This window comes from Jaculus jaculus, chromosome 12 (genome assembly GCF_020740685.1).
Source record: "Jaculus jaculus isolate mJacJac1 chromosome 12, mJacJac1.mat.Y.cur, whole genome shotgun sequence".
In the NCBI taxonomy this organism is placed as follows: Eukaryota; Metazoa; Chordata; class Mammalia; order Rodentia; family Dipodidae; genus Jaculus; species Jaculus jaculus.
Genome location: NC_059113.1, coordinates 91,723,976 through 91,868,154, shown reverse-complemented (window position 1 = coordinate 91,868,154; position 144,179 = coordinate 91,723,976). Strand labels below are relative to the sequence as shown.

Here is a 144,179-nt window from a genome sequence, read left to right as displayed (position 1 = left end):
CCTGAGGTAGGTTCTTACTCTAGCCTAGGTGGACCCGGAACTCACTTTGTAGTCCCAGGCTGGCCTTGAACTCACCATGATCCTCCTCCCTCAGCATCCCCAGGGCTGGGGTGAGTGTGCCACCATACCGGCTCTTTTTTTTTTTTTTCTTAACTTTCTTTCTTTTATAGGATAGGAAGCTGCAAGTACAATAGGACATGCATTACTTCCTAAGAGATATCCCTGCACAGCCCAAAACCATTTGTTCTCTAAGGTTTTCATATTTATAGCAGGATCTCAAATTACTGAAGGATTTATCTCTCAGGCTGTAGCATTTCTGAGTCTTGCCAAGATACCTAGATTGCTTTCCATTTCCCATGCAGCAGACCAATTAACATGACGTCACCAACATAATGGACACAATGATGTTCTGTGGAATATGAAGATGTTCAAAGTTCTTCTCAATTAACTGTAACAGAAAGCTGAAGAGTGAGTACAGCCTTTCAGTGGGAATACATTGTGCTGTCTTTCCTGTGTGAGCGTCCTCTGTTTTGATCCTCTTTGCAGATGAGAAAATAATGTGTTTGCTATATCAATAACTACATATCGAGTGACAGAGTTTAGACCTGGGCCTGGGATGCTTTGCTATAATAAGATAATGCTGTATAGATAAATTTCTCATCACTCACTCGACGCATCTGGCTTTTTCAGAGGTAGTCATCTGATAGAGGCCACCTCTTCGGTATCCTTCAAGTATTAGTAAAGCTCCAACTGTCAAGAAATGGCATCAGTTTCTGCACTCCCACCAAAGATGTAGTATTGCTCTGACTTTCTGTGCTGGCTAGAAGAAATTCTTTCAGAAGGATAAGATTTCAGAATAGCCAAAGCCAAGCAATTGCACTGAACCAATTAACCCTACGTACCAAAATGGTCCTTATTCCATGATTAGAGATTCATGTGCCACATTTTTAAAAACGTGGGTGCTGGGGATTGAACTCAGGTTCTCATCCTTGCAAAGCAAGCACTTTACCACCTGAGCTATCTCCTCAGCCCCTGCAAGCACTTTCTCTTCTTCTCACTTAGCTCTTGCTGCTATTTCTTTCTTTCTTTCTTTCTTTCTTTCTTTCTTTCTTTCTTTCTCTCTTTCTTTTCTTTCTTTTTTCTATTTTTGATACAGCCTCTTAATCTGTCACCTGAACTGGCCTAAAACTTGTCATGTACAGCTGTCCCTTGAACTCTTTTCTTTTAAACATTTTTATTATATTCACTTGAGAGAGACATAGGGAAATAGAAAGAGAAAGAGTGGATGTGGGCACGCCAGGGCCCCTTGCCACTGCAAATGAATTCCAAACACATGCACCATATTGTTCATCTGGCTTTATGTGGGTTCTAGGGAACTGAACCCAGGCCATCAAAGTTAGCAAGCAAGCACATTTAACCACTGAGCTATTTCCACAGCCCTAGAAAGGAATTCTTAAAGACGTTCATTTCTTGGGGCTGCCATAACAAATTACCATGAGCTGGGTTGCTTAAAGCTGCAAACATTTACCTAGATGCTGGAAGTTCAAAAGCAGAGCAGAGAGGCTCTAAGGGAGAAACCATCCCATGTCCTTTCATCTTCTACTGATCACAGGCATTCCCCGCTGACCTTTGATTCATAGATACATGACGTCAGTCTCTGCCTGTGTCTCGGCATGACAATCTCCTAAGTGTCCCTTTGTTTCCAAATTTCCATCCTCTTAAAAAGACCCTAATTGTTGGCTTATGAACCACCCAAAGGCATTTGGCTCTCATCTTAACTTGATTATATATCTACAGCAAAGACCCTATTTCCAATTAAGGTCACATTCTGAGGTTTCTGATAAACACAGGCTGGAAGAGTATCACTAATCATACCAACCACAGGCTCCAAGGGCCTATAACTAACCACATAGCCCTGCCCTTCTGGTCCAACATGTATGTGGCTTCAGGGGTCAGCAGGGTAGCTATCACTGCACATTGAGCATGGTTTCCATTCAAAGTCTTCTCCCTGACATGTGGTAGGACCATGTTGTGGTGAGACATGCCAGGAACTTTCTCAAGCTTCCAAACCCTTCAGCCCTCAAAACGCTTGGGTTCAACTGAAATTTCACAAGGGTGTCCAGACAGACATAATGCATAAGTTGTTCTGATTGAAATGAGGTTGGCAGCTTTAGTCTCAAACATTCACCAACCAGTTGGGGGACCCATAACCCAGGCTCCCACAGAGCAGAGAAGGGAAAGTAGTCCCAGGGAACACCCTCCCCACCCCCCAGTATGGCATCTAAGCCACCCAGATGGGAGTCAGGGCAGAAACCTCCACACATGCACTTAGCTTGACCAGTGGCTAACCTCTATGCACTGATGTAAGGTGCATGCTGGAGATGGGGGGGTGGGGAGGGAGGGAGTCTGGAGGAACTGGAGCTTGAAAGCCTGCCTTGAGGGTGAGCATGGGCACCTATCTTGGATCTTCCTTGCTCCAGGAAGCTTTGCTGTGTGCCCCCTTTGACTGGGGAGAAAACGGGGAAGTTTCGGCCAGGCATGCCAATGCATGCCTTTGATCCCAGCACTCAGGAAGGCTGAAGTTGGAGGATGGCCATGAGTTTGAGGCCACCCTGAATTCCATGTCAGCTTAGGATAAAGCGAGACCTTACCTAAGGGAAATTTCTTCTCCCTAATGCAGCTGGAGGAATGTCCCCCCTCCCCCGCCTCTAACAAGAAGATTCGAGTCAGGATGGAGCATAACCTGACCATAGATTCTTCTTCTCATTTTCCTCCATTTAATTTCAGATGGGACAATCAGCTTCCAAGATAACCCAAAAGTCTCTGATAGCTTGTCTCCTTAACAAACCTGGGCTCTGCTCTCCATTATCAAGCTCCCACCAATCGTGGGCTTCAAGAGGGCCTACACCTATTAAATTCTCTCTAACAAAACAAAGGTTATCCTATTTATCTAGCACTAACTTCACTCTCCATTGGAGAATTTGCTTCTCTTTTTCAGATGGACACCGATCCTAAGGAGAGAACCAGCCTATTGTACCTCAAAAGGGCCCCCAGCTGAAACTAAGAGGAATTGGGGAAATGAGCAAGGGTGTTATGAGCATGTAAGGACCAGCATATGGTCCAGGGATAGTTTAGATAAATAAGTTTGTTTTTCTTTGTGTGTGAGAGTAAAAATGCAAAGTCAAACTTTGTAAGCAAAAACTAAGAGTAAGCTGAGTACAATGACATAGTAAGAGATTAGCACAAGGTGTGTGTGGAACCCTAGATAAGTAGTGGAAAATACAAAAACCCCAGCTGCTCAGCAGCCGTTGTCCCAGTCCTCCCGACACTATGACTGACTGAACGGCTGCTCAGCAGTCCGGATTGAGACCTCCGCGAGACGCATCACCGATCCGAATTCATCTGCCCGACACGCTGTCCGAACGACCGAGACTCGCCTTGAAACACCGCGAACCGAGAGAAAAGTCGGAGCACGGACCCGCGCCACCAGGTTGTAAAGCGTCAGAAATCTCGCAGACCGAGTCTCGCGTTGCGACCGAGTCTCGCGTTACTGCGTCCCAAGTCTCACGTTATCAGGTTGTATACATGTTAGACTCATTAGAAATATTCTTGTGTTAGTAGTGATGAATATAGTTTGGTTATATATTATATTAGCTATAATATTAGTTGTGATAGTTTGGACTTGCTTGTGTGTGACTTTCATCCCAGTAAACTCCTTTGCGAGTACACCAGTGTCTGAGTATTATTGACCTTCGTGGGCGGAATCCTCTCAACCAATCATCTTTGAGAGTGCTCGCGACACAAGGGTGCTGCTTTCTTCATGAACCTGGTACCAGCACAAAGGTGAAAGAGACAGACACAGAGAACACTCAACTCCTACCAAACCAGAGATCCAGAGACAAAGAGGCTACCAAGACCTCATCACTGAAGCAGACTTAAATGAACCCATCATGGCTCAGGGAAATCTGTGGAAGAGGGGGAAGAAATATTGTTAGAGCCACACGTTGGGTCACTATGCACAGAGACACTGCATCTTACCCATAACTGATGACTAAACCCCCAATGCATGACCCATATTCCCCAAAAAGGAGGGTCCCTGTGAAGGGAGGAGGCTAAAGATGGTACCAACATGACTGCATAAACACTGTGTACATAACTAATAAAAAAAAAAAACTGGACTCGGGCTGGAGAGATGGCTTAGCGGTTAAGCGCTTGCCTGTGAAGCCTAAGGACGCCGGCTCGAGGCTTGGTTCCCCAGGTCCCACATTAGCCAGATGCACAAGGGGGCGCACGCGTCTGCAGTTCGTTTGCAGAGGCTGGAAGCCCTGGCGCGCCCATTCTCTCTCTCTCCCTCTATCTGTCTTTCTCTCTGTGTCTGTCACTCTCAAATAAATAAATAAATAATTTAAAAAAAAAACTGGACTCATTAAGATAATACAGGGAGAATAGGAATTGTTCATCAGTTCTCTCCAGAGACTTAAGGAGATGACTAGAAAACATACTAATGTAACTGCAGACATCATGTGTCGGACACAGGCAGGGCCCTGGGTTAAAGCAAACCTAAGCTGTCTGACAGGAAGGCCCAGGCTAGGGAGAGGTTGCAATATCCTGAACCGCTATATCTTAGGGACCAGACTGGCAGGGGGGCACATCTCCCCATTCTTGGGGGTCACAGTGATCCTGGACCCCCAGACAAAATCTCGAACCTCAAGATCAGCAGGAAGTAAGGCCACTCCCTCTCCAAGCACAGGATACCTGGACATTCAGATAAGACTTAGGCTTTGCCCATAACCCTGTGGCCTTTGCCAGTTGCCTAGGAAACTCCTTATATGGCATCAGCCAGCACCTTTGCATGCCTTCCCTTTGCCATTGCGTACATAATATTAGGCATAGGCTAGTAATCTTTAAACCCACCAATCCCCTTACGGTCCTCTTCCCGTCTTCAACTACATATAAACCCATTTCCCCACAAGGAACTGAGATCTGTTCACCAAAACTGACTCCCGGGAGTGATTCTTTCTCTCATCTCCCATGCACAACCTTGGTCTCCATGATTACCTGGGACACATTCGGGGAAACCGCGACCTAGCCCCAGAGGACACAGGAACCCACAACCATGGAGGAGGAAATTCTTCTTATAAGTTCTTAACTCAGTCAACATCTGATATTTGTAAGGAATTACAAAAATTGGTAAGCAAACCAGATAAGAACTTTAAAACAGTTGCTCCAGGTGACAACTTTTGTTTTATTATAATTGGAAAGCCAAGTGGGGGGGGAGAAATGGGTCTAGGGAGGGACAAAAAGAAAAAAGGGTAGATGTCACCAGGACATCATGATAGTAATGAAAGTTGCTCAGGGAAGGGCATTTAATTGGATAAAATCTAAAATATATTTACCTGATGCCAAGGTTTTAATCAGAGAAACTTGAGTCTTATGGTTAAGGCCTCACTCATTAGCTCACTGATGCTAATTTGTTATGGTCTGAAAGCAATAAAAACCGGCTTTAATATTCTCAGTAAAGTACATTAATTAATTTAATATTCTCAGTAAAGTACATTAGGTTCCTCTTTAACTATTGGACATTAGGTTCCTTTAACTATTGGAGTAACTGAGCCTTAAAGGTTCATGTATAAGTGTTTAATTTCCCAAGATGAGGTGCTCATACCCAAAGACATTCTGACTTTAAAAGTAACCTCTGTTTTATTATAATTCTATTGAATGGTCATCACTAGGTTTAACCACTTAGGTTTAAGTGATTTAATTTCAGTCCCTATAACCTTTATGCTCCTGCTAGGTAAAATATGTTGGGATTGCTTGCCTAAGCTTTATCAAATTTAAGTCATGGATAAAACTTCCTTTCTAAGTGTGTTAATAATCTATATAGAAGCCAAAAGCAATTGGAGTCATCAGAACAAAAAGGGCAATATTTTAGCCTCTGCTCCTAGCTCATGAGGCCACTGGAGATGATGGGACACTGCTAACTGGTAAGTCACCTGTCTTCCTGAGCAAGGAGGATATGGAGACCCAAATGAAAATTGGTGTACAGTCTGAAATAGGAAAGTCACAGTTGAGCAATCAGTCTGCCTGGCTTCCTAAAGAAAGGAAAAAGACTTGGCCAGCACAGCCCTGACTCCTCCTAACAGACAGAAAACACCAGTAAGCTATAGGGCTATGCCTGGGCCCCTAAAGTCTCCTTTGGAGAGCCATTAGTGACCTCCAAAATTAATCCTTAATTAAATTTTGGCTATCTGCTTGGTCTTAACACTCAGAGAGAAATGTATATAACCAAAGATAAAGGAATGCCTCAAACATATGAATGGCCTATTAAGTAATACAACAAGAGCTTTCCAGGAGGGAAAACAAGCAAGGCCTTAAGACATATTGTTCCCAGCTCTAGTAGTTCTAATTCTTTTTTTAAAAAAATTTTTTTTTGTTATTTTTACTTATTTGAGAGCAGCAGAGAAAGAAAGAGGGAGGGAGATAGAGAGAAAGAGAGAGAGAGAATGAGTACACCAGGGCCTCCAGCCACTGCAAATGAACTCCAGATGCATGCACCCCCTTGTGCATCTGGCTAACATGGGTTCTGGGGAATCGAGCCTTTAACCGAGGTCATTAGGCTTCACAGGCAAGCGCTTAACCACTAAGCCATCTCTCCAGCCCTATTAAGTTCTAATTCTGTAATAAGGAAAAACAATCATAGATGTGAAAAAAGGGTTATTTTCAAATCTGGAATACACACACACACACACACCATATATATATATATATATATATATATATATATATATATATATATATATATATATACATGACTCTGACCAAAGGTGGCTTAATTCAAAAGACTTTCTTACACTGGGAACAGTGGTGAATCTCTTCTAAGTTATTCCAGGACATCCTTAAATAAGTCCTGAAACCAAAAATATATTTGTACAGCCTTTAATGGCACCCAATGGGCCTATGGTACCAAACTCTGGCCCTGGATAGCCCCAGAACAAATTTAAAAAGGTACACTCTGGAAGGCCATTGTTAATGTTGAATGCTGGTGTGCACATTTCTCATAATTCTGCTAATGTTTCCCCTGCTTTACAAGATCTACATAAACAGATCCAGACCACATCGGATGCTACAGTGCCATTTGGTGAGCAGTTCTGGGAATGGACCTCGAGTTTTCATGGTAGACAAAGATCACACCCATCATAATCTTCAGAGTTATCCTGGTAATCTTTGGCCCTGTATACTCAACTGCTGTTTCAACTTTATCTCTGCTCGCTTACAGGCACTTCACACCCCAATGGTTATACAACAATCCAACTTCATCTACACTGGCCCACTTGAGAGCCTATTGAGAATGGAACACTGGCCTTTTCGTACAGGACTACTGACTCCCCCTACCTCTCAATGCTAGACATCTCCATCTCTGAGATAGGCCCCAATCCTTATGCTACCAAGTGATGTGACATCTGACTGGTAGGTGTCTCCCTTGGGCCTTTAGATTGGCTCCCCTCTCTGAGAAACACTAACTGCCACATCTCCATGTCCCATTCAGCAGGAAGCAGCCCATGATCTGATGTCATCGCCTCTTTGTCCTCTAACAGCAGTTAGAGTGTCTTCTCATGAGACATGGAAATGTGGGGGTGCCAGAATAGGCAGTTAGATTAATTAGGCAGTATTAGGATGGCCCTTAAAGGGAGGGGCCACACGTATCTCAGTTTGTCCCCACCTGTGGGATTTAGTGCTTATCCATCCCACCCACTTAAATCCCTCTCAAGTGTGCACCCTGCCCAGGTACCGGTAGATTTCTCCTCTAAGCCCAGACCCATTGGCTGGTTCACCTGGTGTAGGTGTGCCTAGGAGGGATAACACAAATCCTACATCCCCCTGGGCCCACAGAAAAAAAAATGGCCCATCTTTCCTCTCTCTGGAACTGGCAACAACATCTTCATATGGGTAAAAGCTCTTTCTCACCCTGGCAGCCATGTGAGGATGGGAAGAGGCACCTTTTTACTTTTATTACCATCTTCACTTTTGATCCATGTTAAAAGTGCACATTATTTTAAAATTCCCTCTCACATTTTTTTCTAAATTCCATATCTGGTCACATGGACTCCTGAGCCACATGTAGCCTACATGGGCTTTGGGCTCTATATGATGTATTTTTCTTCTCCCCACTTTGTTTCCCTTACCTCTCTGCCTTCCCGTTTCTGCACTCCTTTGTAAAATCTAAATAAAATGTGGTATTTTAAAAATCATTGTCTTTAAAAAAAGAAAGAAAGAAAGAAATGAGGTTGGCAGGACTAGAGTCTCCCCTTCCTGTGTCCAGTTATATGGAAATTACTGGAAATCACTGTAGCCGTGTTTCTGTTTAGTTTATGGAGTGATTGCTAAGCATACATAGTCAACATACAGCAAAATACGTAGACCAGGGTAAGAGAACAGGCGGAGAACAAAATGAGTTCGGGAAAGACTAAGAAGGAATGTTACAGAGCCCCTTAAGTATATGGTGCAAAAAGGGGGGGCAACTCCTAGAATACTAATCTGTGGGCTCATGGGGTTCCCAAGGAAGAGAGTAAAAGAATGAACGATAAAGAGAAGATGGGCTGCCTCACGGATTCAGAGTGGTGGTGAGAGTCTGCAGGGCCTGTTAGAGACACGGGGAAGGGACTTGGACTTTCCCTGGGTGGTGTTTGAGGCAATTGGCTTCAATACCGCAGGCAAGTTTACACTGGTTGATCCAGGGATCTTCATTTTCCCAAATAAGTAGACAAACAGAAGACTTTAGTCTGCAGACTGATTAATCTGATAGCTTCTGGGAGCACTTAGCAAGGCAAAATAAAAGCATTCAACATAAATGCATCAATAATAATGTATATCTTATGAACTGTCCAATAAGAAATGTTGACATGTGGAGAGGAAAAATAAATAAATAAGATGAAATTTGAAGAAAGAGGTCACCACTCCTCACAACATGCATGAAAAAAAGAAAGAAAGAAAGAAAGGAAGGAAGGAAGGAAGGAAGGAAGGAAGGAAGGAAGGAAGGAAGGAAGGAAGCCAGCCACTAAGCCAATGGATGAGCTTTTGTCTTTACCAAAGCAGGGACATACTTGTCAAGCTGCCAAAGGCCTCAGAGTCATTGTAGCTGCTGAACTTTTCTAGCCAGTTTCCCAAGAAAGCTCTTTAGTTTATTGATTGAATTTACTAAAATACTGCCGTAGTTTAACCTAGTATTTCTCATCTCTCAGAACTGACTGGGCCTAATAGGTAGCAGTGTGCAAGTCAGGGCCGGGCCAGCATTCTATCAATGCCGCTGAGGGCAGTATCGCAGCAATGTCATGAAGTGTGTGAATAAAGGCCACTTTGTTCAGTGAATGCCATGCTACGGATCCCATCTCTGTGAGTAATTCTCATGCAAGATTGTCCATAGACAAGGACTCTTCGTCTCTCTGGGTCATAGACACCCCCACCCTGGAAGTCTAGGAAATAATATTCTGTATTGTTTGAGGTGGGCTCATGGGTGGTATAGCCAGTTTCCCCAGTATTTGGCACATTCTCCTGTTGCTATTGTCCTCTTTATGTTGGCCAGGTTGTGATATCTGCCAAAATGAATGTCTTTTTTTTTCCCACAAGCTGCTCTTGGTTGGGCGATTTCTACCAGCAATGTGAACCTGACTGCAACAGTAATGTTGGTACCGAGGAATGGTGTCATTTGCTGGTAGACACCTGACTATGTGGCTTTGGCCTTTAGAGCTGATTTTCAAGAGGAATGTGGATGAATTTGAAACCTTGGTCTAAGAGATGCCTTGCAGTGCTATAATTACAGCTTGATGGATTAGTCTGGTCAGAGTTGAAAGACCTGAATGCAGTAAGAACTATGGACTGTGATGTTGGGAGCTATGAGCCTAACCTCAGCCATGTTGACAGAACACCGCCATGTTGCGAGTTAAGTTTCTATTTCCTCACCTAATGATCTATTACCAGAAATGAAGAAACCAAAATGCTTGGGTGAATACTCCACTTCCCATGCTGCCAGTAACTAATGAAGAAACAAATAAATTGCATTTAGCCAGTAACCCTGTGATCTCTGGCCTGAATATGACTCCTTCCCCCTACAACCCTATATAAACCTATGTGTAAAAATAAAATTTTGAGACCTTGACAAACAACTAGCTTGGTCTCCTTCTTGTGTCTGTTTGCCTTTTCCCATTCAGGTTTACTTCCCCTTGGGTCTCTGTTGTTCTCCCGCTGGCCGGGGCACTGTGAGATTTGGCTTATGAGGCTTTGGACTGAGCTAGAAGTAGTTTGTGTGAGAACCTTGCTGTTATACCCATGTCCTGAGAACTTGTGCAGGGCTGAAGTGCATAGAAACGAACTGGTGTGTGCAGAGGGATATGGCACAGAAAAGTGAAATCTTTGGGCTAAAACTGCTGCCTGTTCAGCTGCAATTGTATGAGAGATAACAACCTTTGAGATTGGGGCAACAGGAAGAATGTAGACTCCTTTGAAGGGGCCTGAATGCTCACGGAGTGTCCTGTTCTTCAAAATCTGCTTTATCCCCCATACCCAGATTAACAAACTGGCACCCCACCTGGTAATGTGGAGTATAAGAAATACAGGAAAGAGAAGGTCACTGAGTTTGCAATGCAGTCTTATGTTTTGGAAACAACCATGGGCAGTGTGAAGCAGGTTTACTGGATGCCTGCATGGAGACCTGATGGAGCTGTGAGGATGAACTGTGGGTTGCAGTGGAGACCCAGTGGAGATGCTGGGACCATGAGATGGCTGCTAAGGAAGTCTGCTGGCCCAGATGAAGTTTTTCCAGGAGTTTGAGTAACCTAGCTGGAGAGACAGAATTGGAACTCCAAAGACTTGTTGCTGGTTAGAATTATCAGACTTGGAGACTTGTCACTGGCTAGAGTTGTTGGACTTGAAGCTATAGAGTTTGATGTTTGCCCTGGTTGTTTAAAATCTTATATTGGCTGAATATTTCTTCGCTATATCCAATCCCATCTTTTGCAGTGTGAATGTTTATTCTGGGCCATTATGGGTTTTTTGAGGTTATTTTTTGGTATTATGGCTCAATGATGTATGAACATCATTGGAATTGATAAAAACTATCGGGACTTTGAAAGCTGGATGACTGCATTGCATTTTACATCATGTATGGTTATCAGTTTATGGGGGTCAGGGGCAGAATGTGATGGTTTGATGCTTAAGTGTTCTGAATGCTAGGTTCCCAGCTGATGGAGATTTGGGAATTAACACCTCAAGGAGGCAGTGTATTGTTGGGGGTGGGCTTATGGGTGTTATAGCCTGCTCCCCCTTGCTAGTGTTTGGCACACTCTCCTGTTGCTATTGTCCACCTTATGTTCACCAGGGAGGTGATGTCTACCCACTGCTCATGCCATGGCTTTCCCCTGCCCTCATGGAGCTTCCCCTAGTGTCTGTAAGCCAAAATAAATCCTTTTTTCCCAAAAGCTGCTCCTAGTTGGGTGATTTCTGCCCTCAATGCAAACCTGACTGCCACAATTTTTAAGTATGTAGAATTATCTAAAAACTAATTATATTAAAAATAGTTATCAAAATGGTTTTAAAACAAAATTAGAGGTTGACAAAATGGTTGGGTGGGTTAGTGATTGTTGCACAGCATCATGAACTGAGTTTGAATACCCAGAACCCACGTAATATGCCAGACACGGTAGCTCGTACCTGAATCCTGGCAGTAGGGAGGCAGCAACAGGCAGATCTCTAGAGCTTGCTAACTAGCTTGTCTGGCTGAATTGATGAGCTATAGATACAGTGGGAGACTTTGTCTCAAAAACAAAGTGTAGGGCAAAGTATATGCCTTTAATCCCAGCACTTGGGTGGCTGAAGTAGGAGGATCACTATGAGTTTGAGGCCAGGTTGAGACTAATTCCAGGTCAGCCTGGGCTAGCATGAGACCCTACCTAGAAGAAAAGAAAAATGTGGATAGGGTTGGAGAGAAGACTTAGTGGCCAAGGCGCTTGCTTGCAAGTCTGATGGCCCAGGTTCGAATCCCCAGCACCCATGTAAAGCCATATGCACAAGGTGATGTGTGTGTCTGGAATTGTTGGTAGTGGCATGAGGCTCTGCAGTGCCCTTATTCAATCTCTCTCTTCTCTCTCTCTCCCCCTTTCTTTCAAATAACAAAAAATTTAAAATAATAAAAATAAAGTGAAGAACAACCAGTAATGACACCCACCATTGACTTCTGGCCTCCACACACACACATATGTTCATGAGTGTATGTGCACACACATATGAGCATGCATGCATGCAACACACGCATGCATATGCAAAAGAACAATTTGTGATAAGGCAATATATGTCTTCTAAACTAACACATCAATGGGCTAGAGAGATGGCTTAGTGGTTAAGGCACTTGCCATGCAGCCCAAGGACCCAGGTTTGAATCCCCAGCATCCATGAAAGCCAGATGCACATGGTAGCACATGTGTATGGAGTTCATTCGCAGTGGCTAGAGGCCCTGGCATGCCCATTCTCTGAACCCCCAACAAATAAATAAATAAACACATGAGATAATAAACTCTAGCAGCAGGAAAGTTAACTAGCTTTTTTTTTTTTTTTTTTTTGGTTTTTCGAGGTAGGGTCTCACTCTGGCCCAGACTGGCCTGGAATTCACTATGGAGTCTCAAGGTGGCCTCGAACTCATAGGGATCCTCCTACCTCTGCCTCCCGAGTGCTGGGATTAAAGGCGTGCGCCACCACACCCGGCTTAACTAGCATAATTTTAACATAACATGAACATAGTTGATATTCTGAGAGATCTGTCAACAACTATCACGTGATTTAAAAATATCCATGGGGCTGGAGAGATGGCTTAGTGGTTAAGCACTTGCCTGTGAAGCCTAAGGACCCCGGTTCGGGGCTCGATTCCCCAGGACCCACGTTAGCCAGATGCACAAGGGGGTGCACGCGTCTGGAGTTCATTTGCAGTGGCTGCAGGCCCTGGCATGCCCATTCTCCCTCTCTCTCTCTCTCTCTCTCTCTCTCTCTCTCTCTCTTTCTCTCTCTCTCTCTCTCTCTCTCTCTTTCTCTCTCTTTCTCCCTCCCTCCCTCTTTCTCTCAGTGTCTGTTGCTCTCAAATAAATAAATAAAAATAAAAAAACAAAAAATTTAAAAAATAAATAAAAATATCCATGGTCTTTACTAGAGACAGAGGCAGGAGTCTCACCAACACCATTGTGGTGTGTTGCCTATATTTTGTCATTGAAAAACTATGGATTTCAATTTGGAAGTGAAACCCAATTAAAATGTAATTTCTTGAGGCTAGAGAAATGGATTAGTGGCTAAGGCACTTGGATGCAAACCCTAAGGCCCCAGGATCAATTCCCTAGTCCCCACAAATATGCACAAAATAGCACATGCTTCCACAGTTTGTTTGCAGTGAGTGGAGGTCCTGGTGTACCCATTCTCTATCTGCATCTTCCTCTCTCTCTTTTTCTCTCAAATAAATAAACTAAACATTTTTTAATGAAATTTCTTGCATCTCACCTTCTCATGTGTACAGAAAAGCTGAAAGACTGATCTCATAGAAGTAGAGGGCAGAGAAGTGCTTTCCAGAACCTATAAAGGGGTAATTCATTTGCAGTGGCTGGAGGCCTTGGCATGCCCATTCCTCACCCTCTCCTCCTACCCCACCTCTCTCTCTCTCAAATAAATAAATAAAAATAATTTTAAAAAAAAAAAAAAAGAAGGGGCTGGAGAGATGGCTTAGCGGTTAAGCGCTTGCCTGTGAAGCCTAAGGACCCGGGTTCGAGGCTCGGTTCCCCAGGTCCCACGTTAGCCAGATGCACAAGGGGGCGCACGCGTCTGGAGTTCGTTTGCAGAGGCTGGAAGCCCTGGCGCGCCCATTCTCTCTCTCTCCCTCTATCTGTCTTTCTCTCTGTGTCTGTCGCTCTCAAATAAATAAATAAAAAATTTTTAAAAAAAAGAAGGAAGAAGCCGGGCGTGGTGGCGCACGCCTTTAATCCCAGCACTCGGGAGGCAGAGATAGGAGGATCGCCGAGAGTTCGAGGCCACCCTGAGACTACATAGTGAATTCCAGGTCAGCCTGAGCCAGAGTGAGACCCTACCTCGAAAAAAAAAAAAAAAGAAGGAAGAAAATAGGGTTTAGGGGTTTCTCCCCTTGTTTCAGGCCAGCTGGGGAAACTTACCAGAACTTGAAGGTTCTCAAGTGATCAGGTAGCCCCAAAAATATTTTTAAATAAAAACAATAAAGTTTTTTTAAAAGTCATAGTATACCTTTTAAATGTTTACAATTATCGTAGATCAATTTTTAAAATTACATATACAATCTTCCCCCACACATACTCAGACCTGCAAATCCTGACCTCTTCCATGAAAGTGTCTTCCGTTTCAGAAGCTCACCTTGCGTCAAGACCCATAATGGGCAAGAGGCCTGGCTGACGCGACTCCCCTCGGGCGTGCCCATGCTGGTGGCACCTCTCAGCGAGGCACAGACGAAGGTCCCCCACACCTCACCTCCATTGTCTGGGCCGCAAGTCAAGGGGCAGCAGCCTCAGAGCCACCGTCCCTGGATCTTCAGGAAGAGTTCCTGGCGCACTTGTCCAAACTCCAAGTGATGGAGGTGGAGAAGGGAGAAGCCCGCTTGCGCTGGCAAGGCACGGGGCAGGGAGGGGTGCAGAGGGCACTCCACGGGCCAGTGGGCAACTGACCCACCCAGGACCAAGTCTCTCATCCTCAGTACGTGGGGATTAGCAGATGGAAACTTTGCACAGTAACCCCGTCACGAGGATGAAGCCCTCATGTGTGACTCTATGATGGGGACCTCGTTCTGCCATGGCAAGATCCGCAGAGGTTCAGCCCGCGGCCAGGAAGAAGCCCCAGTTCCCAATTCGGACACGCGGCCTGCAGAGCTGTCAGAAAGAAACGTTTGTTTAAAAGCCACGGGGTCCTTGGCGCTCTGTTTTAGCAACCCGATGGACGAAGGTAGGCAGGCCTCGCTGGGCGTTTTTCTGCGCTGTGTCTGGGACCCAAATCGGTACGTTCGTGTAATGAATAAAAATGTGCCCCGCTTATTTATCAAGGGTCTGACTGCGTCCTAAGCACCGTTCAGGGTGCTGGCAGCGGATGCCAGGCTTTCAAGGATCTTAGTGCAGAGTTTGCAAATACACAGGATTCCCTCATTAGAAGAAATAAGGGGAAATAGAGCAGGTGGATACTTGGTAACTGACTTGAAACAGAGACAACTGACATTGATTGAGAACGCACTATGCCAGGATCTCTGTAAAGCATTTTACAAAATCCATTATCTCAAGACATTCCTAGGAAAGAGGAAGAAAATGGGTCTACTAGGGGATAATTGACTGAGGTTTGAATGTGAACTTTCCCTCATGGGCTCATGTTGGGATCCCAGCTGGTGGTGTGGTGTTTTGGAAGGGACTCCTTAGGAAATGGAAGGTTATTAAAGGGTACAGCGCAGGCCTTGAGGTTTTATAATCTAGACCTACTTCCTGTCCACTCTCTGAGTTCTGACTGAGGACATATGTGACCAGCTGCCTCCCACCCCTGCCTCTGTCTCTTCCCTCCTATGATGGACTAGAATGGGTCCCTTTTAAAACTGTGAACTGGACTGGAGGGATGGCTTAGCAGTTAAGGCATTTGCCTACAAAGCCAAAGGACCCAGGTTTGATTCCCCAGGACCCACGTTAGCCAGATGCACAAGGGGATACACACATCTGGAGTTTGTTTGCAGTGGCTGGAAGCCCTGGCGTGACCATTCTCTCTCTCAACCTCTCTCTCTCCCTTTTTCCCTCTCTCTGTCTGTCCCTCTCAAATAAATAAATAAAAATGAACAAAAAAATAAAAATAAAAAGAATCATTAGCAATCTCAGACACCTAGACACTTCAGTAACAAATGTGGCAAAGCAAGGAGAACAGTTACATCACAGTAACAACATGTTCTGGGTTTTCTAGAAAAATTATTTAAGGAAATTGGGACATCCCTAATAAGGGATATAATTTGTAAATTAAGACCTGTTTACTTAGTAAAAACAGTTCCCAGAAAGTTATGTAAAATAAAATGAAAGCAACTAACAAAAGTCAGAATTTTCTGAATGGAATGAGTAAATCTCTGATTCAGTTCTCATATATATTATCAGCCTTATTCAAAGGGTCAAAATTTCTCTCCATTTTTTTTTTTTGACAGTAGTTCTGTGAAAATGGATGTGAGATACCACTTCAGAAAAAAAAAAAAAAACATTCTTGTGTGTGTGTGTGTGTGTGTGTGTGTGTGTGATCATAATGTAGAGAGGCATATGTTCCACCACACATTCACACCTTGTTTGAGGCAGAGTCTCTCACTGCTCACTCTCCCTTCACTAGGCTAACTGGCCGACAAGTTACCAAGTGGTTTCTTGTTGCTACCTCCAATCTCACCACAAGCGTGCCAGTATTACCAATGCACCTGCTACAGCGCCCAGCCTGGAGGTGAGCTCTGGGACTCTGAACTCAGATATACACACTTGTGTCCTGAATCCTTTATCTGCTGAGCCATCTCCCCTGGTTATTCTTGATTTCTATCAAAAGGTTTCATTGTGGGGCTGGAGACATGGCTTAGCAGCTAAGGCATTCGCCTGCAAAGCCAGACGATCCAGGTTCGACTCTCCAGGACCCATGTAAGCCAGAAGCACAAGGGGGCGCATGCATCTGGAGTTTGTATACAGTGGCTGGAGGCCCTGGTGTGCCCATTCTCTTACCCCCAACCCTGCTTCTTTCTCCCTCTCAAATAAATAAATAAATAAGTTTAAAAGTTTCACTGTGGGGCTGGAGAGATGGCTTAGCGGTTAAGCGTTTGCCTGTGAAGCCTAAGGACCCCGGTTCGAGGCTCGGTTCCCCAGGTCCCACATTAGCCAGATGCAGAAGGGGGCGCACGCATCTGGAGTTCGTTTGCAGAGGCTGGAAGCCCTGGCGCGCCCATTCTCTCTCTCTCCCTCTATCTGTCTTTCTCTCTCAAATAAATAATAAGATAAAAAAACAATTTAAAAAAAAAAGTTTCACTGTGGTCTAGGGAGATGGATCAGTGATTAAAGGTGCTTGCTACAAAGCCTGCATGCATGGGTTCAACTCCCCAGTTACCCACTTAAAGGAAATGCACAAAGTGGCATATAAGCCTGGAGTTTGTTTGCAGGGGCAAGAGGCTCGGATGTGCTCTCTTCCTCCCCATATATATATATATATATATATATATATATATATATATATATATTTTTTTTTTTTTTTTTGTCAAAATAGGGTTTCATTCTAGTCTAGGCTGACCTGGAATTCACTATGTAGTCTCTGGGTGGCCTTGAAATCATGGTAATCCTCCTACCTCTGCCTCCCAAGTGCTGGGATTAAGGGCATGCACCACCATACCCAGCTTAAAAAAATTTTAAATTTCATTGTACCAGTGTTGTCTGAAGTAGGTTTCCTTAAAATATCATGGATTATTTTAAAAGTGTATTGATATTTCCTTTTGTTTTCCTATGTACAAAAATAGTAGCTGCTGATTGGGAAGCAGCAGTGAAGAAAAGAAATAGGATGACAGCTAAAATATAACAGCTCCTGTTCTTCATACCCTGTGTAAACTTGTCAGCTACCTTTTAAACTTCTCAAAAAACTTAATTGGTTTTGAACTCTGACTGCTTTTAGCAAGACAGATTCCCTGAGTAGATTTGAAAACACTTCTTTTAGGTATTTGGAGGAGAGGAAAAAAAAAAAAACCTTGCCTGGTAAAAGGAATATGTTCTAACTATTCAACAATTCACCTGTGGTTTACAAACATACAAGAGAAAAATCCATACATGTTGAGCTTGGGAGATGGTGCAGTGGTTAAAGAAACTTGCTTTCAAAGCCTGATGGCCCAGGTTCAACTCCCCAGTACCCACATAAAGCCAGATGCAAAAAGTGGTGCATGCATCTGGAATTTGTTTGCAGTGGCAAAAGGTCCTGGGCATCCATTCTCTCTTTTTCTCTCTTCCTCTCCCTCCCTCTCTCTCTCTCTCTCTCTCTCTCTCTCTCCTTTCCAAATGAATTATATGTGTGTATATATGTAACATATATGTTTACGAATCTAAAAACAGAATATTGGGGAGGGAAGTATGCTCAGTGGTTAAAGGTGCTTGTTTGCAAAGTCTGTCAGCCAGGTGGTCAATTCCCAAGCCACATAAGCCAGACACAAAAAGCAACTGGTGTTTATATGCAGCAGCAACAGTCCCTGGTGTGTACACACACACACACACACACACATGCTCACACTGAATAAATAAATAAATAAATGTTTATTTTAAAAGGGAAATTGTCACCTGAAACTCAAACTGAAGGAATACTGTGTTAAACATTAAAACATATCTGAGAATCTTAATATAGAAGGGGGTATAGTAAGCTAAACAAGGGGCCAGTCACATGACCCAGGGGTATCCCGTTCCCTGAAGCCTCCAGATGGTACCCCACTGCCCACTACACAGTGACATGGTCATGGCTTCCCACCTCCTCTTCACTGTGGCTTAGTGAAGCCATGGGAAAGCTACGTCGCATTCCTTTTGACCTTCCCTTTTATTACAATGAAAAAAGCAAAGGTGATATTCAAGATTTCATGGTTTATTAAGTTAAACAAAATGTGGTTTCTGGGCACTGTAGAGCCCCAAATATTCTCCCCTAACACAGTCATGCTGGCATTTCTTGGAACTAAGGCTAATTTCATTTCAGAAATAATGAGACTAAGTTTCCAAAATCTGGCTAAGGGAATACTGCAGTACTAAGAAGATTTATTCAATGAGATGGGGACACCTTGTTGGAATCTGGATGAGGGCAGGTAACCTGGGCAAGAAGTCTTTAAATAAGGAAGTTCACAAGGAAGAGACCATTTTCCCCAGAAGACCCTCAGCTTACTTCCGTCTAACTAGGAACAAGTAGAGGCCAGGTGATGCGATTTTTGTTATTTAGTTGTAAGACAGACAACATTGCCATAGCGAAAATCAAAGACGCACATCCTGTTAAACTACACACAGCCAGCAGTCATCCACAATCATACAGAAAAGCTGCTTTCGAATCATTTAGTCTAACATCCACATTTTCAAAAGAGGAAAGCGAACCCAAAACAATTAAATAATGGCTAAAAAAAAAAAAAAAAAAGTTATATCCTCAGATAAGAACCAGAATGCAGAGCCCCAAACCCTTATCACACTCTTGCTTTAACATTGCTAATGGACTCTCTATACCGGCTTCAACAATAAGACCTTCCGTGCATGCACTGAATGAAGTCTGCCTAATATGGTAATTGACTTACATCTGCTTTTACTCAAGATATTGCTATTCCTCACTGTTCTTTTTGATTTAACAGACACATAAAAATAGATGAAAATTGTATACCTTATGGAGCACCAAGTAATATTTCTATGTCTGTTTATATTGTGTAGTGTTTAAATCCTCCACTGTTCTCATTAACAACTGTACCATGACAATAAAGAATTAATATTAAGAAAGAATTAATATTAACATTAATGTATAACTATGATGATTAATTTTAAGTGCCCGCCTTTCTCAATCTGAGAGACGTCTAGCAATGCAGGCGCTGCATATCTAAGAGAGGCTGTTAATAGTAATGGCACACAGACCAAAATTGCCATGTACTTCTTGTGGCTTATTTTCCTAGTCTGGTTTCCATTATAGCCAACTGGGAGACCAAAATGGTGACAGCTCACCTCCTTCAGTTCCAGTCTTGCACGTACTCTTGCTGAAAAAGGAGGGCAGGACTAAAATGGGAATAAAAGGGTTCTGGGGCTGGAGCAGATGCCTTAGTGGTTAAGGTGCTTGCCTGCAAAGCCTAAAGACCGAGGTTCAATTCCCCAGCACCCAAAGCCAGATGAACAAAGTGGTGCATGTGTCTAGAGTTCATTTGCAGTGGGTAGAGGCCCTAGCATGCCCATTCTCTATTTGCCTCCCTCCCCCACTCATAAATAAATTATAAATAAAGTATGGGATAAAAAGTTTTTAAAGTGTTCTGTGTAGTGTCCCCTTCCTGATTGTCTTGGTTTTCCATTGATTTTAGTCCATTGAGACCTTTAATATACAAACATACTGTCATTTGATCATATTCCTATCCCGTTACTCTCTTTTCTCCCTCTCTCCTGCTCCCAATCCACTGAGGACCCTCCTCTGTCTGGGAAGTCCTTCCTCTGTTTTGTGGTCTCATTTTTTGACCCTCTCTCTCCTCCATGTCAAAATGTGGGTGTGCTCAGAACACTGCAGCTCTTGTGGGGGTGTGCATAATTACTGTGGGGTCACGAGCGCACCAGTCAGTTGATGTTGGGAGGACTGTTTTTAGTAATTTTTTTTTTTTTTTTTTTTTACTATTTTCTTTTTTGGAACTATTTTTTTGCAGTATATAGGAATCTGAAAATAATGCAAAAGCCTTTTGTCCACACAAATGCAAATTAGTTGTATTTTATATGTTATATTATGTATATGTATATTTTGTATATTGTATTATGTATAGAGAGAATGCAACTGATTATTGCCTGTGGGTGAGTCACACGTTACATGTTTGTGAGTTTCTGTTAGTGTATTTATCTTCCTGTATACAGGCCTCTGTCAAACCAGTTCAACTTCTTATTGGTTCCCTCAGTAATTAATGGTCTAAATAAGATCCATGTTATGTCAGTTATTTGTGAACTCATTTCAGCGTCTCTTATCTAACTATATATGCATATGTGGTGTTTTTTTATTTTTGCTTGAATCAATTTTTATTTCTTGTTTTTGCAACTGAATAAACGTTCTAGGGATCCAGGAGTAGTAGTGCACACCTTTAATCCCAGCACTCAGGAGGCAGAGGTAAGAGGATCACCACAATTTTGAGGCCACCCTGAGACTACATAGTGAATTCCAGGTCAGCCTGGGCTAGAGTGACACCCTACTTAAAAAGTGAAAATAATTTTTTTTAAGGTTTTAAGAACTTTTGAGGTCTTGTCAGCTATCAATATAGTTTTCTGGGTTGGAGAGATGGCTTAGTGGTTAAGGCACTTGCCTGTAAAGCCTAAGGACCCAGGTTTGATTCCTCAGTACACACAGAAAACCAGATGCACAAAGTTGCACATGCATCTGGAATTTGCTTGCAGTGGCTAAAGGCCCTGGCATGCCCATTCTCTCATCCTCTCTCTCTCTCCCTCTCTCTCTCCTTCTCCCTCTGTCTCACTCCCTCCCTCCATCCTTCTCTCTTCTTTCAGATGACCACCTTTGGGAAGACTTCATTTACAAAAATGTTTTGTCTTTAATATATATTTTTCTACCCAGTTCAGAGTTAGACTTGTATTTTTTTCCCTAGCCAAAGACCAATTTGAAAAAAAAAATTTTTGATTTTCTAAAAATTGTTTCCTACATGATGGGCCAGTGTAATGGGATTTCTAAGACTTCTTACAACTCATAACGTGGCATGGGGTGTTCGGAGGTGGAAGGAACTGGGCCAAAGCAAAAGGAAACTTCAGATGAGGAAGATGCAGGTATGGAGCGTAATCTGCTCAAAGAGCTCCAGTGTCCTAGGAAGGGGAATAAGTAGTTCCATTGGCTGTGTGGGGCTGAGAATGGGAAGGAAGGGGAGGATGTGAAGGAGAAAAGTCTGTGGACTACAGTGAAAATGAAATTACAAAGAACAAACTGCTCCTGCCCCATCCAGGGAGCTCCCAGAGGGAGACTCTGTCCAATCTATTTCTTTTTCTTTCTTTTTTTTTTTTTTTTTTTTTTTTTTTTTTTTTTTTTAGGTAGGGTCTCACTCTAGCCCAGGCTGACCTGGAATCCACTATGGAGTCTCAGGATGGCCTCAAACTCACGGCGATCCTCCTACCTCTGCCTCCCGAGTGCTGGGATTAAAGGCATGCACCACCATGCCCGACTTGTCCAATCTATTTCTTTTTTTTTTTTTTAATTTAATTTATTAGTTTTCTTTTCAGTAAATACAGGCATTTTGGTACCATTATTTAGGCTCATCTGTGATCTACCCCCTCCCATTAGACCCTCCTTGTTATTGAAAATGGGTCGTGCATTGTGGAGTTAGCCCCCAGTTATTAGTATGATAAATGTCTCTGAAAATCATGACCCAACATGTAACTCTGACATTCTTTCCGCCCCCTCTTCCGCAAGATTTCCCTGAGCCATGTTGGGTTCATTTTTGGTCTGCTTCAGTGCTGAGGTGTTGGGGGCCTCTGAGGCTCTGGCTCTCTGATTTGGTAGGAGTTGATTTTTCTCTGCATTGATCTCCTTCCCCTTTGTGCTGGTATCCAGTTCACAGGAAAACATCACCCTTGCTTATTTCACCAGTTGTCCTTAGTTTCAGTTGGGCCCCTTCTGAGGTATGTTGGGGCAGATCTCTTCTTAGATCTCTTCTATTTCTTTATAATTTCTTTATAATTCAACAACACATTGAGATGTAGCTTCCCAAATCTCTCCTTTGAGGTACCCATCTAAAGGAACACTGGGAAAATTACAAGAAGTCATCTGGCCCTAATTGATGAAAAGTACAATGATGAAAAAAATAGATGTGAAGTTGTGAATTTTGATTTGCTTTTCTCCATCAAGTATGTGAGAATAAGGATCTTTCCTCCCCCACCCCCCACCTCCATCCAGCGTCAATGAAACATGGGTAAGACTGCAGTAGCTCTAAATGCTTCATGCTGTTAGTGACTCGGAAACTTGTGGGGCTTTGAGAATGTGATTACTTCCCATCAAAGAATCTCCAATGCACGTTTGCTTACTTTGGCTTTCGTCTCCCACAGGGCTTACATACAAGTGATATGTTAGTCACCTAGCCCAGCTGTGTGACTGGTGAACTCCTGAAGAATAGGCTTACAAGGAGAGACTGCCATTCTGATAAACTTACAAATTTATATGAATCTAAAAATATTTTATGGGGCTGGAGAGATGGCTTAGCAGTTAAGCGCTTGCCTGTGAAGCCTAAGGTTCCCCAGGTCCCACGTTAGCCAGATGCACAAGGGGGCGCACGCGTCTGGAGTTCGTTTGCAGAGGCTGGAAGCCCTGGCGCGCCCATTCTCTCTCTCCCCCTCTACCTGTCTTTCTCTCTGTGTCTGTCGCTCTCAAATAAATAAATAAATAAATAAATAATAAAAATAAAAATATTTTATGCTAAAACATGACAGGTACTGCAAAAATTCAAGATAGAGCTGGGTATATAGCTCAATGGAAGAATGTGTTCTTAACATGCACAAAATTTTATTTTGGTGGTTTGGGGTTCAAAAAAAGTTGACAGTAGGCTGCTTTCAACTATTTCCCATATAATGCACACCTTTATTCTTGTTCTATCCCTTCCTGAAGAGACATATCAGATGTCTTAACCAACTTAGGATGCCATGACAAAATACCATAGACTAGGGACTTAAAACAGCTTGCTTCTCACAGTTCTAGATTCTGTAAATACTATGATTAAGGGCATGTGTCTGGTGAAGGCTGTCTTGTAGCAAATTCATTATTACGTATAGAAAAGTTGCTGATCTTTTGTGTGTGGATTATGTATTCTACTACTTTGCTAAAACTATTTATCAGACCTAAGAGCCTTCTAATGGAGTCTTTCAGGTCTTTTGAGTGTACGATAGTATTTCCTACCAACAGGAATAATTTGATTTCTTCCTCTCCTACTTGTGCTCTTTTTGCCTTATGACTCTAGCTAAGATTTTAAGCAATACAGTAAATAATAGTGATTAATACCTTTGCTTCACTCATGATTGTAGAGGAAATGTTATCAGTTATTCAACATCCAGTAGAATGTTAGCTATAAATTGGTTATATATATTATATTGAGATATAATCCTTCCATTCCTAGTTCAATCATGTCTATTATCATGAAGGGATATTGAATTCTGCCAAGGGGTTTTTCTACATTTGTTTTTTATGAGAGAGAGAGAATTGGCATGTCAGGGACTCCAGCCACTGCAATAGAACTCCAAATACATGCACTGCCTTGTGCACATGTGCAACCTTACGCATGTGCAGCTTGTGCATCTGGTTTATGTGGGATCTAAGGAGTTGAACATGGGTCCTTAGGCTTTGCAAGCAAGTGCCTTGACTGCTAAGCCATCTCTCCAGCCCTTTTTCTATGTTTATTAAATGACCATGAGATTCTGGTCCTTGGTTCTGTTTATGTGTTACATTACACTTATGGATTTGTATATATTGAGCCATCCTTGCATTCCTGGTATGAAAACAACTTGATCCATGGTGTGTGATCTTTTAAACATGCTGTGAAAGTTAGTCTGTGGGGATTTTATTAGTTTTTTGTATCTATACTTATAAAAGAAATAAGTCTATAGTTTTGGTTTGGACTATATCTTTATCCAGCTTGTTATCAGGATAATGTAATTTTGTTGAATTTTTATTTTATGGGACAATTTGAGGAGTGCTGTTGTTAACTCTTCTTTAAAGGGCTCATAGAATTTGTAGTCAATCTATCCAGTCTTGGGGTTTGCTTTGTCAAGAGATCTTCTTACTACTTCAAGCTCACGTCCCATTGCCTTTGTTCAATTTGTCCAGATCCTTTGTTTAAATTTTGGTAGGTCATGCTAGCTAGAAATTTACCTTTTTCTTCTCAGTTTTTTTATTTACTATAGTAAAATTTTTCAAAATATTTCCTTAGTCTCGATTGTACATATGATATTGTTCCCTGTGTCATCTCTAATTTTACTTTTTTTTTTAATTTTATTTATTTATTTGAGAGCGACAGACACAGAGAGAAAGACAGGTAGAGGGAGAGAGAGAGAATGGGCGCGCCAGGGCTTCCAGCCTCTGCAAACGAACTCCAGATGCATGCGCCCCCTTGTGCATCTGGCTAACGTGGGACCTGGGGAACCAAGCCTCGAACCGGGGTCCTTAGGCTTCACAGGCAAGCGCTTAACCGCTACGCCATCTCTCCAGCCCTAATTTTACTTTTTAAATATTTATTTATTTACTTATTTTGAGAGAGAAAGGGAGAATGGGCATGCTAGGGCCTCTAGCCACTGCAAATGAACTCCAGACACATGTCACACTGTGCATCTAGCTTACACCGATATTGGAGAATCAAACCTGAGCCTTTAGGCTTCTCAAGAAAGTGCCTAACCACTAAGCAATCTCTCCAACCCTCTTAATTTTTATTGATTTAAGATTAGATATCTCTCTTTTCTCTCATATGTGGAATTGGGGGATGTGGTGGTTTGATTCAGGTGTCCCCCATAAACCTAGGAGTTTTGAATGCTATGTTCCCACCTGATGGACATTTGGGAATCAACACCTCCTGGAGGCAGTGTATTGTTGGGGATGGGCTTATGGATATTACAGCCAGTGTCCCCTTACCAGTATTTGGCACAGTCTCCTGTTGCTATGGTCCACCTTATGTTGGAACTGATGGAGCTGTGAGGATGAACCATGGGTCACAGTAGAGACCCAGTGGAGATACCGAGACCATGAGATGGCTGCCAAGGACAGCTGCCAGCCCCAGATGAAGTTTTCCAGGACTGTGAGTAACCTAGCTGGAGGAACAGAATTGGAGTTCCAGAGACATGTTGCTGGTTAGAATTTTGGACTTGGAGACTTTTCACTGACTAGAGTTGTTGGACTTGGAACTACAGAATTTGATGTTTGCCCTGTTTAAATCTTTTATTGGCTGAATATTTCTTTGCTGTTCCCAGGGCCATCTTTTGCAGTGTGAATGTTTATTATGTGCCATTATGGGGCTTGGGGGAATTTTTTTGGCATTAGGGCTCAGTTAAAAGATCTCAGACTATGGGAATGTTTGAACACAACTAGAATTGATAAAAATGCTGGGGACTTTTGAAGTTGGATGAATGCATTGCATTTTAAATCATATGTGGCTATCCATTTATGGGGGCCAGGAGTAGAATGTGGTGGTTTGATTCAGGTGTCCCCCATAAATGATGGTCTCCCCAACTGGTAGAGATTTAGGAATTAACACTGCCAGAAGGCAGTGTATTGTTGTTGGGGCTTATGGGTGTTATAGCCAAAGTCCCCTTGCCAGTGTTTGGCACACTCTCCTGTTGCTATGGTCCACCTTATGTTGGCCAGGGAGTGATGTCTACCCTCTGCTCATGCCATTGTTCCTCCCTCGAACCTGTAAGCCAAAATAAACCCCCTTTTTTTCCACAAGCTACTCTTGGTTGGGTGATTTCTACCAGCAATGCAAACCTGCCTGCAACAGGGGTATGAAAGTAAGGGGAATAGGGAGACAAGAAAGCAATAGAGTGAATGTCACCAAAGTGAACGTGGATGGAAAATTATTCTAAAACCTGTGACTTTAGACAATTAATAGTCACTAATATAAGTGATTATTGCTGCTCTTGAATTAAATGAGATTAAATGAGGTCCACCCACAGTCTATTTCCAGAAATATTTTCAAAGATGCAATGAAAAACAACTTTGCCAGGCACAGTGGCACACACCTTTAATACCAGCACTCAGGAGGCTGAGGTAGGAGATCACTGTGAGTTTAAGGCCAGCCTAGGACTATAGAGTAAGTTTCAGGCCAGTTTGAACTAGATTGAGACCCTACCTTGAAAAAACAAATAAATAAATAGTACTTAAGTAAGCATCTGAGCATTCTTAGGCTCAGTCAAGTTGAGTCATAATCTCATCACATCAGGTCAGTCCACATTGACCTACTATTGCAGCTTATGCGGGGGGGGGGGGGTATTTTGGCTTACAGGCTCAAGGGGAAGCTCCATGATGGCAGGGAAAATGATGACATGAGCAGAGGGTGGACATCACCCCCTGGCCAACATAAGGTGGACAACAGCAACAGCAGAGTGTGCCAAACACTGACATGGGGAAACTGGCTGTAACACCTATAAGCCCGCCCCCAACAACATTCCACCTCTAGAAGGCTTTAATTTCCAATTGCATTCAATTGGGGAACTTAGCATCCAGAACACCACACCTGCCTTCTTGCCCTTTCCTCACAAGTTCAACAAAGCTTTGCCTATTCGTTGCAATGTTCTGCTTTTTTCCAATAATCAGAGACTTGCTAAGAGTCCTCTGAACTGCTCAAAAGAAATCATACTGGTACTGATAAATAAATACAGATGACTTTAAAATTGCTGACCCTGTTCACATTTTATTTGTGCTTTATTTAAGGGAGAAAATAATTAAATCATGTAGAATAGACATTAGAACAAAACTCACCATTTTTCTTTCCTTTTTAAAATCTGTTTTTATCTCTGACAATTTTACATACATGTATATAATGTATTTTGATCATATTCATACCCATTACTCTCCCTTATTCCTTCCCACTCCCAATAAACCCCTTCTTCTGCCCAATTAGTTCCCTTCCTACTTTCATGTTAAATTTCACCATTTTAATTAAACTGTACAATTCAATAGAATTAAACACCTTCATAATGTTGTACAAACAAGATTACTATCTATTCCCAGGACTTTCTCCTAAGCTGTCTCACATGCTCCCTTATCTGGCAGGGGAGATAACAGAGTAAAGAAGATGGCTCTGAGGGTTGGAGAGCTAGCTCAGTGATTAAAGGTGCTGCTTTTCAAAACCCAATGACCTCGTTCAGTACCCAAGTACCCACACAGAGCCAGATGCACAAAGTGACACATGTGACTGCTCTCCCTTTCTCTTTCTCTCAAATAAACTTTTTTTTTAAAAAAGGTGGTGTGGGCCAGGCGTGGTGGCGCACGCCTTTAATCCCAGCACTCGGGAGGCAGAGGTAGGAGGATCGCCGTGAGTTCAAGGCCACCCTGAGACTGCAGAGTTAATTACAGGTCAGCCTGGACCAGAGTGAGACCCTACCTCGAAAAACCAAAAAAAAAAAAAAGGTGGTGTGGTGGTTTGATTCAGGTGTCCCCCATAAGCTCAGGTGTTCTGAATGCTAGGTTCCCAGCTGATAGAGATTTGGGAATTAATGCCTCCTAGAGGGAGTACATTGTTGGAGGTGGGCTTATGGGTGTTTTAGCCAGTTTCCCCTTGCCAGTGTTTGGCACACTCTCCTGTTGCTATTGTCCATCTGATGTTGGCCAGGGGGTGATGGCCACCCTCTCTGTTCATGCCATCATTTTCCCTTGCCATTATGGAGCTTCCCCTTGAGCCTGTAAGCCAAAATTTCCTACAAGCTGCTCTTAGTTGGATGATTTCTACCAGCAATGTAAACTTGACTGCAATAGTAAAGTGGTACCGAGGAGTGGGGTTGCTGCTAGACCCCTGACTGTGTGGCTTTGGCCTTTTGGAGCTGATTTTCAAGAGGAATGTGGAAGGATTTGAAACCTTGGGCTAAGAGATGCCTTGCAGTGCTGTTAATACAGTTTGATGGACTATTCTGGTCAGAGTTGGAAGACCTGAATGTAGTAAGAACTATGGACTGTGAGGTTTGGCTTACGAGGGTGAGAAAGAGCTTTGCTTGGACTGGGCTCAGAGCAGTTTGTGTGAGAAGCTTGCTGTTATGCCTGTGTCCTGAGAAGTTGTGCAGGGTTGTTTTGCATAGAAATGAACTGGTGTGAGCAGTGGGATATGGCACAGAAAGAAATGTTTAGGCCAAACGTCTGCCTGTTCAGCTGGATTAACAAACTGGCACCCTACCTGGCATTATGGAATATAAGAAATGCAGGAAAGAGAGGGTCATTGATTTTGCAACATGGTCTTGTGCTTTGGAAACGGCCATGAGCAGTGTGAAGCAGTTTGCTGAATGCCTGCATGGAGATCCTATGGGGCCATGAGGGATGAATCATGGATTGCAGTGGAGACCCAGTGGAGATGCTGGGATCCCAAGATGGCTGCCAAGGAGAGCTGCCAGTCCCAGATGAAGGTTTTCAGGACTGTGAGTAGTCTAGCTGGAGGGGTGGAATTGGCACTCCAGAGACTTGTTGCTGGTTAGAATTACTGGACTTGGAGACTTGTCACTAGCTAGACTTGTTGGGCTTGAAGCTACAGAATTTGATGTTTGACCTGGTTGCTTTAAATCTTGTACTGGTTGAATATTTTTTTGCTATGCCCAATGCCATCTTCTGCAATGAGAATTTTTATTCTGTGCCATTATGGATTTTGGGGGGACTTTTTGGTATTATGGCTCAGTTAAACAATCTTGGACTATGGGAATGTATGAACATCATTGGGTTTGATAAAAACTATGGGGGTATTTAAAGTTGGATGAATGTACTGCATTTTTTTTTCTTTTGGTTTTTTGAGGTAGGGTCTCACTCTAGCCCAGGCTAACCTGGAATTCACTATGTAGTCTCAGGGTAGCCTTGAACTCATGGCAATCCTCCTACCTCTGCCTCCCAAGTGCTGGGATTAAAAACGCTCACCACCATGCCTAGTTCCAAACTTTCTTTTTTTAAATATTTTTTTTCTTTATTTATTTGAGAGAGAGAGAGAGAATGGGCATACCAGGGCCTCTAGCCACTGCAAAGGAACTCCAGATGCGTGTGCCCTCTTGTGCAGCTGGCTTCCATGGGTCCTAGGGAATCAAACCTGAGTCCTTTGGCTTTGCAGGTAAGTGCCTTAACCACTAAGCTGTCTCTCCAGCCCAAAAGAACAAACTTTTGTGATAAAAACATTTTGGGGTAGTCATTAAAATATCTATTTTCTGTTTTACCAACACATCTGTTTGGTCTACCCCAGAAATTCTGTTTTGTGTAATTAACTCTTTCCATGTGGACTTCAGGCAGCCTGACCACAGCTGTCATTGTTCCAGGTCTGAGAATGTGAGGGCATGTCAGGAGGCCATTCTCCTCCCTCCCGGAGGTCCTTCCCAGAAATGAATGTGGCAGAATCACAGGGCCATAAGGTCATGTGCCCTGAGGGGCCCAATGATGCTTGTCCCCTGGCACTTAATAAAAGTAAAAAAAAAAAAAAAAAGCACATTTCTGGCAGCAATGTAAATTATCCATGGGCTTTATGTTAAAAGAGACAGGTTTATTATTTTTTTAAAAAAAGATGCCAAAACTATTTCCATAAGAAAAGTTCTGACCTGGTATGAGTCAGACAGTGCTCTAAAGGTTTGCAGAGCACAACTGCTGAGTTTTGAAAAGGTCCTCACTGGCTCAGACACCAGAGCAATGACATGGGGAGATAGAAAGGAACACATTAGCTTCATGGAGAGGCGCCCTGTAGATGACCAGCAAAGACTGATGATGCTGCTGGGGTTGGAGAGGCATAGCTTGGCATCCCCATTTAGAAAGGTCTGAAAATGGCATGCCACAAAGCGCAGGGTCCCTAAGGCCAGCTGTCCCCCCACTGAGACTCTTGGAGGCCCTGTTTAAGGATTTTCATTTAAGTCACACCCACTCTCCACTGTATTTGGTCTGACAAAGATCCCTAAGCAAAACCCTTGATGATTTTTCTTTCCTTTTTAGCTCTTGCCTTTTTTTATTACCCAATCTCTCTCTCCTTATTAATAAGCAAACACAAACCTATTCCAAATATTTTAACCTTTCTATCCTGTTACTATTTATATATTTGCTAACATCAAAGCTGGGGTTCATTTTCAAACAAGTTCATGTTGTTTTCCTGCTTCTGTTTCAAAATATGGGCCGCTGCAGTGTTCATAATTTGGTTCCATGATGACTCGCTTAGATTTAATCATATATGAAAGCAAGGCCGCAACTTGCTAAACAAAGCCATGTGAGGATAAAGGGACGTCCCGGGCTTCATCTTGGCCCAGAGGCTTTTGCATTGTTCTTTTCTCCTCAGAAGTTTCTAGACTCTGTAACTGCACACAGCAGACTCTGGCTAAAGAGTCGAATGGTTTCCTTTTGAATGATTGCCATTTGTCTTTTTATGAGCTTTCTCAGCTCAAAAGGATCCTTCTTTCACTCCATAAATATTGGCATTCAAAAGACACGACTAGCCAGGTTGCCAGCTTGGAGCCTGTGTGCCCGTAGCTTCGGAGTCGAAGGGAGCTGCTCAGGATGATCAAGAACATGCAGCTCGCCATTGTAGTGGTCTGATTCAGGTGTCACCCATAAGCCTAGGTGTTCTGAAAGCTAGGTTGGGAATTAACGCCCCCTGGAGGCAGTGTATTGTTGGGGCAGGCTAATGGGTGTTACAGCCAGTGTCCCCTTGCCAGTGTTTGACACACTCTCCTGTGGCTATTGTCCACCTGATGTTGGCCAGGGGGTGATGTCCACCCTCTGCTGAATAAGGCCCAGCATAAGGGCTGCTTTCTTTCCTACTCCTTCCCTCCAATACAAAAATATATGTATATTGGGCTGGAGAGATGGCTTAGCGGTTAAGCACTTGCCTGTGAAGCCTAAGGACCCCAGTTCGAGACTCGATTCCCCAGGACCCACATTAGCCAGAAGCACAAGGGGGCACATGTGTCTGGAGTTCGTTTGCAGGGGCTGGAGGCTCTGGCGTGCCCATTCTCTCTCTCTCTCTCTCTCTCTCTCTCTCTCTCTCTCTCTCTGTCTGCCTCTTTCTCTCTCTGTCTATTGCTCTCAAATAAATAAAAATGAATAAAAAATACCATATATATATATATGTGTGTGTGTGTGTGTGTGTGTGTGTGTGTGTGTATGTATAGTGTGTGTGTGATCAAAAAAAAAAGACACAACTATGGCCAATGTTATTTAGTTTGAACACATCTACCTGAATGTTTTCACCCAAATGAATGTCCCATCCAAGTAGGTAGCAACATGACATGGGTTTTTCAAACAGCTCTGCAGCTCCGGGTGGGAACTGCCTTTCATTGCATGCTGAAAGAATTGCCTGACTATCCTAATGGTTTCATTAAAGAGTCTTGTCCTGAGCTGGTGAAATGTCTACGTGGTTAAGGCATTTGCCTGTGAAGCCTAAGGACCCCAGTTTGATTCTCCAAGACCCACATAAGCCAGATGCACAAGGGGGCGCAAGTGTCTGGAGTTCCTTTGCAGTGGCTGAAGGCCCTGGTACACCGATTCTGTCTTTCTATCTGCCTCTCTCTCTCTCAAATAAATAGTATATTTTAAAGAAAGAGTCTTTTCCCAATCAAAACCAGTTTCATTTTTTGGAAATAATCAAGCCAAACAATAAGGCAGATGATAACTGTATAAACTGTGTGGTCTAAATATAAGATGACTACCATATAAAGAGACTCCTTTTCTTTCCCATTCCCCCCCACCCCCTGAGCTTTTATTTCTTCTGAGACAGGATCTAGTAACTCAGAATGGTCTAGAACTCCTCCTGCCTCAACCTCCCCAGTACTGAATCTATAGGTATGTGCTTCTCATAGGGTTCCATTGTTAATACTAAAGGAAATTTCAAAAGAACTTTCTACAAGATTTAAAACAATAGCAATACTGTTGAAAGATGTGTCCAAAGTTTCCAAAGCAACTTCTCTGAAAAAAAATTGTAATTTTAATTAAATTTTTAATGAGTTTTAATATATTTTTCTTTCCTAAGGAAAATATGCAATCTTAACCTCATTTGATTTCACACTCTACATTATTGGCTGCTTTTTCAACTCAATACAATATCAAGTATTATCTGACAATTCCATTTTCGACTTCACTGTAAAAGACCTGCATTGAAATCGACTTCCGGGACTTCTTCAAAGACATCCTGAAAATAGCCGCAGGGAGTGCTGGGAGATGGGAGATACCTTCCTGAGCATGAAGACCAGAGTTCAGAGCTCTAGCACCCACGTAAATACAAGACGGGTGTGCCATCCACCTGTCTTCCCAGTGCTCCAGAGATGGAGACGGGAAGTCTGGGACAAGCTGGCCAGCTAGACCAGCGGAAGCCACCAGCCCTGGGTGCAACGGAGAGACCCTGCCTCAGTCACATGAAGAGGAGAGTGATTGAGGAAGATACCCAAAATCAACTCTCTGGCCTCCACGTGCACACAGACACACATGCCCATGCACTCACAGACATGTGTTCCTACATGCACACCACACAAAGAAAGAGACCAAAAAACATTCACCCAGATTGACAATACAGAAAAGAATTCATATTCCATACCCAACTTATACATAGAAAGATATGTAGGGACGTATTCATAAATTCATAAATTGTGATAAACAAATCACAAGTTAAACATAAATATACATATTGACATTAACAAAATACTAAAATACCAACTCCATCCACCAGAATTTAGACTTGTAGTTTTAGAAGTGTTTCCAATGTGAATTGTGCTAAGCATGTCTGTGACTGGGTTGCAAGTGAAATATAATGAGGCCAAGGCTGGGGCTCAGTGTTGGCGTGACTGGATCTTGCCATAACCTCCCCTTAGCTCCCCGGCCATTGAAATCTCCACTACAAGAATCCAGACAAGAGCTGAGGAGATTGCTTAGTGGTTAAGGTGCTTGCCTGTGAAACCTAAGGACCCAGGCTCAATTCGCCAGGACCTACAATAGCCAGATGCACAAGGTGGTGCATGCATCTGGAGTTCGTTTGCAGTGGCTGGAGGCTCTGGGGTGCCCATTCTCTCCCTCTCTCTATATATATCTATCTATCTGCCTCTCCCCACACCACCTCCAGCCTCAAATAAAAGTCTGTGAAAGAGACAGTTTTCCTAAGGGGAATGTTCCTGCTCAGGTGGTTGACAGACCCATTTGGATTAACGTTTTGAGCAAAGGGTTAACAGTTATCATTTGTCCTTCATCAGAAATTCTCCTGCTGGGAGATGAACCACCCCTCACACAGCAGCCAGGGCCCAGTGAAACCACAGAGGAACTGATGCAGTGAGCAAGCGTGCAAAGTGCAAGCCTGACAGTCTGGGCCAGGGTGATGGGGACAGAGGCTGAGGATACTTGAAATGCAGCAAAGCAGCAATCCAAAGGTGGCTGAGAGCTCAACAGTAACGTAGAGCGAAAGCACACCCGCCAAGGCTCAGGGCAGTTTGCAGAAGAGGAAGTAGGAAGAATGTAAGAGCCACAGGGTAGGAGGGAATATCCAGAGACATAGCCCCCCCCCCCCAAACACACACCCAGTGACTCAGACTGCTGATCTCAGCTTACCACCTCCAACTCCATAGTGAGTACCAGCACTGAGGAGGGCGCTCTGTGGAGCGGGAGCAGGCAGGAGGGAAATGATGGTACCAACATATGATATATCCATACAAATAAAAATTAATTGACTTAATAAAAAAGTTTAACAGCACTTGGGAGGCAGAGGTAGGAGGATCATCGTGAGATCGAGGCCACCCTGAGACTCCATAGTGAATTCCAGGTCAGCCTGGACTACAGTGAGACCCTACCTCGGAAAAAAAAAAAAAAAAATTTAAGAAAAGAAAAAGAAGAAGTCTTCCTGCTAAGTAGTAATCCTGGCAGTTAAGGAAGTCGTGTCTCCTCCCGAGGACAGAGAAACAACTTCAGACCCCACTCTTTTGACCTATAATCAAACTCCTACAATTTCAGTTCCTGGTTATACAAGCAACTGATTATGAAGAAAGGGTCCATCTTTGATGACTTACCTTCTTCAAGGTTGCTAGTAGGTGACTGGCTACCTAACTGTACCCATGTAAATCCAGATGCACAGAGTGGAGCATGCATCTGGGGTTCATTTGTAGTGCCTAGAGGCCCTGGTGCACTCATTCTTTATCTATCTATCTATCTCTATTTCTCTTGTTCTTTCTCCTTGCAAGTAAATAAATAAAAATAGTTTTTAAGAAGAATGTGTTTTTGTTTTTGCTCCTGTCAATGAGGAAAAGACATTATTACACATTGGACATTATTATATACCAAGAACTAAACCTGTTACTAATTTAATGCCCTCACCCTCTCTGAGCTAAATATTTTCATTCCCATTTACAAATAAACAAACCAAGTCTGGGGAATTTAAACAACAGAACAATGACACGTTCTTGGCAAGTGGGAGAAATGCATTTAGAAATGGCTAATCAGGGGCTGGAGAGATGGCTTAGTGGTTAAAGCACTTGCCTGTGAAGCTTAAGGACCCAGGTTGGATTCCCCAGGACCCACGTTAGCCAGATGCACAGATGGTACATGTGTCGATTTAGTTTGCAATGACTGGAGGCCCTGGCATGCCCACTCTGTAGCCTCCAGCCACTGCAAACGAACTCCATACGCATGTGCCCCCTAGTGCATCTGGCTAACGTGGATCCTGGGGAATCAAGCCTCAAACCGGGGTCCTTAGGCTTCACAGGCAAGTGCTTAATGGCTAAGTCATCTCTCCAGCCCAAATAAAATGTTTTTTAAATTTTAAAAAAGGTTCATCACAGGTGAAGAAAAGTCAAAGGTTGCACCTGTATGTTTGGAAAATGGAGAAGTATCTTCCCACAAAGAGCATTTTGATTTCCAAATGAAAAGTATATGTTATTATTCCCTCTGCATTGCTTTTTTATTAATCTCAATAATTACTTGGCCATAGTTTTCCAAAAATGAAATAGGAAGGTTACTACCTGATCTGGGAAAAAAAAATCAAACATTCTATGAATTTTCATCTTGTTATTTATATAACAAGCCTTTAGAAACCAGTGCCTGAACCAGTTAAGTGTTTGGGTGGGACATTTAAAAATAAAGCAAGCTAAATAAAGAGCTGGTACAGTGAGAAGAACGAGAAGGAAAACGAAGCATGATCCTTAGCTCCAAGACTCCAGGAGGCGTAACCACCTATGAGGCCAAAAGTTAAGGTTTACATCAAGGAAAGCTTGGAGATAGAGACCAGTTTGCTGGTGACTATTTTTTTTTTTTTACTATTTTTATTTTTAAGTGTTTCTGGTTTTCTAATTTGTTAATAGTTGCAATTTAAAATGCAATCTCAGCCAAGTGTGGTGGAACATGCCTTTAATCCCAGCACTCGGGAGGCAGACATAGGAGGATCATCATGAGTTTGAGGCCACCCTGAGACTACATAGTGAATTCCAGATCAGGACCAAAGTGAGACCCTACCTCATAAAACCAAAATAATAATAAGAAGAAGATCTCAGACTCTTGCCTCTAACAGTTTGAAAGGAAACAACTAAAATAAAATATTTAGATTAAATAATGATTTTCCCCATTATTTTAGTGGGTTAAAAAAAAGTCTTCAAAGTAAGCATAAGCTCCACAATTAACCAATATTTCATGGTACAACCTTATTTGTGTGAGAGTTTCATCCTCAGTGTTGGTCTTTGTTATTGCCAAAAACCAGCACTACACAAATCCTAAAGTGGGTTATCGGACCAAAATATACCATTAGCCAGAAATGCAGGTGTGTGGATGATATCAGAGGACTTCCCAGATCTCCCAACCCCTTGATTTCATTGATCTCTGTGGCTTAGTCATTATTTTCTCCATCTGCCTCTGTTTCTATACCACAAGGACATCCACAGACTCGTGTCCAGGTGGCGCATCTTGAGTTGACAGCTTATAAAACAAAATCTTCCACTTCAAAGTGTTCACCGCAAGATGCCAAGGAGGAAAGGTTGCATCCTACCAGCCACACACTGCCCTCGGGCACTCGGGGCTCAACTCCCCAGGGACAGACAAAGGCAATCACTGCCCCTTGCAGCTCCAGGTAACATTTCCCACAACCTCTGGCTCATAAATATTGACATCTGAGGAAAAGAAAAGAGAAAGAAAAAAAAAGATGGCTTTACATTGAAATGTTTATGTCTTTTCTGAAGCCAAATTTATACCTAAGATACCATTGTGGATTTTCAATAATTATACCACATCTTGGGAGTTCTAAATAGCATTATCCATCATCAACTAGACAATATAGGAACCAAACTTTGAACATAGTTTTCTATTCTTTTTCCAAGAGTAAAATAATTTTAAATAACAGAATTGAATGTGCAGCCATATTTCTTGTTCTTAAAAGAAGTATGGCAAGATTCTTAGATCACTTTTCCCGAATACAAATCTTTAATTTATAGCGAATTTGGATCATTTTCAGAAAAGTGTTTTCTTTTTCCTTTTAAATATTTGTCTCCACCACCCATTGCTTCAAAATACAGAGAATGCAGTAAGGAAGCCCTTTGTGAATTCCTCTCTGAGCCCAGCCTGCTTCCATTGTGGAACTACAGCGCAACCTGGTGGCCATTTATGGTTTTACCGCGGCCCAGGGGCGTGAATGGCCAGAATAAAGGAACGCGCTGCGTGTTTAGGCTTTAAGAGAACAGTTAGCAAAGAAACCATGACACCACTGCCCCAAGGATAATAATTGCAGATAAAACTAAAAGTGCTTAACTGTAACGTGTCTTTTAATAGTACTTCAGTGAGTTTACTGATGAGTCATTATTATATCAACATGGATTTTTTTTGTATTTTATTTTTAATTTTAAGGAACTTTTTTTATTTGAGAGAGAGGCAAGAAAGAGGAAGAGAAAATGGGCCCTAGGGCCTTCAGCCACTGCAAACGAACTCCAGACACATGTGCCACCTTGTGCAGCTGGCTTAAGTGGGCACTGGGGAATTGAACCTGGGTCCTTTGGCTTTGCAGCCTTAACAGCTAAGCCATCTCTCTGACCCCAACATAGATTTTTTTTAATATTCCTGTATTCTCACACCACACACTTTATTATGACTGTTGGGATTGTCTAAAATAGCAATGGGGGCTGTGTGAAATGCCTCAGGAGGTAAAGTATTTGACAAGTAAGCATGAGGACCTGAGTTCAAATCCCCAGCACCCATGTATAATGCCATGTAGTGGTCCAAGTCTATAATCCGAGTACACTGGGAAGACAGAGACAGCACAATCCCTGGGACCAGTTGAGTAGCTTTAGTGAGGCTCTGGTTCAGTGAGACACAATGTCTCAAAAAAGAAGGTGAGATGGGAAAATGATTGGGGAAAAGTCCTAGACACGTACCTCTGGTTTCCACATGTTCATGCACACCCATGTGCTTATTATACTCATGTGAACACGCACACACCATACACACATGACAAAATTAAAAGTGGGCCGGAGTGAGCTTCGCAGTTCAGGTGCTTGTTTGCAAACCATAATGACCGGAGTTTGACTCCCCGGTGCCCATGTAAAGCCGGATGTGTAAGGTGGCACATGCATCTGGACTTTGTTTGCTGGGGGCACTGGCATGCCCTTTCTCTCTGTCTCTCTCTCTCTCTGATCTTCCTTTCTGCTTGAAAATTAATTAATTAACTAATACTTAATTTTTAGAAATGAAATGAAAGTAAATAAAATAAGAGAGATGTTTTAGAATCATTAAGAAGAAAAACACTTTAATCGATGCTAGAAGAAAGTGAGTCAAAATCCCCTGTGACCACCCTCTTTCATGCCCCCATCTTTCCCTTCCATTGAATCGCTACTTCTTTCCAACTCTTCTATATTAATGTCATCAGTTTTTTTTTTTTTTTTTTTTTTTGCCTTTGCATTATATGGGTCTTGTGTAGATAGCATCCGATACTGTGAAATCATGAATGCAACAACCCCTTTGTGTCTAAAAAAAAAATCCAAACCACCTTCCCCATCCTTTGGCTCTTACATTTTTTTTTTTACTACCACCTCCTCCAAAATGGTCCCTGAGCCTTGAAGGATGTGACAGGGAGGTTTCTCAGTGCCAAACACTCCACTGTCACTATAACCTTTTATGTGTCTGCAGTGTGGCCGTGTAACTTCATATTGGGAAAGTATCTTAGCCCTGGAGGTTAGCTTTCTAAAACTTAATAGCTCACCAGTAATATCACAGAACACAGAATAGACACAAATATGGCCTTAAAGCAGTCTACATTCTTGCATTGAAGTGGTAGGAAGTATATGGTCCGTTCATGCTAATCTGAAGATAGTCATCTATACCAACAAGAAACAATTTCAGGAGCTGGAGAGATGGCTTAACAGTTAAGGTGCTTGCCTGCAAAGCCAAAGGACCCAGGTTTGACTCCCCAGGACCCACATAAGCCAAATGCACAAGGTGGTGCATGCATCTGGAGTTCCTTTGCAGTGGCCGAAGGCCCTGGCAAGCCCATTCTCTCTCTCTCTCTCTCTCTTTCTCTCCCTGCCTATTTCTGCATATCACTAACTATCTCTCTCAATCTCTCTTTCAAATTAATAAATAAAAGTAAAATATTTTTTAAATATATTTTAAAAAAGAAACAATTTCAACTACAGAAATGTCCACGGAAGCCAACCAGCCCTCATGTACCTATAGCCTGCACTTGAAAAGTAGCTTCTTGATTTTAATTCATCCCTTGGTTCCTTAAACCTCACTTTGAAAATCCTTTAGCTGCCCCTGGCTCAAGGAGCAAGTTGGAATTTAGGGAATTGTCCTTCATGCTCTACAGCTTTTAAAAATATTTTGTCTGAGCCGGGCATGGTGGCACATGCCTCTAATCGCAGCACTCCAGAGGCAGAGGTAGGAGGATCGCCGTGAGTTCGAGGCCACCCTGAGACTACATAGTGAATTCCAGGTCAGCCTGGATTAGAGTGAAACCCTACCTCAGGGGGAAAAAAAAATTATATATATATTTGAGAGAGAGAGAGAGAAAATGGGTGTTCCAGGGCCTCTAGCCACTGCAAACAAACTCGACATGTGCACCACCTTGTGCATCCAGCTTTACATGGGTCCTGGGGAATCGAACCTGAGTCCTTGGGCTTTGCAGTCAAGTGCCTTAACCACTAAGCTATCTCTCAAGTCCTTCTCTGGCTTCCTTGCCTCAACACTTTAATCAGCCTGTCATGGTTAGTCAGGAGCCAGGGTAGAATAGTAAGTAGTACCTTATAGCCACTCTTTCATCGAATAATTTCAACTACTTTATCAAATGAAGAAGCAATATTCCCACTTAGCAGAGTAGAAAACTGAATCTTCAGGATGAAAAACAAACAAAAAACCTTGTTCAAAGTCTCTCAGCTACTGAGCCACAGACGCCCAGGAATGCCTGCTCTATAGGCCTTGCTGAGGATTTTGAGCATAATGCACCCTCAGTAAATATTTGTCGGCTCAGTGAACAAATGTATCTGTTTGTAAGGATCTTAAAGGTAAGCCAGGTGCTGGGGAGATGGCTCACCAGTTAAAGGTGCTTGCTTGCAAGACCTGCCAGGTAGGGTTCAGCTCCCCCAATACTCACGTAAAGCCAGATGCGCAATGTGGTGCATGTGTCTAGAGCTCATGTATAGCGGCTAGAGGCCCTGGAGCACCCATTCTCCCCTCTCGCCCCCATCTCTCTGTCTCTCATATAAATAAATACTTATTTGAGAGAGAGAAAGAGACAGATACAGAGACAGAGAGGGGGAGAGAGAATGGGTGCACCAGCCACTGCAAATGAACTCCAGACACACCTTGTGCATCTGACTTACATGGGTACTGGTGAATTGAACCTGGGTCCTTAGACTTCTCAGGCAAAGTACCTTCATCTCTAAGCCATCTCTCCAGCCTAATAAATATTTTTTACCATTCATTTTTTAAAAGGTAACCCTGGAATACATCTCAAACGTTTTACGTGTTATTTAGTGATTTTTTTTTTCCAGTAGGATTTATACAATCTTCCTAATTGGTTTTCACCTCTGCTTGCAATCACAGCCTTCTGAGCCTGTGGAATCCAGTATTTTCTAGAAGAGAATAAAGAAGAAATATCAGCCTGAATTCACCTGAGTGTGTTCTCAGACTTTATTTTATCAAAGAGGCTCTGGCAGAATATCTTTACCAAGTTTGCTCCGCAAGTCCGTTCAGCAATGGCTGCAATTGTCTTCAAAATAACCTTCAAAAATACTTTCTAAAGGAAGGTTCTGGGGAGTTCAGTTGGCAAAGTGCTTGTCTTTTAAACATAAGGAACTGAGTTTGATCCTCAGAACCTATGTTTTTAAAATAAAATCAAATAAACTGGGTATGGTGGTTCACCTTTGAAATCACAGCAATGAGGAGGCTGAAATGGAAGGAAGGGCTCATTGGCCAACAAGTCTAACCTTACTGGTGAAGCCAGCGAGAAACCCTGTCTCAAAAAAAGGTGGACAGCATTAATGAGGTTGACAACCAAGGTTTGCCTCTGGCTTCCATGTGCGCGTGCACACACATACACACACACAATACATTACAAGGGCTGGGGAGATGGCTCAGCAGTGAAAGGCACTTGCTTGCAAAGCCTGTGGGCCTGGGTTTGATTCCCCAGTACTCATGTAAAGAACACCCCCAAAAGAGGGCTGGAGAAATAGCTCAGTGGTTAAGGCACTTGCCTGCAAATCCTAACAACCTGGTTCGATTCCCCAGTGCCCACATAAGCCAGATGCACAAAATGACATATGCATCTGAAGTTCATTTGCAGTGGCTAGAGGCCCTGGTGTGCCCATTTTCTGTTTCTATCTGCCTCTTTTTATTTCTCTTTCTCAAATAAATAAATAAAAATGTTTTTAAAATATACATTACAAGGAAACCAACTGCTTTGAAATAAAATTTTAAGAACTGAGTTTGATACATGTGTTAGTTTACTAACATATCAAGCAACAAAATCCAGCATATATGTTCTGTATTTGCAAAGTAACAATGAGTATAAGTGATATGCACATGGAATACAACATGAATATATGTATGATTTCTATGATGAGGTATTATTAGTAGTATGAGCATCACCTACATTCATGCTTTGAAAAAATGACATATTTCAATTTGAAGTTAATGAAAACAGGTTTTGTCCTCATCTAAGTTCATTCACTACATTCTTTTGAGCTTTCAATATTGTATCCAGGTTTTATTTTAAATGATCTTTGTTACATGTTAATGATAGCATTCACAAGGAAGGATCTATTTCTGCACAAAATGGAAGATTCTAGAAAGTACTCATTAAACTACTGAGAAATTAATGAAGTGGTAAGAATGCAACAGAAAGGACTGGAGACATGGCTTAGCGGTTAAGGTGCTTGCCTGAAAAGCCAAAGGACCATAGTTCAATTCCCCAGGACCCATGTAGGCCAGATGCACAAAGTGACGCATGCGTTTGAAGTTTGCAGCGGGTGGAGGCCCTTGCTGCCCATTCTCTCTCATTCTCTCTCTCACAAACAAATGAAACTAATTTTTAAAAACCATAAACCATCACACACTATGACCTCTGCTGCTCCACAAATGAACCTTGGGGACATGAAGAGTGGAGAAATAAAGGTATAAATGCAGTGTGACTCCAGTCTTTTTTTTTTTTTTTTTAATGAATGGAACAGAAGTCCAATTTAGATTCCTTTGTCACCGTGTGATCACAGTCGATTTCTACTCAGCTCAGAGCCGGAGACCACAGACGCTCCCATTGCGTACTGTGGTGTGAAAGACATCACCTCTGCCACAGCGGGCGGCAGACAGCATGAAGAGCGAGAGCCTGACTAACACGGGGGACCAAGGGCCACTGAACCATCAAGGTCCACCCTACCCAGCCACACACCTCCTCCAGCAAGGCCCCACCTCCCAAATTGCGGTAGGCTGGGGATCAAGCCGTGAGCTTATGGGAGAATTCTGATTCGAACCACCCCAAGTTCACCTGCAGGTAAACGGAGCAACCAGACTCCCCCCTTACCCCCGCCTCGTTGTTAAAGTGAAGCGTGAAGTTGGGGTTTATCTGTCTTGTAGGCAGTTACAGCGTTGCTCTGGGTCACCTGGAACTCTGTCATCTCAAATTCAGAGCACTTGCCTAGCTTATTCAAGACCCTGGGTTCAATCCCAAGTATTGCAAACATGAAATATACATCTGAGCCAGGCATCCAGGCCCTGAGCACCTCAGCCCAAAGGCCCAAGGGACATAGAAGTCCTCGTGGCAGCCCAGGTTTGTGTCAGGTGAGAAGGATGAATCCAGGTTCAGCTAGTGTCATTCCATGTGCAAGCTGACCTTGCACGTGACTGCAGTGCCCAGCATATGGTGGAACCTTCAGGATGCAGTCAGTTCAACTGTACTTGGCATCTGGGCTGTCTTTTATTTTATTTGTTTATTTGAGAGCACAAGAGAGAAAGAAGCAGAGAGAGAGAGAGAGAGAGAGAGAGAATGGGTGCGCCAGGACCTCCAGCCACTGCAAACGAACTCCAGACGCGTGCGCCACCATGTGCAGCGGGCTTATACGGGTCCTAGGGAATCGAACTGGGATCCTTTGGCTTTGCTGGCAACCACCTTAACCGCTAAGCCATCTCTCCAGCCAGCCCCTGTCTTTTACTTTATTGATCTCAGGAGTTGGCTGAGGCCCCACTTGGTTAATTCTCACCCGTTCTTGGACTTAGTTTTCCAAGCAGATTTTATTGAGGCAAAATCCTAACGCTTAGTGAAGACGTCCTTGGCGCATTGGCCAAGATCGGCGTGTGTGGGAGGCGCGGTCCTCCACTCCCAGGCAGGAGGGGCTGCGTGGAGCCACCTGCGACCCACGGACGCCCCAGAGCCGGGTCCTCCCCAGGGCACGCTCCCTGCAGCCCCTCCGCAGAGTTGCTTGTTTCTGAGCTGATTTATGTGGGGGAAAAATGCCGCTCGCTTGTACCTATATGCCTGTGGGCAAAGAGAAAATTTGGAGGCAGAGGGTCCTGCACCAGGAGCCTCTACCCTTTCTTTCTTATTCATTTATTTATATTTATTTATTTAAGCTAAAGAGAGAGAATGGGCACGCCAGGACCTCCAGCCACCGCAAATGAACTCCAGACACATGCGCCACCTTGTGCATCTGGCTTATGTGGCTCCTGGGGAATCAAACCCAAGTCCTTTGGCTTTGCAGGCAAACACCTTAACCACTAAGCCATCTCTCCAGCCCCTCTACCCCTTCTTGCACCTCAGGTTGTTGGCCTTGAGCCTCCCTTCCCCTCATTTCTGTCCTACGCCTCCCAGAGTTGGCACTTGAAAAACATCTTGTTAAGTAATGCCAGTAGTTGGCCAGAAGCCTGACTGGTTTCTTGTTCACTACTGTGGAGGTGGAACTGACTGAAGAAAATCTGTAGTCATGTAGCAGCCTATCTTTTGCAAACAGTCACTGTGGCCTGAAACAGGTAACTTCATTCGTGATATCAGATCTGCTGGTCAGCTATGGGACTTCACTAGATCAAATGAAGTTCCTTGAGAACATGGTGCATTTTATTAGCTTTTAACTGACTTCCTGAACAAAAGGGTTCCTGTTCATATGACTTGGCTGGATACTTTTAATTTGTAAAGCTACCCTCCATTTGGCCTTGAACTCCTTATGTAGCTAAAAATGACCTTTACCTCGGGACCTCTTGCCTCCACACCCAACTTATGAGGTGTTGCGGGTCTAATCCAGGGTTTTACTGTATGCTGAGAGCTATGTCCCCAGACCTACAGTTACTTAACCAGAGCGGAAGTTTTGGGAAACATCCCTTGTATATTGTTTTATGCCAAATTCTTGTTGTGATACCAATTCTACATGCTGGAAAGCCTCAAGGTAAATGCTTAACTAACATATATACTCAATGTGAGCGTGTACCCAACTACAAATGACGAGTGGATGATAACTTTCACTGTGAAACACTTTCTTGTAGAAGGGGTGTGAAATGAGAGTGGCTATTTCAGGTCCTTTTCATGCGCAGGATAGAGAGATGGCTCAGTGGATAAAACCTTCACCGGGGCCTCTTGACCCACGTCACATTGGGGGAAAAGGATTTTATGAGTAACAGGTGTTTTTTTTTTTAAATTTATTCATTCATCTATTTATGTATCTTATTTATTGAGAAAGAGAGTGTTTGGATGCACCGGGGCCTCTTGCTCCTACAAACAAACTCCACACACACGTGCCACTCTGTGTATCTGGCTTTACATAGGTACTGGGGATTCCAAGGTGGGTCAGCTGGATTTGCAAGCAAGTGCCTCTAACCACTGAACCATCTCCCCAGTGTAGGAGGGTTTTGAAATCCATCTTGTTTTGAGACTTGTCTGGCTGAGCTGCCCTTCCCGGCATCCTTAGGGCTTTTGACATCAGTCGGCTAGCTATCATGACCATACCTGTCAGAGCATTTACTATAAGAATGTAACAAGTTGGGGCTGGAGAGATGGCTTAGCGGTTAAGCGCTTGCCTGTGAAGCCTAAGGACCCCGGTTCGAGGCTCAGCTCCCCAGGTCCCACGTTAGCCAGATGCACAAGGGGGCGCACGCATCTGGAGTTTGTTTGCAGAGGCTGGAAGCCCTGGCGTGCCCATTCTCTCTCTCTCCCTCTATCTGTCTTTCTCTCTGTGTCTGTCACTCTCAAATAAATAAATTTAAAAAAAAAAAAAAGAATGTAACAAGTGCCAGGCATGGTGACACATGCCTTTAATCCCAGCACGCGGGAGGCAGAGGTAGGAGGATCACCATGAGTTCAAAGCCACCCTGAGACTCCATAGTGAATTTCAGGTCAGCCTGTACTAGAGTGAGACCCTACCTTGACAAACAAAACAAAACAAAAAGAATTTAACAAGGCATCTCAGGTGTAAAAGTTACCTTTCTGTGAAGCATCATGAATTACAGTAGTGATCACTTAATGTAGGCAACAACTCTTTAACATCTGTGGTTTTTCTTAGTGGTTAGCTTTAAAACACCCAACAATGGATGTACGCAGACACCTGCTGAGAATGTAATGAAGCATGCATCATTTACAACCTCCTTACCAGTTATCTAACTAGCTGATTCCTTCCTAATGTCTAACCAAACTGTCCCCAACTCTGATATTCAACCTGGAAGGCAACGATTAATGGACATGATAGAGACGACGTAGATATAAATAGTCCTTGTTGAGTCATGCTGAGAACTTGCAGGCTCCGTGCAATGGTACAGGGGGCCTGATGTGTACACATGGAACCCCTGAATCCCATCATCCAACTCTTAGAAACAACATAGGTGAGTATACCATGGCTGGACTCCAGGAGAAGGACCCCCACCCCCCCCGGCCACTGCGTCCACTTACGTGAGGGTCGAAAGAGCCTGGGGTCCCTCAGTGAGGTTGGGAAACCCAAGTGATCTGATGTGAGAAAAGAGGGAGCCTGGCTTTCCTAAGATGTTACTTTGCATATCAGCCCTGACTGCAGGGAGAGGCCCTGAAACTCGGTGTCCAATGCTCACTCTCTTCTGCATTCAGCAACCCTATTGCTGGGCTGCATGAGGGAGGCCCACCATGTAGATAAAGAAGAAATAGATTAAGTCATCTCAGAAATGTAGGAGCTCAAAGTAAGATGAGAAGGAATGGCACAAAAAATAAAATAAGAACCTAAATATAGCCACAGATATTTATGAGTGTATGTGTATGGGTGTAAATTGCTGAGTTCTGATAAGGTTCTTCAGATATGAGATTTGAAAAGCTGGGATCGTGGCGCATGCCTATAATCCTCATACTCAGGAAGGCGAGGGAGGAAGACCTTAACGTGGAGGCCAGGCTGGGCTACACAGTGAGACCCTGTGTCAGTATTAAAACTTTAAAAAGACATAGGGTTTGAGTGAGTGTATAAAACAGGATTGGCATTCCAAGGGAGGAGTTTCAGGGCATAGGCAGGAGTAAGGCTATCTAGTTCCCTGTAGTAACTCACATGCTTACTGCAGTGCTGGTCAATGGCACACAGTAAATACTTATGGGATGGCTAAAAGACATGGAACCACCTGTTTGACAACCACATCTTAAACTTAGTGTGTGAAACAAGTCATGATGTCTTGGGGGACTATTCAAAACCATAAGAGAAAAATGGCAGCAATTTTACCAGATTTTTCTGATAAGCAAATACAACGTTTTTAAAACCTAAATACGGGGCTGGAGAGATGGCTTAGTGGTTAAGCGCTTGCCTGTGAAGCCTAAGGACCCCAGTTCGAGGCTCGGTTCCCCAGGTCCCACGTTAGCCAGACGCACAAGGGGGCACACGCGTCTGGAGTTCGTTAGCAGTGGCTGGAAGCCCTGGCACGCCCATTCTCTCTCTCTTCCTCTGTCTTTCTCTCTCTGTCTGTCACTCTCAAATAAGTAAAAAAAATTTTAAAAAAAACCTAAACATGGGTGCTGGAAAGATGGCTTAGTGGCTAAGGTGCTTGCCTGTGAAGCATAAGGACCTATATTCAACTCTCCAGACCCCCATGTAAGCCAGATGCGCAAGTGAGGCAAGCGCAAGGCCACACATGCCCACTAGGTGGTGCAAGCATCTGGAATTCAGTTGCAGTGGCTGAGGCTCCAATGTGCCAATTCTCTTTCACGCTCACTGGCTTGCTCTAAAACAAATACTAAGTATATCCTCACATATTTATGAGTGTACATGTGTGGATGTAAATTGCTGAGTTCTGATATGAGGTTCTTTAGGTATGAGATTTGAAAAGCTGGGTATGGTGGCACATGCCTGTAATCCTCATACTCAGGAAAGCGAGGGAGGAAGATCTTAACTTGGAGGCCAGCCTGGGCTACACAGTGAGACCCTGTGTCAATATTAAAACATTTTTTTAAAAAGTCTCCCTTATAGTATCTTCAGACCATTGGATGATATATTTTTCCCTCTTCTCTACCATTAGAGATTACATAATGAGAAAACTTGAAATATGAGTGATGGGCTTCTGAACAAAACTAAAAGAAAAAAAGAGACTAGAGCCAGGCGTGGTGGCGCACGCCTTTAATCCCAGCACTCGGGAGGCAGAGGTAGGAGGATCGCCGTGAGTTCAAGGCCACCCTGAGACTACAGAGTTAATTCCAGGTCAGCCTGGGCCAGAGTGAGACCCTACCTCGAAAAAAAAAGAAAGAAAGAAAGAAAAAAGACACTGAATGGAAGCTAGGACACGGTTGTAAGATTCCTTGGGTTTGAGAAAAAGCTGCCAGTTAGGTCTAAAGAAAACTTTTTATTTAATGAACAGTAAAGTGGATTAAATGATCCACATAATGACTATGTAATAGTATAATGTTTATAATCAATATTATATTATAAATAGATGCATGGGTTCATATCCACAGGCTTCCATAATAAGAAAGTATGGGGCTGGAGAGATTACTCAGCGGCTAAATGCACTTCCTGTGCAAGCCTGAGGGCCCAAGCTCAAACCTCCAGATCCTACACAATGTCCACATGCACTCGCGGCCACACAAGCTCCAGAATCGGTAAAAGGAGGCTCTGGCTCAAAAGCAAGACCAGAAAGAAGAGCGACAGAGCGAGACACCCGCTGTTCCATGTCCCTCTCCCGACACCGCAGTGTGAGAGGCCACAAGGGCACATACACCACACACACAAGCAAAACGAAACACAGAAAAGTAAAACGTGGGCTGGACAGATGACTTAGGGGTTAAGGCACTTGCCTGCAAAGCCCAAGGACCCAGGTTTGATTCTCCAGGTCCCACGTTAGCCAGATGCACATGGGGCACATGCGTCTGGAGTTCGTTTGCAGTGGCTGGAGACCCTGGCGCGCCCATTCTCATTCACTGTCTATCTCTCCCTCCCTCTCTGTGTCTCTAATAAATAAATAAATACAAGTAAAAATGTCTTTTAAAAAAGGTGAAGTAAGCTGAGTCCTAGATTCCTCCTGTCTCTGCTTCCTGGTTGCCTCATGGACCAATCTGCTCCCACCATTATGCTTAAAAAAAAAAAAAAAAAAAGTAAAATGTGCTATAAACTATTTTTGAGAAAAAAAAAACCCAAATCCCCTAAATGTAAAAATGCATAATGATATATATGTGTGTGTATACACACACATGCATGCACGTACACACATACATTCCACTAAATCTCTCAAATTAAAAAATTTAAGAAAACAAAAATAAACAGTCTTGAAGTTGAAATTCTTTTAAAGTTATAAAGACAACAGTATATACATAATACAGTATACAGTCATATAATAGCTCTATTAGAAATAGTAGGGGTTAAAGCCAAGTGTGATGGCGCACGCCTTTAATTCCAGTACTCAGGAAGCAGAAGTAGAAAGATCACCGAAAGTTTAAGGCCAGCCTGAGACTATGTAGTGAATTCCAGGTTAGCCTGGGCTAAAGTGAGACCCTACCTCAAAAAAAAAAAGAAAAAGAAAAAGAAAGAAAGAAAGAGAGAAGAGAAGAGAAGAGAAGAGAAGAGAAGAGAAGAGAAGAGAAGATTAGGGGTTAATTATCACAGGAAAGCATACTGAGATACAAGCTACATTTTTTTAAGTATTTATATTTGTTTACAATCAGACAAAGAGAAAATGGATATGCCAAGACCTTCTTCTACTGCAGTCAAACTTCAGATGCATGAGCCACCTTGTGCATCGGGCTCCACAGAAGTACTGGGGGATTGAACCCCAGGCCATCAGGTTCTGCAAACAAACACTTCTAACTGCTGAACCATCTCCCCAACCCCCAAGCTTTATTGCATTTTTTTTTTAATTTTTATTTATTTATTTGAGAGTGACAGACACAGAGAGAAAGACAGATAGAGGGAGAGAGAGAGAGTGGGCGCGCCAGGGCTTCCAGCCTCTGCAAACGAACTCCAGACGCGTGCGCCCCCTTGTGCATCTGGCTAACGTGGGACCTGGGGAACCGAGCCTCGAACCGGGGTCCTTAGGCTTCACAGGCAAGCACTTAACCGCTAAGTCATCTCTCCAGCCCTTATTGCATATTTTATACAAAAAAAAGTTTGCTGATTTTTTTTCCATCTGGAAATCTTCCCTCATTCTGCCTTGTTTCATCTCTTCCACATACAGGTGCCACAGACCTGGGCTCCCAGCTCATAACCAGTGTGGTGGTGGCTCAACGTTGCTGTGAGCTTCAGATCAAGATCTCATGACTGGTTTTCTCTTTCCAAGGACACAGGGCACTTATGTCAGGATACCTGTCACACCGTAGAGTGCTTTCTAAAAATGCTAGTGACAGTGCCGCTGAAAATTCAAATGGAGTGAATGTGAGTGGGTCGGCAGGTGCTGTTTTGATGATTTTTTCAGACGGACGTTTTTGTGCAAGATGACCAGGTCTTCCAGGCTGAGACTATCACTGCAAGACCCTGCAAGATCTAGTGGTCATGGCCGCTCACTGCAGTCAACCCAGTGATGAGAATCAAACATGAAAATGGCTGAAATAATTGGGCCAGATATGCAGCAGGCCAGTTCAATGATCACCCGCAAATGAGGGCAGATTCAGAAAACATATTCTCGTTGAGTAAAATGGGTGTAATGATGGTGTGGTATCAGCCAGTGTCAGAGGTATTGAATAAAAATAAGCAATACTGTAGAGTATAAATGTGTGCAGATTTCTTTCCCAAGCACCTGATTTCCAGATTATTCCTGCTCATTAGAATAGTTTGTAAAAGCAGTTAGCAGGTCTGACGAGATGGCTCAGAGGTTAAAGGTACTTGCTTGCAAATCCTGACAACCCAGGTTCAATACCCCAGTACCCATGTGATGCCAGATGCACAAAGCATGCATCTGGAGTTTGTTTGCAGTGTCAAGAAGCCCAGAAGCACCCACATTCTCTCTTGCTTACTTTCACCCTTGCTCTCTCTTACCCAGGTACACAAATAATTAAATATTTTATTTCCTTCTTTGGGAAGGAGAGAGCCACAGATAGAGAATAAGCACACCAGGGCCTCTAGCCACTGCATCTGACTTACATGGGTACTGGAGAATCGAACCTAGGTCCTTAGGCTTTGTAGGCAAGCACCTTAACCACTAAGCCATCTCTCTAGCCCCTAGTTAAATAATTTTTTTTTATTTACAAAAAATTAGTGAGTAATGGAAGCAGAAGAGAATTGGAATATTTTAAGTTAAATGATTAGTTCTAGTATGTTTGGTTTTGTTACACTGGGCTGGATTTGCTCCATGTGTCACACCGATCCATCCTCTCCTCTTCTCCAGGCTCCAGGAGGCTGGACCACCCCACAGGCTCCCTTGTCCTCTGGCTCCCACTGAGTTTGGCCAGTAGGAGAGAATAGTAGAGCTCAGTAGGGGAGGAGAGTGAGGTTGAGCATGAACTGTTTCAGCTCCGTTTGTGGACTTATCTCTCCATGCTCACCACATAGGTCTGCTTAGCCTAGTTATCAACATGTTCTGATAACCACTTCCTCCTCTTTGGGCGATCACTGCATCATTGCACGGTGGAGTTTTCCGCCTCCTGTGACTGGGATAACCCGATGGGAGGGAAAGGTCTACTTTTGGCTTACAGTCCCCAGGGGAAGCTTCAGGATGACAAGGGAAACCTTGGCACCAGCAAAGGTGGGACGTCACTACGACCCACAGCAGGTGGAAGGTAGCAGCCAGAGAGCAAGGCAATCTCTGGCAACGGGGAGCTGGCTTTAACACCCCTAAGCCTGCCTCCAAAACACATCCTTCAGCCAGGCTCCACCTCCCTAATTGCCACCAGCTGGGGACCAAGCACCCAAAATACATGAGTTTACTGGGAGACATGTGACTTAAAGCCCCACACCATCTCAAATGGTTTCCCTGCTTGTTCCTGCCTTCATAAACAGCCCCTCCACTGAACTCTCCTGCAGTCACTCAGGGCATCAATGTGATTTTTGCTAGACTCCTGACTAAATAACTTAGTAACCATTGTTAAAATGACTTGGCAATTGATGTTCACTCAAAAACAGCTGTTTGGTCTAGAGAGATGGCTTAGTGGTTAAGGCACTTCCCTGCGGAGCCTAAGGATCTGTGTTCGATTTCCCAGATCCCACACAAGCCAGACGCACAAGGTGATGCATGCACACAAGGTGGCACACGTGTCTGGAGTACGGTTGCAGTGACTGGAGGACCTGGCATGCCAATTCCCTCTCTCTTGCTCTCTCATGTGTACACATGCTCTCTCTCTCTTGCTCGCTCCCATAAAAAACAATTGTCCGGCAATATCAAAAGTGTGATGAGGGCTGGAGAGATGGCTTAATGGTTAAGGTGTTTGCCTACAAAGCCAAAGGACCTCAGTTCGATTCCCCAGGACCCACGTTAGCCAGATGCACAAGGGGGCGGACACGTCTGGAGTTTGTTTGCAGTGGCTGGAGACCCTGGTGTGCCCATTCTCTCTCTCCCTCTCTCTGCCTCTTTCTCTCAAATAAATAAATAAAAATAAAGTTTAAAAAATATTTTTTAAAAAAGTATGACGATTTTCCTTTATCCTGTTCACTGAAGCTTCAATATAATCTCTGAGCCCTTTCATATTAGTTATTTTCTAGTGTCTTTGACCAAATACCTGACGGGAAATGGTTTAAAGAAGAAAGATGGTTTGTTCCAGCTCATAATTCCGGGGATGTGGGACATCATGGTGACACAAGTGTGGCGGCGAGGCACGCGGCAGCTGTCACATCGTGTCCACAGTCAGGCAGCAGAGAGGTGTGGCTGCTGCTGCTCAACGAGCTCTCTCCTTTTCACCAAGACCAGAACCCCAGACTTGGGAAGGCTGTTGCCTACTGTTAAGATGGTCTTTCCACCGCAGTGAACTGAATCAAGATGATGCCCGTCGGGCATGCTCAGAGGTTCATTTCCCAGGTGATTCTACATCCTGTCAAGTTGACAGCCAATGAAAATCATCACGCTTTCTTTATTTATGGTCATGCTGCCCTGTTCTTTTTCTTTCTTTTTAAAAAAAAATTTTTTATTGGCAACTTCCATAATTATAGACAATAAACCAGCAAAATTCCCTCCCCCTTCACTTTACCCTTTGCAATTTGACTCTGCATCGTAACCCCTCCCCCTCTCAATCAGTCTCTCTTTTATTTTGATGTCATCATCTTTTCCTATTATGAGGGTCCTGTGTAAGCAGTGTCAGGCACTGTGAGGTCATGGACATCCAGGCCATTTTGTGTCTGGGGGAAGCATATTGTAAGGAGGCCTACCCTTCCTTTGGCTCTTACATTCTTTCTGCCACCTCTTCTGCAATGGACCCTGAGCCTTGGAAAGTGTGATAGAGATGTTTCAGTGCTGAGCACTCCGGTCACTTCTTCTCAGCACTGTGATGCCTTTTGAATTGTCCCAGAGGTCACTGCCATCTGAAAAGAGAAGCTTCTCTAACCAAAAATGAGAGTAGCATTAATATATGGGTATGAACATTAAGAGAAGTGCTTACTGGGCGGTTTGGTGAGCATAGTATAAGCATTTAGCCAGACAGCAGCAGACGTTACACCCCTAGGGCTCATGACCTCCCATGTCCTAGGTTTTCAGAGTCAGGCATGTATTCTCTCCTGTGCAGCAGGCCTCCACTCCAATTAGAAAGCAGTTTGTCTCCCTCATAACAGACATGCCACAATTGCACCCATTGGCTCATTTGGCCTGGCTGGCCCAACTTACGGCTTGTAGTGTCCACTGTTGTTCATCTCCACTGGTGACCTCTCTCTCCCATGGAGCTGCATGCATCTACACTTCATGTCCCTTGGTTGTGGTTCCTCTCCTCCACCTCCACATTTTCTTTCTGCCGTGACCACTGTTCAGGTTTCAGCGGGAGCAGCTCTGAGTCTGTGTGAAGTTCCAACGAATCATGAGTCTACACTGTGTACGGACTTAATGGTGCTTTCTGGACCTTCAAGGGTGGGTCTTCCAGCTGCTGCTTATAATGGAATGTTACTAGGTGTGCTCAGTTTTATGGTTTGGTGAGTATGGGATGGGTAGTTTTGGTTGTCTAGACTTTTAGAGTCCTCAAATCAGATGCTTCCCTTCTATGAGTCCCAGCAGGGAGATGAGAACAGTGTTTCCAATGACACTCGTTACAGCAGGATCTTCCCTAAAATCAAAGCGGGTTTGCTCTGCCATGAGGCTGCATCAATGCTCTTGGAGATAGCGGGTCGTGAGACCCAACCTAGCAGCCTGCATGCCAGCCTGCAGGTCCTCTTCCTGGTCCAGGACTCATCTAAGCCTGGAGGTTTACGCACTGCATCATAAGCAAGCTTGGTGCATGGTACCCAAATGGGGTACATGGTCTCATCAAAAGCCAAAGCACGGGGCCGTAGAGATGGCTGAACACTCACTGCCTGCGATGCATAAGGGCTACATTAGATTTCCCCAGTCCCCACATAAAGCCAGATGCACATGGTGGAGCGTGCCTCTGGAGCTCAGTTTAGGAAGGTTGTGAAACTTTTGGAAGACAGAGCCTAATTGAATGGAAGTGTGTCACTGGAAGTTAACCTTGAGGTTTTATAGCCTAGCTCCTTGTGGTGGTTTGAATTAGGGGTCCTCAGCCCCACAAACCCATGTGTTCTGAATGCTAGGTCCCCAGCTGACAGCAATTTGGAAACTGGATCCTTGCTGGAAGGGGTGTGTTGCTGGGAGGCGGGCTTACTCTTGTGATGGCCAGCTCCCTCTTGCCAGTGTTCAGCTCACTCTCCTGCTGCTGGGCTCCACCTGCTGTGACAAAGGTGACATCCAGCCTCTGCTCATGCCATCCTTTCCCCTGCCACCATGGAGGCTCACCTCGAAACTATAAGCCAAAATAAACAACTTGCCTCCCAACTACTCCTATAAAATATATATATACATATATATATTTGACAGAGAAAGAGGGAGAGAGAGAATGGGCACGTGAGGGCCTCCAACCACTGCAAACTCCAGATGCAGTGCGCCCCCTTGTGCATCTGGCTAACGTGGGGCCTGGGGAATCAAACCCTGGTCCTTTGGCTTTGAGGCAACCGCCTTAACCGCTAAGCCAGATCCGCAGCCTCCATCAACTGCTTTTGGTCATGTGCTTTGTCCCAGCAATGAGATGGTCACTGTAACCCACCTGATTGCTGTTCACCACCTCACTGCTTCCTTCCTGCTGATGTGATAACAGCTTCCTGCTCCTGCCATGGCTCCCCCCAAAATACTGGGCTCTGCCTTCTGGAATTGTTAGCCAAATTAAACATTTTTCCTTCCCTGCATTGAGTGTGGCTGAGCAATTTTTTTTTTTTTTTTTTTGAGGTAGGGTCTCACTCTAGCCCAGGCTGACCTGGAATTCACTATGGAGTCTCAGGGTGGCCTCGAACTCAGTTACCTTCTTACCTTGCCTCCTGAGTGCTGGGATTAAAGGCGTGCACCACCACGCCAGGCTGACCAAACATTTTTTTCCCCACAATACAATGGTAAAAATATACTGCCTGTCTGTCAGTATTCTTGTGCAAGTCAACTGACATGATTAAAAGAACTTAGTACAGTATTTGATTCCAAAACACCGTGTAGGACACATTCATACTACTATGGAGAAATAGGTATTTACTTGCCCTGATTTATAAAGGTCTTACAGTCCCTTTTAACCATCTGTGTGCTCTACAAACCTAGAGAGAGAGCATGATAAACTTTGAGCACAGGAAGTCCCTTTGGAAGAATGCTCATCTTTTGACTATTAAATAGGTGACGTTTGTTACAAAATTGTCAACTGTGGGCATTTCAAATTTCCAGCTTCTTCTAAACCTAAGCTGTCTTTAAGACGATTCTTCGGCAGCATCTAGAAATAACTATGCAGAGAGAGAGAGTGTGTGAGAGAGAAGGCAGACAGACAGAAAATGGGTAAGCCAGGGCCTCCAGCTGCTGAAAAAAAACCTCGAGATTCATGGACCACTTTGTTCATGTGGCCATATATGAGGACTGGGGAATTGAACCCCGATTGTTAGGCTTTGTAAGGAAGCACTTTGAGTAAGCCATCTCTCTAGCCCAAGTGAGACTTTTGTTTAAAAAGAAATGTATTCATTTATTTGAGAGAGAGATAGAGAGAGAATGGGCATACCAGGACCTCCAGCAACTGCAAACAAACTCCAGATGCAGGCAAGCACCTTATCTGCTAAGCCTCCAGCCCTCAAGTATTTTTGTAGTTGGGTTGGTTGCTCGTTAACCATGCTCGCTCTCGCCACCACTTCACACAACATCTTCAATGCTGAGTACCAAGAATTTGAGAATGGATTGGAGAAATGGCTTAGCAGTTAAGACGCTTGCCTAGAAAGCCAAAGGACCCAGGTTCGACTCCCCAGGACCCACATAAGCCAGATGCAGAGGGTGGCGCAAAGGTCTGGAGTTCATTTACAGTGGCTGGAGGTCCTGGCACGTCCATTTTCTCTCTCTCTCCCTGCCTAGTTCTGTATCTCTCTCTCTCTCTCTCTGTGTGTGTCTCAAATAAATAAATTTTTTAAGAGCTTGAGGACACTGTCTTGCTACACACGATATCTCCTGCCATAGTATGTAAGTATCAGCAGAACTTCAAGCAGAGCCGCCGGGCTTGGTGGCGCGCGCCTTTAAATCCCAGCACTGGGGAGGCAGAGGTAGGAGGATCGCCGTGAGTTCGAGGCCACCCTGAGCCTCCATAGTGAATTCCAGGTCAGCCTGAGCTAGAACGAGACCCTACCTCGAAAAAAAAAACAAAAAAAAAAAAAAGAAAAGAACTTCTAGGATCACTGAGATTAACGTATGGGACCACCACACCGGAAGAGGAGGAAGAGGACAACCCTTCAGGTCCAACCACGAACTGCTACGTTAGCACAGCACCCAGAACCGCTCTCAAGAGCCACTAGACCCCGAATTGTTTATTTATTTATTTTTATTTTTGGTTTTGATTTTTCGAGGTAGGGTCTCACTCTAGTCCAGGCTGACCTGGAATTCACTCTGTAGTCTCAGGGTGGCCTCGAACTCACGGCGATGCTCCTTACCTCCGCCTCCCGAGTGCTGGGATTAAAGGCGTGCGCCACCGCGCCCGGCTGGTCTTGAACTCACGGCCATCCTCCCACCTCTGCCTGCCGAGAAGCTGGGCTTTGCAGGCGCGCGGGGTGGGCGGGGCGGGCGGGGGCGGGGGGCGTGGCCAGCGTGACCCCCCGCGCCCAGAGGGGCCGGAAGCGGAAGCGGAAGCGAGCTGCGGCTCCCGGGACCGCTTCCGCCCTCGAGGATGTTCCCGGGGCCGAGCGAGTGAGGGAGGCGGCCGCGGCGCGGAGACGGTCGGCGGATGCCGCAGGGACGCGGAGGTCGCCGCCTGCCGAGGAGAGCGCGCGCCGAGCCGGGGCCGCCCGAGGCCGGGGCCCGTCCGCGTCGCCGGCGGGGCTCCGCGCTGCGCCCGGCGGCGGCGGCGGCGGCGATCGCGGCCCGCGCGGATGCGGGCGGCTCGGGGAGGATGCGGCTCGGCGCCGGCTGTGGCTAGCTCTGCCTCCTCCGTAGCATGCCAGTGCGCGGGAGCGACGGGAGACCAGAACCCCTCTCTCACCAAGCAGACACCCCCCCCCCCCCCCGGCTATCTTCCGTGGGTGTGTTTTTGGGGTTTTTTTTTTGTTGTTGTTGGTTTTTGTTTTTGTTTTTTTGGGGAGCTGATTGATGTGGCAAAATGCCGTGCGCATGTACCTGGGACAATTGGAGACGGTGGATCCGACCTTTAGTTGTGGTCCTGTACCTGTTGTCCGTGATGGTTGCGGTTCCCATATGCGTGTGGGAAATACAAAAGTTGGAGGTAAGAGGGTCCTGCGCCGGCGGCCTCGGCCCTGCCTTGCACCTCAGGTTGTTGGCATCGAGCCTCCCTTTCCCCTCTTTTCTGCCCTGCGCTTTCCAGAGTTGGCATTTGAGAAGCATCCTGTTTTGTTGTTTTGTTTTGTTTCTAAGCCCTGTCGTTGGATTTAAATGCCTGCCTGCTTTCTGGTTTCAGTTCATGCTATGGGTGCAGGTGGGAACGGGTGGAGAAAATAGGGTATTAATGGCTCACAGATAGTCATCCTTTCCCTGAAAAGAAGTAACTTTACTCCTGATACCAGATCTGCTGATCAGATAAGGGACTGCAGATCAAATAAACTACCTTGAAAACCAAATAACTGCATTCGATAATACTGGCTTTTATCTAGCTTCCTGGACTCAAAGACTCTTCATATCACTTTGAGGATTGCTCTTTGGAAGCTACCTCCTTTTTCCTCCTCTACCCTAGGTTGACCTGGAATTTCCCCTGGAGCCTCAGCCTGGCTCGGAACTCGCGGCGATCCTCCTACCTCAGCCTTGCCAGTGCTAGAATTACAGGCATGTGCCACCATACCCAGTTCTCGGTCTCTCTTTCTCGCACTCCTTTGAGGCAGGTGGCAAGTCCTCCGGTAGCCCCAGGTTGACCTTGACTTCTGACTCTCTTACCTGTACCACCCTAGTGCTGGGACACAGGTGTGTGTGTCACCACACCCAGTTTATGTGATGCTGGGGATGTGACCCAGGGTTTTACTACATGCTGGGCAAGCGCACCCTCAACTAGGCGGCAGCCCCAGCCCTGTAGTTACCTCTGAAACAGCAAAAGTTTTGCAAAAAGTGCTTTGTATGTTGTGATATTTAAATTACTTGAATTTGTCTACCAAAATTAAGGTATTAGCTTATTAATATAAATAAGATTTTCTTACTCTGAAGTATTTCCATGGAGAAAAGCTAATTAAATGTATAATACCTTTCCAACATAAGATTTCATAGTGAGTCACAACTAGTTTTATTTATTTTTTTTTAATATTTACTTGGCAGAGAAAGAGGGAGAGAGGGAGAGTGTGTAAATGGGCGCACTAGGGCCTCCAGCCACTGTAAACGAACTCCAGATGCATGTGCCACCTTGTGCATCTGGCTTATGTGGGTCCTGGGGAATCGAACCTAGGTCCTTTGGCTTTGCAGGCAAGTGCCTTAATCACTAAGCCATCTCTCCAGCCCCGCAGCTAGTTTTAAAGATCTACTAGCCTTTAAGATATTTTTTTAAAAAAATATAGATCATGAAATCTTATTTATTTGAGAGAGACACATATATACGTGTGTGTGTGTACGGGGGGGAAGAGACAATGGGCACACGTTGACCTCTAGCCACCACTACCGAACTCCAGACACATGTGCCATCATATGCATCTGGCTTTACGTGGGTACTGGGGAATCAAACCTATGTTCTCAGGCTTTGCAAGCAAGCACCTTCACCACAAAGCCATCTCCTCCAGCCCATTTAAGATAAAATTTAACCTACACTGTCCACTGCTAATATCCTGAAGTAAGTCCTCAGCATGTCTTACTTGGATCCTTCTCATTACACTGCGCGGCAGATCCAGCGAAAACACAGGCCACATTGTGTGTCCTCACTAACCCAGATAACATATTCATCTTCTATATCCCTCAGGTCTTTAGAATTACAAGCATCTTCTCCTGATAACCTTCTCCTCTTAAGATGCTTTGTTTTATCTTTTTTTTAACCTGCTTTATTTTTCTTCAGAAATTTTACCACTATCTACCACAGTACGGATTTAACATAGTTTTGTGCCCCCCTCCCCCAAGTGACTGATACTAGAATTAGTAAATGATTGCACCCAGGCAATGAAACAGGCCTTGTGTATACCTGCATTTCCAAAGGCTACCAGCCCTATGAGATAGGCCTAGCCCCACCATTAGGACCTCATAATGGCTTACAGGCACTATCTCTAGTTGTGGCCAGTTTCATTGAGTTTTGCATATGAATGAGGGGAGTATGGTTTAGTTCATAGCAGAGTTGTCAAAACATAGGTGGCACCCAGAATTACAAGGGTGCTGGAAGTTATGGAGAATTAGAAGGAATGGCAAAGACCTGGCACCAACATATACCAGGTAGAAAAGGAACTTAAGGGCTGGAGAATTGGCCCAGCAGTTAAGATGTTTGCCTGAAAATCCTAAGGACCAGGTTTGATTTTCCAGTACCCACATATGCCAAATGCACAAAGTGGTGCTTGCATCTGGAGTTCTGTTGCAGTGGCTAGAGGTCCTGGCGCACCCTTTTTCTCCCCCACCTCTCAAATAATTTATTTAAAAAAAAAAAAAAGAGGTATGAGGATCGCTGTGAGTTTGAGGCCACCCTGAGACTACATTGTGAATTCCAAGTCAGCCTGGGATAGAGAGAGACCCTACCTTAGAAAAAAGGGGGGGACATAGGATAGTGTCTTGAGCTGTGTCCATGTTCACAAGTAGGATGGTCATTGGTGATCATAGTGGAGAAGAATGGGCAAATCCAGAGTATAACTCTTTGCACATGTGGTGAAAGGGTGCACTTGGGAGAGGAAAAATGGGTCTATCAACTTCCGTTTAGAAAATTTTGACTCTTGATGGGTCCAAGGAATGGATGTCTCAGTACTTGAAGAGTACAAAATTATTCTCTTTGCCATATGCTTTTCTTTGGGGGGGGGGTCAGGTTCAAGGTAGGGTCTCACCCTAGCTTATGCTGACCTGGAATTCACTATGTAGTCGGTGGCCTCAAACTCACGGTGATCCTCCTACCTCTCTCTGCCTCCCAGGTGCTGGGATTAAAGGCGTGCGCCACCATGCCTTGCTCTTTGCCATATGCTTTTAAGGTTAGAGACACTGACTAGGGCACATCCCCAAGATTTAGATAGGGCTATGATTTTATTTAAAAATCTTAGAAACTGGGGTGTAGGCATTGCTTTCATTTTTACAGTTGTAAAAACTGAAGCAGAGACGTAAGTAGATGAAGAGATACTGTGAAGGGCTTTATATACAATATCATCCATCCATTATTCATGAGATGAGTCTATATATCTGAAGTGTTTAACCCTCAACAATTGTGTAGGTATTTACTACGTCCTAATTACTCATCATTTTTTGTTTTTTTTTTTAAGGTAGGGTTTCACTCTAACTCAGGCTGATCTGGAATTCACTGTAGTCTCAGTGGTGATCCTCCTACCTCTGTGCTGGGACTAAGGGTGTGTACCACCACACCGGGCTTCTCATATCACTTTTAAAATACTAGTGTCATTGGCTTGGAGCTTCAATTCATTCCTTGTCAGTAGGAGCTCAGATAGAATTGGATACTTTACTGAACACCTAAGGCAAAAAAGATAAGCTTGAGCACCAAATGTACCTTGGCTTAGGACAAACCGATTCTTGGCTTTCAACCTTCAGTCACACTGTGAGAAGTCAGTGGGAACTAAGAGTAGATAATGAGGTTCCAGTATCTGTTCCCATGCCTTCAGTAGGACGCGCCCACATTCATTGGTGTGGCAGGGTGACCATGTGCCTATTTAAAATGTATTTATTTATTTATTTGATTTTTATTTGAGGGAGAAAGAGGCAGGGAGAATGGGCCTACTAGGGCCTTCTGCTGCTGCAGATGAACTCCGACTCGAGACGCATGCATCCAGCTTATTCGGGTCCTGATTGAGCATGTGTCCTTAGGCTTCACAAGCAGCTGCCTTAACCACTAAGCCCCTAGCCCGGCAGTCTTTGCTGCTTTACTCTGTCTTGGAGTAGTGGGCTGAGGGAGCATTCACTTACTCCTGAGTGCTTATCTTTAATGGTTCTTACCTTTCTTCAAGTTATCTTTAAAAAAAAATCTAATTGAGTTATTTTGCAAGCAAAAAAAAAAAAGCCTCATTGGCAGGCAAGTTTAATAATAATGCTAAGGGTATCAGTGTAGCTGAAGTAATTTGAATTAAAGATTAAAAATTTATTAAAATTACTACTAATGTTTACATATACAGTTACTCAGTTGTCATAGTTAAGTCATTACAGAAAACAGGTTACATTTCTCATGCATAGCTCAACTGAAAACCATAAAATCAATAACTCAAATTATTGATGGTACTACAGACAGATACTGTTTCTCTTGCAGCATAAAAATAATACTACTCTATGGTAAAGGATTTAAAATTTTTCCTGACTAGATTGATGACTCATTTCTCTAGACACTTGTTTTATGACTGTTTGAAAGGAAACTTTCCTTACCGCATGCTGGGGGGACGCTTGGCCTTCATTACTCACTGGGCCGTCATCCACTTTTAGGGGAACCATCCAGTTCTACTTTATGGCACTAAAGTATTCATGAGAATCAATGTGGACATTAAAGTTACTTAGCAACACTGCTCTTAAAGGTCACTTTCAAATAGAGAAGAGTCGAGATGCTTATGGTATTCTTTCCAGAGGTTGTTGAAATGAATATTCAACCGTAAATGGAATGGACAAAGTCCACGTGTACCTCTGACGCCAACCTCTCTCCATCTGCTTTTCAGAAAACATTCTCTACACTTTAATGTAGAAACTCCCTGTTACAGAAACACACTTGGTCTCATTTTTTTCTACCTCTTACTCTTTGACCCTAGTGAGGGGGGAAAAAATCTCATTCAAAACAACCTACTGTGTTCAGCAGTGAAAGGCACTTGTTTGCAAAACCTGACAGCCTGGGTTCGATTCCCAAGTCCCTTCGTAAAGCCTTATATACAAAATGGCACGTGTGCCTAGAGTTCGTTTGCAGTAGCAGGAGGCCCTGGTACACCCACTCATGCACCTGTTCTCTCTCTCAAATAAAATATTTTAAAAGGTATTGAAAATACCAGTAAACCTAAAAGCCGTGGACTTGTCTTTCTTGTGAACGTCTCAAAAAACCCGAAACTATAGTTAAATGCCCACTTTTTCTCTAAGGAACCAAATCAAAGATGATTCTCTTGTCAAGGTATTTGGTATAAGTTACTGAGAGAGAACCACTCCAAAAGAGCAGAGGTTCAAATAAGTGAGAAATTATTTGTACCAGACAGTAAGTGAATTATTTCAAGCCTGCTTTAAAAATAAGCTGGGAGGGCGGGGGGCTGGAGAGATGGCTTAGCAGTTAAAATGCATGCCTGCAAAGCCTAAGGGCCCAGGTTTGATTCTCCAGGTCCCATGTAAGCTAGCTGTGCGTGGTGGCACGTGCATCTGGAGTTTGTTTGCAATGGCTAGAGGCCCTGGGGTGCCCATTCTCTCCTCCTCTCCCTCCCTCCTCTCTCTCATAAATAAAAAGAAAAGTAACCTTAAAAAAATAAGCTGGGAAGATGGTTTAGTAGTTAAAGGCACTCACTTGCAAAGCCTGTCAGCCCAAGCTCAGCTTCCCAGTACCCACGTAAAGCCAGATGCACAAAGTGGTGCATGTGTCTAGACTTGAGAGCAATGGCAATAGGCCCTGGCACACCCATACTCTCTCCACACAAATTGATAAAAATAAAACTAAACCAGGCATGGTAGTGCACATCTTTAACCCATCACTCAGAGGTTAGAAGGATCACCATGAGTTCGAGGTCAGCGTGGGGCTACAGAGTGAGACCCTGCCTCAATAAATATTTGCCTAGATAAATAAATATTAATTATTTGTGTTGACTGGGCTTGGTGACACTGGCCTGTAATCCCAGTTACTTTAGAGGCTGAGGCAGGAGGGTCTTGAGTTTAAGGCTAAATTTGGCTACATATAGAGAAAATAGCCATTTCATCTTAATATCCCGAGTTAATGTAATTTTGTCTATCATTTTCTGTACAGCAAGAGGACTAGGACATTATGGCACACTTTATATGGTAGTGTGACAGTACCTGTCATCTTTGCTGGTTCAAAGGGAGAATACTTGTAAAGAATTTAGCTAAGTGCTACTCAGTAAAGGCTCTTCATTGTCTTCGTACGTGCAAGAGTTTCCTAGTAAAATGTCTAACAATTTGAAGAAAATGTTGGGAGATGTTTTTAAATTTTGTTTTCATGAATGGAAAGGAATAAGCCATAACAATATTTTTAGGTTTGACTCTCAGAAAAATATTAAAACATCTGAATACTACCAAATGTAGAAATCAAGTATAACAAGACAAATAAGTACCTGGAGAGATGGCTTAGAAGTTAAGGCGCTTGGCTGCGAAACCTAAAGACCCAGGTTCAGTTCCCCAAGACCCACGTAAAGCCAGATGCACAAGGTGGCACATGCATCTGGAGGTTGTTTGCAGTGGCTGGAGGCCCTGGCACCCCCACCATTCATTCATCCATTCTCTCTCTCTTCTGTAGGTGTACAAATAAATAAATAATATTTTTTTCAGAAAAGGAAAAAAGAAAAGTATTTGCTTGCTGGTGTGGTGGCACACGCCTTTAATCCCAGCACTCAGAAGGCAGAGAGAGGTAGGAGGATAGCTGTGAGTTTGAGGCCAGCTGGAGAATGCATAGTGAATTCCAGGTCAGCTTGGGCTAGAGCAAGACCCTACCTCAGAGGGGAAAAAAATGTATGTGTGCATGTGTGTTTGAGCTTTGTTTTAATGTCAGAATATAAACTCTAATACACTTTCTGTTTTCTTTTGTTTTTGAAGGTTGGAATACACACAAAGGCATGGTTTATTGCAGGCATCTTTATGCTCTTGACGATTCCCATATCACTGTGGGTGATATTACAGCACTTAGTACATTACACACAGCCTGAGCTACAAAAACCAATAATAAGGTCAAATCTCAATATATCTTGATATTATTAGTGTTTTCTGGCTTAGGGCATAAATACGAAATAAAGTATTTTTATGTTTTTCTTCCAAACAGGATTCTGTGGATGGTTCCCATATACAGTTTGGATAGTGTAAGTATATTTCATGCTTTCATTAAGAATTTGTTTATGATATTTAGTATACTCATTAGAGAATGCTTAATAAGGTGGTAACAGTCTGCTACTGACAAAGAAGAGTTAAGATTTATAGGTTAGAAGTTGCAGTTGCTTTGACTGGTAAAGAAGATAAAATATGGCAATAAAAATAAAAATGGAAGTAGTTCAAATTTTTAGAAATGTGTAGCTATTTTCTTTGCTTAAACTTGAAATTTCACACTACTATCCTACTTTTCTTTAATTTTTTTAAAGATTTTATTTTTATTTACTTACTTATTAGAGACAGGGAGCAAGAGAGTGAGAATGGGTACACCAAGGCCTCTAGCCACTGCAAACAAACTCCAGACACATGTGCCACCATGTGCATCTGCCTTATGTGGGACCTGGAGCATCAAACCTGGGTCCTTAGGCTTCGCAGGCATGCATCTTGACTGCTAAGCCATCTCTCCAGCCCTTTAAATATGTTCATTTATTTATTTGCAAGCAGAGAGAAAGAGACAGAGGGCATGGGCACATGCACCATTTGGTGCACCTAACTTTATGTGGGTACTGGGGACTTGAACCTGGGTCATTAGGCTTTGCAGGCAGGTACCTCAACTGCAGAGCCATCTTTCCAGTCCCCATCTCTTATTCTTTAAACAAATGTAACATTCTAAATTACCACCATCCCTCCATAACCACAGTGATAGGTTCCACAAGCACCTCTCCACCTCAGATACCAAAATCTCTGGGTGCGCATGTGCTTTGTATAAAGTAAGTGGTGTCAGCACGGGAACGAGGAACATCCTTCCCTGTGCTGTCAATCATCTCTAGATTACTTGTAATACCTGATGTGACATAAATGTGAGGTAAGCAGTTGTTCCACTAACTTGTTTACAGAGTTTTTGTTTGCTTGCTTCACCTATTGTTTTTTTTAAGGCAAGCCCAACAGACTGGCCTTTTCTTTATGAGACAGAGAGGGGGAGGGAGAGAGATTGGTGTGCCAGGGCCTCCAGCCACTGTCATCGCACTCCAGACCTTGTGCACACTTGCAGCCTTCCATGCTTGCATCACCTTGTGTGTCTGGCTTACGTGGGAGCTGAAGAATTGAACATGGGTCCTTAGGCTTCGCAGGCAAGCGCCTTAACCACTAAACCATCTCTCCAGCCTCACATGTTTATAAATATTTGTTTATTTGGGAAGAGAAAGAGAATGGACACATCAGGGACTCTTGCCACTGCAAACAAACTCTAGACATGCACCACTTTAAAAAATTTTATTTATTTGGGCTGGAGAGATGGCTTAGCGGTTAGGCGCTTGCCTGTGAAGCCTAAGGACCCCGGTTCGAGGCTCGGTTCCCCAGGTCCCACGTTAGCCAGATGCACAAGGGGGCGCACGCGTCTGGAGTTCGTTTGCAGAGGCTGGAAGCCCTGGCGCGCCCATTCTCTCTCTCTCCCTCTATCTGTCTTTCTCTCTGTGTCTGTCGCTCTCAAATAAATAAATTAAAAATTAGAAAAAAAAATTATTTATTTATTTATGTATTTAACAGAGAGAGAATGGGTGTACTAGGGCCTCCACCCACTGCAAATGAATTCTAGATGTGGGCGCCCCCTAGTGCATCTGGCTAACATGGTTCCTGGGGAATCGAACCTGGGTCCTTTGGCTTTGCAGGCAAATGCCTTAACCACTAAGCAATACTTCCAGCCCGAGATGCACCACTTTTGCATCTGGCTGTACATGGGTACTAAGGAATCAAACCCTCAAGTTTTGTGACCATGTACCTTTAACCTCTAAGCCATTTCTCCAACCCCTGGTTCAATCAACTTTTTGTGCCAAGATTACTGAACCCATGGAAGCAGATAGTGCATTACCATATTTTTCATTTTCTGTCTTTTCTTTGTATCAAAAGGAAAAATACTTTCCACATACAATAGATAACAATTACTGAGTAAATGTTATCAGATATGAAGAAAGCGTCTTTAGCAGCTTTTTGTTTGTTTGTTTGTTTTGTTTTTCAAGGTAAGGTCTCACTCTGGCTCAGGCTGACCTGGAGTTCACTGTGTAGTCTCAGGGTGGCCTCAAACTCATGGTGATCCTCCTTCCTCTGCCTCCTGAGCGTTGGGATTAAAGATGTGTGCCACCACACCCAGCAATTTTAGCAGCATTTTCTGTGCACCTGCTAAAAAAGGTTTTAGGCTATTTGGGAGAACTGAAGTAATTACCTTTTCATGTTCGTTGTACACCACTTATGTTTTCAGTAGCTCTCTGTGAGATGGTTGCTTCTCCAAGCTCCTTTCACAGGGCTGGGAATGCAGCTCTCACTGGTAAGAGTTAAGTCCTCAACACCATGTATACGCGCGCACATACGCACACGAGCGCACACGCACACACACACGCTCATGAAGTCATTCTGGGTTATCTGGTATCCATAATTGTTAGAGAGTTGACTGTTAAGTATATAGTAAGACAGGTTTAAAAGTCTCTCAGGTTTAGAAGTTAGATTTTTGTGCCAGGTGTGGTGACGCAGGCCTTTAATCCCAGCACTAGGGAGGCAGAGGTAGGAGGATCACCGTGAGTTCGAGGCTACCCTGAGACTACATAGTGAATTCTAGGTCAGCCTGGGCCAGAGTAAGACCCTACCTCGGGGGGAAAAAAAAAAAAAGTTTGGTTTTTGTGAGTGTACCATGAATTGGAGTGATAATTCATTTCCTCTAGGCAATACAACTTTAACATCTGTGCTTTTTCATAGTGGGTAGCTTTGAAATATCCCAAGATTGCAATATATGTGGACACCTGCCGAGAGTGTTATGAAGCCTACGTCATTTACAACTTCATGATATTCCTTACCAATTACCTAACTAGCCGCTACCCGAATCTGATATTAATCCTTGAGGCCAAAGACCAGCAGAAGCATTACCCTCCTCTGTGCTGCCTCCCCGCCTGGGCCATGGGAGAGTAAGTATGCCTCCCCATCCTACCCAGCAGAATTGTGCACGTCTGCCTCCCCTGCGCGGCTGCAAACAGGGCGGAAGCAGTAGGGGAGAGCGCCTACTCGTTTAGTGCATGGTCCAGTTGGAAGCTAACAAAATGCAGTTTTCACGATCCACATGTTGGGAGGTTTCGTTGGGTCATTTTGTTTTTACACTGCCCATCCAAATAGAAAAGTTCAACCACGGATTGCACAGTGAAACCTTAGAAAACATTATATCAGGCTGGAGAGATGGCTCAGTTTTTAAGGCACTTGTCTACAAAGCCGAACAACTCTGGTTTGATTCCCCAATACTCACGTAAAGTCGGATGCACAAATTGGCACGTGCATCTGGAGTTGGTTTGCAATAGCTACAGCCCTTGGTGCACCCATCATCTCAATTTCTCTTCTATCTCTCTCTGTTTGCAAATAAATAAAAATATTTTTTAAGCTGAACGTGCTGGTGCATGCCTTTAGTCCCAGCACTTGGGAGGCAGAAGTAGGAGGATTGCTGTGAGTTAGAGGCCACCCTAAGACTACAGGGTGAATTCCAGGTCAGCCTGAGCTAGAGTGAGACCCTACCTCAAAAAGAGCCCCCCCCCAAAAAAACAAAACCCTACCTCAAAAAGCTGGGACCTACAGATCTTTCACAGGGTCATACAGCTAGTAAAAGGACTTGAGAGGAAAACACTCCAGGTGAGCACACAGCATATGATACGAAACTGGAAGCTTAAAGAACAGTGTTCTGCCAAAATATATTTAGTTCCCTTAGTAGATGTTCATGTGAGACAGTAAAGGAAGGTAGTATATGTCACAGCTTTCAATTAGAGGATAAGAATGCAGTTTTTAAGAAAAGGGTCTTGTTATTTTTCTTCTTTGAATAGTTCATTTATTTTTTTCAAGGATAGAAAGTGACTATGCCAAGACCTCTCGTCACTGCCAGTGCACTCTAAATGCGTATTATTTTGGCTCTAATACTCCGCGTTCAGTTCATTCTGGCAGGAAAGGCAGGGGCGGGGGTGTGAGGTCGCATCGCAGCCGCAGTCATGAAGCAGAGAGAGACAAGCGCCAGCGTGCAGCTCACTTCGCCCTTGTCATTCACGCCAGACCCCAGCCCGTGGACTGGTGGTGCTCACGTTTGGGGCCTGCAGTGTGAGGCTTCCCTAGAAGCATTCAGGCACACCCGGGCGTATGTTTCCCTGCTGGCCCTAAATCCCTCTAAGTCGACTGAAGATTCACCGTTACAGGATCCACAGGACATTTTATAGCTGACAAACATTCAAAAGAAAGATTTTAGAAATACTAATTTTGCAATGCCATGAAAAATACATTGGGCCAGGCATGGTGGCACACGCCTGTAATCCCAACACTGAGGATCACCATGAGTTCGAGGCCACCCTGACACTACTAGCGAATTCCAGGTTAGCCTGGGCTAGAGTGAGACTCTACCTCAAAAAAAATACATTGGGAAGCCAGTTGTGGTGGTGCATGCCTTTAATCCTAGCACTTGAGAGACAGAGGTAGGAGGATTGCCATAAGTTCAAGGCCACCCTGAGACTACATAGTAAATTTTGGGTCAGCCTGAGTTAGAGTGAGACCCTACCTTGAAAAACCCAAATAAATAAGCCAAAAAAAATTGGGGACTAGAGAGGTGGCCCAGTGGTTAAGGCGCTTGCCTTCTGAGTGTGTATAAAATACTTTTTAAAAATACATTGTAGAGCCGGGCGTGGTGGCGCACGCCTTTAATCCCAGCACTCGGGAGGCAGAGGTAGGAGGATCGCCATGAGTTCGAGGCCACCCTGAGACTACAGAGTTAATTCCAGGTCAGCCTGGACCAGAGTGAGACCCTACCTTGAAAAACCAAAAAAAAAAAAAAAAAAAATACATTGTAGGAGGTGGGGAAAAAAATAAAAATACATTATAAAGAGGAAAATCCAAAGATGGGGGAAGTCATTTTGTGAGATAAACTGAAAGGAAGTGATGAAGTTGGGATAGAAAGGAAAGATAATAAAATCCCATTGAACCGGTAGTTCTTGACCACTCACAGAGGGAAGCAGGGATAAAGGAGAGATTAGACAAGGTAAATTGAATGTTTGGAACCATAGTAATCAGCTTAGGCGTTAATATAGGAGGTGGCTACACTGCGTGTTCTCAAAGGCTCGTGTTCTAAAAAGGTTTGGTTCCCCATGGGTGGCACTGGTGAGAGGTGGTGGGATCCCAAGTGTGTTTGACGTTCATAACCGAGGAGTCCCTTTAGAAATCACTCGTAAGACCTCGGGAGGCTGATGTTTGCCTCAGTGAGAGAGAGAGAGCACCCTTTAACCTCTGAAATTCTGTGCTTTCACCGTTAAGTATTTTATTTTATTCATTTACTAGCAAAGAGAGACAGAATGGGCACACCAGGGCATCTATCCTCTACAAACAAGCTCCAGATGCATGTACCACTTAGTGCATCTGGATTTACGTGAGTACTAGGGAATCAAACCAGGGTTGTTAGGCTTTGTAGGCAAGTGCCTTAACCACTGAGCCGTCTCTCCAGCTAAAGTATTTTACATTGAATCCTATTTGATTTCCACTGTGTCTCAATTTATAGATTCCATGTCTCGTGGGTTTTGAAAAGATCACAGAATCATTGCTTCAGGTTTCGCCTCCCCTGCTCTCTTTCTGGAACTTTGAGTGCATGTGTGTCCGATTGCTTGGTCCTGTCACTTTGGGTTACTTTGTGGAAGGAGCATGTGGAGGAGGTGGTGGCCTCTTCCTATGATGGCAGCCAGAAATCAGACAGGAAAAGACTGACCTTGGAGGGCATGACCTCCAGCGACCTACCTTCCTCCTGCAAGGCCCTACCTAACCAGAGGAGCCACTCCCAATAGTGCCATGGGCTGAGGACCAAGCCTTCCAGGCCAGGAACCTTGGAGCAGTGCTGATCCAACTATAGCAGCGGCCTGCCTCCTTTGGTCCTGTGTGGCACTGCTGTGGAGCTGAGGGGACAGTTCAAAAGTCACAGCTCGCAGACAGTTTGGAAATGGCATTCATGTCATTTCCCTGCAGCCATTCTCATTCCTCCCCCATCGCCATTTAGGATGACTAAATTGGAGGAGTTCAATATAAATTTGCTGTCATTTGTAAAAGTGATTTTAACTTAGAGACTCTTAAGGATGTTCTGGTGCTATTTTGTTGTATAGTTGAAATGCTGAATTCTTTTTATTTTTCAGGGTCTTGCTATTTAGATGCAAACTGGGCGTATTACAATATACAGTAGTCAGACCATTTACCACCATAACTGCTCTGTAAGTATACAGATTCCCATTGTTTATTGTTTTGAAAACCTCCATGTTCTTGTGTGGGAAAAAATAAATAGAAAAACAGGGTTGTCAGACACAAAATGGCCTGGATATCCATGACCTCACAGTGCCTGACACTATCTACACAAGACCATCATAATAGGAGGAAAAGATCATGACATCAAAATAAAAGAGACTGATTGAGAGAAGGAGGGGATATGATGGAGAGTGGAGTTTCAAAGGGGAAGTGGGGGGAGGGAGGGCATTATCATGGGATATTGTTTATAATGATGGAAGTTGTTATTTTTTTTTTTTTAAGAAAAGGAAAAACAGGGTTGTGGGCTGGGGAGATGGTTCAGTAGTTAAAGGTACTTTGCAAAGCCTGCTGGTCCAGGTTCAGTTCCCAGTACCCATGTAACACAGATGCACAAAGTGGTGGATGTAATCTGGAGCTCACTTGCAATAGCAAGAGGCCTTGGGACACCCATACTCTCCCTTTTCTCTCCAACTTTCTCACAAATAATTTTAAAAAATTTAGGCCCAGAGTGGAGGATCACTATGAGTTCAAGACCAGCCTGGGAATGCAGAGTGCATTCTAAGTCAGCCTGAGCTAGAGTGAGACCCTGCCTCAAAATAAATAAATAAAAGAGGGGCTAAAGAGATGGCTTAGCAGCTATGGGCACTTGCTTACAAAGCCTACTAGCTCAGGCTCAGTTCTGTCCACTCTTCCTACTGGGGCTAGGGAGACGCCTGAGCAGTTACAGGTGCTTGTTGTCAAAGCCTGGCAGCATGAGTTCAGTTCCGCAGTGCCCGCGTAAAGCCAAGTGCAAAAAGTGGCACTTGCATTTGGAGTTTACTTGCAGTGGCAAGAGGCCCAGACAGGCCCATTCTCTCTCTCTCCCCTCATAAATAAATAAATATTTTTTTTTAGGCTGGGCTTAGTGGTACATAATTCCAGCATTTGGGAGACAGAGGTAGGATTGCTGTGAGTTTGAGGCCAGCCTGGGACTACATAGTGAATTCCAAGTCAGTCTGGGCTAGAGCAAGGAAAAAAAATGTTTTTAAAGAAAAGAAAAATATTTTTGTCTACACTACAAATCCAATTTGCTCTAAGACAACTGTATATAATGCGTTCTGCTCTATCATGATAAATAATGTGACCATCTACAGGTACAGAATCACCACAGGTTCACATCCTTTGCTGCACGTGCTATAAAACACCTGGGGGAGGGACATGCTCCTTTTTCTTTTATTTATTTATTCGTCCATTCATTCATTTATCTTTACTTTGTCTTCTTTTCGATTGTTTTGAGAGAATCGTACTGTGTAGCCCAGGCTGACCTGGAACTCACAATCCTCCCAACTCTGCATCTCTGGAGCCGCGTTACAGACACGCACCACCATCCCTGGCACAGTCGTCATCAAGCATTAACATTCACACAGCCTTACAGAAACTACTGCGTGCACTGTCGTATGCCCCTCTGCTTGGGTTACTTACATGGATTCACTTTCTACATTGTTAACTGAGAGTATCATGGGACTACTGTCTTAGAAAAATAAGCCCTATTTTTATTTCTTTTTTAAATATTTTTATTTATTTATTTGAGAGAAAGAGAGAAGGAGAAAGAGGTAGAGAATGGGCACCTGAGCCAGAGCGAGACCCTACCTTGAAAAACAATAGCATCAAAAAAATAATAATTAATTAAACAATAAAATATATGTTTGGTTAATCTTAAAGTCTCAATTTTACCTTATTTTTTTGTAGCATTTGTGAGTTACTTGGTGTGTATGATGAAGGAAACTTTAGTTTCTCAAATGCTTGGACCTACTTGATCATAGTAAATAACTTGTCACAATTGGTAAGTAAATTATTCTTAAGTTAAGTTAGTTTCCATAATTAATTTTTGTTTTGTTTTGTTTTGTTTTTCAAGGTAGGGTCTCACTCTAGCTCAGGCTGACTTGGAATTCACTATGTAGTTAAGGTACTTGCCTATGAAGTCTAAGGACCCAGGTTCGATTCTCCAGAACCCATGTAAGGCAGATACAAAGGCTGGTGCATGCACCTGGAGTTTGTTTGCAGTGGCTGGAGGCTCTGGTGCACCCAATCTCTTTCTCTCTCTCAAATAAATATTTTAAAAATTAGGTAGGGGTGGTGGCACATACCTCTAATGTCAGCATTTGGGAAGCCGAGATAGGAGGATCACTGTGAGTTCACAGCCAGCCTTAGACTAACTACATCAGCCGGGGGTAGAGCAAGGACTGCCTCAAAAACAAAAAAAAAAAAAAAAAGGCTGGGCGTGCTGGTACTCCAAGCATTCAGGAGGTAGTTAGGAGATTCACTGTGAGTCTGAGGTCAGCCTGGGCTGGAGCAAGAAACAACAGCTAAAGAAGATGGGGGGTGAGGAAAGGAAAGAAGTGAAAAGGAAGAAAATGGTTTCATCTTAAGAATCAGTTTTTATTGTTGTTTTTCGAGGTAGGGTCTCACTCTAGCTCAGGCTGACCTGGAATTCACTAAATAATCACAGGATGGCCTTGAACTCAAGGTGATCCTCTTATCTCCGTCTCCGGGATTAAAGGCTCCCGGCACACCGTTAATCTCAGTACTTGGATGCAGAGGTAGGAGGATCGCCAAGAGTTCAAGGACCCTGAGATTACATAGTGAATCCCACGTCAGCCTGAGCTAGAGTGAGACCCTACCTCGAGGAAAGAGGGAAAAAAAACCAGAATAATAAAGCCTAGACTATTTAACCTGTAACATTTCCGTGTACCGCGCACCGGCTTCCAACCGGAGCGCTCGGCGTCTGCTGACTCACTGAGCAAGGCGGTTCTGTCTCCAGTTCGCCATGTACTGCCTGCTGCTGTTCTACAAGGCGCTAAAGGAGGAGCTGAGTCCCATACAGCCGGTTGGCAAGTTTCTCTGTGTAAAGCTGGTAGTTTTTGTATCTTTTTGGTAAGTGTTGCTGTTTCTTAAATCTCATTTTCATGACTGGTTATAAAGTTGTTGATTGTGGAACACTTCTTAAATAGTGGTACTAGAAAGCCAGGGGCGGTGGGTGAATGTCTGTCGTCTTAGCACTTGGACGCCTTGAGGCAGGACTGCCAGTTACAGGCCGGCCCAAGCTATGTTGTAAGATCCGTCTCATAACCAAAAGCTGAACAACAACAAAGAAATAGTGTTAAGGCAGAAATGGATATAATATCTTTACTTTTTAAAACATTTTATTTATCTATTTATTTATTTATTTATTTATTTATTTATTTATTTATTTATTTGCAAGAAGAGAGGCAGAGAGAGAATGGGTACGCCAGGGTCTCCAGCCTCTGCAAACGAAGTCTAGTCGCATGTGCCCCTTGTGCATCTGATTTATGTGGGTTCTGGGGAATAGAATCTGGGTCCTTTGGTTTCACAGGTAAATGCTTTACCCACTCTCCAGCCCCAATATCTCTACTTTTTAAAAGTGGAGAGACTTCTCAGTGGTTAAGCCACTTGCCTGCAAAGCCTAACAACCACTAAGTCATCTGTCCAGCTTAGTGTGTAGCTTTTCAGTGGTGAACTTTTCAAACAACTGCTCATCTTATGCTTGATACAGATTTGGCATTTACCTTCTCTAATACACAGGCAAGCAGTAGTCATTGCACTGTTGGTAAAAGTCGGTGTTATTTCTGACAAACATACCTGGGAATGGCAAAGTGTGGAAGCTGTGGCCACAGGACTCCAAGTAAGTCATGCTGCCCCAACGCAGGGCTTTACTGCTTGCTAAGCACTGCCGCACGCGGTTGCCGTCACCTTTGAGCTACTGGCAGAAAACACCCAAGAACAGCTTGTGGGAGGAAAGAGTTTACTTTGGCTTACAGACTCAAGGGGAACCTCCATGGTGGCAGGGAAAACGATGGTATGAGCAGAGGGTGGACATCACCTCCTGGCCAGCATCAGGTGGACCACAGCAGCAGGAGTGCCCATCACCCACTTGGAAGGGGCAGTTGGCTTATATAACACTTACAAGCCCGCCCCCACAGGACACTGCATTCAGGAGGCTCCAGTTCCCAAGTTGGTACCAGCTGGGAATCTAGCATTCAGAACACGTATGCTCATGGGGGACACCTGAATCGAACCCCCCCTGCTGTCACCCCTAGCCCTGCGCACGTCCAGGCACAGCTGGGAGACAGCTGCAACGCCCAAGAACTGCGCGGTGCTTACTGACACGTATTTCTTCTTCCAACCACTTCTGTCTGCAGCTTTTCTTTCGGTCCTGTGTTAGTGGATTGAGAGTACAGTGTGCTTTTGCCACACTTGATAAAGGTTTAATGCAAAAGAGATTTTAATCTTGGATTGTCATTTTATGATGAAGTAAAAAATTATTTTGGAAAACAAAAAAAAAGTATATAATCTAGAATTTTAAAAAATATTTATGATTTAAGTACCTTTGAAAAGCACTGAAAGTTAGCAATTTGGAAACAAGATGTCTGATATTTTTGCTGCTGCTTGTAGGATTTCATTATTTGTATTGAAATGTTCTTTGCCGCTGTGGCTCACCATTACACGTTTTCATACAAACCGTATGTGCAAGAGGCCGAAGAGGGTTCGTGCTTTGATTCTTTTCTTGCTATGTGGGACGTCTCAGACATCAGGGATGACATTTCTGAACAAGTAAGGCATGTAGGTGAGTACTGGCCATTTAGTTCTTATAAATACGCAGGCTCTCGTATTTCTTCTGGTAAGGTAATATACTAGCTATTTTAAAAATGAGAAACGGGGCTGGAGAGATGGCTTAGCAGTTAAGCGCTTGCCTGTGAAACCTAAGGATCCCGGTTCAAGGCTCGATTCCCCAGGTCCCACGTTAGCCAGATGCACATGAGGGCGCAAGCGTCTGGAGTTCGTTTGCAGTGGCTGGAGGCCCTGGCACGCCCATTCTCTCTCTCTCCTCTCCCTATCTGCCTCTTTCTCTCTCTGTCACTATCAAATAAATAAAAATAAAACAAAAAAAATTTTTTTTAAAATGAGAAATGGGGCTGGAGAGATGGATTAGCAGTTAAGGCACTTGCCTGCGAAGCCTAAGGACCCAGAGTCAATTCCCCGTACCCACCTAAGGCAAGTGCACAAAGTGGCACATGTGTCTGGAGTTTGTTAGCAGTGGCTAGAGGCCCTGGCATGCCCATTTTGTTTCTCTCTCTCAAATAAATGTTTTTTTAAAAATGAGAAACAGACCTGGGGAGATGGCTCAGTGGTTAACACACTTGGCTTGCAAAGCTTTAAGACTTGGGTTTGATTTCCCATTACCCACTTGAAGACAGATACACATGCATCTGAAGTCCATTTGCAACAGCAAGAGGGCCTGCATTGCCCATTCTCTCTCTCTCTCCTGCACCTTCCCCCCAAGTGAGCGAATAACATTTTTATTTATTTATTTATTTATTTAGGTTTTTCAAGATAGGGTCTCTAGCCCCAGGCTGACCTGGATTCACCTCCAGCCCAAGAATTTATTTTTAAATATACTCTTTAATATTTTATTTTATTTTATTTTATTTATTTTATTTTTTGAGGTAGGGTCTCACTCTGGCCCACGTTGACCTGGAATTCACTATGTAGTCTCAGGGTGGCCTCGAACTCACGGCAATACTCCTACCTCTGCCTCCCGAGCACTGGGATTAAAGGCATATGCCACCACGCCTGGCTCTGATATTTTATTTTTATTTATTTATTTACTTGACAGAGGAAGCAGGACAGAGATAGAGAGAAAATGGGTGCTCCAAGGCCTCCAGCCACCACAAACGAATTCTAGATGCATGTGCCCCCTTGTGCATCTGGCTAATGTGTGGGTCCTTTAGTTTTGCAGGCAAATGCCTTAATGGCTAAGCCATCTCTCTACCCCAGTTAAGGGACTGCGAAGCCAAAGGACCCAAGTTCGACTTTCTGGGACCTGTGTAAGCCAGATAGATGCACAAGGTGGCACATATATCTGGAGTTTGCTTGCACTGGCTGGAGGCCCATGCATGTCCATTCTATCTCTCTTAAATAAATGAATAACAAAATATTTTTCAAAACCATAAGAAAACAGGGCTGGAGAGATGACTTAGTGGTTAAGGCACTTGTTTACGAAGCCTTAGGACCTAGGATCAGTTCCCCAGTACCCACATAAGCCAGATGCACATGGTGGTGCATGCATCTGGAAGTTCATTTGCAGTGGCTGGATGCCCTGGCACACCCATTCTCATTCTCTCTCTCGCTCTCTCTCTTAAAAGTAAATAAATAGGGGACTGGGGAAATGGTTTAGCGGTTAAGGCATTCGCTTGTGAAGCCTAAGGACCCCGGTTCGAGTCACCAGGACCCACATAAGCCAGATGCACAAGGGGGTGCATGAGTCTGGAGTTCGTTTGTAGTGGCTGGAGCCCCTGGTGCGCCCATTCTCTTCTGCCTCTTCCTTTCTCTCTCAAATAATTTTTTGTTGTTGTTGTTGTTGTTGTTTTCTGAGGTAGGGTCTTGCTCTAGCTCAGGCTGACCTGGAATTCACTATGTAGTCTCAGGGTGGCCTCAGACTCATGGTAATCCTACTACCTCTGCCTTCCATGTGCTGGGATTAAAGTCATGTGCCATCACGCCTGGCCTAAAATAATTTTTTAAAGTAAATAAATTAATTTTTTTAAAAAATAAGAAGAAAGCCTAGGCGTAGTGGCACGCGCCTTTAATCCAGCACTAGGAAGGTAGAGGTAGGAGGATCACTGTGAGTTATAGGCCAGCCTAAGACTGCCTAAATTCCAGGCCAGTCTGGGCTAAAGCAAGACTCTACCTTGAAAAAGAAATATAGGAAAGCAATGTAAAACAATACCATGGTATAGGCTTTCTAGATTTAAAGAGGAGGAGGGTGAAGTTGGAAGTGTGTTTTTAGAATAGGAAGTGTATAATGATAAAAATATCTAGCTGATGTGGAAACCTTAATATTCCTTTAAAGGAAGGACAGTGAGAGGGCGTCCTCGCAAGAAGTTTTTTCCTGAGGATCAAGACCAAAATGAGCATACAAGCTTGTTGTCATCATCGTCACAGGATGCAATTTCTGCTACATCTTCTATGCCACCTTCACCGATGGGTCAGTACCAAGGGTTTGGACACACTGTCACCCCACAGACGACGATTCCTCCTCCACTTACTACTGCCTCTACCATAACTACTCCTGAGGTGAAGCTCTGTGGGGAAGATGCTGATGATATTCCAGAAGAGAGGAAGCCTACAGATAAGTCCCTGGGCCTCTAACTAGCGTTCAGCGGCTCTGCCACCACCATGGATAATGCGGTGTCCCTTGGCTGGAGATGCTATGCTTAGGACAACTACAAATCATAGAGAATTTCAACTTAAAAATAGGGGGGGAAACAAAATGGTATAACTACTATATATATATATATATGTACATAGGAGTTTTGTATGTCACAAATAATGTTTAAATTTCCTAGACTTGGGCTTGATTTCCTAACATTAGAACATCATATATCCAAAAACAGTAGAAAAAGACTCCAGCTGAATGCTTCTGGCATTACATTGCTTTTATGAAGAGGACAGATTTAAGAACCTCATTGCTTCCTGCCAGTACTGCATGAATGTAATGCTCTGGGCACAAAGCAGAAATCGGAAACCAGTTAAATCAGCTTCATCACCGTGTGCCACGCGGGCATACCTGATGACTCTCCACCAGGTATCTCTCAATAAATAAGGACGTACTATTTGTCTTTCATACCTCATTTTTTAAATATAAACACAGTGTTTTAATAAAATTATCTTAAAGAGACCGGGGAGCGGGGTATAGTGGCACACGCCTTTAATTCCAACACTCAGGAGGCAGAGGTAGGAGGATCGCTGTGAGCTCCAGGCCAGCCCAGGACTGCAGAGCAAATCCCAGCTCAGCGTGGGCTACAGTGAGTCCCTACCTTGGAAAACAAAAAAGAGGCCAAGGAGATGGCTTCTTGGTTAAGAACATTTGCTGCACAAGCAAGAGGAACTGATCAGGCCTAAAACCGCACAGTTTGATTCCCCAGCCCCCATTTTAACAGTTGGACATGGACATGCATGTCTATAACTCCAGCCCTGTGTGGGGTGGGAGACTGGAGGATTGCTGGTGGGAAAATGGGGGAAATGGCAGGTCTGGATTGAGTGAAGAGACACTGTCTCAAGGAAACAGGCAGATGAACACAAGTGCAGGACACTTGACATTCTCTCACATCCACGTGTGTGCACACAGGGAACATGTAGCTTCAGACACGTGTACACACAACACACATCACATACCAAGCACACACTCTCTACACACACTCCAAAAGATAGTTCTTAGAGGTATAACAAGCTCAAAAAAAAATTTTTTTGAAGCAGGTCTCACTATAGCCTAGACTGAACTGGAACTCACTGTAGCCTGCTTGGCCTTGAACTCATGGCAGTCCTTGAGCCTCCGAAGAGCTTGGATTAAAAGCCTGAGCCGCTACAGCAGGCCCTGAACTATTTTCTAAACCATAGTGAAGAAACGTGTGTTATTTGGGAGGAATCACTAATTACAGTTAGAGAGACTAGTGGGTCATGTTTACATTTCAATATGAAAAGTGTCAGGGTCTGGGGAGAATGGCTTAGCAGCTAAGGCACTTACCTACGAAGCCTGAGATCTCTTGTTCAAATCTCCAGGTACCACATAGCCAGATGCAGTGACACAGGCAAACAGTGTCACACATGCGCCACAGGGAAGAGAGAGCGAGCATGTCTGGAATTCATTCGCAACAGGCTGCAGGTCCTGGCACGCCCATTCTCTCAAAAAATAAAGTGTCAGGCATGGTGGCACACACCTTTAATCCTAGCACTTGGGAGGCAGAGGTAGGAGGATCGCCATCAGTTCAAGGCCACCCTGAGACTACATAGTGAATTCCAGGTCAGCCTGAGCTAGAGTGAGTCCCTACCTCAAAAAAACAAAATAAATAAATAAAGTGTCAGGGGTCAGGGAGAAGGCTCAGCAGGTAAAGTCACTTACTTGCAAAGTCTATGGCCCAGTTCAACTCTCCATCCATTCACTTAGAGCGGGAAGAGAATTCATTTACAGCAGCAAAACACCACAATGCACACACACACAAACAGGTGCAAATAACTATTTTAAATATGCTGTATTAATGTCTCTTTTAAAACATATTTGACATGCTGGAGAGATGGCTCAGCAGTTAAGGTGCTTGCCTGCAAAGCCAAAGGACCCAGGTCCGATCCCCTAGTACAAAGCCAGAGGCCAAAGGTGGCACATGCATCTGGAGTTTGCAGCAGCTATAGGCTCTGACACGTCCTCTGTGTGTGTTTCTGACAAAACCATGTGTGTGTGGCTTCTCCATGTGGCCTGGACCAAGTACATAGTGCCTGAGATCCAAGGTTAGCATAAGTGAACTGAGGCATCCAGTGGAAGAGCCTTTTATGAACTGAGGAGATAGCTCAGAGTCAAGTGCTTGCCATGTAAGCCTGAGAATGGAAGCTTGGATCCCCAGCATCCATATAAAAGCTGAGCATGGCCTGGAGATGGCTTAGCTTGCCTGCAAAGCCTAATGACCTGGACTCTCCAGGACCCACGTAAAGCCAGAAGCACATTGGGGCGCATGCATCTGGAGTTTGCAGTAGTTGGAGGTCCTGGCACGTCCGTTCTCTCTTCTCTCTGCTAACAAAATATATATATTTTTTTAAAGTTGAGCATGGCGCTTGTAATCCCAGTAATGGGAAGACAGAGACGGGAGGCTCCCTGTGACTTCTGGCTAGCTAGTCTAGCGAAACTGGTGAGTTCTAGGTTCAGTAAGACCCTGTCGTACAAGTAAGCTGCAGAGTAACTGAAGAAGGCACCTGATGCTGACCTCTGGCCGCCATACACACGTGCACGAACGTGTTCATGAGCCTGTACAAGGAAGGAAGGAGGAGGGAGAAAAAAGGGGCTGGAGAGATGTCTTAGCAGTTAAGGCACTTGCCTAAACAGCCAAAGGACCCAGGTTCGATTCTCTAGGACCCCATAAGCCAGATGCACAAGGGGACACGTGTCTGGACTTCGTTTACAGCAGCTGGAGGCCCTGGTGCACCTATTCCCTCCCTCTGCCTCTTTCTGCTGAGTAAATAAATAACATGGTGGCGTACGCCCGTGATCCTGGCACTAACTAGGCCGAGGTAGGGAGATCCCTGTGAGTTTGGAGCCAGCCTGAGACTACACAGTGAGTTCCATGTCAGCCTGGGCTACAGTAAGACCTTACTTCCAAAAAAAAAAAAAAAAACCTACAAAAACAAGGAAACAAATGCCAAAACGTTGCCTAAAACCATTCTAAAAATGCAACCCAGTCCAGACTTGTCCCCAGGCGGCAGCATTTGGTCTTGTACTCCTGAAATGTGTTCCATTATTGACTTCCTTCCTACTCATATTAGGGTTGGGCCTCAGGTGAGAAAATTCGTGTGTGGTAGCTAATCTTGCCCACCTGATGGGATTTGGGAGACAAACCTCTGGATGTATCTGTGTTTTCAGAGGCCTCACGGAGATGGGAAGACCACTGAGTATAAGGGAGTATTGTTCCCAGGGCTGGGGTCCTGGGCTGAATAACAAATGAGGGAACAAGTGGGCACCAGGATTCATCACTGTGCTCCCTGACTCCGGCCACTGTACTTTTACCACCATGGTGAATTATACCTCCTCAAATCATGGGCCAAGATAAATCATTCCTTCCTCAAGTTGATTTTGTGAGGTACTTTGTCATACAACAAGTGACTAAAAAAATGTATGAATCTGGAAAATATACTGTGAAGTGACCTAGACTCTGAAAGCCGAACGTCCCATGTTCTCTTTCATATGCAGGTTCTAATGTTGAAGTTTTAGATTGGTATGTTAAGTTGGAGTAACCGTCAGTAGTAGATGCCAGAATCTACTACAGGTGTAGCAGACAGCTTCAGGTTCGCTGAGATGAACTTCCAGACCAGGCACAGTTACAGAGGGATACTTACTGAAGCTTGCAGATCCAGGGGAAGTTCCATAATGGGAGAAGTTGGAACCTGTCTTAAAGAACCAGGCAGACACAGAGGCCACAAGCCAAAGTCCTAAATCCACACCACAAACCAAGCACACTTCAGAAACTTCAGGCACTATCTTTAATAGGTAAATAACTTCAGTTAAAGTAATGGTGCTGAGCTGGAGAGATGGCTTAGCAGTTAAGGCGCGTGCCTGTGAAGCCTAAGGAGCCAGGTTTGATTCTCCAGGTCCCACATAAGCCAGATGCACAAGGTTGGTGCATGAGTCTGAAGTTCCTTTGCAGTGGCTGGAGGCCCTGGCATGCTCATGCGTTCCTTTTCTCTCTCTAATAAATAAATAAAAACTTTATTTTTAAGCTGGGCATGGTGGCACACGCCTTTAATCCCAGCACTCGGGAGGCAGAGGTAGGAGGATCGCCATGAGTTCGAGGCCACCCTGAGACTACATAGTGAATTTCAGGTCAGCCTGGGCTGAGGAGATGGTTCAGTCAATCAAGTGCTTGCCTCACTAGCGTCCTAGCACCTATATAAAACTACCAGACATCTGACTATAATCCCTTTGTAGAAAAGACGGACAGGATCCTTGGGGCTCACTGGCCAGCAGTCTAGCCTAATCAAGCTCCAGGCCAATGAGAGGCTGGCTGACTCAACCAGGACATGCCTGAGGCCTTACACCTGAGCTTGTCCTCTGCCATCCACAATATGCACATGCAGGCACACCGTGTAAACAAATACATAATTTTTTAATATATGTATTTGTTCTTTTATTTTAAAATTTTTATTTATTTGCAAGTAGAGAGAGAATGGGCGTGCCAGGGTCCCTAGCCACTGCAAACAAACTCCAGATGCATGTGCCCCTTCTGCACCTGGCTTACGTGGGATCTGGGAAATTGAACCTGGGTCCTTAGGCTTTGCAGGCAAGCACCTTAACCACTAAGCCATCTCTTTTTAAAAAACATATCTTGCCAGGCGGGGTGATGCACGCCTTTAATCCCAGCACTCCAGAGGCAGAGGTAGGAGGATTGCCGTGAGTTCGAGGCCACCCTGAGACTACACAGTGAATTCCAGGTCAGCCTGGGCTAGAGTGAAATCCTACCTCGAAAAACCAAAACACCACCAAAAAACAAAACAAAACAAACATTGTATCTTATTGAAAGAACAAGGTAAAGCACAATCTCAATATATAGCAAACAGCTCAGAAACATGCTGTTGCTGTGGGCATTTTCTATACACACTGGTATGTGTTTTTATTCATTTTGCAAAAATACCGAAAAGCATAAATTTGAGCAAGCCTGGATCTGGTACGACCACATCCTGATTTTTAAGCTTCTTTAAATATTTAATTACAAGAGAAAAAGGGAGAAGAGAAAGTATGGGCATCCAAACTCCAGATGCATGCGCCACCTTCAGCATCTGGTTCTGCCTGGGTACCAAACAGTTGAACATGGGCTGTCAAGCTTCAATCACAGAACCATCTCCTGAGCCCACAAATCTGGCTCATTCTTTTTTAAATTCTGAGTGGCAGGGGGTGAGGGTGGGGTGGGAAGAATGGGCTCCACACAGGTCCTCCAGCCACTACAAACAAACTCCAGATACATGTGCCACCTTGTGCCTCTGGCTTGCATGGGTCCTGGGGAATTGATTCTAGGTCCTTTCGCTTTGCAGGCAAGTGCCTTAACCACTAAGCGACCTCTCTAGCCCCATCTTGCCTTGCATTTCAAACTATAGACCACTCCTAGGGGCCATGTGAGTTGATGCATGTTGTCACGCAAGAGTGTAATGTGCTTTGAGCAGACTCCTCCCACAAACCCTCTCACCTCTCTCTCCATAGCCCTTAGTCCTGTTTGGCATTGAAAATAATGTCAAAGTCAAAAGCAATGATTCCATTTTATTTACTGGCATAGTAGTATTACCTTCTCAATAGATACGCACACACACGTTCTTTTGTTAGTAAGATATTCTGGGTTATACAGTGTCCCTGTCTCGTGCGCCATTTCTCCAGCTCGGGGCAGTTTTAAAGTTCTGTCTTCACCATCGATTCCTTTTAAGATGACAGTCTGAGCTTAGTAAGCATTTTTACTTCCATTTTGCCTTTAGTTCTTTCTGGATAAATATAAAATAGGGATATCCCAGGTGGCCCCTGGGATACAAGTATCTCCAGCATTGGCTAAATTTCCCTATCTTTCATATTTTTCCACTTAAATTTCCATATATCTATATCTATCTATCTATCTATCTATCTATTTATCTATCTTATCTATCTATCTATCTATCTATATATATATATATATGTATGTATTAATTATTTTTACTTATTTGCAAGGAGACACACACACACACAATGAGAACGGGCACACCAGGGCCTCTTGCCACTGCAAACAAACTCTAGACACATGAGCCACTTTATACATATGGCCTAAATGTGGGAACTGGGGAACGTTCTGAACCCAGGCCATACATTTTTCAAGCAAGCACCTCAGCCACTGAGCCATTACTCCACCTTATATTTCTTTTATACTTGAATCTTCAAGCTCTCAGGAGCTGGTACTTTATTCAATTCAGCTTGCATTTGTCCTGTATACCTCTTTGCAATTTCTCTTCCTTTTATTTATTTTTCATTTGAGAGAGAGAGAGAAAGAGGCAGGCAGATATAGAGTGAATGGGTACACCAGGACCTCCAGCCACTGCAAATGAGATCCAGACACATATACCACCTTGTACATCTGGCTTTACCTAGGTAATGGGGAGTGGAACCTGGGTCCTTTGTCTTTGCAGGCAAGCACCTTAACAGCTAAGCCATCTCTACAGCCCTCTTTGTTTTACCTTTTAGAGAGAGACAAAGAGAATTAGTGTGCTAGGGCCTCAGCCACTACACTCAAACCCGATGCTTGTGCCACCTAGTGGAGATGTGCAACCTTGCACCTGCCTCACCTTTATGTATCTGGCTTACATGGGATCTGGAGAGTCAAACATGGGACTTAGGCTTTGCAGGCAAACATCTCTCCAGACCCCCATCCCTGTTCTTTTAAAAACATCACTTTCATGACCTCCATATATAGTTTGTTTTTTTGTTTTGCTTTGTTTTTTGTTTTGTGTTTTTTTTCTTTCGAGGTAGGGTCTCATTCTAGCCCAGGCTGACCTGGAATTCACTATGTAGTCTCAGGGTGGCCTCAAACTCACAGTGATCCTCCTACCTCTGCCTCCCAAGATTAAAAGCGCCAACACGCCTGGCTAAAGTTTTAGTTTTACATTTTCTCAAGTTACTTCCTCCACAGTAAAGTCACAACTCCTTTGAGAATCTCATGTTTTCTACATGGCAGTCAGCTTCTGGAGAACATGGAATGAATTTGCATTCCTCTACCACTTGCAATTCACTTTTTTCCTTGACATTCATAGCAGCAATCCCCCATTTCTGAACAATATACAGTAAGTAACAGTAGAGGTCAAATTTCCATGCGAGTAGATAAAAACAACTAAGAAATTTCAGCGAAAGAAATTTAAATAAAGAGTAAGAGATCATGTCTCGAGAGGAAAGGCTGAAATGTTAAATGACAAAAAGATCAAATTGAAAAAAAGACCACTTGAAGAATTATAAAAGTTATATTTATTCACGATGCTACATTTCTTGCATTCCTTTAGAAAAGTGAAGGACTGTTTATGAACCCAATTTGCACATATAAAACTTTATACAAACCATGTGTAGCACATGAAGGCCTCTGGTACAGCTAAAGTCCTGACACTACAGTTTGGGTATTCCCACTTCGGGGTCTCCAGTTTATCAAGTCTGTTCCATAGAAAATAAAACTGGAATTATACTCAGTTTTGCTACTAACACTTAGAAGTTATTTAAAATATAATAAAATAAAATTTTCATTTACTCTAAAAACTCAAAAATACTATAAACTGGAAGGAGTACATTCTGTTAGCAATCATAACAGTATGACAAATTCACACCATATTTTGGCTGGGTCTTCCAAAACAAAAATTCACCTTAGTGCTGACATTATCTTTCTAAGTCGTGGCTGCTTCAGATGTTCATTTGTCAAAATATTTACCAAATACTTAAAAAAAAAATAATATTCCTTTTACAAAATGGTACAACACCTTAAGGAACCAGAAAATACTAAATGTCTTTGGCTATACAACTTAAAAAGGCCATTCATCCAACAGAACAGGGCATCTTCACTTCAGAACTCCAACTATGGAAAGAGAAAGCAAAACAGAAATATGCATAGAAATTCATTATGACTTGTCTTGCTTTTTCCCCATTCGACAATAAGCAGGAAAAATGCAATTTACATAATATTTCCCAATGAGACTCAGTATCACGATGAAAGAAAATATCTAAACTTTCTGCAAGGTGAAGTGAAGTAGAACAGTTACACAACTAGGTGGAGACTGAGGGGACAAATGGTATTTGCAATTTTCACTTATTTTTAAGCCACACAAGTGTGAAAATCATAGCTGATAACAACAACAAAAATCACAATCTTCACAAACGGAACTATAATAGAAAAATAAATCAAATGAAACATTTATTAATAAATGAAGCCTATTTTATTACTTCAAGTGTTAATGATAAAAAAAATTTCAGCACAGCTGTTGCATTTAAAAAAGTGAAACTACATACTATGTTTCTAGCTCAGTAAACAGATGGACCTGATGTCTTTGAATGACATAACAATTGAGCATTGTACAGTACATCTTATGAAGACCCGTAAATTAAAGAACTACTCCTTTATTGATTATGAAACAAACATGTACTCATAGTTTCAGCTTCTTTTTTCTTCCTCGACCATCAGGTGCACCATCCATTTTACGTTTCTGTGTCTATAAACAAACACAGGGATTACTTCTTAAGACAGGACTAACACAAGCCTTCAGTATATACACAGAGATACATTGCAACACACAGGTAATAGCTGCCATGTAGCAGCAAGTGTAAGACTCTTCTCAGGACTACACAGTAAGCTCTGCAAAGCAACCTATCAAATCTAATTTTTCTATTGTTATATTTTAAAAATGCCTTTTTTCATCCTTTTAAAATGCTTTAACTTTCACACTGCTAATACCACTGGGACAATAAATGCAAGGTTAAAAGCTAATAATAAAAAATGTAAAAGGTACTGTTTGTCTGATATTCCTTAAGTTATCATAAAATGTCTTGTACCCTCAAGGAGAAATGTATACACTTGGCATTCAGGAGACATTTTCTTGGGTTTTCACAAGCCCCCCTTGAAAACATGATGTATTAAAACTGGATTCTTTTTTTTTTTTTTAATTTTTTTTTGTTCATTTTTTTAAAATTTATTTGAGAGAGAGAGAGAGAGAGAGAGAGAGAGAGAGAGAGCACGCCAGGGTCTCCAGCCACTGCAAAGGAACTCCAGACGCGTGCGGCCCCTTGTGCATCTGGCTAACGTGGGTCCTGGGGAATCGAGCCTCTAACCGTGGTCCTTAGGCTTCACAGGCAAGTGCTTAAGTGCTAAGCCATCTCTCTGGCACCTAAAACTGGATTCTTAAGTGACTCAATTGCACTGCTTACAAAGAAAAATAAGAACTAACAAGGAATACAACTGCACATTTTCACTTATTCATGAATACTTACTGAAGGCTTTGGTCCTCGTTTCTTTTTCTCTGCCTTCTCCTTTTCCTCTAGTTCCATGTTTTCTCTTTCAATCAAAGTAATTAAGGTATTACACCTCCTCTGGAGTTCCTGCATTATCAAATTCAACGGTAAATGTTATTTCCATGTGTATGTTGTCAGGGTTTCAACTTCCAAGCCAAGGTTGGTGTACATGTACGTATGAAGGAGTACACACGTGCCACATCACACATGAAGAGGTCCAAGGACCACCTCAGGGTGTCAGTCCCCACCTCCCACCTCATTGAAGTGAGGGCCTCTGGTTTCCCACTGCGCAGGCCGTGGCAGCCTGCTGCTCCTCTCTCCTGCACTGCCACCTGCACATTGGGCTTCTAGCATCTGGTTTTTAAAGTGGGTTTTAGGGAGCTGAACTCTGGTCATATGGCTTGCCCAAGCACTTTCACCCAGTGAGCCATCTTCCCAACCTCCAAAAGCTGTTTAAACAGGGTAATACAAAAACATCACAATCTATGCTACAAAAAAAAAATTGAAAACATTATTTGATGTTTTTATTCAATCTTTAAAGTTATACTGGTATATGACTTGGGAACTTGCTTAGGATTAGAGTGCCTGCCTTGCATGCACAAGCCCCACAGAAGAAAAAGCAACAGTGCTATATATATACTTCAAAACTCCTTCCTCCATGTAGAAATTAAAACTGTGAAATGAGTATGCCTTAACAAATGCAGTGTCTGTTTTTGGAACCCTAGACCATTAATAACTAAAGGAATTGCAAATTACACTATAATTCAAAATCAACTCGAGCTTACAAGGCATTCCCCTTAAAAGCATTTTATCTCCATTACAGAACTAATGTAGCACGTGCTACTTCTCCCAGTTTTGGAGAGGTGGCCATGAAGTCCACGACGAGTCCTCCCTCCTCCCCCGGCAATCTGTGCAACAGCCTCCAGAAAGGAAGGTGCAGTGCCCTGGACAGTAGCCACAGCACTGAAGGAAAATCACCGTGCGGCATCACTGCTGCCCAGCAGCCCATTTTATCTTTTCTTCCCTTTTATAGCATAGCTAGACAACCACAATAAAACAATTTAAAAATATGTTATGGAAACAGCATACAAGACTTAGAAATATTTGGAATACTATACAGGGCAGGAGGCCATAAACAAAATCCAAGTTCTGTTTCCTCGGAAAGATCTGCAATAGCACACATACTATCAATATGCTACTGCTGCACTCCTGGGCAAGAGCTACGCCTCAACTGTTTATCACCAAGATGTCTGTGCGCTACAACTTATGTGCTTTAGCATGACACACACTAGGTAGTAATGCAGCTTTAGGCCAAGGTTTCATATGCTACCATGACTTTAGGTCTCTTGTTAACATTTAGTACAAAATTATTCCTATGAGCTAGCCCCAGGCATGGCAGTGCACACCTTTTAATCCTAGCACTTGAGGGGCTGAGGTAGAAGGGTCACTGTGACTTCAAGGCCAGCCTGGGCTACAAAGTGAGTTCCAGTTCAGCCTAGGCTAAAGATCCTACTTCAAGAACAAACAAACAAAAAAAAAAAAACATTCCTTCTTATAAAAACAATTTCTTCTTTAAAGAAAGTATAGGAGCTGGAGGGATGGCTTAGTGATTAAGGCATTTGCCTGCAAAGCCAAAGGACCCAGCTTCGATTCCCCAGGATCCACAACAGTCAGATGCACGAGGGGGCACAAGTGTCTAGAATTTGTTTGCAGTGGCTGGAGGCCCTGGCATGCCCATTCTCGGTCTCTTCCTCCCTCTTTTTCTGTCAAATAAATAAATAAATAATAAAATATTTTTTAAAAGACACAGGAGTCAAGCGCAGTCCTTTAATCCCAGCACTTGGGAGGCAGAGGTAGAAAGATCCTGGTGAGTTCAAGGCCACCCTGAGACTACATACTGAATTATAGGTCAGCCTGGGCTAGCGCAAGATCCTACCTCCAGGGGGGGGGGGGGGGGAGACATTGAAGAGCTGATAGAACTGGATCTCTTTCATCTATTATATATTTACATAGTACATTCAGGATAGCTCCATGTTCATTACATTTCTCTATCTAGGATATCATAAAAAAAAAAAAAAACCCTTCTGGCTACCTAGTGAAAAAGGTTCAATTAAGTAATCAAATGTGAAAATACTGTACTATCCACTGAAATATATAGTGACAAAGTACTTGCTCATCACAAGCAATGAGATAATCTTTATATTTATATTACCCTGTAGAACGCAGGTCAAAGGTGCTGAAACACAAAAGGAAAGTGCAATTCATTACAGATTCCTGACTTCTAATTTTAGGTTGATACAAATGAATGTTTTTGTCAGAAAGAGCCAGTCACTAGGACTAAAATCAAAATCCAAGTCTGGAGAGATGGCTCAGCAGTTAAGGCACATGCCTGCCAAACCTAACTACCCAAATTCAACTCACCAGTACCCACAGAGCCCAGATGCACACAGCGATGCATGCGTCTATAGTTATTTGCAGTGGCTGGAGACCCATGTATGCCCATACTCTTTCACACACACACAAACAAATCAAAATCTAGCATTAATTCAGTGTAGAGAATATTATTTTATGACATTTGGCCATTTAAAAAGCTAGATTCAGAATTTTGACATGCAGATGCCTGATATAGATTTCCCCCTATACAGAAATGTATCTATCTACTTGCTAAACCAAGAGTCATCATGTGCAGAAGCATTTCTTCCCATCTAAGGACCCAATTAAAATAACATTACATAAAAGCCAGGCACAGTGGCACATGCCTTTAATCCCAGCACCTGGGAGGCAGAGGAAAGAGGATTGCCATGAATTCGAGGTCACCCTGGGACCATGTAGTTAATTCCAGGTCAGCCTGGGCCAGAGTGAGACCCTACCTCAAAAAACTAAAATAAATAAATAAATAAATAAATAAATCAAGATACAGGGCTGGAGATATGGCTTAGCACAAGTGCTTGCCTGGGAAGCTTAAGGACCTGTGTTCAACTCCCCAGATCCCACATGAGTAAACGTACATGGCCACACATGCGCAAGGCGTTCACTTATAGTGGCTAGAGGCCCGGGCACGCCAATTTCTCTCCCTCTAAAAATAAATAAATAAGGGCTGGAGAGATGGCTTAGCGGTTAAGCGCTTGCCTGTGAAGCCTAAGGACTCCGGTTCGAGGCTCGGTTCCCCAGGTCCCACGTTAGCCAGATGCACAAGGGGGCGCACGCGTCTGGAGTTCGTTTGCAGAGGCTGGAAGCCCTGGCGCGCCCATTCTCTCTCTCTCTCCCTCTATCTGTCTTTCTCTCTGTGTCTGTCGCTCTCAAATAAATAAATAAAAATTAAAATAAATAAATAAATAAATAAATAAAAAAAAATGAAAAACATAGAGAAAAAGAATATACTGAATCAGAAACATGCTACATTACACAAAATATCTTTAAAATACTCACCATTGCAGTTCTGGACTTAAGAAACCAATCAAATCTGAACTGGGGAGAGTTGCGAATACACTGTCGTAATTCATCATAAACGTTTTCCTTGTCAAACCCAAGCTTGTGAAGCATACAAATAAGAAACCGATCCTCTTCTTCCGTATAGTTTTTCCCCTTGTTAGTACCATATGATATTCTTAGCTGATGGAAAGGTGCTTTGTACCGTCCAATCTATGGAAGTCACATTTTATATTAAATGCAAGAATCCTATGTAACTCAACTTCCCTAGAATTAGCTATGCAAGCTCTGTTTAAACCAAAATGTTCTACTCAGGAAACTTCATCTGATTTTGGTACTCTAAGACCTTAATTTTCTTTTATAATATTATCATAAAAAAGTAAAATCTATATGTTCTAATAAGAGATATCAATCTAATAAGTGTTGACAAAACCCATGTTTATTTTCTAAGAAACTTTAATTTCAAATCCTCACTTCTTTCCTTTACAATGGTTACCCCATCATACTTACATATAGTAATTATGTTAACTACCATACTTATCAATGTACAACATACCTTTGTATCAAGTGCTTTCTTGATACTTATTCTTCTCTGAATTCTTGCTTCTCCCCTTTCAATCTGAGCCATAATCTTCTCTATGTCCTGGAGCTCATTACACCTTTCCCAGAACACAGCTGTAAAAGCCAAAGTCAGATGGCATGAAGCTTCCAAAAACTCTTCTTAAATGCTCAAGTCTGATGACATTCTTGTATATATTAAAATAATAAAAGTATCACCTGAATATTCAATGACTTCTTCTGGAGTTTTTCCTTCTACTTCTCTTGCTATATTTTCAATATCATCGCGACCCCACTTTTCATTAGCTTTGATAAACTGATTAAAATCTCTCTTATTCCAATTGGTAAATCCCTACACAACAATAAATGAAATATTTAATCACAGAACATCAAACAGCCCCTTTATATTTACTTAGCCATGTAAATAGTACAGAAAAGTTTCCAATTACAGCTATGTTTATTGTTTAATGTGGTTAATTTTTACAAGCGTGTGTTGCTTAAAAAACAAACCAACCGAGCATGGTGGTGTACGCCTTTAATCCCAGCACTCGGGAGGCAGAGGTAGGAGGATCGCTGTGAGTTTAAGGCCACCCTGAGACTATATAGTGAATTCCAGATCAGCCTGAGCTAAAGTGAGACCCTATCTCAAGCCCCCCCCCCCAAAAAAAAAAGAAAGAAAAGAAATAAAGAACCCAAGCAACTAATTCTAAATGGGAGAAAATAAGGAATGCTTCAGGAGCTTTAATGTACTCTTAGGAGTTAGCCAGAATAAGGGGTAACATGGAGCCAAGATGAACAAGCAGGAAAATGGCAGAAAACCAAGGTAGAGGCTGGAGAGGTGACTCAAGGGGTGAAGTGTTCGCCACTCAAGCTTGAGTCCCAGAGTTCAATCCTCAAACTCCAACTACAAAGCCACAGGCAGTGACAGTATTCTGTAATCCCAGCGCTGGTGGGGAAATGGAGGTGCAGACGGAAGAATGTCCCAGGAGCTCACAGTGTAGCAGTAAGGAGAAAAGCAGAACAAGAACAAGGGAAACCATGCCTCAGATGAGGTGGGGCTGTCAAGGACAGACCCAGGAAGTTGTCCTCCGACATCTAGACACGTACCTTGGCGCGCGCGCGCACAAACACACACACACACACCACACACACAAATACATGAATGAATAAATTTTCTTTTTAAATCAAGCTTGTGCTGGTGAGATGGCTCAGCATTTAAGGTGCTTGCATGCAAAGCATGATGGCCTGGGTTTGATTACGCCATACCCACGTAAAGCCCGAGGCAACAAGTGGGGTATGCATCACAGTTCGTTTGAAGTGGCAAGAGGCCCCGTGTGCCCATCCTCTCTCTCCCCCTCCCTCGAAAATAAACACATAAATAAAAACATTCTTTAAAGAAATCAAACTTAAGCTGGGTGTGATGGTGCATGCCTTAAATCCCAGCACTTGGGAGGCAGAGGAAGGAGGATCACTGTGAGCTCCATGTCAGTCCGAGCTACAATGAGACCTTCGAAAAACCAAATTCATGTTCTTAAAGGCTTCAAAAACCCAAAAAGAAGTTTAAAAAGTACCAAGCAGAATATACCTTAGAAAAGATTAGTGTCCAGAATATACAAAGAACTCAAAAATTAAACAAATCAAGCAACCCAGCTGATAAATGAGTACTGAAATGAACAGTTTCTAAAAGGAAATACAAAGGGCCAACAAACACATGAAAAAATGTTCAATCTTACAAGCCACTAAAAAAAAAAAAAAAAATTTAAGCCAGGCGTGGTAGCACATGCCTTTAATCCCTGCACTTACGAGGCCGAGGTGGAAGGATCACCATGAGCTCAAGGCCACTGAGACTACATAGTATATTCCAGGTCAGTATGAGCTAGAGTGAGACCCTACTTACACACACACACACACACACACACACACACACACACACACACACAATTAAGTCAAGAGGCTGGAAAGATATCTTAGCAGTTAAAGGTGCTTGTGTGCCAAGCCTCCTGCCCGGGTTTGATTCCCACCCATGTCAAGCCAGACACAAAGAGTGGTGGATTCATCTAGTATTTGCAGGAAGCAACAAGAGATGGACCATATACATGCAAATGATTTTTTTTTTAATTCTCAAGGTAGGGTTTCATGATAGCTCAGGCTGACCTGGCATTGACTATGTAGTCTCAGAGTAGCCTCAAACTCACAGCAATCCTCCTACCTCTACCTCTGCCTCCCAAGTGTTGGGATTAAAGGCATGTGCCACCACGCCCAGCTAGATAATACATAACATAGTTTTAAAAAATAAATGTTAAGTCAAAACTACATTGAAATTTCATCTCTCCCCAGTCTGAATGGCAGTCACTAATAAAATAAGCACAGGATTGGGCAAATGGCTAAAGTGCTTGCCAGTTTAGTGCTGGTCAAATCAATGAACTCTGGGTTCAGCGGACAGACCTTGTCTCAATAAATAAGGTAGTGGACAACTGAAGCTCTGCCCTTGCACATACGCATGCACCCACATATGCAAACCAACACCACACATAAAACAAAAAACACTGGTAAATGGACTTTAGAGAAGGCTGAGTGATTAAGGCACATGCTTGTGAAGCCTAAGGACCCAGATTCCATTCCCCAGTAAGCCATATGCACAAGTCTGAAGTTCATCTGCAGTGTCTAGAGGCACTGGAGTGACCATTTTAGCTGCCTTTTCCTCTCTCAAAATAAATAAATAAAATGCTTAAAAAAAAAATGCTGGCAGTCGGGCGTGGTGGTGCACGCCTTTAATCCCAGCACTTGGGAGGCAGAGGTAGTAGGAGGATCACTGTGAGTACAAGGCCACCCTGAGACTGCATAGTGAATTCCAGGTCACCCTGAGCTAGGGCAAGACCCTACCTCAAACAACAACAACAAAATGCTGGTAAACCTCAATAACATTACATTATGAATCCATTCATTACGTCAGAGCCCTCATGCTCTGACCACCTCTGAAAATGTAAGCACAGACACACCCGGAGACCTGCCAGACGTTTTTCTCAATCCAATCAATTGGCATGAAGATTAACCGTCAGTGTCTGAAACCTCTTGCTCTGATGCTGATAGTCTGGGTGGAATGCGCTCAAAGTTCAATGTAGACTTGTGTGAAAGTTCCCATATGTAACACAGCAGTATGTACAATGAATATATACACTGAAAATTAAAAGCAATAAAGTGCTAAAAAGATTGTATGGAAGATTCACAGAAAATATGTGAACATTAAAAATAAGGAGTTCTACTGTGCATGGTGGTGCACAACTTTAATCCCAGCATTGGGAGGCAGAGGTAGGAGGATCATTGTGAGTTCAAGGCCAGCCTGAGACTACATAGTGAATTCCAGGTCAGCCTGGGCTATGGAAAGACCCTACTTTGGGGTGGGGTTAGGAGTTCAAAAGAATACCCACTCCCCACTCTACTAAGTGCACCTCTTTAACCTCAACTATACTGTCAATTAGTAACAATCAAAATGCAATGCTGACCTGTGTTTTGGCATCTTTTTTAAAATTTTCTTCACAGTACTGGGTACTGGACTAGGACATGCTTGGCGAGGATTCTGCAGAGGGGTTCGCCATTCAGGACCCTAATCTTTTTTTTTTTTTTTTTTTTAATTAGCAGGCACAGAAAGAGAGAGATAAAGAAGAGAGACAGACTGAGAGAGAACAGGCAAGCCAGGGCCTCTAGCCACTGCAAACGAACTCCAGACAGATGTGCCCCGTGCATCTGGCTTACGTGGGTCCTGGGGTCCTGAACCTGGGTCCTTTGGCTTCACAGGCAAATGCCCTAAGCTCTAAGCCATCTCTCCAGCCTTTTTCCTAACCTTTTTAAAGCAGAAACTCAAGCTTCACGCACTGCAGCACCCCTGAGATAGCACTCTGCCAAGTCACTGGGTGAGCAAGGGTGACTGGACGTCATACCTGGGTGAGGAGCCTCTCTTTCTCCTCCAGCTCCTCCTCAGTGAGGGGCTCTGCTTCATCGATCTTCAGCTGCTCTTCTTTCTGCGCCTGCGCTGCATTAGGGAGGTCAGGACTCCGAGGTACCTGAGAGAGGCACACATGCCATAACCCAAAACTTTAGAGTTTGTGACTGACCAAATTCATTATCATCTAACAATAGGTCACAAATCTTAATATAACCATGAAGGCAAGCATACAAATACACTATATGTATTACTTAACTGGCATAAAAACGTGTTTTCTTTTTAATGAAAAGTCAAGAAATTCATACACTAGACAAACACAACTAAGAGATAATAAATAATAGTTTTTCCTACTAAGTTCAAATTAGTTAAATATTTTTAGTCATGGTCTGTCGCTAGAAAATAACATAAAGGGGAAATTTCCAATTACCTTGTACCCAATAGTTTTTCTGTAGTACAGAATTTCTTTTTCCAACAATTCAAATAAACGTGGGGGAAAGAACTGGAAATCCTGAACATTGGGTTGTTTTGGAGGTCGAGGAGCCTGAAGAAAAAAATAAAAGGTGTTGGTTGCCCCCCCCCAAAAAGTGTATGTATGGATTGTTATTAAGATGTTGGAGGGAATTACCATGGGATATATTTTATAATCATGGAAAATGTTAATAAAAATTAAAAAAAAAAAAGATGTTTCATAAAACCTTAACATCCTATTCTCTAAGGAACAGAATAGAATGTACCTATCAGACTGGAGATATGGCTTAGCAGTTAAGGCGCTGGCCTGCAAAGTGAAACGATCCAGGTTCGATTCCCCAGGACCCACATAAAGCCATAGGCACAATATGGGGCATGCGTCTAGAGTTTGTTTGCAGTAGCTAGAGGCCCTGGCATGCCCATTCTCTGTGCCTCTTTCTCTCTCAAATTTCTGTCTCTCAAATAAATAAAGAAAAATAAAATATTTAAAAAATGAATGTAGCTATCAACAAAACAAAAATGAACTGACAATACAAATTTAAATTCAAAGATGTAAAATTTAAATATAACATCAAATAAAACTCTCAATTTGTTGTAAAAATGTAGGAAAAAATAAGAACAACATGTTTAGACATTTCACCAGCTCACCTTGGGTGCTTTAGGCTCACTAACACGAAGAGCCTCCCTGAAATATGCATCAACAGCGTAGTTGGCTTTTCTTTCTCGCTTAGGTGGTTCAATCCATTCTGTGAATGCAATCTAGGAGGAGGAAACAATGCAAAACACTACTGTGATCACAGACAGAGTAAGTCATTTGCAGTGATGCACGGACACAAAAGAGTACTGACAAAATCCTAGACAATCAGCTCTCTTACAAAGTTAAGGGCTATGACATTTCCTAATACTACATCTTTACCTATAAGACATTAGCCAGTAAACAGGACAGGTATTTAAATAGCTATTTCTTACCCAAATGAACCATTTACTGGGATGAGAGGAAAAACTTGCTACATAATATACATTATAACCCAAAGGTAAAAATACAGATATATTTTTCCTAGAAAAATCTGAATCTCTATGTTTAATTGTCTCTAAATGTTAAACACACACACACACAATTTCCTCTACAGGCATCTTCCCATTTCCCCATATATTAGGAAGTATTGCTTATAAATTTTTCCATTTAGTTACCAACCAAAAATATTAAGTTCATGGTGTACTTATTTTTCAAATCTTGGGCTAGAGCAAGATCCTATGTCAAAAAAAAAAAGAAAAACACCTTGTAATCTTTTTTTTGCCAATTACTCTCTTTCAAATATTCTAGAATGTATTTATTTCATGCAAGAACTTCTCACTTTAACTGCATAGAACACGCTTTAAAACCAGGCATCAAAGCGGGGCATGGAGGTTATGCCTGAATCCTGGCACCTAGGAGGTGGAGGTAAGATGGCCATGAACTCAAGGGCAGCCCGAGCTTAGAGAGTGAATTTGAAGCCATCCTGAGATACATAATTCTTGGTCAGTCCTCAGTGTCTGCCTGTTTGTCTCTCTTTCTCACACACAAATTCAAAGCTTACAAACTGAGCAACCATTTACATGATAAAAAAAGACAATATGAATAAACAAACAAAAACAGACTGAGACAAAACATTACCAACACAAAATTCCAAGTTTTCAGTAAAATACAGCTTCAATGTAACCAAAACCCCAGTCTGAAATACCTTTTGTTTTTCTCTGTAGTCTTCTCCTTCAAAGTTATAAACACTTGACTCTGTATCCATGGTAAAGTTTCTGAGGGAGCTTTCACCCATCTTCGAGAGTTTTTCATTCATCTCTGCAGTCTACAGAAGAAATTTCTTGTTAAACTGAGAACAACACTTAAAACCTATAGTCGACATGAAGTAAACTCATCTTTACAGAATTCAGATGATTCACACAGGTATGTCCTGCGGCAGTCTGACCCAAAATGTTTCATATTGATGAACATCATCATTTAATTGCATCTCACCTTCTTCGCGCCTCTTTCCAAAATACCATCAATATCCTCATCCGTGATCTCACTCTCCTTTGAAGCGAACACATGTGTGGCCCCATGTCGAATCATCTGAAGCATTTCATCTTTCCCAATTTTGTTCAGGTTCTGATCCACAAGCCTCCCTGAGAAAAAGATGACATTGCATGAAACTAATCAAATGGACTTTATTTTACTATAAACCTGAGATGTGGGCTGGAGAGATAGCTTAGTGATTAAGGCGCATGCCTCAAAAGCCTAAGGACCCTGGTTTGATTCTCCAGGACCCACATTAAGCCTGATGAACATGGTAGCGCACTTGTGTGGAGTTCATTTGCAGTGGCTAGAGGCCCTGGCACGCCCTTCTCACTCTCTTCCTCTGTCTCTATTAAAATCTTATTTTAAAAAAACTTGAGATGCTAAATGTTACATGTAATACTTGGTAACAACCTCAATTCTGTTTACTATTAATTTACAACTGCTCATTTTCACTTTTGCATTAAATTTACTGTCAAATTTTCAGTTGGATAAGCTTGAAATATTTCTAAAGTTTATGCATTATGTAATGCTGCCCACTATAGACTGGCTCAATGAATTTTCTTTTGAGAGATAAATATATTATCTGGAATATCTGATAATCAAAAATATTGATGTAAGATCTCACAAACGCCTACGCCAAGTGGACCCAGAAGTGGCCTCCAAGCTGCATTCACATGACAAATGCAAAGTGGCCAGGAGCATACAAGTGTCTGAAGAAACAGGATTCTCACACACACGGTGGATTTCTTCATCGGCAACATGCAAAGAAAGACAGTAGTCTTCCTGGAGGCCCACTGAAGTTCCCTAGCCCGTGCATCCTTTGGTTTCACGCTGACAGACAGTTCTAGATGAACACTTGGATACGTGAGTGGATGGCATGCTTGCTGCTGGGCTCTTGGAATAACTAAGATTTTCACAGATGCTACAATCAGAAGACAGTTTCAAAAAACAGCCAGGACTATCAACATGGTATCTCCCAGTCAACTGGTTTCAAGGAATTTCACGAGTACCTGATCACTGAGGAAAAATGTAGCCAGAGACTAGTACCTGACTTCTAAAGAAAGGTGCTGAGGCTCTGAAACAAGTAACTAAGACATACACCTGGAGGAGTCCAATGTACTGAATGAAGTAGGAGTCTGCTCTTGAACCGGCTCTTGATATAGTTCAGAGTTTCATCCAGGGCCACCAGCCTGCAACCACGCCAATAAAGGTGCCACCCAATGAAATAGAGAACAAAAGAAGCAACTGTATGTGTGACCTCTGTGATTGAATCACCATGGGGGACCAGGAATGGGCAGCACATATAAAATCCAAGTCGCACTTGCCCTGACTGAAGAAGACAAAATGAGTGGACTCAGATACTGCCAGCACCTTAGAAAATCAGAGTGATGCCCCAGACTGCGACATGGAACTTATAGAGAAGGAAGCCGCAGGGCAGCAGAGTCAAGAGCTGAAGCCCAGCATCTAAGAGCCATGCCCAGTAACCTTGGCACAGGAGACGGGGGTCAAGTTCAGGAGGGAGGGCAGTCTGTCTCCTGTGCCCGGCTGAAGAGCGCTGAGCAGGAAGCCCTGCCACCTTCATTCTGAGGTGTGGTCTGAAGGCCTCATGTTCTCTGCAGTGGAAGCAGCAGGCCTTTTAGCTCCCTGTGTGGCAGGTGTCTGCTACGAGTCTGCTTATGAGGAAGTCATGGTGAAAATGCTTTCTTTAAATCTTAGAGGTTCTATTTTAGAAAGATGCACAGATCATATATTCTATACTTGAGGATCTTTTATTTATTTTATTTTTTGGTTTTGCAAGGTAAGGTCTCAATCTACACCAGGCTAACCTGGAAATCACTCTGTACTCTCAGGGTGATCTCAAACTCATGGTGATCCTCCTACCTTTGCCTCCCAAGTGCTGAGATTAAAGGCATGCACCACTACACCCGGCCTTTTTAATGGGGATTTTTTAATGGGGAATACTGAGATTCAGTGCAACCCTTAAAAGATTTTCGTCCCCAACACTGGCTAAAAATATCTAATTTCTAGATGCTTTTGTAGATGACTGGAGTATTATGAGCCACAGTCAGGAGTTCAGGACTCGTGAGGAGAGCAGAAAAGGACCAGGCCCAATGAGATGATTAAATGAACACACCCAGTTCTTTGATTTCCACAATAGGAAAAGGAATCATGCTGAGGTGGTGGTGACCTGGGACTTGGACTAAAGACAGACCCCAAATCTCTCATGTGATAACCACTGTCTTTCTAGTGAGGTATAAATGCCTATTTTTTTTTTGAAAGTTAAATAAATAAAAAGTTTGAAAGAAAAAAAATCTCACAAATGTTAATATGTAAACATTAACAAGACATTTCAAGCCAAATGTGATGATGCACGCCTTTAATCCCAGCACTTGGGAGGCAGAGGCAGGAGAATCACTGTGAGTTCGAGGCCACCCTGAGACTAACAAGTGAATTCCAGTTTAGATTGGGCTAGAGCACTGCCTTGAAAAAAGAAACAAAAAAAAAATCATCATCTCCTTGAGAAAATACAAGATAGTAACAGAGTCTACAAATCCAACTTAGTTTAAGGCCTCACCTTGCTGAATGACTATTGAATCCAGTCTCAGTTTCATCTCAGCTCGTTCTACTATTCTCTCTTCTACAGTATTATCAGTTATAAAGCGAAACACCCTGACCGTCTTCGTTTGTCCAATTCTATGTGCTCGGTCCTAAAAGAATTACCATGTTACTAAGTCAAATAATATGTGAACATGTATACTTAGAAGCAAAACGAAAATAAAACTTTCATCATAATACCTATGATAAAAACAGATTCAGGGCTAGAGAGATGGCTTAGCCATATAGGCGTCTGCCTGCAAAACCAAAGGACCCATGTTCAACTCGCTAAGTCCCACATAAAAGCCAGACACACAAGGTTACACAAACACGCAAAGTCACACATGCACACAAGATGGTATACATGTCTAGGTTCAACTGCAGTGACTGGAGGCCCTGGCACACCAATTCTGTTTCTCTTGCATAAAAAAATAACCAAAAAAGGTTCATATTATATTAATACTTCTTATATTCTCTTAATCAAATTAATTGGTTATCTATCCCACAAAGAAAAAATTTAAGAGTACTGAAACATGTAGTTGCTTAATCTGTGAGAGAACACAACATCAATGGTAAATTTCATAATGATTCCAGCTAACAGAAAGTTATAATTTTAACTTTGATCATGTTTTTCTAAATATTTTTCTTACTTATATTTAATTTCAAAATCTTTTTCTACATCAAATTAATCAAATCTTCATTTCAATTTATTAGGGAAAGCAATAACATGAAAAATGAACCTCACAAATGATATATTTTTTTAAAAACCCAGCTTTTAAATATTACCTAAGTGGGGCATGGTAGCACAATCATTTAATCCCAGCACTTAGGAGGTTAAGACAGAACTGGTTGATTGGTTTGTTTTCAAGGCAGGGTCTCACTCTAGCCCAGGCTGACCTGGAATTCACTATGTAGTCTCAGGTGGCCTAAAATCATGGCAATCCTTCTACCACTGCCTCCTGAGTGCTGGGATTAAAGACATGTGCCACCACACCAGGCTAGAACTGTTTTTTTAGACCTACCACTAAAGTGCTATGTAATAAAAAAGTGTGCAATCACATATATTAAATATCCTATTAATTAAATAGTATTAATCAAATTAGTATGAATTCTATTTGCTGTTTAACTTCTGATAAATTCACAAAGCACATCACTGTAGCAAACTACCAGTCTTCCCTAGCTGCTCTTAAAAAGAAAGAATAGAGAGAGATCAAGGCAAAGATTTCATAAAGTTGCATTCAACATTATGAAGCAAGGGAATAGCAGACTCAAACTAGTTTGTACATTTCACATTAGTTTATGGATCACAATTTCTTATCTTCTTGAGATGGCCAAACACTTGTAAAAAAAGGCATGATTCTGAGCATCCTAAGTGACAGACAGCCAGATGCTTCCAAACCCACACCTCCCTTTCCTCCTAGGACACAACTACACTCAATTACCCAGCAGTTAGACGGAATGTCTAACCTTGCATACCACAGCATGGAAAATTCTACTAGTTTAACGCATTGGCATCTATAGAACTAGCAAACCATTCCTAAGACAGCTAAGCACAGAATATAGTGAATCTCTTACCATAGCCTGAAGATCAACTTGGGGATTCCAGTCTGAGTCATACAAAATAACTACATCAGCAGTGGCAAGATTGATGCCAAGGCCACCAGCACGTGTGCTTAACATGAAAACAAACTTTGTGCTGTTTGGTTCATTATATGCATTGATGGAGTCCTACAGATAACAAAATAAAACAAGTGTCATAAAATTCAATTGCTATTTGTGTTATTTTGTGGAATGTGGTCTTATTTACTTCCTAGTCTAAGTTCAAACATCTGTGCCAATGTGATTTCCCTACCACAGCCTCACAAGTAGCTAAGATTACACACGCATACCACCATGCCTGCTCTAGAAAAGTAATTTTGTTTGGGGCATGGTGGCACACACTAGTAATCCCAGCACTAGGGGGGTAAAGACATAGGATCAAAAGTTCAAAGTCATCCTTAGCTACATAACAAGTTCCAGACCAGCTTAAACTATGTAAAATCCTGCCTTTGAAAAGAAAAAAAAAAAAAAAATCTGGCTGGTTATGGTGGCGCACGCCTTTAATCTCAGCCCTTGGGAGGCAGAGGTAGGAGGACTGCAGTGAGTGCAAGGCCACCTTGAGAGTACATAGTGAATTCCTGGTCAGCCTGGACTAGAGCAAGACTCTACCTGGAAAAAAAAAAACAAAAACAAATAAACAAAATAACTTTCTTTTTTATTTATTTATTTGGTTTTTCAAGGTAGGGTCTGACTCTAGCCCAGGCTAACCTGGAATTGACTATGGAGTCTTAGGGTGACCTCGAACTCACGGCAATCCTCCTACCTCTGCCTCCTGAGTGCTGAGATTAAAGGTGTGTGCCACCATGCCTTGCTAACATTCTTTCTTTTTAGCCACAAATTCACAGCACTTCTACCTCTGCCTCCCAAGGGCTGTGATTAAAGGCATGCACCACAATAACCAGACAAAAAAAAATTTAAATCAATCATTCTAGCACAATACAACCCAAAGATATATTAATTTGGCCAGCTGTGGTACCACATGCATTTAATCCCAGCACTGGGGAGCAGATGTAGGTTTGAGGCCAGCCTATGACTAAAGACTGAGTTCTAATAGTCTAGGCCTATGTTGAACAAAACAAAGGTATACTAATCTGATTTTGATACATTTGGGTGATGTTTGGAAAATGTCTGGAGGGAGGAAGAAAGGGAAACGTTTTACTTACTTGTCTCTCATCATGTGGCGTCTGCCCATCCAATCTGCAGTACTCATAATTTCTCCACATACAATAATCTTCCAAAATGTCTAACACCCTTGTCATCTGACTGAAGATTAGTACTCTTGAACCTGATGATAAACATAAACAGCCCATTATCAGAGTTTTTAATACTATAAAAATCTATATTAAAACTTAAGGCCAGATAAAATTTGCACTAACAATTACTCATTGCTTCCAAGTTACTTACTTATCAGGATAAAAATGACATTAAAGGCTAGAAGCTGTATTAGTGGTTAAGGCACTTGCCTGAGGAGCCTAAGGACCTGGGTTCTATTCCCTAGTACCCACGTAAACCAGATGCACAAAGTGACACATGCATCTGGAGTTTGTTTGCACTGGCTAGAGGCCCTGATGTGCCCATTCTTTTTTTTTTTTTTTTTTGGTTTTTCGAGGTAGGGTCTCACTCTAGCCCAGGCTGACCTGGAATTAACTATGGAGCCTCAGGATGGCCTCGAACTCATGGCGATCCTCCTACCTCTGCCTCCCGAGTGCTGGGATTAAAGGCGTGCACCACCACGCCCGGCTTCTGATGTGCCCATTCTATCTCCCTCTTCCTCTCAGACAAATAAATTATATATAGTTTTTTGTTGTTGGGGTTTTTTGTTTTTGTTTTTTTTTTTTGGTTTTTCGAGGTAGGGTCTCACTCTAGCCCAGGCTGACCTGGAATTCACTATGGAGTCTCAGGGTGGCCTTGAACTCAAAGCAGTCCTCCTACCTCTGCTTCCCAAGTGCTGGGATTAGAGGCGTGCGCCACCACACCTGGCTTAAATAACAAATATTTCTGAAATGACATGAAGAACACACATCTAGTCGCTGCTCCCTGCATCCCATCAAGACACAGGGAGGAAGAGCACTACTTGTTCAGTACACCAACCAAAGTGAACAGAGACTGCTCGCTCTAGCTCGGGCCTGCCATTAGCGTGTCTAAAACAACCTTCCACCACCCCGTAACTCTGCCACGCGGCACGTGAACCCTTACACTACCCAAAGGCCTAAAGTTAGGGGGAGGGAGACCTGGGATGACACACTTGGTACAAGTTGTTCCTACACTTCAACTTTAGACAAACATTTCAAAGCACTGTGGTCTTGTTTTTAACACAGGAACTTTCTTTTTACGAACTCTTACTTTCAGCACATCACAATGAGGCAGATGCTCTGCTACGTATGAAACCTTGACCCAGTAACACAGGAATTTTTAAAGTTTTTCGTTACTTCTCAATTTGACATCAGTAATATAGATACCTTGTTCTTTTAATTTAGGGAGCAGCTTGTCTAATACCACCATCTTCCCACTGTTGGTAACTAGATGCATATCTGTTGTGTATGGTGGGCCAGGTTCAGCTCCATCAAAGAGATATGGATGATTACAGCATTTCCTCAACTGCATGAGAATGTTCAATAACCTCATTTTGTCCATTTTCCCTGCTGAGTTCAGTATGTCTATATCCTTCATCAATATCCGGGTATACCTAATGAGAAGAAAAATATTTTAGGAGGATTAAAATTTATGTTTTCTACAACTAGTAACTGCTACTTTACACACATCAATCCCTTCCCCAACCTCAGTACTATATACTTCTAAGAATAATTTATGAAATGCTATGTCTGGGATTTGGTCTATGAAAAAGGAAGGCACTACACAGGCTACCCAACTTTTACATGATGTTTGCACAATGAAAAGCAGTAATCTAAGAAGGCACTTCTCAGAATGCATCTATCCTATCATTCAGCAATGTACAACTGACCCACACACCGTGTAACTGGTGTGCCGTCAGCTTCTAAGGTATGGTGAGGAATTTACCATCTATAACTTCTTTTCTTACTGCCCATAATGTTCACATTTATACCTTGGACCCTGAAGACATTATTATTTAAACATTCAAAATAGCTTTCTCAGGGCTGGAGAGATGGCTCAGTGGTTAAGGCGCTTGCCTGCAAAGCTAAAGGACCAAGGTCCAACTCTCCAGAACCCACATAAGCCAGATGTACAAGGTGGTACATATGCCTAGAGTTTGTGTGCAGTGGCTGGAGGCCCTGATGTGCTCATTCTCTCTCTATCTGCCTTTCTCTCTCCTGCTCTCTCAAATAAATTACTAAAATATATATATATATATATAACTAAATGAAATTAAAAACACAGATGTGGTGCCCCATGCTTCTAATCCAGCACTTGGGAGGCTGAAGTAGAAGGACTGTCATGAGTTTGAGGCCAGGCTGGAGCTACAAAGTGAGCTCCAGGTTAGTGAGACCCTGTCTCAAAATTAAGCCTTTAAAAAAAAGAAAAAAAGAACATAAATTTTAAACAGTTTTAGTCTGTAGTCTTCTGAAACAGAAAACGCTATTATTCAATTAAAGTCATGAGGTACAAAATATCTCAGGCAGTAAGCTGTATACGTAATAGTGGTCCTGTGAAATTTACAGATATGTTCAGTTTAGTAAGAAGTATCTTTTTTTATAATATACATTATATTTTATTTATTTATTTGAGACAGATAAAATGGATGTGCCAGGGCCTCTAGCCACTGCAAATGAACTCCAGATGCATGTGTCCTCTTGTGCATCTGGCTTACATGGGTCCTAGGGAATCAAACCTGGGTCCTTTGGCTTCACAGGAAAACGCCTTAACCGCTAAGCCATTTCTCCAGCCCAAGTATCTTGTTTTAATAGCAATTCAACTTAGAGAAGCCAGGCTAAGGACCTGCTACTCTACAGCAGCCTTCCTGAAGTCTGGAGAAAGTAGGACACTAGCTCATCTTCTACAGTGAGCTCTTTCCCAGATAATGCCCAGTTCTGTATGGCATCCTGTCAGTCCTATTACAACGCCCTGGCAGAGGCTTCCAAAAAGGACGGTGAACATAGTCAAGAATGAATAGATGGCTTTCTTCTCCTCCCCTGAACACTACATATTAGCATATTCTAACCAACATTGTCTTTTTAACACTGTTAACTCATGTTATGTTTCCTATCTACACCCTCCCTCAAAAAAAACAAAATCAGTAGTTTCTAGCCTTTTCAATTTCACACATGCATAAAATTAAAATCTTGTTCTAGCCCAGGCTGACCTTCACTTCATTATGTAGTCTCAGAGTGACCTCAACCTCACTATGTTCCTCCTACCTCTGATTCCTGAGTACTGGGATTAAAGGAGTTACCATGCCTGGCCCTTACAAGGTTTTGAACTTTCAAAAACAGCTATCCTGAATTATCACCATCACTTCACAAAAGTACATTTAATCTACCTCCAAAAAAAAAAAAAAAAAAAGAACTTAGCTCAGAATACAGCATCTTTTCAGCCTTATGGTATAAAAAGAAAACTTCAATTTTATTATCTCCAGTTCATAGAGACTAGCAGAAATCATCCATAATCCATCATAAACCCATTTATGAATCACCAGTTAACTGTGCCACCATTTTCTCCTAAAACTCTCACGCAGGAAATTTTTTAATGGTCTTTGATAAAATTAATTTTTTGGTTCAGATATAAATTTATTATGCTTCCATCCAGATTCTGCCATTTAGTGCATTCCAGGCTTTGTATTATACATTTTAACTTACTTGATGAGAAAACTTTATTTGGAGTAAGGTCAATCCAATAAACAAGAATTCCACAAAGACCTGGATTATGAGAATAAAATACTGTTCCAATGAAAATTAATCAAGATAGTATCAAGCATCTCAGAACACCTACCATTCCCTTTGCATTTTGCTGAGACCCACATAGATTTTAACTTCTTTCTTTGGAGGCAAACTCTTTTCAACATCAGCCTTAATTCGACGAAGGAGGAATGGACGCAAAACCTTAGAAAAGTCAAGAAGATATATTAGTACTATTTCAAACCCTTAAAGTTATTAAATATAAGAAATTTCAGCTGGGCGTGGTGGCGCATGCCTTTAATCCCAGCACTCAGGAGGCAGAGATAGGTAGGAGGATCGTCGTGAGTTCGAGGCCACCCTGAGACTCCATAGTGAATTCCAGATCAACCTAGACTAGAGTGAGACCCTATTCTCAAAAAAAAAAAAAAAAAAAATTCTCTGTTTGAATATCCAACTATCAAGTGGTCTTTAAGATTTGTTTTCCAAATATATCATTTATTACTACTGGCTTCCTGAAAGGAATAGTACAATTTCATTACTTATGCAATATATAATGTGTATACATACAGTATATACTTACCATACTCATGAAACCTTAAAATAGCAATGGTTTTTTTTGTTTGTTTGTTTGGTTAGTTTTCCGAGGTAGGGTCTCACTCTAGTCCAGGTTGACCTGTAACTCACTATGGAGTCTCAGGGTGGCCTCAAACTCACCACAATCCACCTACCTCTGCCTCCCAAGTGCTGGGATTAAAGGCAAGCGCCACCACACCCGGCTCAGCAATATATTTTTTGTTTATTTTTATTTATTTATTTGACAGCGACAGAGAGAAAGAGCAGGAGGGAGGGAGGGAGAGGGAAAAAAAGAGAGAATGGGTGCACCAGGGCCTCCAGCCACTATAAACAAACTCCAGACGCATGTGCCCCTTGTGCATCGGCTAACGTGGGTCCTGGGGAATCGAGCCTCGAACTGGGGTCCTTAGGCTTCACAGGCAAGCACTTAAATGCTAAGCCATCTCTCCAGCCCTCAGCAATGTATTTGTAGAATGTTTTCAAGCTGAGCATTGTGGTGCATGCCATTAATCCCAACACTACGGAGGCAGAGGTAGGAGGGTTGCTGTGAGTTCGAGGCCACCATGAGACTCCATAGTGAATTCCAAGTCAGGCTGGGCTAGAGTGAGACCCTACCTTGACGAAAAAAAAAAACAAAAAAACACAGAGAGCAGTCTCATTTGTTGGGCTAAACTTTATACAGGACTTTATAAATGCTAATTTATAACTGTTTTCTTTTTTTCCATTCAGCATGATGTTTGCGATAGGTATGCATTCTTCACAAGTAGTGCTTTATTCATAACATTATTTTAATATACCTGTAAAAATAAAGATTACCTGGTTGTACGTTTAAAATTTTTATTTATTTACTTATTTGAGAGAGAATGGGCCCACCAGGGCCTCCAACTGCAAATGAACTCCAGACAAATGCACCACCTTGAGCATCTGGCTTACATGGGTACCAGGGAACTGAACCTGGGTCCTTTGGGTTAGCAGGCAAGTCCCTTAACCACTAAGCCATCCCTCCAGACACCCTGTGCCCTTTTTTTGTACCACGGAAACACTGACTATATCTCAAAACAAGTTTAAATTTGCTATGAAAAACAATCAGCAACATGTGTCTGAGAACAACACGTAAGGAAGCTAGTCTGGTTCTAATCGGCTGCCAGCAGCTGCCAGGGAGTGCCTGAAAACCCTCAGCTAGTACCACTGGCACTCCTCCAGAGTTGCGCAATGCAGCTGGATAAACCTAGGGCAGCCATCCCACTCACACGATCTTAAATTACTAAATATAAGCTATTAAGGTGGCAATCTTTAAGGGGAAAGGAGCTAAGGGTTATTTTTGAGCAGCAGATAGCTGATAAATCAAAGAACTATCTGTTAAGTACACCTCGGTTGACTTCCAGTTTCCCCTTCACACAGGACCGTAGGGGGATTTCACATTAAGGGGAAGGAAAAAGTAGGCAGCTGCTACTAGTGTGTTCTCCATGACTTTATAAAGCACTTTCAGGAGACTCTGAGCAAAATTAACAGAGCTGTCAAAACTAGGTGACCAAGTGACCTGGGTGTTTTAGTTTACATGTACCCATTCACTATAGGAAAGTGCAGAGCTGGGGGTGTAAGGTGGTAAACAAATGTGGCCAGGCATGATAGTGCACGCCTTTAATCCCAACACTCAGAAGGCAGTGGTAGGAGGACTGTCGTGAGTTCAAGACCACCCTGAGAATACACAGTGAATTCCAGGTCAGCCTGGGCTAGAGCCAGACCCTACCTCAAAAACAACAACAGCCATGGCATGACTATTCTCTCCCTCTCTCTTTCTCTCTACAAATACATTTTTCTTTTGTTTTCTGTTTTTCGAGATAAGGTTTCATTCTAGTCCAAGCAGAAGAGAAGCTCTTTGTTGGGGTGTCTGTGCCTATGGCCGCACGAACCGGGTGACACGGGAGCAAGAGCAGCTGCATGGATGGGAGGAGGCTCAGGGCCGCTGTCTCCCTGGTAAGGCTGCTACAACGGAAACTGCTCTAGAGTTCCATCTGGGCCCGGTGCGTCGTGAAATGTCTTTACTACAGCTTAGTACAGAAAGTTACTAACTAATAAGAACAAGGAATAGTTTAGAAAAATTCCCAAGTAAAAACAAAGAGCGGGGCTGGAGAGATGGCATAGCGGTTAAGGCATATGCCTGCGAAGCCTAAGGACCCAGGTTCAATTCTCTAGGTACCACATAAGCCAGATGCACATGGTGGCGCATGCATCTGGAGTTCGTTTGCAGTGGCTAGAGGCCCTAGTGTGCCCATTTCTCACTCTTTCTCCACCCCCCCTTTAATAAATAAATAAAAATAAATCTTAAAAAAACAAAAGTGGAAGATGTACTCCACCAGTTTAAAAAATGAAGTCACCAGGCGGGGTGATGCACACCTTCAATCTTGGCACTTAGGAGGAAGACGCAGAAGGATCGTTATGAGTTCAAAGCCACACTAACACTACATAGTAAATTCCAGGTCAGTATGAGCTAGAGGGAGTCCCTACCTCAGAATACCAAAAAAAATTGTTTTTAATTCAGAAAGAGCCTGTTTCTATTCTACTCTACCCCCAAAACTGACTGGCTACTTATTTGTTTTAAGGAGCGAGAGAGAGAAAGACAAGGGAGAGAGTGTGTGTGCACATGCACGCACGTGCATACCAGGGCCTCTAGCCACTGCAAATGAACTCCAGAGGTACGTGCCACCCTGTGCATCTGGCTTTACTTGGGCACAAGGGAACTGAACCCTGGTCAATTGTTAGGCTCTGCAGGCAAGTGCCTTAACCACTGAGCCATCTCTCCAGCCCTGAGAATTGCTTTTATGAAATATGCTAACAAAATGGAAGTGGAAATAAAAGGAGCCAAGGAGGTTTTTGTTAGTTTGGCCAAGAAAGGAAAAGGATGAACTTGCTATTTCTTAAGGAAACTGTGGGAGAAACAGGTATGGGGGTATATATGTTCAAATTAAATTTCCAGCAAAGATGTTGAAACTGCTGAACAGTCTAGAATCACCAGTCCAGACAGCCAAGTGATGGGGGCTGCCTCTAGGTAAATGGTTACCTTATTGGTAACAATTTGTGTGTGTGTGTGTGTGTGTGTATAGATATAGATATACAGATATAGATATAAACAGAGAATCTCTTTGCCAACTATGGGTAGAGGAAGCCACCGTTTGAAGAGAGAGAACATTAAGGGCAATAGAGAACAAAACTAGAAATCTCCCAAACTCCCTCAGGTCAAGCTTTCATAGCTTGAAAAACCTTCACAAGTCTTCAAAAGAAAAAAAAGCTGTCTACATTAGTCATTGTTCTTTTACCTCCCTTTATATCTTTCTTAGCAGACAGATTTTTTAATTAATTTGCACATGTGTGTATGGTGCCAGGTTGTCTTGCTGCTGCAAAAGACAGCCAGATGTTTGCTCCACTTTTTGTATGTGGCTTCATGTAAAGGGCTGAGATTGAATCCAGGCTGGCAGGCTGAACCTCCTCTCCAGGTCCCAAGAACTTACTTTTTACATTCATTAAATTAAAACTGCATCCTAAGTTCTAACAATAAAATACCACCTATCATCTCTCTAACCCCACTTTAGGTCACAAAGTTGATCTTAAACTCAAACAGATCTCATTCTATAGTCATTATGTTTTCTGTTAAGAGAATCTTAAATTTCTACCTTTTGTCCCATTAGGAAAATGCTTTAGGAGCTGAAGAGATGGCTCAGCAGTTAAGACACTTGTCTGTAAAGTCTAACAACCCAAGTTCGATTCCCAGTACCTACCAGATGTGCCACTCTGGGCCAGATGCACAAAGTGGCACATTCATCTGCAGTCATTTGTAGCGGTTAGAGGCCCTGGTGTACCCATCCCCCGCTACCAGGTTATGTTGATACAGACCTTTATTTCTAGAACTTGGGAGGCTGAGGTAGGTGAAGCTCTGAGTTCAAGACCAGCCTGAGACACAGTGAATTCCAGGTCAGCCTGGGCTAGAGCAAGACCCTATCTCTCACACACACAAAAACAAACAACAACAAAAAGCTTTATGAATACTCTAAAACACTTACCATATGAAGCCTCTCAACCAGCTTCTGATCCCCAAGGCAGTTGTTTGTATCAAACCAGGAATCAAAATCCTACATTAACACATACACACAAATCTTAACATGAGAGACATTAACTACGAATGCCTTGTAATACCAGACATAAAAACAATTCTAGAACTAGTATAATTCTGCATTATGATCTACAAAAACAAATTTAATTCAAGCCTTTATTTTTCATGTCATTGTTACTAATTAACTTGAGGGCAAGTTGTTTAAAATTTAAGTATTTTTCTCACAAACAAAGATGATAAGATTGACAATAAGCCTGAAAGTAAGTTTTTTAGAAACAATTAAAATATGCAATTGGAGATTTCCAGAGAAATATCAATTTAACACACGTGAAACTGAAATAAAAAGCATTTCATTAGTATTTGAGTAAGATTTAAATAAGCACAATTTTCTTATACTCATTTCTTGAAGGTGTATTCTAAGTTTGTTTTCTTTTAAATAAACTGGAGTCATTCTTATAGCAAAGCTTCAACAGAGATCATTAAATAATTGCTAATGTAGTAAGAAACTCAAATTATTTCTAAAACATCTAAAAACTTAAGAACAAGCCCAAAACTTTCAAAGCTAACTATGTTTTTATAAAATTGTTTCTATTATTTTAAAGTAATCCTTAGCACAACAAATCAAAATTAGTATCTTTTTATTTCTATAAATATATTAGCTTAGATCTCTACAAATACACCCACCAGCGCAGCAAAAACAAAACAAAACAAAAACTAATTACTAATAGCTTAGACTAGTAACATACAAATTCTGTTTCTTGGTATAACTACTACTTGTACCATGAAATTAACCACTGCTATCATGATTTCTATCTGATAATCTATAAAAGAACAGATAAGGTTGTATTTATTATATCATAAGTGAGAGAGAGAGATTAATTTCATTATATCTGAAGGCCAGCTCTATACCTTAAAACACCAGCAATGAAGTAGACAAATTTACTTGAGGAAACAAAAAGCTCCACTAGCAATCTACAACACTTGAAACAAAGGCCCGCGAGTATGCCACTCCACAGAGAACAACGGTGTGAATGTCACTCTACCACACTTGAAACAAAGGCCCGCGAGTATGCCACTCCACAGAGAACAACGGTGTGAATGTCACTCTACCACACTTGAAACAAAGGCCCGCGAGTATGCCACTCCACAGAGAACAATGGTGTGAATGTCACTCTATCACACTTGAAACAAAGGCCCGCGAGTATGCCACTCCACAGAGAACAATGGTGTGAATGTCACTCTACCACACTTGAAACAAAGGCCCGCGAGTATGCCACTCCACAGAGAACAATGGTGTGAATGTCACTCTACCACACTTGAAACAAAGGCCCGCGAGTATGCCACTCCACAGAGAACAATGGTGTGAATGACACTCTACCTAGGACACTTGAAACAAAAGATTGTGAGTATGCCACTCCACAGAGAACAATGGTGAGAATGACACTTAAAACCAAAGGCTCACAAGTCAATTCTTAGGATGCAGTCAACTTAGCAGGTTAAGAACAGGCTAGCTCTATGAACATCTCAAACAGTGCTGTTATTAAAATACAAAGCATAAAGCAATTAACTAGAAAGCAATTGGAAATACTTACATCAGCTGAATTAAACACATCTGGTAACAAAAAATTAAGAAGTGACCAGAGCTCATGCAAGTTGTTCTGAAGAGGTGTTCCAGTTAATAGCAGTCGGTTTGTTGTTTTGAATTCTCTTACTATTTCTGATAACTGAAAGAACCAAATTCCACCATTAAATCATTCTGAATGTGGATCAAAATTCTCAAAGATAGAATTTTCATATACAAATATGTTACCTTAGATTTTTCATTTTTTATCCTGTGAGCTTCATCTATGACTAAGTATCTCCAGTTAAATTTTTTGAACACAGACTTCTCTTTAATAAGCATTTCATACGATGTTACACACACATCCCATTCTCCTGGTAATAAAACATCCCTGACAAAAGCAGCCTGTGGAACAAGATAAAAATTACATTTAGAAATCAAGTATATATCGAATTTACTGGAAAATAATCTCATACATAAAAGAGCCCTAGGCCGGGCGTGGTGGCGCACGCCTTTCATCCCAGCACTCAGGAGGCACAGGCAGGAGGATCGCCATGAGTTTGAGGGCCCCCTGAGACTCCATGGGGAATTCCAAGTCAGCCTGGGCTAGAGTGAGATCCTACCTCAAAGGAAAAAAAAAAAAAAAAGAGTGTCAGGTGTAGTGATACACACGCCTTTAATCCCAGCACTTGGGAGGCAGAGGTACCAAAACTGCCTTGAGTTCAAGGCCACCCTGAGACTACCCAGAGAATTCCACATCAGCCTGGGCGAGAGCAAGACCCTACCTTGCAAAACTAAAATAATTAATTAATTAAATAAATGACAGGGAGAATATTAAAAAGGAAGAATAGCTGTGTTATGTACACGTTTAAAACTAGCTTTTCTACCACTAAAATGACAATCATTTTAATGTCAGTTTTAACTTAGGGGGAAAAAAAGTGAACCAGAACAAATTTCAATAGCCTTTTTAAAAAAGTTTTTGAGGTACTCTCATTCTAGCCTAGGCTAACAAGGAACTCACTCTACTTCCTGGCTGGCCTCAAACTCACAGCAATCTCTGTCTCCCAAGTGTGGGGGTTAAACATGTACACCACCATACCTGGATGAAGTGCCCTAACTTAAAGTATGCTTTTTCAAATTCTACTAGGTGTTGAAATTCTTAGTAGAAAGGAAGCTTTAACATAAAGGAAAAATGCTAAGATAGTTTGCAATAAACAGTTTCATTCCTTTTAGATTCCTAAATGTATTAACAGATTGCTTAGTCTTTTCAATTTTATAAAGAAATAAAAGGGCCCCTGAAACAAAAAGTAATTTGGTAACTTAAAACACCCAAACTAAGACTGGGCATGGTGGCACACACCTTTAATCCCAGCACTCGGGAGGCAGAGGTAGGAGGATCACCATGAGTTCAAGGCCACCCTGAGACTACATAGTGAATTCCAAGTCAGCCTGGACTACAGTGAAACCATTCCTTAAAACCCCTCCCACCCCCCAAAAAAAACCCCGCCCAAACTAAGCAGGGAGAAAATAAGTCGCCTAGCAGAGAACGAAGGAAAATAAAATAAATACAAAATAATTTAGATAATTTAAACAATAAATGTAAAACATCATCTCACATTTCCAAATCTAAGCTCTTATTAATACTGCTAGTATTTCCATAGCTTTTCCCCAAAAGGAGGCAGTTTAGTAATCAACATGTTATTTGGTAGGTTATCATAGCAACTCACCAAATTTTTATAAGTGACTCAATTTGTCTAAAAGAACTAATCTATAAGTATTACCACTCCACAATAATCTAAAATATTGGCTCCTTAAGTTTCCAACCATCATCAAAACCTCTTTTAAAAACAAATACTTGTGGGCTGGAGAGATGGCTTAATGGTTAAGGCGCTTATCCAGCAAAGCCAAAGGACCCAGGTTCAATCCCCCAGTACCCATGTAAAGCCAGATGCACAAGGTTTCGTATGTGTCTGGAGTTCATTTTGTAATGGCCATGAGGTCCTGGCACCCTATTCATTCTCTCTCTTTCTCTCTCTCAAATAAATAAATAAATAAATAAAATATTAAACACCAGTAAATACTTCTAACAGCAGAGTCTTTGATTTTGTACAATCATTTCCAAGAAGTTGAGAAACAAGCTATACCTTCATAGTGGTCTACCTTGCGCTCAGTAAGCTATTTAAACCACAAAGTGGTTACATTTGTGAATTGCTATTGCTGTGAAGACCCTTTCCAGCCTTCCTCCAGCTTTTTCCTATTCTAAGCCTAAATTCCAATTCCTTTAATATCAAAAATGTCTTGATACGAAAACTTACTCTTTGTTCTTTATCTCCTATCAAACAAACAGATCTAAGTGTTGGTACCCATCTCTTGAATTCACTCATCCAGTTGTGCAATGTAGACTTGGGAACCAAAACCATATGAGGACCAGGAATGTTTCTATAGTGTTTCATGTACCCAAGAAGAGAAATTGTTTGAAGAGTCTTTCCCAAACCCTGAAAAAGTTCATCAGAAACATTAAACAAAGAAAAACAAAGTCTCATCTTCCAATACATAGGTGCAATTAAAAGAAATGCTATGTTTATAACAGCATATGGCAAAAATTTATTATGCATGAAAGCTTACAAAATCACACTATCACTTCTATAAGGACTAGAAAAATGTGATATTCCCAAGGTAGCTTGGGCGAGGTAGAAATTGCTTCACTTTTCCCAACCATTAATTAAGCACTACAGAATTACAGCATTATATTACTTTATATGTATATATATATATGTGTGTGTGTGTGTGTGTGTGTGTGTGTGTGTGTATGTAAGTATGAACAAACGAATGAACAAACGATAGTGAGAAGGGACCTTTTTCAAGTAGTAAGAGCATTAGCATTTACAGGTGATAGACATGCAATATTCCCACTTTGTTTCTATAAAGGTTAAGGAAAGTGGTCAATCTCTCATAATCTATGCAGTAAGTAACAAGAAACATATTCTTAAACTACATTCATAGATGGTAATTCCTCACAAGTGAAAATGTCACATTTGCTATTAAAGGAAGCTGCTTATAGTAATTTGAGGGAAAATTACTTGTTAATCAAACTACTATAATAAACAAAACTATTATCTTAATTTCTGTAAATCTAATATAGAAAAATACCCTCAGGGGTAACTGAGGGAAAAAAATTAAATGCAAACCATAGCCTTCAAAAAAAGCTATTAACACATACCATTTCATCTGCTAGGATACCATTGATGCCATTCTCATACAGAGAGATGAGCCAATTCAGTCCTCGGACCTGATAATCTCTCAATTTACCCCATTTTACATCTGAGAAGTAAACACAATGAACATTTTAAAGACTCAAAACACAAGGCAGATTACCCTTCCATCTGACACTCAGAAGCTTAGTGGGGGCCTCCAGGTGTATACTGACTCTTTTCTAGGAAATTTTGTTTGCTTTGTGATGTTGGGGGATTGAAGCCAGGACCTCGAACATGCTAGATAAGCACTCTACCACTGAGATACACCCCCAACCCCAGGTGACTGTTAACTGTGAGAAGTCAGGGCAGAAGGAATCAAGACAAGCAAGTGCAGGATCACGACAGCAGCATCAGAGCACTCATTCCAGTCACTTAATTCTGATGCTTCCCACATGCTGGTCCCAGAGACTCTGGCCTCTAATGTGCTCACAGCCATCTGTTTTCTTCCTTCAAAAAGATCAAATAGCAGTCTCTTGCATCTTATTTTCCTCTTAAGTACAGGTAGAGTTGAAGACAGGAAATCCCTTTCCGCATTTACTCTTCCTATTTCGGAACTGATTTTACATCCCACCTCCCAAGGCAAATCGCTGCTTCAGGGTAAAAAGCTAACCACTGCTGGGACACTGTTTACAAAGTAGGGATGAAGGAAGAGTCAACCGTCCTCTCCATCCTTACACTCTGTCTCTGGTTCTAAGCTTAATTAAAAAGAAAGAAAGAAAAAAGAAAACTGTGTACTCTGTAAGCTAAAGGAAAATAAGTGAAAGCATATACATTAAATGGACTGCTGAATCTCTAAACCAACATAGGTCCAACATAAGGTCCATTAAAGTACTCACATGAAGCAGTTACCAAGTGACAGAATGCAAGGCTTAGAAATGGTTACAGAAGTCTAATAACATCAAAGAACAAGTTGTATAACTAACTTGACTAAATATACTTGCTTCTAGAAAACTAATTACATTTCACAAAAAAGAAAAAAAAAATTCATAGCTGGGCATGGTGGTACACGCCTTTAATCCCAGCACTCAGGAATCAGAGGTAGAAGGACTGCCATGAGTTCAAGTCCACCCTGAGATTATATAGTGAATTCCACGCCAGCCTAGGATGGAGTGAGACTCTACCTCAAAAAAACAAAACAAACAAACAAAAAAAAAAAAAAAACAGTAAGACATATGTAGCAAAATTCTTCATAACATTTTTCATTATAACTTCATTTTCTTATATGGAAAAAATATAAAGCAAAACTATTCCCATGTTACTCCTTAGACCCATAATGAACTCAATGGTATTTTTATACACACGTGACACATGTCACTGCTATTATAACACACAGTCAGCTCTAGAGTGCTAGAGCTCAAACCCAGAGCTTCACCCGTGCTAAGCCAGCACTCATTAGTGAGCTGTAACTCCAGTCAACACATTATCATTTCCATCAAAAATAAATAATGGGCCAGGCATGATGGCATGAGCCTGTAATCTCAGCACTCGGGAGGCAGAGGTAGGAGGATCACTGTGAGTTCAAGGCCACCCTGAGACCACACTGTGAATTCCAGGTCAGCCTGGACTAGAGTGAGACTTTACCTCAAAAAACCCAAAAAGAAAAAAAAAAAGAATCTATTGAAAGTCAAATAAGCAGATTTAGTTCACATACACGATGGAGAGTCTTCAAATCGAGTGCAAACATTGGTTGCTTTGGAGCTTTCTGTTAACAGTTCTTCATCCTCCTCTTGCTCTGTTCTGCGATGCCGGTAGCTGTCAAAATAAAAAAAAAAAAATCAACTGATATTAATTCTACTTCAGCATAATAATAAAAAAAATCAACCGATATTAATTCTACTTCAGCATAATAGCTAAGTGTCTAATAATTCACAATAATTTTAACAGGTATTGAAATTAGGTTGAGGTTTGCAGATGTAGCTCAGTGACAGAGTACATGTCTAGCATATATAAGACCCTGGGTTAGACAGATCCTCTATACTTTCACATCCCAGGACTCAGGAGGCAGAGGTAGAAGGATTTCAGTGAGTTCAAGGAGACCCCTGAGACTACATAGTGAATTCCAGGTCAGCCTAGGCTATAGGGAGACCCTATCTCAAAAACCGTAATAAACAAATAAATAAATAAATGCCAACAGCAGGAATTACTAGTAAATTTAAATCTGAAATGGGGCTGGAGAGGTGGATTAGCAGTTAAGGTGCTTGCCTATGAAGCCTAAGGACCCAGGTTTTATTCCCCAGTACCTATGTAAGCCAGATGCACAAGGAGGTCATAAGTCTAAACTTTGTTACAGGGGCTATAGACGCTGGCATGCCATTCTCTCTATCTGCCTTTCTCTCTCTTCAGGAAATAGATAAATAAAAAACAAACAAAAAATATTATATCTGAAATGTTTTACATGACTAATACGTTAAATTATTAACAAATATGTGTATGTGATGAAGTTTTAGACAAGAAATCTCACAGACAAAGTTGTCTTTGAGCTGCCTCACAGGGTGGAAACTCCAGGAAGAGAATCACACAGCCAAGAGGATTGCTTGTCCTTTTATCAGGAAAAGTGTATCTGTTCATTGTCAAGATTATGGGTGAAGGTTTAAATAGCAGGTGCTAATTAAGGAACTTTAAGTTAGTACGTCTCAGGAAAGGCATATCTATGTATCTACTGTCAAAGTTATAGGCAAGAAGTAAGTAACTGATTAAGGAGCTTAAAGTGGTCACCTTAATCAACTTGGTGAGATCATGTCTCAAAATTAAAGTAAAATAGGGCTGAAGGCACAGTGTTGAGTGTCTAACACACATGAGACCTATGTTCAAAACAAAAATAAACAAAAAGCCGGGCGTGGTGGCACATGCCTTTAATCCCAGCACTCAGGAGGCAGAGGTAGAAAGATCGCCATGAGTTCGAGGCTACTCTGGGACTATATAATAAATTCCAGGAGAGCATGAGCTAGGGTGAAAACCTACCTTAAAAAAAAACAAAAAAATAAATAAATAAATAAACAAAAAGAAGGTAATGTATGCATGTGGTTTGGGAGACCAAATCAGATCCAGCTTTCAAGTATAAATTACCTACTTCTGCATGATGGTTAGCAGCATTTCCATTCTCTCTAGAGAATAGCAGAAAGTCTGGATTCAGATTCAATAATGCTAGTTCAAGTATCTAATGCTACAAAAATTTAGGCATCGTATGAATTTTTATATTCATATATACTTAAGTCATATCCTACTAAGCCAACTGAGGCCAAATAAATTAGCTTCAGTAAAATGATTTTTTAATAATTTCATACTTCTAATGGAAGACTATCAAAATTAAGTTTGGGGGTGGGCAAATGACTTAAAAAATAGGCAAAAGTGCTTGCTGCACAAGCAAAGGACCTGAGTTCAAGCCCTAGCACCCATGTTTAGGAAAAAACACTTCCATGCATGGCCAACATGCCTGTAACAGGAGGAATGCTGGGGCTGCTGAATAAACAACAAGCTCTGGGTTCAGACTCTGTCTCAAAGAAATAAGGGGGAAAACAAGAGGACACGACACCCGACATCCCCTCTATATTTCATATGCGTGCACAAGGGACACGTGCACTGCACACACATGCACATACACCACATACTACACACACAAGCACCAAAACACTAAAAACGGTTAATACAATATTTATTTATTTATTTATTTATTTGAGAGAGAGAGAGAAACAGGCAAAGAGAGGGAGATAGAGAATGAGTGCACCAGGGCCTACAGCCACTGCAAACAAACTCCAGATGCATGCCCCCCCCCCCCCACGTGCATCTGGCTTACATGGATCCTGGGGAATGGAACCGAAGTCCTTTGGCTTTGCAGGCAAATGCCTTAACCGCTAAGCCATCTCTCCAGCCCTGATAAATACATTTTTTTTAATGTGAGGTTTGAGCCAGGCATGGTGGTGCATGCCTTTAATCCCAGCACTTGGGAGGCTGAGGTAGAAGGATCACTGTGAGTTCGAGGTCACCCTGAGACTAAATAGTAAATCCCAGGTCTGCCTGAGCTAGAGTGAAACCCTACCTTGAAAAACAAAACAATAATAATAAACAAAATAAATGTGAGGTTCAACTATGAAGCACCAACTATTACTCACTCGCCAACTGACAGCAAATTCTGTTTCTCATCCTTTTTCACTCGTGGGCGCCCTGGTTTCATCTTCAGCGGAGATGTTGGAGTCTTCTGAGCAGCAGGCTGAATGAAATGTGCAAACAGCTCTGTCTGCTTTAATAGATACTCGAATCTGTTCGCTCGGTCCGTTTGCTGCAAAAAAAGGTAAATGTATTTTACTACAATTTTTGCGATCAGTTTCAGCATGCTGCCATGTGATGAGCACAAGAATCCAAAGGAGCAAACAACTCAAACATGAATGTGCTCACGTCTCAACAGCACTTGGCCGAGTACCAGACAGCAACACAAGGTTCCGCACAACTGCGCTGAGGGCCATGAGTGCTAATTAGAGACAGTACACGGAAGGGACTGGCAAAGGAATGACTAAAACAGTCAGGGCAAAAGTGCGGCACGGTAGACAGTGTTCTACATCATCGTGACAGTAATGCTTAAATGCACGCATAAATGTGCCAGAACTTATGAAACTCTACACTCAATATTTTATGGGATTTATCCTTCAACAGTTCACAAAACAATGTTGTTTTAAAAAATTAAAAGATGCTGTACAAATTAATGTATTCAGAAGGAAAAAACACACTGGTCATTCATGAGGTAGCCTGAAGCCAAATGTTACAGGCCTGAAAAACATTTATCAAGGTCATGAAATATTATTTAGCACAATGTAGTTTAAATACTGTTCCCCCATCTGTCATCCGTCCTTTTACATGTTTCTTTATCACACCAAGAAAATGAAAAAAGTTACCTTCTTAAAAACAAGTTTTCACACAGAAAGAAATGCAATCTGGAGCCTTTCTGTAAGACTTTAAAGGTACAATGATAACACGGTTAAAGGAAGGAGGAACGAGACAGGCAAAGCTATTAAGCAGAAAAATCAGTTATTTGACATTGCTGCCTATTTGTATTTAAAATGTCAGCTCAAATCTTTCCTTCACATCCTACTTCGGTGTCCCTTACTTACTGCATGGACTTTTTTTTTTCTTTTTCGAGGTAGGGTCTCACTCTAGCCCAGGCTGACTTGGCATTCACTATGGAGTCTCACGGTGGCCTTGAGCTTATGGTGATCCTACCTCTGCCTCCCGAGAGCTGGGATTAAAGGCATGTGCCACCACTCCTGGCTTGCATGGACTATTTGTGGACTTTTATTTCCTTGATGTGGTCTCTTGCACATCTCTTCCTGTTTTTCCAGAGTGGTAGTTTCAGTACAAATATAACCATGAGGGGTGGTTTTCTACAGTGCTTTTCTTTTTGCCAGCTTCCTTTTGTATGTGTGACATGATTTTCATTTGAATAGTTTTCTTCTAAGGTCCCATGGCATCCTCTAGCTCATAACTATAGCTAGGTCTCGCTTTATACTCATACATAAACACCATGTACTTTGTTACTTATGGGAATGAGGTTAAGGTGAAAATTACTTGAAATCTTATAAGGTTAAAGAAAAGTGGTGAAAAACAAAAACTAAGAAACCCTAAAGAGCAGAAATACAATTAAAATCAACCTGAAAAAGAAGTCAATTGAATATCAAATGGAGATTATGACGACTAACCTTTCACTATCCTGAGACAAAAATAAGTATCAAAGGACAGCAGAGGCCATAGATAGATATAGACAGACAGATATTTGAAAATAGAAAGGACATAAAGATGCCTTCCAAGAAGACTAAAATACAAGGGTGTGACAGAAATGGCAACACAGTGGTCAAGTTTTAGAATGGCTAAATGATACTATAACACAATAAACATGGAGTTTTTATTCTGCACCAATGAGCAGTATTATTTTGTGTATAGCGCTCTGCATCCTGCCTATATAAAGGATGAAGAGGGTAGACATGCAGAACCCATACAGACTGTTAAAAAATTGTAAGGTACTGTCATAGACAACAGGTATAAATTAAGAGGAACTTTCAGTCACTGATATAAAACCAAGTAGATGTATGACATAAAGACTATTGTTTGAGGAATTCCCAAGCAAGAGGCAATGGGTTTTAGAAGTATCAGAGCTCACCATTACTGCTATTTGTCACCTGCTGTGGCAAGAAGGTGATGTCTGGCCTCTACCATCTTTCCCCTTCCATCATGAAGCTTCCCCTCAAGACTGTAAACCAGAATAAACTTTTTCCTACCACCTGCTGCTCTTTGGTTAGGTGTTTTGCCCCACAAGCAAGATAACTACAACAGAAAAATTGTTATGAGAAATGGGGTTCTTGCTACTAGGAACATGACAATGAGGCTTGGTCACTGGAAGTGATTTGCAGGAGAACATGGATTTGAGACCTAGGACTAAGAGATGCCTTGTAGTGCTATAAGCAGAGCTTGATGAGCCATTCTCATGAGAGCTCAAAGACCTCGATGCAGAAGAGCTGTGGTCTGTGAAGCTTGGCTTTAAGAGGGAAGAACTTTATCTGGACTGGGCTAGAAGCAATTTGTGTGAAAGGCTAGTTGCATTCTGCCCATGTCCTGAGTTGAGCAGAGTTGAACTTAGAAGAAGGAAGACTGGTGTGAGCAGAAGGATATAGCACAGAAAAAAATTCAAGTTTGGGGCCAGAAACCACAGCCCAGTTCAGCTGCAATTGTATGAGAGACTAACATCACCGATACTGGGCCAGCTGTTCCCTATTGGGACAGTAGGAGGGAGGCTAAAGGTCTGTTGCTCCTCAAAGTCAGCTTTATTTCTCCTGGATGAACAAATTCAGTAGCCTACCTGGTGTTATGGAATTATAACAAAAGCAAGGAAGCGGGGGCAAGTCCACTGGATCTTGCAATGTGGTTTTTTAGAAATATCACTGGGTGACATAAGACAGAGTTGTAGGGGTCCCTTCATGGACACCCTGAAAGGCCATGATATGAAACTGGGTTTCAGTGGAAACCAAATACCTGAAGACGCCAGAACTATAGAACGGCCATCAAGGAGAGCTGCTGGCTCACAAGGCAATTTTCCCCAGGCTGTAAGCAGCCCAGCTGCACAGCTGGAACTGGAACCCCAGAGACTTTGTCACAGGTGATATATGCCAGACAAGGAGCTGTTAGAATTACTTGCCCTGCTTGTTTTAGGTATTGCATTAGCTCATTCCTTCCTTGCTATGCCCAATGCCATCTTTTGCAGTGCTTAGCTGTCATTATGTATATCTATCTTGTTTTAATTTTAGAGGCTTACAGTTAAGAGACTGCTACCAAATCTCAGGTGAGCTCTTGGACTTTGAATTTTTGAATAGCTTGATAAATACTACAGGGACTTTTAAAGTTGGACTGAATGCATTGCATTTTACATCATGAATGGTTACCAGTTTATGGAAGTCAGGGGCAGAATGTGATGTCCCACAAAGTCACTGTTCTGAATGACTGGTTCAGCTGGTGGCAATACGTAAGGTGAAGTCTGGCTGGAGGAGGTAAGTTTCTGAAGTTGGGCTTAGGGGTATTGTAACGTTCCCCTTGCCAGAGTTCAAATCACTCCCTTGCTGCTATTTTCACCTGCTGTGGCAAGGAGATGCCCAGCCCCTGCTCTATAATCTCTCCCTGCCAAAATAACTTTTTTCACAAAACTATAAATAAATAAGTAAATGAAATAAAAGTAAATATCATTCAAAGAAATTCTGATAGAAGGCATCTGGGCTAGAAAAAAAAAAGAGTGGAATATTTAAAGACAACAAGTAATACAAATCAAACTGTCCAGGAAGCAATGTTCAAAATCTGCCAAACCAATCAAGTAAATGCATTAACATCAAAAAAGAAAAAAAAAAGTCTCTCAAAGTAAATAAAAACTTTGAGATAGAGGACAATGCCCAACACAAGCAAGAAAAAGAAAGAAGATTCCATTCACAACTTAATAAGATTGCCTAAGGGGCAAAACAGCATGTATTTTTCCTTGAAAACAGTCAAGAACAATGGTAGACACTTTTAAATTTTTAGTTTTTCAAGGTAGGGTTTCACTCTAGCTCAGGCTGACCTGGAATTCACTATGTAGTCTCAGGGTGGCCTTGAACTCATGGCTCTCCTCCTACCTCTTCCTCCCAAGTGCTGGGACTAAAGGTATGTGCCACCATGGCCGGCTTATTTTAGTGAGGGGGTGGAGAATGGGCATGCCAGGGCTTCCAGCCACTGTAAACAAACTCCAGATGTACATATCCCTTGTGCATCTGGCTTACCTGGGTACTGGGAAATTGAACCTGAGTCCTTTGGCTTTGCAGGCAAGCACCTTAACTGCTAAGGTATCTCTCCAGCCCAAGAGTAACTACTTTTAATGGTAAAATCCGGGCCCCCTTGTTTTTGTTTTGTTTCTTTTTGGTTTTTCAAGGCAGGGCCTTGGTCTAGCTCAGGCTGACCTAGAATTCACTATGTAGTGTCAGGTTGGCCTCAAACTCATGGTGATCCTCTGACCTCAGCCTTCAGTGTGCTGGGATTAAAGGCATGTGACACCATGCCCAGCTTAATGATAACTTAATTACATATATTAATTACATATAATATAAGCCAATAGAAGAAGACTTCTGTTTTAAATCAGCAAACAAGACAGAAATTATAGTACACTACGTTAAAATGTACTGAAATTACAGACATCTGTGTTCTAGTTATTTAAAAACACAGATGTGTCAGCCATGGTGGCACATACATTTAATCCCAGTATTTGGGAGGCAGAGGCAGGAGGATCACCATGAGTTCAAGGTCACCCTGAGACTATACAGTGAATTCCAGGTCAGCCTGGGCTAGAGTGAAATGCTACCTTGGGAAAAAAAAAAAAAAGAAAAAACACAGATGTTTAGTAGATTTATTCTGAGTTCTACTCAGTGGTAAAGAAAAATGAAATTATGAAATTTGCAGGAAAATGGGTGGATCTAGAAAGGATTATATTTAGTGAGGTAACCCAGGCCCAGAAAGCCAAATATCACATGCTCTCTCTCATATGTGGATCCTAGCTACATGATTGGACTTCTATGTGAATAGAATAAAACTCAATAGCAGAGGCTGGTAAGCTAGAATGGGGATATAAAGCAAACAGAAAGGCTGGGGGGGGGGGGGGGCGGGAGGGACCTGATAGGATGGTATTGTATATATGTAAGTAGAACAATTCATGGGGGTGAAAAGGCCTAAGTGAGGTCAGGGGAAGAGATTGAGTAAGGAAAGGTGGAGTGAAGGCTAATTAAAATCTAAGAGGATATAAATAAGTCATGTGGAAACCTACTTCTTTGGACAATGGAACACCCAGAAGCCATAGATTATTACTAGAAAATTTTCTATGCCAGGGATGGGATACTTTCCAGTGAGTTGCTGGCCAGGGAGGTTCCTGGTGTCCCCAAAACATTACAGGCCATTGCTGAGGCCCTTGGTTTCCCAACAAGAATAGATGGCAAGACCCTTGTTGCTGAAGACTCCACATACTTGGGCTGCAAGGTCTCTGAGAAATCCTGCTGGAACTAAACTGAAAACCTCCTCCATGTAGACCAGCTGAAAGAAAACTGAAAAAAGCTATGTTGCATGCAGTTCAAAGGCAAAGAGAGAAATCACCAGTGAAGATACTCAACAGTGGACACTACAAGCCAAATGAGCCAATGGATGCAATAGCGGCATGGGAGAAACCAACCACTCTCTAATTGGACTGGAGGCCCGCTCCATGGGAGGGAACACATCCCTGATACTGAAAACTTAAAACAGGGGTAGTCATGAGCCCTAGGGGTGTAAAATCTGTTGCTGTCTGGCTACATGTACATACTATGCTCACCAAACTGCCCAGTAAGCACTTCTTAATGTTCATGTCCACATGTTAATGCTACTCTCACTTTTGGTTAGAGAAGCTTCTCTTTCAGATGGCAGTGACCTTGGGATGACTCAGAAGGCACCATGGTGCTGAGAAGTGACAGAGGAGTGCTCAGCACTGAAATATCTCTATCACATATTCCAAGGCTCAGGGTCCTTTGCAGAAGATGTGGCAGAAAGAATGTAAGAGCCAAAGGAAGGGCAGGACTCCTTACAACATGCTTCTCTATACACATAATGGCCTGGATATCCATAATCACGCAGCGCCTGACAATACCTACCCACAAGAGCATAATAGGAGGAAAAGATGATGATTTCAAAATAAGAGAGAGACTGGAATGGGGTGGGGTATGATGGACAGTGAAGTTTCAAAGGGAAAGTGGGGGGAGGGAGAGAATTACCATAGGTTATTGTTTACAACTACTAAAGTTATCAATAAAAAAGTAAATTAAAAAATATTTTATTTTCACTTATTTCTTGGGGGAGAAAAGAGTCAGAATGGGCACACCAGGGCCTCTAGCCACTGCAAACAAACTCCAAATGCATGTATCACCAAGTGCATCTGGCTTACATGAGCCCTGGGAAATCGAACCTAGGTCCTTAGGCTTCATAGACAAGCACCTTAATCATTAACCCATCTCTCCAGCCCCAGATTTAATCATCTTAAGAAAAAGTTATTATTAACTGTTCACATATCTAGAACATACCATTTTTTCTTCATAGGTAGGATCTGGTTCTTGGATTTCTTTTTGCTTCCCTGGTGAAGCATCATCAAATACTTCCTGGCAGGAAGGAAAAAGCACAGAATTGTTCAAGAATTGCTCACCATTATACACTGATTTCTGACAAAAACATGTTCTAAATAATACACTGTTGCTCCAAACTCCCTGGACAAGTAAATGGCTCTCATGTAACCTAAATGGGAATCTGATAAAAATGGAATAAAACACTACAAAGATAGCAATCTACTTAACCCAATCATGTAAACTATATAAATGCTGCAAAGATTAAAACACTACTATCAACAACTCCCTAAAGTAAAATTACTTTCCATATAATTCATATTGGTAAATCTGTACTTTTTCAAATAAAATTAGGAAATCAAGGTAGATAGCACGAAAAGTGGGGAAAAGTTCCCTTTCATCATAAAGTTGCATTAACCCACTGTGCTATCACACAAAATGAAGTCAGCATTAGTCCCTGATCTCCTTCATCAAGAATACTACCCAAAAATGTGGCCTACACTCAATACTAATTATAGTCTGATCTCTGAAAAAGTAATAAATAAGCTATTCTTACAAATGTATTTATCCTGACTTTCAAATGCTACAACAAAAACCAGCAACAAAGCCAGGCGTGGTGGTGCATGTCTTAAATCCCAGCACCTGGGAGGCAGAGGTAGTCATGAGTTCAAAGCCTCTCTGAGACTACACAGTGAACTCCAGGTCAGCTTTGGCTAGATAGAATGAGACACTACCTCGAAGAACAAAGGGAAAAACAAAATCAAAAACCAGCAACAATTTTTATTCTACAAAATTCCACTTACGCATTTAAAAAAAAAAAAAAAACAGAAACAGTTGCTGAAGTATCATTTTCACTAGGCTTGGTGGCACATACCTTTAATACCAGAACTTATGAGGCAGAATTAGGAGGATCACCATGAGTTCAAGGCCACCATGAAACTACAGTGAATTGCAGGTCATCCTGGGCTACAGCATGAGAGCCTACCTCAAAAAAAATAAATAAATAAATAAACAAGCAAAAAAGTATTATTTTCATTCCTGATGTACAAACCTGCACTTGGCAATTTCATAAAGCTCTACATGATTAAGTCTGAGGGAGCAGGGTGTAGTAAAAGTTCAGATGATCTAATTTCTAGTCTTATTTTACTGCTAAGATCTTTAACATCTTACTGACAACTTCCATACATATCACTGCAAAGACTTTAATGCTCACTATACACTTCTGGTCCATATGTACAGGTGACAAAACCACCAACCTAATCCAATTTACAAAATTCCTACTAGCACACATTAAGGTAAAACAGAATCTGCAAAAACAAAATGTGATTTCCAACAGCAGAGACTACTTCTTCTACAATTGGGAAAAAAAAAAGCTGGGCATGGTGGCACACGCCTTTAATCTCAGCCCTTGGGAGGCAGAGTTAGGAGGACTGTCATGAGTTCAGGGCCACCCTGAGACTACATAGTTAATTCCAGGTCAGCCTGGACTAGAGCAAGACCCTACCTTGAAAAAAAAAAAGAATTTCAGTCAGACCTCTTGAAATCATATAATTACTGGTATAGGATGTACCTATCTACCATTCTAGTTAACAGTGAAGTGAAGCTGAATGGCTGGATGTAGTGGTGCTTGCTTTTAATCCCAGCATTCAGGAGGTAGAGGTAGAAGGATAGTCATGAATTCAAGGCCACCCTAAGACTACACAGTAAATTTCAGGTCACCTGGGCTACAGCAAGACCCTACCTCAAACCTCCACAAGCCAAAAAAAGGTGAAAAAAGTTGAACACTGCCAAAAACATAACAGCTAAAAAATGAGATTAGTCTCATAATCTACTAGTGATAGAAACAAGAAAAAAGAAAAAAAGATATCCACAAGAGAATCAGATCTGTCAGAAAATATATAATGAATACTCGGTTTATTTTTTGATTTGGGAAAAACTTGTGTTATTGTTTCAAACAAAACATTTAAAAACATCTTTTCTCAAATAATAAAACAGATATATTATCCAAGTGTACTCAAACTAATACTGAGGCTGGAGAGACCACTTAGCGGTTAAGTGCTTGCCTTTGAAGCCTAAGGACCCCAGTTCGATCCTCAATTCCCCAGGACCCAAGTTAGCCAGATGCACAAGGGGGCGCACACGTCTGGAGTTTGCAGCGGCTGGAGGCCCTGGTGCGCACATTCTCTATCTGCCTTCCTCTCTCAAATAAATAAACAAAAATTTTAAAAACTAACTCTGATTGTGAATTCAGTTATGGCAATAAAACCAGACTAAAGGGAATTTTATCTTAAAGGAAAGCTATCACCTATAAAGTAGCCAGAAGGAAAGTGAAGAGGGAGATATACTGATTAAAAAAATTAAAAACTGATATTTCTAAACTGAGAAGGTAAAAGAAGTCATTCTTCTCTATATGTAATTGCCAAACATCTTTTTAACTACTTGACAGGCAAGATGTGTGGAAAAGGCTTGTTTCGGAGCCAGACCTGAGTTCTACCAGTTTCTTCTTACCAGAAGACTCAATTTCCTCATCTGGCAATTGGAAACACCACCCATTTCATATGGTTACTTGTGCTCAACCTAATTAAAATACTCTGTTTAGGGCTTTAAATTTTAGGCCAAAATAGTTTGTTTAGGGCTTATCCTACTCTCCACCCTGGCCTTTTACTTGTTTCCAAGTTTGAATGGCAGACTCTCTGGAAAACCAGGTAAACCAAGCGCATCTCTTTGCACTCCCACGTAAGTGCTTTCAGGGTCACAGGTTTTCAGACCCCCTAACTCATAAAACAGGAATTCAGATTAAACAGCCCTAGTACTTCAGAACAATTGTTACAAACCTTAAGGAGTGGGGGGAGGGAGGGGATAAATGCAACATTAAGTCCATCTTAATTTGAAACAAGCTTTAATCACTGCTCACATCACTAAGTTACTCATACTATTTCACTATTTCACCCAAGCAGCCCAAATTAAACTGGTGCACGAAATGCCTTAATGGAAAAATGTACTATGGAAAACTGCGTTACAGTAATTCTGAACCAAGGCTCATTTTTAAAGAGTAGTGTATCATTTTCATTCTCTCTAAAGATCAGTATCTTTGGACTGGGTCTAGAAAATATCTCAGGACAAGTCGGAGGCCAAAAAATTTTAAAAACTGGAAGCAAATATTTTGTTCCCAGACACTGCAACCCGGGGAGCATACCCAAGAGACCAGTTTGGCAGCTCCCTCATTTTCCACGCCCCCCACCCCACCAAACACTGTCATCCTCTGGCTAATCCAAGCCCCAGAAGGTTCAGCAACGACCGGCATCAACTTAAAAAAATAAAAAATAACAGAGGAGGGAGGAGGAAATGCGTTACACAGTTAATGCCACCCAACTCCCCCTAATAGATCCAATCCATTCATCCACCCACGCACACACCTCCACAATTAGAAGGGGACGTGAGACAGGTGCGGCTCTGTCACGGCTCGCTCCCTTCCCTGCGGTGCCCGGGACCTGGGAAGGGACTTCCTCTGGGTCCCTCTCCCTCCCCTCACACAGCAGCTGCGCCCCTTTTATCCCCACGGCGCACACGGCCATCCAGCTCTCGCCATTGTTTCTGCCCAGGGTAGACAGATGCGGCTCCAGCAAGGACCGGGACGAGGGCAACGAAGCACCAGGGTCCCCGCGGCGACGCTTAGAAAACGCCGCCACTCGCCCCAACCCGTGCATCCCACTCCTGTGGGGCACGGATCTCTCTCGCCCTTGCCCAAAGTTTGATGCAAAGTAAAAGGAAGAAGAAAAGGTGTGGGGGGGGGGAGAAAGCTAGATTCACGGACCAGCGAGCGAGTTAGGGGAATGTCGTGATGCGAGGGGACACAGGTGGCCCCCTCGGCCAGACATCAAGAACATGCGTTTCCTAAGAGCGTCCGGAGGTTTGGCAAGACTGGGTTTAAAAACATATATAGGGAAAGAAGACGTGCCAGGGCGAAGTGGCGGGCAACGCGTGGAGAGGCCACGGCATGAAGCTCTGGAGGGATCGCCACTCGGGATCGCGAGCGTGCGGGACGAGCACGGGCTCCGCACCCGCACCCCGGGCACCCCGCGCTCCCCGCCGCCGCTCACCTCCATGTCGGCGTCGGCGGGGCCGGTGCCCGCTGCGGACGGAGCCGCCTGGGCCGCGATGCCCTCGGGATCGCCTTTGTTGTTGCTGCTGCTGCTGCTGCCGCTGCCGCTGCCGCCGGAGCCGGAGCCTGGGAGCGCGGCGGCCGCGGGCTTACAGGGCGCGCTCTCGGGAGGCGGCGGCGGCGGAGGCTCGGCCGCGGACGACATGATGCTCCGTGTGCGTCGGCCGCTGCAGCCACAGGCCGGCTGGGCCGCGAGGGAGGCGGACGAAGGCCTGGCGGGCTACGTCGTCACGGGGAACGCGAGACCCAGCCGGAAGCTCTCCCGCCGTCCGTCCGCCCGCCCGCCCGTGCTCTCCCGAGGTGGGCTGCGGGCAGCTCTCCGGGTTCCACCGGCGCTTCCCTCACGGCGGGAACCACGTCGAGGAGGGTGGGCGGGGCCTTCAGGGTCACGGGGGTCAGAGAGGGCGGGCTGACTCCGAGGGGGGGGCGGAGGGACCGGGGAAAGGAAAGCGAAAGAAAGACCGAGGCGGGCACGGATCGCCCCGTCTCCGCTTCCTCCGGCAGGAAACGCTCCAATCTCCAACCCTCCAGGACCACTCTGCCTACGACACTCGCTCTCAAGCCTCGCGAGATTGCTGGCTGCGCTCACGGACTGGATCCCCAGCGCGCATGCGCGGGCTCCGCGGCTCCGCCTTGGCCACGCCTCCTCGGGGGCCTCGAGCGAGCGCGCGTGCGGGGGGGTGTGGGCAGGGCCTCCACGGAGCGGCCGGGCGACGTCATTGTGTGCGTCGGCTCTCTGGCTTGACGCGAGCCCGATCTAGGCCGTGGATCTTAACGGTTCCTTAGCCTCCGCCCGCCTCGCCGGGCCTGACAGGCCTGTCGCGGAATGGCGCAAGTGCCTGACAACTTTCCTGGGGCCCTGGGCTACCCGGAACTGCAGGCCTGCGCCGGCCGTGGCGCAGAGGCGTGACGTCGGCGTGACGTCGCACTGTGGGGGGGGGAATAATGCCCCAGAGACTTGAGGTGAGCGCCTGTTCGTGACGTCAGTCGTTTCCAATTACCCTCTGCTCCCGTTGGGTAAAGTGAGAACTTACACAGACGTTAATCGAGTAAGGTCATGTGCACACGTGAGAAAATGGACAGCAACAGTGGAAGACCAGTGATGGGAGGGATCTGTTCCACAAATACCAAGCACGCTAGGGCTGGAGAGATGGCTTGCCAGAAAAGCCAAAGGACCCATGTTCGATTCCCTATTACAGAGGTAAAACCGGATGCATAAGGCGGTGCATGCATCTGGAGTTCGTTTGCGGTTGCTGGAAGCCCTGGCAAGCCCATTCTTTCTCTCTCATCTGCCTCTTCCTCTCTCACAAGTGAACACTACAATCATGCTTTAGTGTCTACAACTATGGAAACTGTCAATTAAAAAGTTTAAACAGGGCTGGAGAGATGGCTTAGCGGTTAAGCGCTTGCCTGTGAAGCCTAAGGACCCCAGTTCGAGGCTCGATTCTCCAGGACCCACGTTAGCCAGATGCACAAAGGGGCGCACGCGTCTGGAGTTCGTTTGCAGTGGCTGGAGGCCCTCATGCGCCCATTCTCTCTCTCTCTTTTTCTCTCTCTGTCACTCTCAAATAAATAAAATTTTTTAAAAAATAAAGCATATGCCACCATGACTGGCCCTTGTCTTTATTTAAAAAAAAAAGTTTAAACAAAAAATAATACATATTTTTAAAACCACACTTGATCTGGACTGACGACCTGAGTTCGATTCCCCAGTACCCGCATAAAGCCAGATGTACAAAGTGGAACATGCATCTGGAGTTTGTTTGCATCAGCTAAAGTCCCTGTCACGCCCATTCTCTGTGTCTCTCTTTTCTGTTTCTCTCCACTTATCAGTAAGCAAAAATATTTTTTGTTTTGTTTTTGGGTTTTGTTTTTTTTCCAAGATAGGGTCTCACTCTAGCCCTGGTTGACCTGGAATTCACTACGTAGTCGGGATGAAAGGCATGGGCCACCCCGCGGCTTAATGAAATTATTGTGAGCCAGGCGTGGTGGGTTCACGCTTTTCATCCTGACACTTGGGAGGCAGAGGTAGGAGGATCGCAGTGAATTCGAGCCCACCCTGAGACTGCATAGTGAATTAAAAAAACAAAAACACTGTACTCCATAGGTAATAATCAACATTACTTCCTTTGAACCCTGCCTTGGGCTGACATCAAGACTGCCTACAGCCTTGTAATAACACCTACAAAGTTTAAACATTCTACGTTTTGTTTGTAACAAATTTGCAGTCTATGAGGAGACTGCCTACCTCTACTCATGAAGCCTGTTTGATCTTAGTCCCCATGTATATTGAAATAAAGGGAGACACTTTCCAAGAATTGAATCTACTTGATTATGTTGAAATTTCAAGTGTTTGAGAATAAACCATATATATATATGGGTGTTTATATAACTAGTTAACCAATTCTTTTTTTTTTTAAATATATATATTTTTTATTTAGTTATTTGAGAGCGACAGACACAGAGAGAAAGACAGACAGAGGGAGAGAGAGAGAATGGGCGCGCCAGGGCTTCCAGCCTCTGCATACGAACTCCAGACACATGCACCCCCTTGTGCATCTGGCTAACGTGGGGTCTGGGGAACCGAGCCTCGAACCAGGGTCCTTAGGCTTCACGGGCAAGCGCTTAACCGCTAAGCCATCTCTCCAGCCCTAGTTAACCAATTCTTTAATCAAAATTGAGATCTAGAAAAGTGATGCATTTCAAATATTTCTGATACTATAAAAATGTTTATATTCACAGGGCGTGGTGGCGCACACCTTTAATTCCAGTACTAGGAAAGCCAAGGTAGGAGGATTGCCATAAATCAGAGGCCAACCTGAGACTATATAGTGAATTTCAGGTCAGCCTAGGTTAGAAGAAAATGCTACCTCAAAAGCCAAAAATAAATATTGCCTCCAAAGTTGAAATTTTCTTTTTTTTTTTTTTTTTTTTTTTTTTTTGGTTTTTCGAGGTAGGGTCTCACTCTGGTCCAGGCTGACCTGGAATTAACTCTGTAGTCTCAGGGTGGCCTTGAACTCATGGCAATCCTCCTACCTCTGCCTCCAGAGTGCTGGGATTAAAGGCGTGCGCCACCACGCCTGGCTGAAATTTTCTTTTTAAAAATGGGCATTTATAGCTGGTGTGGTGTCTCACACCTTTAATCCCAGAACTCAGGAAGCAGAGGTAGGAGGATCCCTGTGAATCTGCGGTTACCCTGAGGCAGGGTGGTACATGCCTTTAATTCCAAGAGGCTGAAGTAGGAGGACCACTGTGAGTTCAAGGCCAGCCTGGAAATAGAGTGAGATCCAGGTCAGCCTGGGCTAGAGTGAGACCCTACCTTGAAAAAAAAAGAAGAAAAATTTAATTAATATAACGTCATGGTAGTGTCTCACATATAGAGAGCTCTGGGTCCAAGTGTTAGGTATTTTTATGTATTTGAGAGAGCAAGAGAAAAAGGCAGAGAGAATGGGTGCATGAGGGCCTCTAGCCACTGCAAACTGCAGATGCATGCACCACCTTGTGCATCTGACTTACGTGGGGCTTGGGGAATTGAACCTGGGTCCTTAGGCTTAGCAGGCAAGCCCCTTAGCCCCTAAGCCATCTCTCCAGCCCAGTATTTTTTATTTCTTTGTAAGCACAGAGAGGTAGAAGAGAGACAGAGAAAACTGACACACCAGGGCCTCCAACTGCTGTAAACAAATTCCAGATGCATGGGCCACTTTGTGCATCTGACTTTACATAGGTAATGGAGAATTGAACCCAGGTTGATAGACTTAGTAGGCAAGCACTTTAACTGCTGAGCCATCTCTCCAGCCCAAGTATTAGGTGTTTTTATCCTAAATAATTGCAAACTTGAGGGTCAGAAACTAGTTGGGAGACGTATAGTGTGTTTTTTGTTTGTTTGTTTTGTTTTTGAATTTCTCTAGGTAGGGTCTCATTGTAGCCCAGGATTGCCTTGAACTCAAAGCAATCTTTCTACCTCTACCTCCCAAGTGCTGGAATTAAAGGCATGCATCATAACACCCAGATAGAAGTCTAGTTTTTTAAAGATGGCATAAGATGGTGAGGGAAATGGTAGTAAGAAACCACCCAAAAGTTCTCTATTTGTGCTCCCCAGCAACAGAATGTTGCAATGTAAAAAGCACATTATTGTCCTATCTCCAACATACAAATGTAAATCATTTCCATGTAAAATTCCTTCTGTTAGATTTAGTGTGCTGGAACATGTGCTACCCTAAACCAGTAGAACAAAGAAATGTGCCAAAGGGTAAAAGATGCCAAAGAATCCAGAGACTCTGCCAGCATCATAGCCAGGAGTGGCACGGAGAACTGCAGTTTTATCAGAGTCAAAAGTAGGACTGCCAGGTGTGGTGGCACACACCTTTAATCCCAGCACTTGGGAAGCAGAGGTAGGAGGATCTTTGTGAGTTCTAGGCCACCCTGAGACTCCAGAGTTAATTCCAGGTGGTGAGCCTGGGCTAGAGGGAGACCTGCCTTGAATCTCCCCTCCAGCCCCCGACAAAAATATAGGACCACTAAACCTCATTCCTAGTGAACTAAGTTCATTCTATAAAACCCTAAGACTATAAAGAAAAGGGGGAAACAGTACTCAATATTGAATATTTAAGAGTGGAAATTTCCAGTACCTGATACCAATAATAACACCTTGTCTCAGTCCTTTTCAGGGCTCTCCGCATTGGTCATTTGTCATTGTATGGAGACTCATTTAAAGAAAAATATTATGCTCTGAATAAATAATATAAGTAAGATTTAAACACAGCCCACTGGTATCGGCTTGCCAATCACATCAGTGTGTGACTTTTTATCTTTTATTTATGTATTGTTGCAGTCAGGTTCTTATTGCTGGTAGATATCACCCAACCAAGAGCAGCTTGTGGGAAAAAAGGATTTATTTTGGCTTACAGGCTTGAGGGGAAGCTCCACGATGGCAGGGAAAATGATGGCATGAGCAGAGGGTGAACATCACCCTCTGGCCAACATCAGATGCACAACAGCAACAGGAGAGTGTGCCAAACACTGGCATGGGGAAACTGGCTATAGCACCCATAAGCCCCCCCCCCCAACAATACACTCCCTCCAGGAGGCATTAATTCCCAAATCTCCATCAGCTGGGAACCTAGCATTCAGAACACCTAAGTGTATGGGGGACACCTGAATCAAACCACCACATTTTGCCCCTGGTTCCCATAAACTGATATCCATACATGATATAAAATACAATGCCTTCAGTCCAACTTTAAACATCCCATAGTTTTTAATCAATTCCAGTGATGTTCATACAATCCCCAATAGTCCAAGGTCTTTTAAATGAGCCATAATACCAAAAAAAAAAAAAAAAACTTAAAAAATCCCATAATGGCACAAAATGAACACACTGCAAAAGACGGCATTGAGCATAGCAAAGAAACATTCAGCCAATACACGATTTGAAACAACCAGGACAAACTTCAAACTCTGTAACTCCAAGCCCAACAACACTAGCCAGTGACAAGTCTCCAAATTCGATAATTCTAACCAGCAACAAGCCTCTGGCATTCCAATTCCACCCCTCCAGCTAGGCTACTCACAGTCCTGGAAAACATAATCAGGGCCAACAGCTCTCCTTGGCAGCCATCTCGTGGTCCCGGCATCTCCAGTGGGTCTCCACTGCAATCCAGGGTTCATCCTCATGGCCCCATGGGGTCTCTATGCAGGCATCTAGCAAACCTGCTTCACACTGCCCATGGCCATTTCCAAAACACAAGACCGTGTTGCAAACTCAATGATCCTCTTTCCTGTATTTCTTATACTCCAAAATACCAGGTAGGGTGCCAATTTGTTAATCCAGGGGGAATAAAGCAGACTTTGAAGAACAGGACACTCCTTGAGTATTCAGGCCGCTTCAAAAGAGTCCACATTCTTCCTGTTGTCCCAATGCAAGTCAGATGGCCCAATCTCAAAGGTTGTAATCTCTCAGTTGCAGCTGAATGGGCAACAGTTCACCCAAAGATTTTTCTTTCTGTGCCATATCCCTCTGCTCACACCAGTTCATTTCTACACAAAGCAACCCTGCACAACTTCTTAGGACACGGGCTTAAGAGCAAGCTTCTCACACAAACCGCTAGCCCAGTCCCGGCAAAGCTCTTTCTCACCCTCATAAGCCAAACCCACAGTCCATAGTTCTTACTGTATTCAGGTCTTGCAGCTCTGACCAAAATAGTCCATCAAGCTATACTTACAGCACTGTAAGTTGTCTCTTAGGCCAAGGTTTCAACTCCTCCCACATTTCTCTTGAAAATCAGCTCCAAAAAGGCAAAGCCATACAGTCAGGTGTCTAGCAGCAATCCCACTCCTCAGTACCACTTTACTGTTGCAGTCAGGCTTGCATTGCTGGTAGAATCACTGAACCAAGAGCAGTTTGTGGGAAAAAGGATTTATTTTGGCTTACAGGCTCAAGGGGAAGCTTCACAATGGCAGGGGGAAACGATGGCATGAGCAGAGGGTGGACATCACCCCTGGGCAACATCAGGACATCTGGACAACAGCAACAGGAGACTGTGCCAAACACTGGCAAAGGGGAAACTGGCTGTAACACCCATAAGCCCGCCCCCAACAATACACTGCTTCCAGGAGGCATTAATTCCCAAATCTCCATCAATTGGGAACCTAGCATTCAGTTTGTGGGGTACACCTGAATCAAGCCACCACATGTATGTTATCAGTATTGTTTAAGTTCTCTGAGTACTTCCTTGTCACTTGTGAAAAAAATACTTCATTGCATTGGTTCTAAGGAAACTTCTCCTAGGAACACACATATAATGGTATAAAGTTAAGTTTATTTTAATTCTTGAGGTAGGGTCTCTCTGTAGCCCAGGCCAACACGGAATTCAGGCTGGTCTTGAACGCACAGTGAGTCTCCTACCTCTGCCTCCCCAGTGCTGGGATTATAGGTGTGCATTGCCGTGCCTGTCCAAAGTTAAGTTTTAATAATCATCCTTGAAGGATTTTTGGAAGAATTGACTGTAGCTGAAGGCTAGGTTAAAAAAATGGAATTCTTTTGCTGAAAAATGATAAAAGCAAGAAGATGGAACGAGCTTCGCCATGCAAAATTAAAATAACAAAGCCAGGCATGGTGGCACACACGTACAATCTAAGCACTTTGGAGGTTTCATCAGGAGAATCACCAACTTGAGGAAAACCTGAACTGCATAGCAGGGCTTTATTTAAAAAAAAACAAAAAACCTATAGCAGTAGCTATATCATGATCAGACAGACTATAGAAGAAAGAAAATTACCAGACAGATAGGGAAACTATAATTATGAAAGTATCAGTCAACCAAGGAAAGATAACTCCAACTCCAAATGTGTATGAACCAAGTAACAAAGAGGCAAAATAAATGAGGAAAAACTGAAGTGAGAAATAACAAATCCATTAATTATGTGGATACCACAGGACCTCTCAATAGTTGATAGAACAAGGCAGAAATGTTACAGAAGAAAAGTTTTCATGTTATGAAAAGCAGGATCTAAATGGCATTTGCAGAACACTCCACATGACAGTGTAAACACAACATTAGCCCTAAAACAAACCTCAACACATTTAAAAGGATTTAAATGACACATAGTTCCAATATACAATGGTGCAGAATAAACACTCCCAATTCAAAAACAAGGAAAGAGGGCATTGCGAGGAAACACTGAGTCAAAGCAAGACCAAGATCCAGCGGGCCAGACATCACACCCTGCTGCGCTGTTGGCATCTGGGGCCCTCAGTGGTGTCCTCTAGACCCTGGCATTGCTCCATAATCTAATTCCTTCTGCTCTGTCCCACAGGCTCTCTCTCACACTGCCTTTACACAGCGACTACAGCCTTCCTCAGTGGACATCCCAAAGTCTTGGCGTTTCCAACATCTCAGGGACTCTGTTATGGCTTGAACTTCACCTTCGAACTGCTTTCAGAGAATCCTGTCTGCGCACACATCGCCCGCCTGGCCTCAGGGCCTTTCTGGAACCTTGGTGACAACTTCCATGACCCTGAAAGCCTTGCCTGTAGCACGCATGCAAAAGCAGCATCATGTGGACAACGCTCCCAAGTTCCGGTCAGCTTGAAATGTAGTCTGACACCTTCTCCCACAGAGGCAGTGGCCTCTGTGTACCCAGGCTGAGAATGTTGGGCGAACACCTTCCTAGGCAGTTGTTGAGCCTTCATAGGTGGAACCTGTCCTGTTATCCCAGTGAAGAAAGTAAGGTTTCTCTTTAAGATGAACTATTGTGTCAGGTGAAGTGGTTCACATCTTTAATCCCAGCACTCCAGGGAGCAGTGTGTTGCAGTCAGGTTCTCATTGCTGACAGAAAACACCCGACCAAAAGCAGCTTGTGGGAATAAAGGGTTTATTTTGCTTACAGACTTGAGGGGAAGCTCCATGATGGCAGGGAAAATGATGGCACAAGCAGAGGGTGGACATCACCACCCTGGCCAACATTAGCAACAGGAAGAGTATGCCAAACACTGGCAAGAGGAAGCTGGTTATGACACCCATAAGCCAGCCCCCAATAATACATTGCCTCCAGGAGGCTTTAATTTCCAAATTGCCAACAGCTGGGAACCTAACATTCAAAACATGTAAGTTTGTGGGGGACGCCTGAATCAAACCACCACATAGAGGTAGTAGAATCACTGTGAGTTCGAGGCCTGCCTGGGACTACAGAGTGAGTTCCAGGTCAGCCTGGGCTAGAGTGAGACCGTACCTCAAAAAACAAACAAGCAGGGCTGGAGAGATGGCTTAGCAGTTAAGGCGTTTGCCTACGCAGCCAAGGGACCCAAGTTCTATTCCCTAGGACCCAAGTAAGCCAGATGCACAAGGAGCACAGGCATCTGGAGTTTGTTTGCAGTGGCTAGAGTCCCTGGTGTGCCCAGTCTCTGTCTGTCTCCCCTCTCTCTCTCTCTCTCTCTCTCTCTCTTCCTCCCTCTCTCTCCTTGCAAAACAAACAAACCAAAAAGCCGAGCATGGTGGTGCATGCCTTTAACCCAAGCCCTCAGGAAGCAGAGGTAGAAGAATCACCATGAGTTCAAGGCCACCCTGAGAATACCTAGAGAATTTCAGGTCAGCCTCAGCTAGAGTGAGCCCCTACCTCAAAAAAATAAAATTAAAATTAAAAAAAAGAAATATTGTAAATCAGCTGGGCCGGAGAGATAGCTTAGTGGCTTAAAGCACTTGCCTGTGAAACCTAAGGACCCAGATTCGATTCCCCAGTGCCCATGTAAGCCAGATGCATAAGGTGGGGCATGCAATCTGAATTTGTTTGCAGTGGCTAGAGCCCCTGGTGTACCCATTCCCCACCTTTGTCTCTCTCTCTCTCAAATAAATAAATAAAACATATTTTTTTAATCTCAGAGAATCAAATTAAGAAAATTCAAAGGAGCCGGGCATGGTATCACACGCCTTTAATCCCAGCACTTGGGAGGCAGAGGATCGTTGTGAGTTCGAGGTCACCCTGAGACTACATAGTGAATTCCAGGTCAGCCTGGGCTAGAGATGCTACCTCAAAAACACCAAAAGGAAGAAAACTCAAAGGAGAGCATCACTGAGTGACCACATTAAGTGGCAATGGAGCATGGATTTGTGAAGGGAATAATGGGGGAGGGGGAAATCATCATGGTCTATTGTCTATAGTTATGGAACTTGCCAATAAAAAACATTTAGAGAAAAATCAGATGAGGGACTGGAGAGATGGCTTAGTGGTTAAGGCACTTGCCTGCCAAGCCTAAGGACCCAGGTTTGATTCCCCAGGACCCACGTTAGCAAGATGCACAGGGTGGCGTACGTGGCTGGAGGCCCTGGTGTACCCATTCTCTCCCTCTCAAATAAATCAGTGAAATATCTTTTTTAAAAGCAGATGAAAGACTATGAGGGATTGAAGACAAGGTTGAGAAACCATTACATTCAGCTAGCAGTAATAAAAACAGTAAGTAATCGAGAGCACAGTGTTCTGGGAACACTACAGATCTGTGTTGTAGAAGAGGGAACTCAGGTACATACCGAGGATAGAAAACCCACTTATGTACGGGCTCGGGGGCTATGGGATGGAGAGATCGCTCATCAGTTGAAGGTGCTTTTTAACAAAGCTCGCCAGCCCAAGTAAACTCCCCAGTACCTGGGTAAAGCCAGATATGCAAAGTGGTACACACATCTAGAATTCATTTGCAATGGCAAGAAGCCCTGGCACATGCCCATTCTCTCTCTCTCTCTCTTTCCTCATGAATATTTTTGTTTTTGAGGTAGGGGTTTGCTCTAGCCCAGGCTGACCTAGAATTCACTATGTAGTCTCAAGGTGGCCTTGAACTCATGGTGATCCTCCTACTTCTGCCTCCCAAATGCTGGGATTAAAGGTGTGTGCCACACATCTGACTTGTAAATTAAAAACATGATTTTATTTATTTGCAAGACAACTTCTGTAATTGTAAATAATATCCCACGGTAATTCCCTCCCTCCCCCTACTTTCCATATAATGGATAACTCCATTCTCCATTATGTCTCCTCCCCCTCTCAGTCTCTCTTTCATTTTGATGTTATGATCTTTTACCTCCTATTATGTGTAGGTAGTGTAAGACACTGTGAGATCATGGACATCGAGGCCATTTCTGTCTGAAGGAGCACATTGTAAGGAGCCCTACCATTCCTTTGGCTCTTACATTCTTTTTTTATTATTAACAATTTCCATGATTATAAAACATATCCCATGGTAATACCCTCCCTCCCCCCCAATTTCCCCTTTGAAACACCATGCTCCATCATACTCCCTCCCCATCTCAATCAGTCTCTCTTTTACTTTTTTTTTTTTTTAATATTTTTATTTATTTATTTGAGAGCGACAGACGGAAAGAGGCAGAGAAAGAGAGAGAGAGAGAGAGAGAGAATGGGCACACCAGGGCCTCCAGCCACTGCAAACGAACTCCAGATGCGTGTGCCTCCTTGTGCATCTGGCTAACGTGGGTCCTGGAGAATCGAGCCTCGAACTGGGGTCCTTAGGCTTCACAGGCAAGTGCTTAACCACTAAGCCATCTCTCCAGCCCTCTCTTTTACTTTTGATGTCATGATCTTTTCCTCCTCTTATGATGGTCTTATGCATTACATTCTTTTTGTCACCTTTTCCGCAATGGACCCTGAACCTTGGAAGGTGTGATAGAGATATTTCAGTGCTGAGCACGCCTCTGTCATTTCTTCCCAGCACCATGGTGCCTTCTGAGTCATCCCAAGGTCACTGCCATCTGAAAAGAGAAGCTTCTCTAACCAAAAGTGAGAGTAGCATTAATATATGGGTATGAACATTAAGAGAAGTGCTTACTGGGCAGTTGGATGAGCATTGTATATACATTTAGCCAGACAGCAGCAGATGTTACACCCCTAGGGCTCATGACTACCCCTGTTGTAGGTTTTCAGTATCAGGAATGTATTCTCTCCCATGGAGCAGGCCTCCAGTCAAATTAGAGGGCAGTTGGTTTTCCCCCATAACAGACATGCCACTATGGTACCCATTGGCTCATCTGGCCTGGCTGGCCAAATTTAAGTCTTGCAGTGTCCACTGATGAGTATCTTCACTGGTGATTTCTCTCTCTCCCATTGAACTGCATGCAGCATGTCTTCTTCCAGCTTTCTGTCAGCTGGTCTACATAGGGGAGGTTATCAGCTCAGTTCCAGCAGGATTTCTTAGTGTCCTTGCAGCCCAAGTATGTGGAGTCTTCAGCAATAGGGTCTTTCCATCTACCTGGCGGGAAGCCAAGGGCCTTGGCGATGGCCTATAATGTTTGGGAGGCATCAGTAACCTCCCTGGTCAACAACTCACTGGAAGTTATCCCAACCCTGGCATTGAAAATTTTCTAGTAACAATCTATGGCTCCTGCGGGTTCCATTGTTAAAAATATATTTTTAAAAGTGACAAGAAACCATGTGTAGCAGTACCTTCTTGTTGCTAGGAGAAAACACTCAACCAGAAGCAGCTTATGGAACGAACGGGCTTATTTTTGGCTCATACCATTCAAAGAGGGAGTTTCATCGTGGTGGGGGAAAATGGCAGGAACAGACAGCTGGGCCCAATACCCAGACAGCCAAGCATCCCACTCCATCAACAGGGAGGAAGTAGAGAGCGTGAACAGCTCACTAGGACAGACAACCTGGGCTAGACTACAAAATCCCCAGGCTTGACTCTAGCAACACACCTCCTCTCAAAGGTTCCACCAGAAGGACACCAAGTAGGTTGCTTAACCAGAAACACATGAGATTCTGGGGATGGCTTTTTACATTCAAGCCACCCCACTATTGAATTAGATACTATCAGGAAAGTCTAGGGAAAGAAGAAGCCATCCAAGTACAAGAAGCATTCAGAACCCCAAGCTGATATGACCAGAAACAAAAAAATAAGTGCATCTTTTTAACAGTTAAGAAGCTAAGAGTGTAGGGAAAAAAAGGAAGGGACTGGAGAGATGGCTTAATGGTTAAGGCTCTTGCAGGCAAAGCCAAAAGACCCAGGTTTGATTCCCGGTACCCACATTAAGCCAGATACACAAGTTGGCACATGTGTTTGGAGTTTGTTTGTAGTGGCTGGAGGCCCTGCCATGCCTATTCTCTCTCATTTGCTTCTCCCTCTCTCTCTGAAATAAATAAATAAAATATTTAAAACAAGAATAAAGAAAGAATACCGAAAGCCGCAAGACAACATCAAGTTACTTATATATATGTTAAAGATTTTGCCATTAATAAAAATAAATAGTGGGGTTAGAGAGATGGCTAAGTGGTTAAAAGCACTTGCGTGCAAAGCCCAATGGCCCAGGTTCTATTTCCCAGTACCTTTATAAAGCCAGATGCAAAAAGTGGCATATTGCCAGGCATGGTGGCACACACCTTTAATCCCAGCACTCGGGAGGCAGAGGTAGGAGGATCACCATGAGTTCAAGGCCACCCTGAGACTCCATAGTGAATTCTAGGTCAGCCTGGACCAGAGCAAGACCCTACCTTGAAAAACCAAAAAAAAAAGTGGCATACGTATCTGAAGATTGTTTATAGTGGCAAGAGGCCCTGTCATGTCCATTCTCAATCTCTCTCTCATTTTTTCCCTATGTCTCCTTGTAAATAGATAATGAATTTTTTTAAAATTTAAAGAAAATTATTGAGGCATTATGACCAGTTTAGAAGATTTTTTTTTAAATGAGTTTATTATTTCCAAGCAGAGAGAAAGAGAGAGTATATGCACAGGTGTGCCAGGGCCTCTGGCCACTGCAAATGCATTCTAGATGCATGTGCCACTTTGTGCATCTGGCTTTATGTGGGTACTGGGGAACTGAACCTGGGTTGTTAGGCTTTTCAGGCAAATGCCTTAACCACTGAGAAATCTCTCCAGCCATAATATTTATTTATTTATTATTTACAAGAGAGAGAAGGAGAGAGAGAATGGACCCTGGTGCCTCCAGCCACTGCAAATGAACTCCAGACACATGCACCACCTTGTGCATCTGGGTTACGTGGGTACTGGGGAATTGAGCCTGGGTCCTCAGGCT

General features: G+C 42.9%; 2 protein-coding genes and 1 pseudogene across 2 annotated transcripts; 2 read left to right on the top strand and 1 right to left on the bottom strand.

Annotated features, from left to right (window-relative positions):
- The first annotated feature begins 56,802 nt into the window (after positions 1 to 56,802).
- Positions 56,803 to 77,987, top strand: Tmem184c (transmembrane protein 184C). Its single transcript, XM_004655941.2, has 10 exons — positions 56,803 to 57,148; positions 63,763 to 63,893; positions 63,986 to 64,022; positions 66,775 to 66,980; positions 70,209 to 70,283; positions 72,043 to 72,136; positions 73,115 to 73,227; positions 73,897 to 73,996; positions 74,767 to 74,938; positions 77,225 to 77,987. The coding sequence occupies exons 1-10, from the start codon at positions 57,026 to 57,028 to the stop codon at positions 77,521 to 77,523; spliced, it is 1,350 nt and encodes a 449-aa protein (XP_004655998.1). The 5' UTR covers positions 56,803 to 57,025; the 3' UTR covers positions 77,524 to 77,987.
- A 6,875-nt stretch (positions 77,988 to 84,862) lies between these two features.
- On the bottom strand, positions 84,863 to 130,834 carry Smarca5 (SWI/SNF related, matrix associated, actin dependent regulator of chromatin, subfamily a, member 5). The gene is made up of 24 exons (XM_004655837.3): positions 130,583 to 130,834; positions 126,447 to 126,521; positions 119,961 to 120,127; positions 117,503 to 117,603; positions 115,818 to 115,918; positions 114,913 to 115,092; positions 112,847 to 113,002; positions 112,629 to 112,760; positions 110,987 to 111,055; positions 106,450 to 106,559; positions 104,004 to 104,230; positions 102,708 to 102,829; positions 101,521 to 101,673; positions 99,926 to 100,058; positions 97,309 to 97,457; positions 97,022 to 97,141; positions 95,949 to 96,059; positions 95,260 to 95,373; positions 94,828 to 94,950; positions 91,109 to 91,241; positions 90,888 to 91,006; positions 90,332 to 90,544; positions 86,882 to 86,989; positions 84,863 to 86,106 (listed from the first exon to the last, which is right to left on the bottom strand). The coding sequence occupies exons 1-24, from the start codon at positions 130,787 to 130,789 to the stop codon at positions 86,041 to 86,043; spliced, it is 3,189 nt and encodes a 1,062-aa protein (XP_004655894.2). The 5' UTR covers positions 130,790 to 130,834; the 3' UTR covers positions 84,863 to 86,040.
- On the top strand, positions 97,619 to 98,818 carry LOC123453669 (annotated as a pseudogene).
- Positions 130,835 to 144,179: the final 13,345 nt, after the last annotated feature.

Excerpts from the sequence above, each read along its gene's own strand:
- Smarca5 (XM_004655837.3), bottom strand. The coding sequence starts at position 130,789 with ATGTCGTCCGCGGCCGAGCCTCCGCCGCCGCCGCCTCCCGAGAGCGCG. Across the intron at positions 106,560-110,986 it reads TGGTTGAGAGGCTTCATATG|GTTTTGCGTCCATTCCTCCT; the intron begins GTAAGTGTTTTA and ends GACTTTTCTAAG. Across the intron at positions 97,142-97,308 it reads TGGAAAGAGGCGCGAAGAAG|ACTGCAGAGATGAATGAAAA; the intron begins GTGAGATGCAAT and ends TTTCTTCTGTAG.
- Tmem184c (XM_004655941.2), top strand. The coding sequence starts at position 57,026 with ATGCCGTGCGCATGTACCTGGGACAATTGGAGACGGTGGATCCGACCT. Across the intron at positions 57,149-63,762 it reads GGGAAATACAAAAGTTGGAG|GTTGGAATACACACAAAGGC; the intron begins GTAAGAGGGTCC and ends TTGTTTTTGAAG. Across the intron at positions 64,023-66,774 it reads CCATATACAGTTTGGATAGT|TGGGTAGCTTTGAAATATCC; the intron begins GTAAGTATATTT and ends GCTTTTTCATAG.